This window comes from Blennius ocellaris (genome assembly GCF_963422515.1).
Source record: "Blennius ocellaris genome assembly, chromosome: 9".
Classification (NCBI taxonomy): Eukaryota; Metazoa; Chordata; class Actinopteri; order Blenniiformes; family Blenniidae; genus Blennius; species Blennius ocellaris.
Window position 1 is genome coordinate 4,412,228 of NC_137658.1, and position 117,238 is coordinate 4,529,465.

General features: G+C 43.0%; 10 protein-coding genes across 14 annotated transcripts in view; 5 read left to right on the forward strand and 5 right to left on the reverse strand.

The window, feature by feature from the left end:
- Nucleotides 1-12,103, reverse strand: part of tmem255a (transmembrane protein 255A) — a 12,216-nt gene extending 113 nt beyond the window's left edge. Inside the window, exons 1-10 of one of the 2 annotated variants that reach the window (XM_080502050.1) lie at nt 11,908-12,103; nt 7,558-7,700; nt 6,686-6,748; nt 5,406-5,495; nt 3,127-3,192; nt 2,909-2,994; nt 2,667-2,738; nt 2,172-2,334; nt 1,917-2,063; nt 1-1,516 (exon numbers count right to left, since the gene is read on the reverse strand). The exon at nt 1-1,516 is cut by the window's left edge and continues 113 nt beyond it. In XM_080502050.1, coding sequence (XP_080358176.1) covers nt 1,370-1,516; nt 1,917-2,063; nt 2,172-2,334; nt 2,667-2,738; nt 2,909-2,994; nt 3,127-3,192; nt 5,406-5,495; nt 6,686-6,748; nt 7,558-7,700; nt 11,908-11,989 — 1,059 coding nt within the window. In that variant the 5' untranslated portion in view covers nt 11,990-12,103 and the 3' untranslated portion in view covers nt 1-1,369. The remainder of the gene's footprint in view (nt 1,517-1,916; nt 2,064-2,171; nt 2,335-2,666; nt 2,739-2,908; nt 2,995-3,126; nt 3,193-5,405; nt 5,496-6,685; nt 6,749-7,557; nt 7,701-11,907) is intronic. The other variant, XM_080502051.1, reaches the window with a different exon arrangement.
- A 5,587-nt stretch (nt 12,104-17,690) lies between these two features.
- atp1b4 (ATPase Na+/K+ transporting subunit beta 4) lies at nt 17,691-21,894 on the forward strand. Its single transcript, XM_080502052.1, has 7 exons — nt 17,691-18,076; nt 19,605-19,733; nt 19,862-19,966; nt 20,332-20,531; nt 21,066-21,122; nt 21,235-21,327; nt 21,412-21,894. The coding sequence occupies exons 1-7, from the start codon at nt 17,818-17,820 to the stop codon at nt 21,571-21,573; spliced, it is 1,005 nt and encodes a 334-aa protein (XP_080358178.1). The 5' UTR covers nt 17,691-17,817; the 3' UTR covers nt 21,574-21,894.
- Nucleotides 21,895-23,647: 1,753 nt separating this feature from the next.
- Nucleotides 23,648-33,992, reverse strand: lamp2 (lysosomal-associated membrane protein 2). 2 transcript variants are annotated; one of them, XM_080502097.1, is made up of 9 exons: nt 33,893-33,992; nt 31,781-31,893; nt 30,685-30,895; nt 30,441-30,602; nt 30,107-30,339; nt 29,905-30,024; nt 29,095-29,149; nt 28,848-29,018; nt 23,648-25,907 (listed from the first exon to the last, which is right to left on the reverse strand). In XM_080502097.1, the coding sequence occupies exons 1-9, from the start codon at nt 33,930-33,932 to the stop codon at nt 25,762-25,764; spliced, it is 1,251 nt and encodes a 416-aa protein (XP_080358223.1). In that variant the 5' UTR covers nt 33,933-33,992; the 3' UTR covers nt 23,648-25,761. The 2 variants fall into 2 exon arrangements, with proteins under 2 accessions (XP_080358223.1, XP_080358224.1); XM_080502098.1 differs by lacking the exon at nt 23,648-25,907 and adding an exon at nt 26,058-28,006.
- A 2,102-nt stretch (nt 33,993-36,094) lies between these two features.
- Nucleotides 36,095-45,020, reverse strand: cul4b (cullin 4B). Its single transcript, XM_080502498.1, has 19 exons — nt 44,522-45,020; nt 43,597-43,712; nt 43,397-43,500; nt 43,208-43,277; nt 42,165-42,238; nt 41,915-42,077; nt 41,642-41,731; nt 40,357-40,439; nt 40,210-40,277; nt 39,993-40,111; nt 39,700-39,892; nt 39,515-39,619; nt 39,324-39,434; nt 39,156-39,241; nt 38,242-38,349; nt 37,863-38,163; nt 37,592-37,764; nt 37,328-37,480; nt 36,095-36,314 (listed from the first exon to the last, which is right to left on the reverse strand). Exons 1-19 carry the CDS (start codon nt 45,006-45,008, stop codon nt 36,219-36,221), a joined length of 2,700 nt encoding a protein of 899 aa, XP_080358624.1. The 5' UTR covers nt 45,009-45,020; the 3' UTR covers nt 36,095-36,218.
- A 1,065-nt stretch (nt 45,021-46,085) lies between these two features.
- Nucleotides 46,086-48,652, forward strand: mcts1 (MCTS1 re-initiation and release factor). The gene is made up of 6 exons (XM_080502694.1): nt 46,086-46,256; nt 47,308-47,460; nt 47,575-47,672; nt 47,757-47,890; nt 47,987-48,054; nt 48,147-48,652. The coding sequence occupies exons 1-6, from the start codon at nt 46,246-46,248 to the stop codon at nt 48,226-48,228; spliced, it is 546 nt and encodes a 181-aa protein (XP_080358820.1). The 5' UTR covers nt 46,086-46,245; the 3' UTR covers nt 48,229-48,652.
- Nucleotides 48,653-51,222: 2,570 nt separating this feature from the next.
- Nucleotides 51,223-55,435, reverse strand: c1galt1c1 (C1GALT1-specific chaperone 1). Its single transcript, XM_080501844.1, has 2 exons — nt 55,302-55,435; nt 51,223-52,836 (listed from the first exon to the last, which is right to left on the reverse strand). The coding sequence occupies exon 2, from the start codon at nt 52,820-52,822 to the stop codon at nt 51,857-51,859; it is 966 nt and encodes a 321-aa protein (XP_080357970.1). The 5' UTR covers nt 52,823-52,836; nt 55,302-55,435; the 3' UTR covers nt 51,223-51,856.
- Nucleotides 55,436-60,782: 5,347 nt separating this feature from the next.
- Nucleotides 60,783-65,748, reverse strand: clic2 (chloride intracellular channel 2). The gene is made up of 6 exons (XM_080502675.1): nt 65,510-65,748; nt 63,867-63,976; nt 63,250-63,375; nt 63,045-63,145; nt 62,765-62,946; nt 60,783-62,094 (listed from the first exon to the last, which is right to left on the reverse strand). The coding sequence occupies exons 1-6, from the start codon at nt 65,561-65,563 to the stop codon at nt 61,933-61,935; spliced, it is 735 nt and encodes a 244-aa protein (XP_080358801.1). The 5' UTR covers nt 65,564-65,748; the 3' UTR covers nt 60,783-61,932.
- Nucleotides 65,749-70,905: 5,157 nt separating this feature from the next.
- Nucleotides 70,906-76,237, forward strand: LOC308134884 (protein eva-1 homolog C; the record flags this gene model as incomplete). The annotated part of the gene is made up of 8 exons (XM_080502726.1): nt 70,906-71,002; nt 72,764-72,975; nt 73,057-73,180; nt 74,051-74,203; nt 74,340-74,483; nt 74,554-74,625; nt 74,698-74,778; nt 75,711-76,237. The coding sequence occupies 8 exons, from the start codon at nt 70,906-70,908 to the stop codon at nt 76,097-76,099; spliced, it is 1,272 nt and encodes a 423-aa protein (XP_080358852.1). The 3' UTR covers nt 76,100-76,237.
- Nucleotides 76,238-77,312: 1,075 nt separating this feature from the next.
- ocrl (OCRL inositol polyphosphate-5-phosphatase) lies at nt 77,313-94,035 on the forward strand. Of its 3 annotated transcripts, none has more exons than XM_080501847.1 (24): nt 77,313-77,673; nt 79,402-79,481; nt 81,269-81,360; nt 81,656-81,694; nt 82,036-82,149; nt 83,204-83,398; nt 83,530-83,779; nt 83,867-84,040; nt 84,159-84,260; nt 84,370-84,484; nt 84,587-84,703; nt 84,993-85,174; nt 85,334-85,445; nt 85,951-86,060; nt 86,315-86,450; nt 86,977-87,087; nt 87,269-87,434; nt 88,156-88,391; nt 89,063-89,086; nt 90,868-90,987; nt 91,109-91,193; nt 91,624-91,751; nt 91,855-91,966; nt 92,130-94,035. In XM_080501847.1, exons 1-24 carry the CDS (start codon nt 77,632-77,634, stop codon nt 92,252-92,254), a joined length of 2,967 nt encoding a protein of 988 aa, XP_080357973.1. In that variant the 5' UTR covers nt 77,313-77,631; the 3' UTR covers nt 92,255-94,035. The 3 variants fall into 3 exon arrangements, with proteins under 3 accessions (XP_080357973.1, XP_080357974.1, XP_080357975.1); XM_080501848.1 differs by having other exon boundaries at nt 83,870-84,040; XM_080501849.1 differs by lacking the exon at nt 89,063-89,086.
- Nucleotides 94,036-94,280: 245 nt separating this feature from the next.
- Nucleotides 94,281-113,920, forward strand: vimr2 (vimentin-related 2). The gene is made up of 10 exons (XM_080502129.1): nt 94,281-94,403; nt 95,302-95,446; nt 95,530-95,691; nt 95,902-96,021; nt 98,679-98,774; nt 101,762-101,890; nt 105,507-105,638; nt 109,849-109,959; nt 110,275-110,399; nt 113,680-113,920. Exons 1-10 carry the CDS (start codon nt 94,294-94,296, stop codon nt 113,720-113,722), a joined length of 1,173 nt encoding a protein of 390 aa, XP_080358255.1. The 5' UTR covers nt 94,281-94,293; the 3' UTR covers nt 113,723-113,920.
- Nucleotides 113,921-117,238: the final 3,318 nt, after the last annotated feature.

The following is a 117,238-nucleotide window of genomic DNA, read 5'->3' on the forward strand; positions in this document are numbered from 1 at the left end:
AGTGAATCCAGCACTGTTCACCTCTGCTTTTGGCCCCGTTTTCACGACAACGAATACAAGTGCATCTGTAAAACATTCTTCACTTTTTTTTTTGGGGGGGGGGGGTCCATTTACATGACACCAGTGTGCAGAGGCACTGTATCCACAAAGTTTTTTTTTATCCCGGCTCCCAAGGTGGAAAGATTATTTCACAGTCGCTATTATTCCCTCCTGCAGAGACAGCTGGAGGCTATGAGCTCTCTCACTGCGCATGCGTACACCCCCCTCAAATCCACTTGTAAACAAACATGGCGGCCGTAGTGGTATGACTCATGGTCCGTATTCTAGTTTTATCGTCCATATCAGTAGTTTTATAGTCGAGACTCACCCCTGATAGCTTCCGATGCGTCGTCAGTCCACACAGATGTCGGGTGCTCTCCATTTTTGTTTTCACGTTTATAGCGTATTGTTCTCTGCACACGTCTGAGTGGTTTCTTTACAAAATCAAGCAACAGCGCCCTCGAGTGGCCCGGCAGACTGACTCCCATCGCTGCAGTGTAAACTCACTTTTTTTTTTTTTTTTTAAGGGATTACGTGTCACGTGAAACGTCCTGTGAACGGGACCTAATGTTCCCTCGTGACGACACATTGAGCTCCTAGATGTGATATTACTGCTACTTACAAATGAAAAGAGAGAGAGAGAGACGTTTGTGTATGCGCTTACCTGTTTTAAAGCTTGGAAGCGGGGAAATAGAACACGTTTCATTGTTTTGGCCTCAACCCCTACTGCATGGTGTAGATATATCGTGTTTGAATACCTCAGGCCTAACCGCTATACTGGATATCATACTGCTGTACAGACGTTATGTCATACCTGCCTTTAATAATTGTACACAGACACGATTAACTGCTACAGAAACTGAGTGCTCGGGCCTACGACTACACTTTTGAATTATTCTAGCGGTTCCACGTCGAGGTGAAGACACCGAAGCTTTTGGTTTTGCATTAATCTCACATATCAGTCCAGGTGAGGATGATGTTTTTGTGTTGACCATTTTTTGCAAAAGGTGAAGGTAAAGCTCAAGTTGCAGGAGAGTTGTTTTTTTGTTTTTTTTATGTGTGTGTGTGTGTGTGTGTACAGTTGAGTCCAGCAGAAGTCCGTTTGCATTAAGGCAGATAGATGTGTAAACAGTCCTGGCTGTGAGCAGGTCATCTCCCTCTCCGTTGTGTGTGTGTGTGCACTCGCACGGTGTTGGCATGCTCTGGCGGCCATTGCTGTCCTCCTCCGCCTTCTTTTCTATATCACAGTGAGGGGAAGAAGAAAAAAAAAAAAAAACTACCAAAATGCCCGGCTCAGCGTCCCGACAACCTTCCGGGAGTCTCCCTTCTTTCACGGGCTGTACGGCGGCGGCTTCTCGTCGGGATGGTTGTGGGGAGGGGAGTAGCGTGGGGGGATCATGGTGGGCCACAGGTGGCTGGCGCCCGACTGGGAGTCGTCCGAAAGGCCCGAGGAGTCGGGGAACAAGTAGGAGCCCGGCTGCAAACGGGAGAGCATTCATTTTAACGGCAGCTGGTTTTAATCACTAGCATATTCATATTGTCTTTAAAGCTCTCAGTGCTTTTTTTTTTCTTTCACTTTAGTGCATTTGTGTCTGCTTTGGGTGAAAATAATGTGAATGCTTGATACGATGTAGTCGTATTATGGGAATGTATATTGCAAATGTTGCTTCAGGATTTCTTTTGATCGGTTTCTTTGCGCATTTAGGCAGTTAAACCCTGATACCATAACTACAAATTTAAAAAATTGCATTAACAAGGAGACATTTTGAGTTTCTGTAAATTTTTCTACTAGACTGTGAAATTTCTGTGCCTTTTCTGACAGAACGTGAACGCGACTTCCACGGTGACAAACTCGTGCTGAACGCCGCAGCGTGTACCTGCAGGTCGTAGGCGGTGTACGGCGGCAGGCAGGGGGCGGCGTGGCGGTAGGAGTTGGCCGACGTGGCGGGCGTAGGGCGCGCCACTTGGACCGGAGCGGCGATGGCCTCCGGCTCAGAGCTGCTCTCCGAGGCAGCAGACGGCGTCTGGCGAGAGACGTTAAAGCGCAGATTTGCTTTCGGATCGATCGACACCATTGAAAAGTCACGACTGTATCGCCACGATAAACACTCTACGCCGTTCGCTGGACGCACCATGTCTTTGAAGCCCCCCAGCACCGCGGCGGTGATGATGCCCAGGAAGAGAGCCACGATGTTGAGGATGGTGGCGGACCACAGCAGGTGGTAGAGGTGCACCACGTCCTGGCAGCTCTTCACGTCCGTGTACTCATGGTAGCCTCCGATCACCTCCACACGGCTGCGCCGGTCGGTGGGACAAAGAGGACGGAGAGGGAGGGGGGAACAATCTGCAGTCAGGCCTCAAAAATCACTGACAAGAGTTTATTTTGAACTATTATGTCAACAGGACTCAGAGAGGTGGTAAACAAGCCGTGACTTTTGTTTTTTTTGCACTGTTACAGATGCTAAAGAGCTGAGAAGAGTGAATATGATTGAGGGTTTGAGTGAATAAACATGCAGAGGATATGGTGCTGCAAAACACATTTCTATGATATGGGGGGTTGGGGGGGAGGAGGGGGATATGAGTTGATCAATAATGGGCATCATCGGTCTATAAAAGAGGGGACCTACTTCCAAATCATGGATGATTTCCTAAACTTTTTCAAAACATCTTTATTCTGAAGTCCCATAAGAGGATGTTCTCTGAAACAAAGGTTAAAAAGAACACAAAGAAGATTCTTGTTCTAATACAATTCAAGGCTGAAAGTCTCCCACAAGACGCCCCCGAAAAGCACACATCAAACATCACAAGCAATCACAAGCGAGTCAGGGAGGTATGTGTAGGTGTGTGTGTGTGTGCATGCTCGACTCACTTCCCGCAGTTGTAGAGTTCGCAGCAGTAGCAGGTGTTGCTCTTCACGCGCAGGTTGCAGGAGGTGCGCGACGTCTGGCAGGGCACCTGGAGGTCAGAAATCATGACATGTGCCGTCTCTCTGAGCTCTAGATTCCTCGCCGGCGCGCCGGCAAGGAAACCGGCTTTTAAACGTCACGCTTGGTGAAAAAAGGCTGAGTGAAACTGCAGTTTTCTTACGTCGCGGTCGGACGACGACTCGCTGGAGTGATAGTCGCAGCGGCCGGCGTACAGCGGCCCGAGGTCCTGCAGGGGAAAGACAACCTCGTTGACGTGGCGTCGCCTTGTGAGCAAAACTCAAAATATCCAGCGATAAGGAGGACGACGGCGCCGCCTTTCACTGAGTTAACGCTTCATCTGTTGGGTTTGGAGCCATGAACCGAGTGCATGTGAAACGTCATTACGTCACGACCCAAATTGTTATAAAAATATAAAGCAGTAAAACCCGAAATGTAAGAACTGGTCAATAATGTAAAAAGATTGAACAGGAATTAAAACGTCATCTTAATATGTTTAATGTTATACATCATTTTAGTAATGATTGGAGAAATAGATTACAGATTATTGAGAACAGAAGAGCATAAATGACGTGGGCAATACATAAATAAATTACAGAATCTGTATATAGACATACGTCTAAATAAATAGTCCAAACCATAAATCTTTGACTCACTATGTTGCAATGAAATTACAACCAACTATTACAATATAAAAAGGTTTTAAAGTGTAACAGCGTCTTGTTACATTTTACATTATATTGTATTATATATATTACATTACATTTTATAACAATTAACAAATATAAAATGCTACAACTGATCACTGTTTCCAAAATTATTAACATTAACATTACTAACTACTGTTTATCTCCATAAGAAATACAAGGCTGGACTCTTAACAGGCCCATGAGTTGAAATATCTGTTAAGTTTCTCGTCGTCATTGTACCAATGGTGGTTTTACACTAAAACATATTTCCTGAACTTAATTTACACCTACAATAAATTCACATCTGAAAATGTACTTAGTAAATTCAATAGCAGCATTGAGCTCCACTTCATTGATTCTCCAACTGAGTGTTACATGAGCTCCCTCTAGTGGTACGAGGAGGAAAGCCATGGCCTCAAATTAAATCAAAATACATCAATATACACCGCCAATGCTTATCCTGTGAATATTTGTACTGATTAACATTTCTACCTCAATTCATTTTAGTTTAATGGCTGGTATTTATATTTTAATATATTGTATTATTTATATATTTTGTGTTGTTATTGTTAAAAAAATCAATAAAAACTGAATTACAAGAAAAATACATCTATATAAAACATGAAATTAACAGTAATTAGTATAGTTACTTTATTTGATGGAAAAGCGTTTGCTGGAGGTGCTGCACTTAAATGTTACGATGCTTCTCCTTTGTTCTGTTTATGGCAAAAACCATCCTATTAATGATAAATATGTCTCTTTCTGAACTCTGCGAGATTGGCTCCATGCATGCGAACTTATCGGAGTCGATAAAGCTTCTTCTATTTTTATCTTTATTGTGAAAAGCAATAAGCAGAGCAACGAGGCCCTTTTGGGTTCATGTTTCACTTCTATGTTATAAAGTCACTTTTTCAAACGATGTTTGAAACAGCCCATCTTGATATCCTCTTGTATGCTCCACAGTCTCGTCTTACTCAGTAATCGAGCTTAATCCTATTTGTCTGCTCTTCCAGAGACTTGCACGAGCGTCAAGATGGTTAAAGGAAGAAAAAAAACACACAAAAAACCAAACACTCCAGATGCAAATCAACCAGTTTACACGTAACGACACCCAATCAGCTCTATGAATTAATGACAACGGCCCAACATGCATTTAATTCTGTTATCTGAACTTAACGTGCCCGGAGGGGGAAAACCAAGCAAAGAGTGTGATAACGCACTTAAAATCCTGATAAACACGCAACAGATGAAACTGCATCACGTTGCTGCGCTGCACTTTCCTCCATTCAACACTTTTATCACTCGGAGTCCAAAACACTGAGAGGGAAATTTCCATTTTACATTTCACTCACACCACCGGGTGTGTAATGATGATCTCATTTTTCTTTTCTTTTTTTTTCTTTTTTTTTACTCAGCCCATACATTATTTCAGCATAATTGTTTTAAGAGTGCATTAGTGGTTATTTATTGTTTCATGTACTTTGCATTTAGAGAATAGTTTCCCTCTACCACAAAATATATGGTTTCTCTGGAACAGGGTGCGGCAGCTCTCTCTCTCTCTCTCTCTCTCTCTCTCTCTCTTTCTCTCTATCTCGCTCGCTCGGCCTTCCACATAATGAGCGCTTAAGTTTTATTGTACGTCTTTAATGGGACAGGTATTGATTAATAAGTTTTGCCATTGCATAGCACTGTTGTTCATATCCATAATTTATTGGTTAAGTTAAATAAGCGGAGGCTTTTGGGGGATACTCACGATGTGCCTCGCTGCAAAAACCCCGTCGACTATCGCGCAGCAGAAGGCGGCCACCACTCCGAAGCTGATGAAGACGATGGACGCCACGAGCTGCGGGGGAGGAAAACATCGGCTTCACGTGTTTGCGGCGGGCTTCAGTTGAGACGTTACCTGGTTGCACCACGGTGAGTGCCTGAACCCGTGGATGGTAAGAAAACCCTGACCCTATCCCTGTGACTCCTCCCACATTTACACTATCGGGCACATCTTCCCAAGATGGGCTTGTGTGGGCGGAGCCAGTCCAGCTCGCACGGACACAGCAGATTCTGAATGCAGCTCCTGTGATCCAATATTCAAATGGATGAAAATCAAGGAAAAGCTGGATTTTTGGGCAATAAACTTTGGATACAGTGTTTGTGGACTAACGATAACGAGAGAAAAGCTAAATAACAGGAAATTGTTTAAATGTGTGAAAGTAAGTGCAAAATAAAATCTGAATTAAAGCAATCAGAGCACACGTTGCTGCTGTCGTCTGCTGTCTCAGATAAATATCGGCTCAGACTGAAAGATGCAAGGATCAGATCAGTTCACAATGAAGACCTTCGTTCTCCACCGTCTAGATTTATTCAGGATTGTTGGGGATTTCTGTCACTGGGAAAATTAAATATTGTAAATGTAATCAACTTTTCATAAATTATGTCGGCAGCAGTTGGCGCGGTACGTTGGAGACTCCGGCATTTAGAAAATGTGAGTGACGTGATCAGTGTTTGTGTGTAATACGTGTCTGGAAGGATAAGTTTTATGGGCGGCGGAACTGTCACCAGTCAGGCTGTGAGGCGGCGTCAGCACATTCTCCCTGTGACCAGACTTTCTGTGGAGAAACGGGAGCGTGGCGCCGCCGCCCGGTCAGCTGGAACACCCCCACCCCCCCTCGCCAGGGAGCCAATCCCTGGGAAACGGCGTCACGCCACCGGGTCATTCTTCATGCCAGCTCTGACAGACCCCCCCCCACCACCACCACCTGCTCTGCTCCTCTGCAGTTTCCTTCCTTCACATTCCCATGCAGACATCTGTCCTCCTCCACTTACACCCTATTTCTATTTCTGGCTGCATCCCCACTCCAGTCTGGGAGAGTTGCTCAACATGAGCCTCCTTAAGACGAGTCTGCCGCCGCCGCACATTGTCGCTTGTAACGCGGGGGGGGGGGGGGGGGGGGGCGGGGGGAGGGTTGGATTGTAGTTTAAACAACGTGTGGCGGTAAAGACGATCTCAATGCACAGAGATCTTATGAGTCCTCTTACCATCTGCCTCTTGTTCTCTATCAAATGAGCACCAATGATTCCCAGAAAAGAGCCGAAGCCCAGCTGGAAGGAGAGAGAAAAGGACCGTTACTGCGTTGATATAACTTGGTTATAGCACAGCTTTGCATTGCGACGCACTGTGAAGCAGGAATTCAGATATAGGCAACATCTACGACGTCATTTCAACAATTACCTTCAGTCATAACAACTTATCCCATTATCATCCTTCATCCTTTCACACCTCCAATAGTCTATTATTAGTGTTTTTTTCCCCTGCTGTAATCAAACATAGTCACCAGTAGTTTGCTTCTATAATTTAATTTTGTTCTGTATTATTTTTCTTTTTCACTTTTGAGTGGAACTTCATAATCAGACGGAGGCGTCTCACAAGCAAAAGAAACAGCTACTTATCAACAATAATGGTATAATCATTCCTCGGGCCTCTATTAAAAGTCCTCGTTTTAAAGTTTCAGCTCCTCAAATGATGTTTTAATGAGTTAAACGGTGAACCGCTTTCAGAAATCCAACTCCTTACGTAAGGCGGAGGGGCTGAGAGCCGAAAAGAAAAAAAAAAAAAAAAAAAAATTCACGGACTCAGACACTTTGCCTCGCTCGGCGTCTAATGACAGCGGTGCTGAATAATGAATGTGGCGGAAAACGTGGCCCTCGGAGACCTTCGGTAATGAAGATCATCAGGAACCGAGAGCGGGAAGAGCTGAAAACACTCTCGCCTCGCTGATTATGAACTCTGACAGCCAACAGGCGTCTGTGCGTGTGTGTGTGTGTGTGTGTGTGTGTGTGTGTGTGTGTGTGTGTGTGTGTGTGTGTGTGTGTGTGTGTGTGTGTGTGTGTGTGTGTGAGTGTACACTCACTATGAGTCCTGAGTAGTAGCCGCCCACTGTGATGTTCTGCGTCCTGGTCGTCGCCGCCAGGCCGAAGATGAGTATGAGCACAGACACGATGAGCAGCATCACCGTCACGATGATGGATTTCCTCTTCCTCCTCTTAAAGGACCCTGCGAACGCAACAAGCGACAACATTGCGGTCACGTGGCGCCGTTGGCCATTCCAGGAGAGGGCGGGCGACCATAAACCAAGTCCAGGCCGTGACATCGTGGGAAGTCGTTACGGAGACGGGCGACTGGAGTTACGCCCCGCTCTTTAAACGGACGGGCGGTTCTGTCGAGGGACGTCGGGGGCTCGCTATCAAAGCACCGGCTGCTTTTTAAGTCGCGTCGAGTCGCTATCTCTCTCCTTGTGTCGTTTTTTTTCCTCCCAAGGATGGAAAAAAGAGACCCAAAGTGCCAGGAGGTGAAGCGAACATGTGAAACATCCGAAGGTCTGATGCAGTCGCGGCTTCACGGCCACGTCCATTCATGCTGGATATTCACAACAAACCACGCGGGTCAAAGGTCACCCACCCACCCCCAGCCGTGGGACTGTTCTCTCTGCCGCCAGCAGGGCGGCGTTACCGCAGCCTGAAGACGAACAGAGAGGATAAGGAGGAGCTTCTTCCCTCAGGCTGTCTGCCTGCTGAAAGATCCGGCAAATTCCCTTGTATATTCCATTTATTTGCACTATTTAACACTGGCCTACTCATATTTCTACATCTATTTATCTTTTGTGTACCTGCATTTTCTTATTTTCTTTTCATTTATCATTATTAATATCGCATAGTATGTCATTTTCATTATGTGTGTTCTTGCTTTTTTTTTTTTATTTCTATTCTTCCATCCCATAAAAACTGTCGTTTTGGTACTTAAAACATTCCACTGCACATTTTACAATGTAAAATCGTTGTTTGTGACAAATAAAGGCCTCGACTTGACTTACGTCTGTTGTGTTTTAAACCTCAAAGCACATATAAGAAGCCCATCCACCACTGATACAATTACATTAAAGAGGCTTTCTATATTGATCCATGTCAAAACGTTTGAAGGCGGGGAAGCCGCAGCTCTTCAGAAATAGCAGATTAGATTTAACATTATTTCAAAGACAAGGCCAAAGTTACTGTATATATATATATATATATATATATATACATATATGGGTATAAATGCAAATTAATACCCATCTGTAGGTTTCATACAATACATACAAAATACAGTTTAACTACACAAAATCATGTTTCGAGGAGTGAAAAGTTACCATACAACAATCTGTTTTTTTCAAATCACGACTTTTCAAAGAGGCGATGGAATATGAATCGCCTGTACCGCCAAATTTTAAAACCTGGCGAGGTTGAGCCTCATAAAGTGAGAAAGGTGGAGACGTCATTATTTCCTCTCACGTATTTGTTACTGCAGATTCATTTTGTCACCGTCACTACAGGCCTGCAGAATGAAGGACATCGCTCTGAGACTAATGACCCAGAAAAACATGTCTGCAGAACAAGCGGGACGACAACAGTAAAGATTACACCGTCACACTGCCACGCAACTATTTTACACAACCGGACAGCCGACAACAAAAAGAACGTGATGATGTTTATATTGTTAATTGATTAAAGGGATTCTCAAATGATTTGCTGCAATAAAATGTTAAAGAAAACTGTTGTTGCCAAAGAGTTGGAACGTCAGAGCAGGATATGTAGTTTACCACATTTAAAAGACAAGTGAAATTAGTCACTTTTTATGAAGATGTAATAGATTTATTTTTACTTTTAAAGAGGAAATGACTGGGGGAAAAAAATCAGTGACACTAGAAAGTTCTGCTCAGAACAGCGATTCCAATCTTTTTTTCAATAAAACTGGGAAATAAAAATGCAACCATGTTCAACTGAAGCATTTTGTACCTGAACTGAACACAGATGTGATTCCACACGTCTGAGAAGAAAACTCCTTTGATCACAACAAAGAATTTTTCCAAATGGCTTTGATGAAGGTACTGCGACACCTTGAGCCTGAATACACCATGCTGATAGAGGCTGGTTTTCTTTTCTTTAATATAATACTTGACTCGCCTTTAATAAACCTGTCGTTAATTCAAAAGAGAACTCAGCTGTCAAGAACATCCCGACCTCAAACCGCCCCCCCCAAAAATGATGTGGACCTTTTTGTTTTGCCCAAATATAAGCGGACGCACTCATTCTCCCAAACATACAGAGACACTGTCGTCTCGCTCTGCAATCAGAGGTTTTTTTTCCAGGTCTGATTCTAAAAAGTGTCCAAATATGACTTTTCCTTGAACGTGACAGCCGGCAAAGCCTCGGCCCTCCACTGCACTGACATGGAGGCTCCGTCCTCGTACGTGGCCGGTCCATTAGTCAATCAATCCTCCATTGCTGCGTAAAGCTCTTAAAAAGAAAAACACTTTTCTCATGCATTTTTCACAAGGTACAAAATGTCTGAAACAAACTTACAGTCTTTGTGACATAACAGCCTCAAATGAGCTTTTTATTTTCTTCTAAATGGTAAAAAAATAAATAAATAAGCAAAGTAAAGTTAAAGATTGAGCATCATAATGTGTCTCGAACACAACATATTGAATCTGGTTATTGTCTGATCCTCATAAAGGTCAAATAAACCCAACAAAAAACATGAATAAAGCTTTGTTTATAAACCAGACGATGGTTAATTTATTATTCTTATGACCAATTAAGTAGAGGAGGGTTTATAGATGCTCCCATGTTCATCCAACATGTTTTTACTAGAATAGTCAGTCAATGAAGCTCAAGTTTTAAATGTTCAAATCAAATTCACTAGAGAAAATTGTGTCCTAATCCAACATGAACACATCAATTATATCATCATGGACGAGGAAACCGGAACATATTCACTTTCATCACGAATCATGCAAAAGTGGAAATAATCCATCTTAGCTGTTCGTGAAACATTATGTTCCGTTGTATCTATCGTTACACAAACAATTACTCAATGTGTCACGTTGTGTGATGTTCTGAAAACGTGATATAAACGTTGTAAACAAGGAGGGTCACATGTAAGGCCCATGAAACCAGCCTGTTGGAATGGCTTGGTTGGTAGAGCAGCTGTCTCCCAGTTGGGAAGGTTGCAGGTTCAATTCCTATCTCCACCTGCCCGCGTGCTGAAGTGTCTTTGAGCAAGAATGTGCTCCCACTGGAGTGACAGCATGTTGCATGGCAGCAGGCTGTGTGAATGTGATAAAGGATGTAAAGTTGCTCACACAAATGAAAAGCAAACAAGTGAAGTCCATTGACTTTGAAACAAATTTTTCACCATTTTAATATTAAAGTGTCATTAAAATTGACTTTTTGTACTTTGTAATTGATTATACTGATTTCCATAAGTTCTTTTTTTGGTTATTTTTTTCAAAAATATTAGATATTTTCATCACATATACGCTGCACCACAACAAAGAAAAACCTAACGGTTATTTTGACAATATTTCACCAGTTCATGTCGCTCCTGAACTCAAATGTGTTTGACACCCTTGGTTTATACCAAATTGCCCCCCCCCCCCCCCCCCCAAAAAAATTTTTTTTTAATAAAAATAAAAATAGGAACAGTCCATAACTCAAAAATAAAGAAATAATCAATCATCACTGAGGAGCAAATACACCATCCACCCATTTACTATTGGAGTCCATTCACGCGCGCGCGCGCGCGCACACACACACACACACACACACACACACACACACACACACACACACACACACACACACACACACACACACACACGTTTATGTTGACTTCAAATCCATATTTCCACTTGTTAATCATCCACACTGTCCTAACAAGTATGGCCATATAAAAGCAAATAAAACAAAATGAGTCTTATAAATAATAATTATAATAATTATAATAATGGACGGATGTCTCGTTCCAGGAGCGGATCGTTTGTATCGTCGGTGTTTTTGTCGGTGGTCGAGCAGCGCTGAGGCTCCGGAGTCAAACCTCCAGGCTGCCCTGGTTCGTGGTTATCCAACTCCGCCGCACCTGCAGTGACGCGCTGCGGCCTGGGCCAGGAAAACACGCTCCGTGCGTTGATCCGCTATTATCACACAATCACACTGTTATTGATCGCACCTGTCACACGCGTCTCGCGCGTTCTGATCTGACGCGCGGCGCAACTGGACAATGAAAATGAAGCTCTTTTTTTATTTATTTATTTATTTAATTTATTTAATTTTAATCACGCATTAGGAAATCGCCGAACCGAGCGCGTGAACATAAATTGATGAAACCTGCTGCAGCCGCGTTGACCTTGCACGAGCACGAGCACGCGCGCACGCAAACCTACCCATGCTTGTTTCGGAGAGCGTGAGTCCGCTGGATTGGAGGCTGTGAGGAGGAGGAGGAGGAGGAGGAAGAGGAGGAGGCATGTCCCGGCGCGGTCCCCGGTCCCCGGTCCTCGTTGCGGGTGATAACAACAACAATCACGACTCCCTGCGGCGCGGTGCGGATCTGACGGCGGACGGTGGCGAGACAACACGGGGCGGTGTGTTCAGGGCCCTCCGGCATTCTTTGAGTCCTCCGTCCGTCCCGGAGCCCGAACGCGCCTCGAACGCATCCCACCCCCCTCGGTGTCCGTCCTCTCCCGGTCATCCGGTCGCTGCTGCTGCCGCTGCCGCCGCCGGCCGCGTGTGCGCATGTCACACCAGTGCGCTGGAAACCGAGTAATCCCGTTACTCTCACACAGCCGGGAAAACGAAGCTAGATTTTCCTGTGTGCGCCTGAACGTCACACTGGTACTTCGAAGCCCCGTTGTCCAAAACTCGGTTATCTTTTAACCGCGTGTTATCTTAACGTTAACGTTAACGCACCTGCATCTTAACAGAGTGGTTACCTCTGGATGCCAGTTCAGCAAGGGAAGAATTAGTCCATTCTACTGTGGACTAAACTTTGATATAAATCAATAATCGAATGAAGAGTTTTGGAGAAAATAAACATGATGTGGAAGAGGAAAGAGTACCGAGTTGTCCACGTGAAAGCTCATCGTTGTAATTAATTATTATTTGGAGTTTACCTACTTAAAGATTTGGGCAGTATTTACTATATAGTGGATAAATGCTGCATTCTAATGCATTTTGTGACCTGTGGTGAATATTGACCGAAACAAACATCAAACATGATATGGAAGAAACATATAAATTTCAAATCACATAACCGAATCAATATAAATATGTATGGAATATATTATATATAATGTATATAATATATACTGCATAAAATGTAACTTCAGAAGCCAAATTTAGTTCAGTTTCATCTGGAGTGGCTGGACTGGTAAAATATTGCTATAATAATCTTTTAATGAAAAATTCTGCTGCAAAGTACAGTGAAGCATTAAAAAACAACCAAAAAAACCACATAAGTCCTATATAACCTCTTTGCTTGGTGGTTTGTGGTGCCGGAGTGGGGCCAAGTGCAAGACTCTGCTATGAAGGTGGAGAACCTCCTGCTGCAGGTGGAGAACCTCCTGACCTCCTGCTGCAGGTCTGGTTCGCCTGCTGCACTGCAGAGGAACCAAAGGAACCTGCATCGGGTTGTGAGGGCGGCTGAGAAAGTCATTGTGACCACACCGCCTCTCCTTCAAGACATTTACAGCGGCAGACTCCAAAAGATGTCCACCTCCATCTCCAATGACCCCACCCACCGTGGACACCACCTGTTCGCCCCCCCTCCCCTCTGGTAAAAGATACCAGGCACGACCAGGCACTTTCTATTGCTGTCACTGAGGTTGCTGTCCAAACATATCATGAAAGAATATTTGTTCTTACTCATCATAAACATCATCATTACTAACAAAAGCATAAACCACAGGCACTCAGGATCAATAGCATTTTTATATGGTGAAAGAAAATATATACTATAACTTCATCTTGAACCCTCATTGTGAACTAAAGGAAATTATTTTCTTTCCGCAGCCTACATGTTGTAATAGATGCATAATTCCCAGTACTATCTCCACTCCTTCAAAAATAATACTGTGAATTACTGGACTGGACTGTAGCCTCAGCCTAAACCAGATATGTGGTAATTTAGATAATTGATGCACTGCAGTCCCTGGTCTGTCTCTCTCCAGTGTAATGTTTGTAATAAGTGACTGGAATGAGATTCATAATTTCTCTGCAAGTCTTTGTTGTGAATAACAGGAAAACATCTTTATAATATATCTGGATGAGGTCCTTATGGACCAAAATCCAAGATGTATCGGAAATGTTTATGTGCTCGTGCCAATACTGTAATGTGATATTGTTTTATCCTGCGGTGTGAATAGAATAGAATAGAATGGAGGTGCTTTATCAACTCGAAGGGGAAGATTTCTAATTGAGTTGAATATTATCATTATTATCGTTATTATTATTATTATTGTGATTATTATTATCATTTTTATTGGATGCAACTGAATCCAGCCAGAAACTGAAGCACAAAACAACAAATACTGATCAAAAAACACATTGGCTAAACATGTAAAACACACAAATTGCAGGAGGTAAACATGAAGCGATTTAAGAAAAGGTGAAATCTAATAAAAATAGCAAAATATACATATATTTTTTTTAAAATGCAGAAAAACATCCTAATTAATTTCAGGGAGTAGAACAACCCAAAAAGAGATCCATTCATCCTTCTTCTCTGTGATTGAATCCATTCAGGGGAGCAGATGGTTTAGATATTTACACGTACCTGTGTGATGCTCAGAGAGGGAATCAGTTAGTTTGGAAGTTTTCTGTGACGTTGTGTTGACTCAAAAACCCAGGAAATATAAATCAGTACTGGGTTTGGATGATAGCTTAACCATTTATCCAGCAAGTTTTATTTAGTGGGTGTGTTTACACATCTGGTAAGCTTTGTATGATTTGACATTTAAATATTTATGTGTGTTTTATTAGCACTGTTTCCTTATTTACAGTATTTAAGTTGATGTGTTTATTTGTTATTTTGAGACCTGGCGTGTGTCATGGTATTTTTTTCCACTGCTGTGTGTTTTGAAGTGACTGATGGAGAAAGTCTTTAAGGTGTCTGTCCACCGACTGGGCGACGAGCGCCCCCTTGTGGTCCAAATACAATGCTGCGTTCAGGACCCATCCTCAGCTGGGACTGACCACTGTGCCCTGAAACCTGAAGTTGGATGAAACTGAAGCATGTTTGCCAACTTCCATTTGTCAACGGTAACTTTTATAGTTTGGCAATCCAAACATGGAGGGTTTTTTTTAGAAGTTGTTGTATTTTTTTCTCTCCTGGGTGTATCAGTGGTAGAAAACCCTTGCTGGTACTTCCCGAAATGGCCTGAGAATCGCTGGAATACATACTCTGCTGGAAACCCTTAAAGAAATCTGGGAAAATATCATCTGAGGAACAAAACTGGTTTCAGGAATCTAAATCCGTAAGACCTGACAAAGTCTCATGATCTTACTGCATGTCACAAAGTCTCAGGTGCTTCTTTAAATTATCACACATACTTTATTTTATTTTATTTTATTTTATTTTATGTATTTAATAAAATTTTGTTTTATTTTATACAATGCTAGTAAATACATAATCAAACTTGCAGTTATATGTGGATCTGTGGAGTTGTGACAACAGGTGACATGAAAAACGGGCTGTTTTGTCATCAGTTTAGAAATAATTTCAAAACAGAAATCCACCAAAATTATTTATTTTCACCAAATTGGACACAATTAACCCTTTATAGTTCAGGTGACCATTTGGCTATTCTGCACTTTTCACTTTCCTTTAAACTGACAACCATTTAATACATGATTAAAATGTTATGTAAGCATTGTGGTATAGGTGTTGTTGCTGTTGCCCTCCATACCTGATGTGGACATCTCATGTGGAATTGTTGGGGTTTTCTCTGTAAAAGTGACTCTGTGATGTATTTGCACTACTAAGATAAAATTTGATTAATGCAGTAAATCTAAAATACAACAAACAAAACATTTTAAATTCCAAATAGTGCAAGTTTTTCCCAAGATATGCCTCGAACCTATATGCTTCCCTGAAATCATACTTTAGTCTTCCTTTTCCGTGTTTTTACAATATGCAATCGGATTGAGGAATTTGGAATTTGTGTGATTTTGGTTAATGCACTGCTTCTCAACATATTTCATGAAGCGCCAATAGAACATTTTGCACTGCCTTGTACTACATATAAGGATCTATTGATCTATTGATCTATTGACCCTTGGGTATGCAACTTTAATGAATGATCCATAAAGGGTTAAAGCAACGGGAACATGCGATGGAGCAACTGAATTTCCTTTATGTTGCCTCAGACGTGTGGCCGTTCAGTTCAAAAACAGTGAGGGGAGGTGGAGGACAAACTGCACATTTGTGCAGAACACGAGTTGAGGCGCAGAGCTGGAGCTGACCGTGCCAACTAAAACTATCTGCGCATGTTAAGAAGCGTTTGAACATTGTTCTTTAGTGAGGTACAATGATTTGCATGGACATCGGCCTTCAGTTAAATGTCGTCCAAGGTTATCTTCATGGCAAATAATGTAGTTTTTTTTGCGTCCCTGTAAATATCTCTGAGTGGCGACGATCGGGGTTTACAGTAAATCATGCGCGCAATTACGCACGGACGCACGTTTTTGCCGCGTAAAAGTCAAAGAAAAGATATTTTCCATGACGCAATTTCTCTTTTCATGTAAAATAGGGGAGGGGAGAGAGAGGGAGAGAGAGGGAGAGAGGAAAAAAGAGCCCCAGAAGTTCCCCCCTCTCCAACTTTACACGGGGGTAACAGAGAGCTTTACGTGACCGGAGTGCAGATAGGATGAGGGACGAGGACTTGAACCTCACCGGAGGAGAGCTTATGGAAAGCAGTTGCTGCAGAATTGTGTGCAGATTCCCGCAGCGACTGCAACTGGGTTATCGTGCACACGTGTGCCAAGGCAACTCCATAATTACTTCATATTATTTCAGCTTTCATTTCTAATTCTTGATTTCAAAGCGCAGTGTGAAGTGAACACACGCGTGGCCGGTTGTCTTTTTTCTTTTTCTTTTTTTTGCGCACGTACAGTACGCAAGCCGCTCAGGCCTGCAGCGCTGAAACGAGTCATAAATATTGCATTCAGGCTTTGCTTCAGCTTCAGTTTAGGAGACAATGGCCGGCGGTGTGCGTGTGCAGAATACAGCGTCGTGGCCCGGGCCGCTGCCAAAACGTCTCCGGGACCCGAAAAAAAAAGCAGTTAGTATCTATCCCACCCCCAGCCCCTCTGCTTCCACTTCATTCACTATGATGCGCGCCTAGTTGGAGGAGACTCTCCGCAGCCGGTCCCCCTCCGCGTGCCTTAAACTTTCTAATGAAATCCCCAAAGTCTTTTTGACAAACATCCTTCTCGCAGGGGGTCAAGAGGATTTTTTGACTTATTAAACTTTTTTTTTTTTTTTTTTTTTTGACTGATTCAGAAGAAAACTTCAGGTAGGTCCGACACATTTAAATATATAACAAGTCGACTACATGAATCATCTTTCGGATTTTAAGCTGACGTTATTCAGTGTGGCTGGAGGGCGGTGGACAGAGAACACCAGACTGATCTAACAGGTGCTTTTTCTCTCTGCGTGAAGAACATGGAGCCCACTTCCACAGAGGGAGGAGCTGAAGTGAAGCCTGTCAAACATCTAAGTCCTGTAAGTGCTGAGGTTAACATTTATTTTATTATCCTTTCACCTAATGCAGAGGAACAGAAAGGGGAATTAAAAAAAAAAAAAAAAAAAGAAGCACGTGATTATCCACCTGGACAGACAAAAACACCACAATTGTAGTCAAGTATTTAAACAGTTTAATCATAAAAGCCAACCTCTGGTATGTGAAGTGACTCTTGTGCTGGCACTCTCACGCGTCCCGCGGCTCGTCTGGTGGGATCCGTGTGTCCTGGCCGGCGGATGCTGCGAGTCAGTGAGCTAACATCTGGCCCGTCAGAGTGACCCCCCTCAGCTCTGCTGTCTGCAGCTGCTGCTCCAAGCAGGAGGGTCCGCTCAGGGGAGGTCAGCTCTCCCAACGGGTGCCACAAGGTCACCAGCGGGTTTATAATTCGCAGAAACAGGGGACAGCACCGTCCAGTGTGATGTCCACTAACATGCAGAGCGCCGTCTGGCAGCTGATATCATCGGTCGCACTCGGATCAGGAGGCATGCCATTTTTCCCCCGCAGCAATTTGAGAAGGGAATAAGGCTGACCGCAGAGCGTTTCGCCGTTGAGAATATGTGTGGTGAGGGATTGTTCTCCTCTTCTTCTTTCCACCAGCCTCACAAAGTGATTCTCAAACATGGCCAAGAGCTGGAGGAAGAGCAGGAGGAGCTGGCCGAGCATCAGCCTCTAGAGCAGGAAGACCTGAACTTTGAGCGATGGAAGCGCAGGCCTCTTCCCCAGAGGACGCTTCACCAGAAAATAATTGACCTGAAGAAGTACCTGTGGAATGCAGAGACCAGCGAGTTCATGGGTCGTTCGGGGAAGAGCTGGAGTGAGTTGATGGCGAAACCGCTGCCGGGTTTGGTTTTTTGATGCAGAACAAAAATATTGTACTGTTTTTCGTTGTGTGCATGTGTCCGCTAACTAAAGTGTTTCATGTTAAAGTGTCTTAGTGAGAGCAAACTGTTTTATTTTTATTTTTCATAAGGAAAGATTATTGGGTCGTTGAGGGGGGGGGGGGGGGGGGGGGGGGTCTCTCCGGTCCCGGAGCCCTCTGCTCACTGTGCTGCGAGTGTGTGTGTGTCCTCATGCTCAATGTTTACATAGGTGCAGGGACGATTCAGAGTGTCCCGACGAAAACAGACTGCCTGGGGACGCGTCCCCAGCGGGAGCGCACTGTTCCGGGCCTCGCAATTGGCCAGGAATCACATTCCTCCACATCTTACCATGCTTTTCCACGGCCTCTTTCCCAAAGCCTCTGCGACCCCGGGCGCTGACCTTCACATGCTCACGGCCCCTCGGTTGCAGTAACACACGTAGAGATGCTCACATCTCCTTCTTCTTCTTCTTCTTCTTCTTCTTAAATAGCGCACGCAGTTAAACCGAGCTCTGGTGCTGGCAAACCATTTGGCACGAGCAACCGTTGAGTCAATGGTGATGGAGCAGCCAGGGCAGTTGCTGTGTGATGCTGTTGAGCCCCCCCCCCCCCCCCCCCCTCCTCACATCCACCACACAATGGCATAACATGATCCAACCAACTGAGGAAAAGTGTGTTTGGTAGTTGCACAGGCTGTAACGCCGGCAATCAGGCCTGAGAGCTGATTTCAGCTACATAACCAGTGTGTGCACTCTTGAGGAAGAGTGTGTGTGTGTGTGTGTTAGAGGGGGGGTGAAGGGGGGGGGGGGGGGGTATGCCTGCTGAAGAAAGGCCTTGAGTTGAAGTCTGTCCTGTGTGTCCTGTGAGACGAGTGTGTAAGAGGGGGACACAATACCAGAGAGGGGTGTTTGGGGCTCCTTGGAGCTGGCTGGGCCTCTATGGCTGCAAAAAAGACCTTCACTACGATGGCAACCGGAGGTTCACTGTGTTCCTGAGTGAAAGGACAGCTGGGAGAATTCTCACTGGGCTCGAACAGAAAGGCCTTTGTGGCTCCGGGGACGCAAGGCTGGCTGCAGCTAGTCCCCTGTGAAATTGCCCGCACAGCAAAAGCCATTTAATTTAGGGCACGTTTGGCTTGATTAGTTGCTAATGGACTGTTAATTGAAGATTGCGGGACAATGCCAGTTCTCAGGATTTTCTTTCTGACCAGGTTCTCACATTTAGCTCGGTACTGTGGGTTTTATAACCACAGAAAAAAAAAAAAAAAAGTATTGGGAGTATTATTTGCAGCTCCAGATATGAAGCGGGACGGCGCTTTTGTACACGTGAACAAATTGGTGAGCAACTTGATGAGGGCCAGGAGCTGGAGTCCAGACAGGCCGCTCAGATCGGACGCCATTATTCAGGGACGTGTCGTCCGGTTACGCAAGACGCTTTCCATGTCAGAGAATATTCAACTCGCTCCTCTTTCCCCTCCCTCCAGGCCTCATCCTCCTCTTCTATGCTACACTTTATATATTTCTGGCAGCCATGTTTGGCGGCTGCATGTTTTGCCTCATGTGGTCCATTAGCCCCTACCATCCCACCTACAACGATAGAGTCATGCCACCAGGTAAATATAACCCCCTCGGCCTCGGCCGTCTTCCCCCACCCCCCACCCCCGGCCCTCGCCGCCCTCCCCGCCTGTCGCTTCTACCGGAGTGTCGGCACAGTTGACTGTCTCTGCGTCTCCACTGGCAGGTATGACGATGGCTCCGCATCTCGAAGGCCACGAGATCCACTTCAACGCGTCCGATCGCAAGTCCTGGAAGAAGTACGCCCGTTCTATGGACGAACACCTACGACGTGAGTGGCTGCCGACGTGACACCGTCGGGGAGATGACTTCATAACCGAGGGGGGGTGGTGGGGGGTCAGATGAGTTTGTTTAAAACGAAAGACTTGCGAGGAGTTAAATCCTCATCTTTGCTACCTTTGTCCCCCTTTTTTCCATTGGGTTTCCTGCAGGGCATGCTGGGAAGAGGGAAGCCTCTTTGTGGGCCGAGGGCAGCCATTCACTGCATTTTTTTTTTTTTTTTCACACCCAGCTTTTGTGAAGCTTCCTTAATCAAAGGCTTGAGCCTGGCAGGGCACCGCTGTTGCAAAGGTTTATTTATGCTTCCCCTTTCTTTTCTCCCTCCCTCCCGCTTCTCTCTCTGCTCTGCATTTTCAGCGTATAACGATGTCGCTCAGGACAGGAAGAATATCCGCTGCACACAGGACTCCTACTTCATGCAGGAAGACCTGGAGGAGAGTGCAGAGCGCAAAGCGTGTCAGTTCAAGCGGTCCTGGCTCGGCGACTGCTCGGGGCTGAAGGACTCCACTTATGGCTATTCTCAGGGAAGGCCATGCATCCTCCTTCGAATGAACCGGGTAAGATCAACATGGTCACCACCCCCCACCCCCCCACCCAACCCACCCACAACGCCCTGGAAACATCATCTCATAATGTTGACTGCATGCCAGTTTGAATTACACAGAAACCCGTTTTGTATTAAAGAGTACATCAAAAAGGAGGAGACGTCAGATACCCGCATCAGCCTCTTTTGAAGCTCAGGTGAAGCGACACCTGGTGGTCGATCTCAGAACGATACTAAGTGCACAACTTGGGAGAGTTTCCCAAATTTCTGGGTTTTTAATTCGAATTTAGAATTTGTAGACAGAATTTGGGAAACTTGGTCACAAATAACATTTGACACTTTGCACACGATTCACAATATTCTCAAAATAACGAGACGTTAATTAAAGAGTTGTTTGACGTCAGTTCAAAACCCCGTCAGGTAAACGATTATCTCAATGAAAGAATATCCAAGAACAACAGTTTTGAGCTCCGACACGAAGCTCTTATGTGTTGTAATGAACTGTTGAAGGCGTCACCTTTTCCTCATTCTTCTTGCTTTTGAATAGATCCTTGGTTACTTACCCGGCCAGGGCAAGCCAATAAACGTGACTTGCGAAGTGAAGGTACTGCAGCGTCGTCACTTTCACTCTATTCGTTTTGGCAACGCGCCGCGGCTGAATCCGACGCGCGAGCGGAAGCAATCTTGACAAGTAAGACGCTTGTGGCCTCTTGCAGAAAGGACCGCCGGAAGCGTTGGGATCCCTCCAGTTTTTCCCCAAAAGCATCTTTGACATGAAGTACTACCCGTACTACGGGAAGCTGAGACACGTGAGTGAGACTCGTCTTTTCCCACCTGGACGCTTCTCGTCAAACGGGCGTTGACTGTCTGCCTGTTTGCATTTTGCGCGTCAGGTGAACTACTCGTCACCGGTGGTGGCCGTGCGCTTCGCGTCGATCCAGTACGACGCTCACATTCAGATCCAATGCAAACTGAACGGAAAGGGCATCGTCAACGACTCACCCACCGACCGCTACCTGGGCAGCGTGACCTTCACCCTGGATGTCGGAGCGTAAGGCCGGACGCTCCCGTTCTTTTTCCCGTGATCTATAAAATCCCCCCTCACCCTCTCCTCACCTGTGAAAGGAAAATCCTCGGAAAGTAGATATTTACTCTTGTGTTTGTGTATCTTTGTGGCCCTGGGTTGTGCCACTGGCACCTGCACCCGACGCCAACAGTGCTGAGCACGAGACGAGTGCGTAGAGCGGGCTACAATTCAATTCCTGATATTTTGTAATGATTAGTCAAGATTAATCAAACTAAATTACTCTCTGCCCAATAGTTAGGATCTCTGGCTATGCAAATCCAATTAAAACATTAATAGGATATTATAAATCTTTTTGGGGTTTTTTTTTTTGGGAGGGGGGGGGTTTAGATTGTGGTTTTTGTCTGCACATTTCTGTGGGTGGGGGGGGAGAAAAAAGTATACTAATTTGTTTTGCATTATATTTTTCAAACATGTATATTGTAAGACTTCAAAGAACTATCATGCAAACACTGAACGCAGGACTTGTACTGTACTTACACAGTAAAAAAAAAAAAAAGACAATAGTAAATGCAAATACACAATTACTATATTTTTGTTGAGTAGAGCAGAATTATTCACTTATGGTAAAAAGTATCACAAGCCACTTCTTTCTTTTGTAAAAAAAAAAGACTATTTGCTTTTAAAAATGAAATACTACATAAGACTGATCAATAAAGAGACATACTGTACTGTGAAATAGTTTGTGAAAGGTCTGTACTGTTTTAAAAATATAACTTGTTTTGTTTTGGTTTTTTTGTTGGTAGTATTAATCCTGCCTGAACTGTGTTACTAAACTTGGTTTCAATGTTGTATTTATTCCTATTATAGCACTTATAATAAATACAATGTTCTGGTATGTACTGTCAGTTTTCTTGGGAGTTGGGACTAACTCATTATCTTGGACAGTTAAAGAAAAAAAAATACTTTCATGCTCAGAGCGGTCAGGGTGGAAAAATAAACAGGTTTGAAGCTTTGGTGTTTGGGAAAGTCACTAAAATGCATATTTAAGTTTTTTTTTTTTACTGAGAATAACAAGTTCAAATATGTTTAAAATGACGACACTCCTAAAACCTATGAAACCAATAATATACAAGTATCTCTAGATTTTCCATAAAGAACTGGGTTCACCGGTTAGTGACTCACTACACCACCATGTGGTACAAACGGGTATTACAAGATCTCCACCACACTTATCATGGACCAATAGAAGCACTCTATTCGATTCCCTCACATTATTTGATTATTTATACAAGATAAATCGCATTTTTGGGGGACTTAACATGCATAACATTGGGTGAAACTTTGCAGACTTGTCAAGTCTGGCAACAAACTTGATCATTTAGGAGAGTTAAACATGTGACTTGCAAAATGGCTCATGAGCACCACCTGCAATATTAGATAAACGTAGGCCCAGAATCCTGTTTCACAGAGAGCAATGAAGATCGACACGCATATGTGACAGGCCAAGAAGAACAAAAAAATTGTCTATACTGAGGACTCAACAGGAAGTCTGATATTTGTTTGGCGCCTTCGGTTTATACAATAAATAAAAACTTCAATTTTTGCAAAAAAGTTGCCATTTAGGCAGTTTGTTAAAAACAAGAACTTTGTTGTCTGCTGGTTTGTTCGTTTCTGCACAAAGTTGGAAGAAGCCTATCAAACTTTCTCAAAACCTGACATTTTCGTAGCTTGTTGAGGTTTTAGCCGTTTTAGTTGAGTAAACATGCCGAGACCAGGTCAAATGGAAGGTCAGGTTTGTATGACAAAGTGGTTTCAGAACATAACAGATTGTGTGGTTAAGCGGTTGTTGTTTCTGTCCCATAGATGCAGGCTGATGATTGCAGGGATAAGCATTTCTTGAGAACGGCCTCGTTCTTCTGCACTGCTTGACCTTGACCGCTTTCCCTTTTTTTTTTTCTCCCTTCTCCACCTTCTGCCAGGAAAAACATGTGCCAGGTTATAAAATAAATTTAAAAAAAACCCCTCATTGCTGATCAGAGTCCAACAGTGAGGACGTTGAGCTCACGCCGACTCGTCTCCAAACACAAGAAGAATGACAGGGATACAAAACAAGAACGAAACTTTATTTAATTTGTTCCCCGCTTGTGTTTGTACAAGTTCATCGCATCACATTCTTCATCAGATGGAGTCAAGCTTCAAGCAAGCAACTCGAGAGGCGCAACAACAGAAAGAAGAAAACAAACAAAAAAAAAGGCACAAGACTGTTCGGGGAGGGGGGGGGGGGTGATCGAAGGTACCAGGATCACACAGATGACATGAATCGAGCTCAGGAATAAACTACTCGTGGGCTTTTCAAGCTGCGCCTGCAGGTAACTAATGTACGACGTCACACGGAGGGCAGTGTGTTCTCGAGTTTCGGGCCTGAGACGAAGGGGTTAAAAAAAAAAATCTGTGAAGAAGTTGTACATTCGAGAAAGTAAAAGATCTCAACTCTTCTCACCGTGAGCGAGACAAACATCATGCACTCGGAATAAAAAGGAAGGAAATGAAAAACCTGGTCCCGGCGCTGGTAAAAGTTTCAATAGTGTCCCTTTTCATTGAAGCTACGAGTCGGTGACTAAATGTGCAACGGGGTGGAGATTCATTCCGTTTGTGTTATGTGGAGGTTAAATAATTACTGAGAAAGTGTCTATGAGCTTGCTCGTACATTCACGTCATAAAAAAAACTAAACAAAAAAAAAACCCCAAGATCATTCATTCTATACAAGAGAGTAATTTACACATATACTATTATACAGCACAGAGACCGAGAGCGAAAGGCCTCTCAGGGGGAGGAGTTTAGAGGTGGACTGCTGAACCACAGCCGGAGAATTTAGTTCTTGAAAACATGCAGTCTAGAATCAAACGATGCAATATCGATCATACATGTTCGGGTTCTTTTCCTTTATTTTGGATTTAGTCATTAGCATTAAAGCAGAACAAAGGGCAACTGTTGAAAGATGAGTCAGAATTAAGCTGGAGGTGGAATTTTAGACTTTCTGCCTCTTGCAAAAAAGAAAAAGAAGGAAAAAAAAGGCTAAAATCTGAAAGGTGAATCATGGAAAAGATGTGGATGATGGTATATTAAAGAGGAGGGGGAGAGGCAGAAGCAGCAGGGCGGGATTATACGGACTGGTAGCCAGTGCGACTCTTCCTCCGACCAATCAGGTAAGAGATAAGCACAAGGATGATTAGGAAGCTGAGCGCCACGCCCACTGCTATGGGCACCAAAAAGCTCAAATCAGAGTCCAGGAAGCATTCCTCAGCTGACAGGACAGAAAGGAGACACAGAGAGAGACACGACAGGTTAGTGCCACGGCAGAGACGGTTAAAGAGGCGACAGCGGCAAGAACCTACGGGAAATCGATGCGACTGCGGAGGGGAAAAGGCTCATTAAACGCTCAAAGAAAAATCCACCATTAATGTACATTGACAGTAAAGTCAGGCAGAATGTTTGGAGGGATTCCCCACAATGCTTCTTTGCCGAGTCAGATGAGAAGACGGAAACCTTTAATGCCTGATCGATACGTTTAAGTTTACAGGTGGAATGGATTTTTTTTACTTTATTTATTTTTTTAATTTCGGCCATGCTGTTTGTTTGCGTCGCCACATCACTGGTATCGACTCTTATCCTCCTTTTAAAAGGAAATCAGACCAAACTTAATGCGGAGGAAGTTAAATTATAGTGGTGGCCGCAGATATTTACACTAATTGGACAGAATCCGACCATTTCAGGCATAAAAATGCTCAAAATCTCATCTGATTCCACTCCTCCAAAGCACCGCAGAGCTTTATTCACCTCGGCTCGATGAGATCAACGTGACAACATGAGACCTGCAGAGGATTTTGCCGAAAGGATTGAATCCTCCGCTTTTACAAGTACGTTTTTTTTTTTTAAGCCGCTCCGTGTCACAAAGCACCGATTCAGGTGCCGACTGCTCAGCAGATTCGCTGGAAACTCAACAGAAGTGATGAGAAAAGAAGCCGTGCAGTGGAGGAGTGGCGTAACTCAGCGGGAAAACAAGAAAACCAAAAGAAATACAGTCAAGTCACCAGCACTAAACACTACATGGAAACAAAGATACAACACGTAGTAGTAAAACTTCCACAATTAGTCAAAGGCAGCGGGTCGGGCGGGGCAGCGGCCGGCCTGCGCGTCGCAGAGAGCGCCGGGTTTTTAAGCGAAAGACTCGTAGCCGGTGGCCATGTTTCTCTTTCGCCCGATGAAATAGGCCAGCAGAACAATAAGAATGAGAACAAGCAGGGCAACTCCGACAGCTATGGGAACAAGGAAGCTCTCCCCATCAGCCTGGCAATCCTCAGCTAGACGAGAGTGAAGAGAGCAGAGAGGTGAATGTCCCACACGCTTACCAGAGGAAATAAATAAAAAAAAAAAAGAAATATGTTTAAATGGCAGCTGAAAGAGAAGACGTGTGTGAGAAGTTTTTCAAACGCATGAACGTTTACACGGTGTCAGACAGCAGCAAAACTTTTATTTCCACAGATCTTACAAAAGCTAAAAAGCTCCATCGACACATTGTGAAATCCATTTATTTAGATTTTTTTTTAAAGCTAACAGCATGAGATTATGAAGATGAAACCAGAAATTTGTTTTTCATATAACACACATGGACCGAGATGATTTTGCAGCACGGAATGATTTTTCCTTTGCTGCGGAGGGAGGGAGGGAGGAAAAAAAAAAAGAAAAAAAGAAATGTGTGTAATTTTCTCCACCAGCGGAGGAGGATTAAAACAAACCAAAGTTTACCAGCGACTTACTGAACGGAGAAAACAAATCGAAGGACGAGTGCTGCAAAAACATCCCGGGGAGGAAGGCAAACTGAATTTATACAAAGCTGAAATACAACAATGCAGCGTCGATCACAAGCAAAAAGAAAAAAGAAAAAGAAAAAAAAGAAACCGACAACAACCAAAAAACAAACACAAAGCTCTGGAGTGAAGCGACAATATACAGCTTCCACCACCGCGTCACCTTTCCGTCAATAACAAAACAAATCTGCCTTCACCACTTTAAAACAAGGACCTGATAAAGTTGCGTTCAGCTTCTCGCTGCGAACGACCGAGTCCGACGTGAAAACGAGGTTTTCCTGCCGACAGTTGTGGGGAATGTTTGCCAGCGTCTCCCGGTAAATATGCTAAATACACAGCCGAGCTTTTCAGAAAACAGAAACTGCTTTTCATTCACCAAAAGACACAGATTTGTGTCTGTCAAGAGTCCAATAACTTTGATATTAAAGTGTTAATTATTCAAAAAGCCTGAATTTTAACTCCATTACCCACATTTGACCATGCAAACTGATAAAAGTCGCCTCCAAATGTTTTTTTTCTTGTTGTGAAACTTTTAACTTCAAACTCCCTCGCAAGTCGAAGGCAAAGAAACCCAAGTTTTCATGAACTTGTCGATGTTGCCGCGGCGAGACGAACGTCACAACGTCCTCTAAAAAGTAAAGAGCGTCTTAGTGCATTTTTCATGTAAATATCCTCGAGTTTTCTCCGCTCAAAGCGAACATCTACAGTTAAACTATCCCTTTTTCTAGACCTAATGCCAAATGTCTTCTCTGGAAAATAATACAAAACTTTTTTTAACACTTTGTCGTATTTTTCTGGTCAATGACGCCGCCGTTCTGTCTCAGGCTCTCGACACTTCTGATTTGGATTTGTGATTTCACGTGAGCCTTCACACGCGTCTCTACTGAGGATAAATGAAGTTCCTGTCGTTTCACGTTCGACTGGAGACACACAAACGGGACGAAAATCCAAATGTTTCTCCTGCTCTACAGGGGCAAACATGGGCTACAACGCGGATTTCCTCAAACGACTTTTGCAAAAAAAAGAAAACGTTCAACTGTTTAAATCGCTTAAAATACGAAAAGCTGTTCGACCCCCTTTGCTTTGATTTATGAAGAAAATGATGCGATAATCATCTGGATAATTCTGGGGATGAGAGGTCAAACCATAAATGTGCACAAAACTTAATGACAAGCAAAAAAAAAAAAAAGTTGAAAATCAAGGGAATGTCTGCTGAGCAGGTGCAGGATCATCTCACACGATGTGCTCAATGTGTGCGAGACGTTTCATCGGCACCTTCCTGTAAGCAGTGATCTTAAAACTGCAGTGGAAGGTCTGGTGGACCCTGCACTTGCCCATAAACACGAAAAAAAACAACAACAAAAAAAACAAAAACCAGACAGGACATCCAGATCAACAAGAAAAAATAAACACAAACACACACAGGGGGTGGGGGGTGGGGGGTGGGGGGGTTTAAAGGGTCTGATATCCAACATAAGTCTTTCTCCGACCAATCACGTAAGCGATCACTACAATGAGAATCAAGCCAGCCAGAGCAGCGCCAACAATGATTGGGACTAAGATGCTGGTGTCATCCACTGAACATTCATGGGCTGCAGATAAAGAGAGAGTCAGTCAACAGGAGGGAAAAACAGGAAGAAGGCAGCTTTCTTTCTTCTAAACACATCGTCTGCCGTTTGACAAACATCTTGGGTTTTAAAATGAAGAAAGAAATGAGGATGAACTCAACGTCGCGTTCAGGTAGTTCAACTTCAATTACCCGTTTAGTACGAGATCATTTTGTACGTTGCAGAAATGTATTAAAACGGCGATGCTTGAAACACAATCGCAACTTTGAAGGATTGCGAAAAAACACATTTCTTCAGTACATATTGACTGATTGATTCAACTTATTGTCGTTACAAATGTAACGAAATGCAGTTTAGCATCCAACCAGAATTGCAATATCCCAAGTAACAGATATTATATGCACATACACACTCACATATCTAAATAATAAATAAATAAATAGGGAACAGTGTGTAGTTGCCATTGCGAGAAGAGAGACGCTGGGCCTCGCGCCGCCATATTGTAGTTGGGTTTTTTTTATATCCAGAAAAATGACCTTGCTTTTGTCGTCAACAGCAGATTTACCAGGAATTTCTCTTTTCCATCTTCACTCGAGTATTTATTGGAATCATTTAAACTCTAGAATTATTACCTTTATTACATCAGATTGAAATAGTCCTTTTTTTTACTCATTACATGATTTTAAATTTAACTCTATTTATCTACTTCCATACATGCATCTTTTAGTTGTTTTAACCTTCGGTGGCTTCACATTTTCTTCCCACCATATCTATACATTTGCAGCAAAGCTTTATTCGGTCGTCGAGTGACAAAAAGAGCTGCAGAGTCCGGTTTAACTCAAAGATAAATAAGAGACAAACCCACCTGTGCTGAACAGTCCCTTCTTCACTGCGAATGGCTGCACCCGCACGTTGAAGGTGAGGAGCTCGAGCTCCTCGGTAATGGTGACGTTCTGCTCCTTCTTGCACATGTAGGAGCTTCCGATCGACGCCTCCCACAGACTCAGGCTGCTGTTCGACTCAAAAAACACACTTCCTGCAAGCAGACAAGACGTCTCAGCGTTTCTGTGCCCGACCCGACGTGCGTGGGCACGGACGAGCGCTGCAGTTACCGGAGCTCGTCTTCACGGTGACGTTCAAAGCGTGGAGGCGGAATTTCTTTGTGTCCTGTGAAATAAAGAAAAAGAAAGTGTTTAACTGCAAAAAAAAAAAAAAAAAAAAAATTGTAGTAAGATCCATCTAAATTTGCTGATGAATACCCTATGAGTCACTGTCATTCATAAAAACACTTCTCTTTTTCAGACAAATCTAGTGACTTCCTGTCTGTGACCTTATGAGGTTGAAACATTTGTGTGTGATTCTAATTCAGACACACACACACACACACACACACACACACACACACACACACACACACACACACACACACACACACACACACACACACACACACACACACACACACACACACACACACACACACACGGCTAAGTTGATTTAATAAAACGGAGAGTTTGTGTCTCAAAAGTGATAAATCTGCAAGTTCAAAAGTTCAAGTTGGAAAAATCTGACCGAGAAAAACAAGACTGTCGTCACTAATAACATGTCTCTGCAGTGACCTTTGGTCAGGTTTGGGTATCTTTACAAGGTAATAAGGAACTTATCTTGTGTTAAAACACACATTCAGTCCCACTCATCCAACCAATAATCAGTTCTGGAAACAGAAACTTTAAAATTTTAGGACTCGTTCATTGTGCCAGGGAGTCTTAAACAGATGTGCCAGTTGTTATTTTGATTTCTCTTCTCATATATCCTCAGCAAAAAACAACAAAAAAAGATGCTACTTTTCTCCATAAAACCAAGTCAAAGTTCTTGAGAAGACGAAGTTTCTCTTCAGACGGCGGGAACAGCGTGGCACTTACGTTGGTGAAGGTGAACACCAGGGTCACCGGGCCTGACTCCAGCGTGAGCTCGCTGCTGTTGACGCCACACAATCCAGTAACCTGGGTCCCGTTGGGCTCAAAGTTCAACTCTTCATATTTCTAGGCCAAAAGAGAAGAAAATCAGGTCGTCTCGTACAACTAGAAGCCACCGGCGCTACGGCGTTTGCGTTCACGGACGTACGCTTCCTTGCTTGTAGCCGATCCGCAGGCCGAAGTTGGCCAGCAGGCAGGCGCTCTGGTTCGTGGCCTTCACGGAGTAGTTTCCCGTTGTGGGGGTGGGCAGGGGGGGCGTCGGGGTGGTGGTGGGGGGAGGAGGGGGAGCGGTGGACGTCATGTTTGTGACCGGTGCCGTGGTGGTGGCGTTGCCGGCGGGAGTCGGAGTAGGAGTCGGCGTATCGGCAGCACAGGAGGTCACTGTTGACGGGGGGAAATGAGAGAAGAGACGAGCGGTTGAGACGACGAGGGGAAACGTCGCCGCCGGGATGAGAAGCGTCGCCGTCGGCGCCCGTACTCACTCTGCTCGCTCTTGCTGCCGTTGCTGACAAACGCCTGTATGAGCACGTTCCACATGGTCATGTTGACGGAGTCCACCTGGATCGTGTCCTCGCTGTGGCAGGAGTAGCAGGTATCCATGGTTACGTTTGTGAATTGCGGCTCCGCCTTCACCGTCACGGCGTCTAGGAATGATAAAGAGACGTGTCGGTGACAACAGTTTCACCTGCGCGCATCCGCTTTCTGTTGGTTTGCAATGGAAGCTACCTTCTGACACCGAGTTGTTGAAGAGGGTCGTGTCGTTGAGGTTGTAGATAAACGTGATCAGGTCTGCGCGATAACTGTCGCCGCTTGCGGTGAAGTCCACACTGAGGGAGTGTCCGTCTCCAAAGCTGAGCTTCAGGGTTGACTTTGTAGCGTCACACGTACTTCCGTCTGCCGTGACGTTTTCAGGAAGCTCAAACGTGGCAGTCTGACTCTGGAAGAGGCGACAGGATAGAATTAGAACTTGGCAGCGATGTGAACATTTGTGTACGATATGAAATAAATCTGAAAACGTATGTATATTTAAAAGTATGAACGCTTAAAGAGCCACTCAGATTCTCATAACTCGGAAGACTTTTCGATTAAGAGGAGTTCTTAAAATTGGGGGGCGGTGTTGCAGTGCTCTAACACTAAAAGCACCTTTTGTTTTTAATGGATCAGTGGAGACTGTCAGCAGGTTATTAATAGAGGATCTCGGGTTACCAACAGGTCTGTGAGGGTGGAAAGGCTCCGATAAATATTCTGGAGTTTAGCCATGAAGGCCGTTAAAGGCGAGGCGCTCAAATTGGATAATATCGGCTGCCTCGCACTTTCTACAGCTTTTAAAATGCACGTTTTCACAGACAAATCCTGCGCCGTTTGCCAGACAATGCATTTACCGCTGCATTGGTATTCCACTGCTCCCATCTGCTGTTCAGTTCGGCTTCTTACTTTATGTACCTGCCTCTTGTGTAATAGCAATCGTTTTCATTAGTTGATTTTTAATTTGACTGTCTACGTTTAAGTTGCTTTAATTCAAATACCACTACTTCAATTTGACACTAAATCCCACAAAGACTAAAAACAATTACAGGATACGCGCACGGAAAGCGCACAGGGTTAAATGCTGAGCAGCTGGAATATGCTGGCTTTCAAGTGACTCCTCTTATTTTCCCTTTCCGTGAGGACAAGTGCATAAAGAAGCTATGTGATAGCCGGACTGTTTTCGCTTCTTGATAAGAGCGCAGCACTTTCATTTCAGAAGAACTCTGCTCCTGTAGGCAAGCGCACACTAAATATATAGTTTGCTGGGTTGGAGTGACTCAGACGAGACGCCCACCTTGTTGCCGGTTACTTCATAGGAGACGGAGAAGTGGAGCATCAGATTGGCGAAGAGGCACAGCTTATCATCTTTTGTGACATTCACCTGAGTGCCACATGACAGCTGGAACACTGGGGAAAAAAAAAGAAGTGTCAAGGTTAATCATTGACAGAAAGTAGCTCAACTGGTGTGTAACATCCTTTTTACAACAAGTGCAAACATGCAGGCTTCTGATTCATATTTTTCTTCCACGCAAACATGCCATGACGACGCTTCCACACAGCTTCGTCCCAACACATTTATTTGAATTAGATGTGTTGGTTCAGGAATGGGAAATACTGCTTCAGGCTCCCACCCGACATTAGCTGGGTCACCAGACGATCACAAACTAGATCCTGAAATACCCCGCAAACACTGACACACTTATTCTCTGTGAGCTCGCGCAGCCAAAACACTGTCGCTGTGTCAGAGCCCAACAGTCAAACGTAACATAACCCAACACAAATATACTTTAGGCTGTGCAACATGTTGATCAGATCAGCGCCAACATATTAACATAAACTGCACAATACATAGAATCTTGAGAACTATCGAGACAGGTGCATACAGATGCCATATAATTATTGTGAGAAACACAAACTATTATATATGACATGACGTGAGGAAAAAAAATCATGTACACTCATTAATTCACATGATACTCACGGCCTTACTACATGGCCAAAACTGTACAAACATATTTCTGCAAAGAAATGTCACTCCCCATTGGGTACGAAATGAACTATCAGCATGTTTAATGTGACGACATTGTGGAACTCCTGATAAGATTGCATTGTTGGGTATCTTTTTAACCTAGGGATGAACTTTCCAAAACTACTACTACAAAAATAAGGCAATGTTAATGTAATTGTCAACTACAGCCAACCACAACTACAATTTGGTTCTTTATGAAACTATACAAAAAAAAGAGGAATTCTTTCAGCCTGGGCTGCGATTAAAAACAACTTAGACACTTGTTCAGCTGGTGGAATCTTATCTAGTTTGTTCCAGAAATGGGGCTAAAGATCACTTGGAGCACAGTTTATGATTGTGAACCTTGCAATTACAAAAACATTGTTCGACATCTAAAACAGGTGGATTTGTCAAAACGGATTGTAGATGACCTTAAAGAAAGTCAAACCTTTAATTAAAAACATGTCCAAAAGACCTGGACAAGCACTAAAACAGGAAATATTGTTATATTTCTAGAGATTTTGCGTCACCAAGCCTCTGAAAAATACTGTTTTGGTATTTGGGGATACAAATACCCGTGAATACGTGACAGATTATATGCAAAGGATTTAAATCAAAAGCAGAAAAGTGAAATCAGGACAAGAGAGGGATGAGTTTCGATTCCGGGAAGACCCGTCACGTGCAACTTACTGTAAACTGTCTCCACCAAGCTAATGCTAACGGAAAGCTAACGTGCTTTTAAACCCTATAACGCACCTTCAAACGCACAATTTGTCTTTATCAACCCCCAGACGTGTTTGCTTGATCGTATCTAGCAGCCCGTGTGCGACTTGGCTGATCCTTCGACTCCATTATCAACTCGAACTTTCCAAACAACCGCTGACCAAGTGGCTAGCTAACGCCTATGCTAAGCAATAGCGACATTTGCCCCAAAACATTGGAAGACGAAGCACGGGGTTAAATATTTTTTTTTATATACAATTGCTAGTGTTGTCAGTAACTTTAGAGGCACGGTTCGGTTTCTGCGTGTTTCCGTGAGGACATAAGCCGCGGTGTTTGCGTGGGAAGCTGCGTGCAGTCGTTCCAGATTGATGTTGACGTAGGTAACAATTAGCAGAGAAGCTACAAGCGGCGCAGCGTCACGACAGGAGAGCGCCTCTTTTCACTGGAACCCTCAAGTGTCAGGTTGAGATCTAGGGGGCAAAATCCTCCTCAAATACACACGTCTACGACCCAACAGTCAAACCCCACCGACAACCGAGAGAGATCCCCGAATAAACACTTGTTTTTCCCACAGCTGTGCAGGCCGCGAGGATCCGGGAAGTTTAATCACTTCCCACAAACATTTTTTTCTTTTCACAATTCTAATGTGCGTTTCGATCGGGTGGATCTACCTACCGGTTCCAAGCGCGATGAAAAAAAACAATGTTTGAGACATGGTTGCTGGTTTTGAAGTTTCGGAGCGGAGAGGACGAGGGCAGCCGTCACGGAGGCTCGGTGCGCGGTGTTTGGGAAGAGGAGGCTCCGCCGGCTCGAACAGGAAATGGAAGTCATATGACAGGGCAGCACGAGCGTGTCAGAGCCCTCGAGGACAGACTGTAACCCCTCGCTCCCTCCCCCTCCCCTTCTGAATTATGAATAATATTACAAATAATTATATGATTTCCATTAAACGTGATCGAAACCTTGTTCTTAATATGAATTCAGGAGACAAACAATGCATTCAAAGTTATATAATTTCGTTAAACTTACCACGATATAGTCTTGATTAAATTCGCCTGTAGTTGTGAAAAAAAACTATTAAACGCCAGATTCACTGCAATATGCAACCCATGCTTTTACTGACACGACTTTTTTTTAGTTAAGAGAGATCAGATCATGTTTGGCCGTTCAAACTTGCCAAGGTTGTAATAATTCACATGAATGAACATAGAAAAGAGTTAAACATCCCTCCTGTTCAGGCAATTCTCTATCTATCCCTCCATCATATCTTCACTTTGTCCAACCCACACCTATGGGAAATTTTAGGAATCAATTTACCTCCAATATGATAAGAAACCATTGAGCTAGATCGTAAAAGGCAACAGGATTCAGTGGTATTTCACTTAATCTAAGAGGTGTTCAGAGAAATGTGTCATTAATTTATTCTAAGCCACTTTTAAAGTGTAATTTTCAGGGCAAAGCCCAGCAGTAGTCATGTCTAATCTGGATCCCCCCCCCCAAGAGACCAAACATTAATTCAAAACCATTTTCAAATGTGTGAAACCTTTATTCTATTTGTGAGAATGCCCAAAAAAAAAAAAAAAAAAACGGGGGACGGGATATGTCACCATTTCCTGTAAGCTAAACTTTTAGATAAAGACCAAGGTTTTTCTTTTTTTTTATTCTTCTGTTTTACTTTTTCATACAAATGCAATGAGGCGTTGGCAGACTTGTGCAGACAGGTAAAATCTAACATCTTCTCTCTCTATTTATTTTCCTTGCACTCTCTTTCGGCAGAACCACAATGAATTGAACAGGACAGGGAAAAAAAATGTTGTGTTCTAAGAGAAAAATAAAATTAGTAGGGGAAGTTTAAAAAATATTTGACACTTTGAGAATAAAACACAACCAAGAATGAAGTTAAAATTGAGAATGAACTCCTCAATATAGTTATTCAACCTCATTCTGAAATGGCAAACAAAGCTTTAGATTTTTTTTTCCCACCTCTTACTTTAAAAAAACCCAAAAAACTTTGACTCCATTTTCAAATCGTGAGCTGACATTAAAAATATTCTCCTTGATTCTCGCTTCCTGATGCGACCCCAACGCTCCATCAGAAATGGTCTCGGTCTGTTGTGCTTTTAATAAACAAGGATTAAAAAAAAAAAAAAAAAAAAAACCCTAATGGCTGTCAGATGGGCTCATGTCACTCTGATGATGTATGCTCCAAAAAATGTACAAAGAAAAACAAATAGGTAAACGTATACGCATATACTTGAACGAGGGAACTGTCCTAGCAGCTTGAAAAACACCCCACAAAGAATGAAGTGCTCCGTTTCTTTCTTTCTTTTTTGTTTTTTGGCACAAACTGCTGTTTACAATTCTCGTGTTTTTGCTGATCACAGCGTCGCGGTAACGACTGGAAAACTTCTCACACAGACGATCTTCAACCTGAAGAAATCAAGCATCTGTTAAATTCTTTTTTTTTTTTTTTCTTTCCCCCCCCCCCCTCTTCTCCGTTCGGTTTTTCCTCTCCAACATGTGGTACATTTAAGATCTGTGGTAGTGGATGAACAGAAGAAAAGAGTAAAAAGGGAAAAAGTGACTTGGTAACAAAGAGCATGTCGGCGCAAACTGTGGACAAAGAAGAAGAATCGAAGTTTGAAAATAAATATTTCCCCCCCTCCGTTTAAAAAAAAAAAAAAAAAAGAAGAAAAAAGGAGCAAACTGAAGGAGATCTGTGTGTCTGCTTCGTCCCAGCTCTCTCAGAGGCACTGAGAAATGAGGACAATATTCTCTTTTCAATGGGCATGCAGTCCACAGGATCACAAGACCCTCCCACCCCCACCTGACCAAAAAAACTAAACAAAACAAACCCCCTCTCCCCTGTGGAGCAGTCGCCATTCGCTTGTCGGTCGCTGGGTTGAAGATGAACATGGTTAACGTCCACTGGAGCAAAAATATTTAGAGACCGATCACTCAGAACCGCTTTCATCCCGACCGGAGCGTCTGCGCCTCCTCTCTAGGCCACGTAGTTATACTGGTTGGAGTTCTCCTTGTCGCGCTCCATGTAGTCCCTGTCGATGAGAGACTCTATCCTCTTCTTCAGGTCAGCAGGCTGCAAGGGAGGCAAACCCGTTAACCCGCTGGCAACATTTCACACCACCGCCATACTTTGAGGTGTGGCGGGAGTACTTTTATCTGCTACCGTCTGTCCACAACTGACTTTCTGTTGCTTGCGCCGGTAAGATTTAAGAGTGTTGCCGCTCTGATGAGCTTAATGGGGTTCCATTCATTTAAAGCAGGGGTGTCAAACATGCGGCCCGGGGGCCAGAAACATCTAATCCGGACCGCCATGTGATTTAATTTTTTTTTTTTTTTTTTTTAAGTATAAATATGAAAACTGACAGAGGCTGATCTAAAAACACTGGATTGGCAAAAATGACATTCAAAACCGCCCTTGGTCAGAATTAATTAATGCAATCTGTGGAGGTCAGATAACACAACACCTTTCACAATAAAGGTGTCCAATTTATGTGAAGTGACACTTTAGACACATAAACTCAAAAAATATTTCCAGATGATGACAAATTGTTTTAATCCTGAATAAAAAATACGATACCAGATACAGGTGACTGAGGGTTTATTTTTTGCAAATATAATAATATCTGATTAACTTTAATATGTATATTTCAGAATAGAAATATTCTTGCTGTTACAAAAGGATCAAAAGGAGGAAAGACTTTGACATTTGTCCATATCTGCAGTTTAACATGTTACGTTTGACTTGTTCGGCCCTCCAGAGGTCAGATCAGGTTGGATGTGGCCCCTCAGCTAAAATCAGTTTGACACCCCTGATTTAAAGCATGTGGTAAAAATTATGCTTTCCTGAAAAATTTAAACATTAAATAAATAAATAAATAAATAAAGGTTTTAAACTCTCATCACTAATGTGGCGTCATGAGGATTCCTGCTGTCAGAAGCCATAACGACACAGATCAGGTCATTTATAAAAGGGGTTTGTTTGCGTCTATCTGGAGGCTCATCTTTCCTTTCATTTCCTGCCGCAGAGTAACATAAAAGGCGAAAAAAATAAATAAAATGGCTGAAAGAGACAGTGGCGCTTCTCACCTTGACGGGGAACTTGAGCTGGTTGTACACCTCAGACATGAGCAGGTTATGGCTCAGAGTCTTTCTCATCTTCATGATCCGCACGATGGCGGCGTCGATCTGGTACTGGCGGTCCTGGAAGACTCGTTCCGTGGTGCTGGCCTGCTCCTCCACCTGAAAATAAAAATTAAAAAAAGCGCCGGTTAAAAAGAAGAAGAGAGAGAGAAAAAAGAAAAAAAAGTCTCAATTTTCAATTAAAAAGATATTTTGAAACGACAGTCGCACCGTCTCTTTCATCTGGATCTGGTTGATTTTGATCCTGAAGAGCTTGTGTTTGAAGTCGTCGTTGCAGGAGAACTTGTCTCCGTCCTCCACGTCTTTGCTCTTGGGGAGTTTGGTGAGGACCCGTGCTTTCCCGCAGGCGAGCGACTGCAGCGTCCGCCGCAGTTCGCTGTCCTCTGTGAACCGAAACGGGAGGGGGAAGAGTCTCCGATCAGTGGCGTGGCATCAAACAAGCGTGCTGCCACAGCGACAGAGAAATGGAATCGCACCATACCTATTCCCGTCGCCAGCTTGATTTCCTCCAGGGTGAACTCCTCGCCTTCGTTGAACATCAGCAGCACGAGCGTTTGGAAAAGTGACACCTGTAGCTCCTTCTTGCCCTTTAAAACCGACCAAACGCTGGTTAACGTCGAGCGTGATTCTGGGAAGCGGATCGGCTTTGTGGCGATCAGCCTACGAACCTCTTTAAATTCAGCTTTTAATACGCAGTGTCCTAGCGTTGATTGCCACTGCAGCTTCCTGCCGCTGTGCTTGCCCAGGTAAAACGTCTTGAAGATCTCCTGCAGCCGCACCATCTGGACAGAGGCGACGCGGGGCTTTAGGAAAGAAGCAGCGCGCCCGGTTCAAGCCACCATGTTTGCTCGGCAACTCACCTCCGCTGGCAAGTGCACCTCCATGGGCACGTAGGTGGGCCAGTAGCCCATCGTGAGGATGTTCACCGTCAGCTCGATGTTTCCCGGGATGTTTTGGCACTGCATATACTGCGGAAACACAAACGACACCGTCGCCTATAAACGCTTGGAATGGCGACTCGTTCCCCTTTGCTTTAGACGTGCGGGTTATTTCTGAAAGCGTCTACATTTAATTAACGATCATCTGCAACCGCTCAGCAATTAGAATCTATGATTAGAAAGTATAACAATGTTTAGTTTTGCTCGAGTTAGAGAGGTTTTAACTCAACACTTCAACACTGTTGGATAATGCTGAACAGCTCAGTGCAATAAAGCAATATAATAGTGCAGTTCCCTGTTTAGAGACTGTATATCCAGCAGTGTAAACTGAACAGTTAGACACACTACCTCAGCCTATCTACCTCATACTGTGTGCAATATATCAAACTCCATTACTCTGTACAATAACAGGTACCTTGTGCTCAACCGCACATACTTATTAGCCAAGGTACCTCAGGCAGCTACATTGTTATTTTACTTAACTTATTATCAGTCGCTTCTTTAACTTTTACATTTCTGCACTATGTCCTTGGGTGTATGTGAGCGGGTCTGTGTGAGAGCTGAATGTGTGTGTGAATGTTTAGGTTATTCTGTATACATGGTGTGTCTGCTGAGATGAATGCAATGCTGAATGTGAGAATGGCTGCCGGTGTTTATTGTATGTCTACTGTGTTTTTAGCTACACCGTAATTTCGTTGTGCAATTTATTGTACAATGACAATAAAAGCAATAGAATAGAATAGAATAAATCATTTTCTGTATAGTGTCTACATCTATATTATCTACTGCAGGAGGCAGTCGGTCGTACAGCCCTGCTGTCACAATGTTGCCCTCACCTGTTTGAATTGCACCATGATGTCTTTAGAAAGCTCCATGTCCTTAAACATCCCCTCCAGTTTGCTGGTGAACGCCGCGCCACATTCTGAAAAAAAAGGTCACAGACGTTGCTCATTTCTTCCGTATCGTTTCGGCGAGGAAGCGACGGGCCGCTGAACCGAACTGACCGTGTTTCAGCTTGGACAGCATGGACTTCTCGGCGTCCACGGAGGCGCTCTTTCCCACCAGCAACCTTTTCGCCAGATCCTTTTTATAAAAGGCCTCAAAAACGTCTTTCCCTGCAAAGACGGCACATATTTCACGGGAAGGACGACGGGCAAGGACGAGAAATACGCCGAGCGGGGACGACGAGTCGTACCATAGATGAATCTAAAGATGATCATTATCTTATCCAGCATCTTCTCCAGTTCTTCGTCAGTCGCTTCTTTGTTTCCCGCCCGCAGTTTTGAATCCACGTGTTTTGCTGTCGAACAAGGAAATATCCGTCTGGGTTTACGACCGGCGCCGGAACACGTGGCGGCGGAAGAGGCTCCGGCCACTCACCTATGAGCTCTGCGGGTTTATTTGGCCGTTTGTTGATGAACGTCTCGAAGGCCTCTTTCATGGCATTCACAAATTTCTCGTTTTTCATGAAGCACACGTCAATTATGTGATCCACCTTATCCTTGAAGTCCAGCAGCTCCTGCACCATCGTCTTGTCTTTTTCCGGATTGATCACGATCGTGCTACCGAACGCCTGGACGTTGACGGCCGAGAAACCAAACAGACATCTCAGTCCAACAGACTTTCTCCCGGGGAGCTCGGCAACTTTTGCGAGTCGCCACATGCCACCGTACCTTAATGTACTCTATCCAGTGCTGCAGGAGGACCTGAACGCCGCCTCGCACCCGACTGAAGAGCTGATATAGAAGAGACAGATCCTGTATTCTGTTCTCGTCCAGCAGGTGAGTCAGCCCTGCAGGTTTTGTCCAACAGACACACACACAGTCAGAGGTCAAAGGGTCAGACGCCCTCCGGTTAAATTCCGCAGACAAGTTGACCGTCTTTGCGTACCTTTCTGCAGAGTGGCGGTGAGATGTTCGCCCAGCAGCTGCTTCTCCACCGTCGCAATGAGAGGTTTTCTGAGCGAAAGGGAGGAGGAAATGTTAGGCGGGAATCCCCCGTCACGTGACAACGGCAAACCGAAATGCCGACACTCACTGTGTGCTCTGGTCTAAGTATGTGATTACTCGGTCGGCCTCCTCCTCAAGACGCTTGTTGACGTGATGGAGGTACTCTGGTACCTGAAAACAAATCATTCATCAAGCTTCGTTGTATAAAACTTTACAAGTGTTATAGAACTGTTTACACACAAAAAAACGGCTTTTGTAAGTCAGTCGTTTACATCTGGCGTTGTGTGAGTCGACGTCTCCGCATTAAACTCTTATAACAATAAAATGAGAAGAAAAACAACTTCACTGAAAATAAATATAAAATGACCAACCTCAAATTGATCAAATGTAGTTATGTAATACACTTTGGAGTCAATAAGTCGAACGAAAACCATCCTGATTGGACATACCTTCGCTCGAGGGCTGTGGCTTTTAAAGAAACGGACTAGAATGGGTTTAATTCAAGGGGAATTTTTTTTTTTTTAATAATGTAGTTTGTTTCTATTCGGTGAAGCTTTTCATAAACTGACTGCATCTAAGAAACCCCCCAAAAAAACAGCAAACTCCCATATTTTACTTTGAGATCTGCAACATGACAAGCAAACAAAAGTGTTTTCAGCCTCGAGGGACTTTAAATCAGAACCCGAGAAAAGAAGAGAAAACTGGTGTTGACAGCAACAAAATCCATGTTTTATACAAACGTACTTTCATCAAGGATTTCAAGCGTCTCGACTCACATTTCAAATTATTTGGGCTTTTTCGATCTTCTCCTAAATATTTGTTGTAGCACCAGAGTGAGATGCCAAGTGTTTTTCTTTCCATCCTGCAGAATAAATATTAAAATGTGATGCATTGTGCAGTGAAATCTGATGAGAAATATTCCATCTGCAGCTGCAAATAAATAAAATAGTAAATGCTTGTGACCATGAGCGTACAGGACTTTTGAGCCTACTGAAAATGTGGAAATGTAACTGGAGTCCGTTTTACAGTGAGATGATATTAAAACTGGTGCTTAATGAACTAAGCCAAATTAAATTCTCTTTAGAGTTAATTATCCTATTGAGTCGAGAAAAACACTTCTAGACTTCACAACCCCCCCAAAAAACTGAAAGCACAGAATGATTTCTCCTCGCTGCTTGAAATAATTCACCGATTATCAAAAATAACTGGCAATTATTTCCTCTTGATTACGTGTTCACTTCATTTTGAGAGTACGGTCCAATTTAGTCGTCTCGTCCCTGAAGGGAGAAAACACGACACAAAAAAGCAGGATGTGTCCACAAGGGCCGGGGGGGGTGAGGGTGTGGGGGGGGGGGGGGGGTCACATAAATCACCTCTCTCTCCTGCATCAGTCTCTGTCCCTCCGCGGCGTACAGTCGATTAGTTTCCTCCAAAAAGCGCTGCTCGAAGGAGTCCTGATAAATCTGTCAGCGACACAAAGAACACGGGTTTCATTAAATTCATTCATCAAAGGGGTGGACTGACAGCCTCATCGCAGTGCTGTGGCCGTGATAAACAGAACACATCACACATCGGGGTCCTTATCAGAAGTCTGGATCAATATTAAAAAGATCATAAAGGTGGGTGGGGGGTGGTGGGGGTGTCACCTGTAGGTCAGAGAGCATGCTCAGCAGGCTCCTCAGCAGACTGCGGTCTATCGCCTCCCCGTTCCGCTCCCTCTCGACGAGCAGCAGGATGCCGTCGATAGTTTTGCTTTGGACTTTCAAATCGCTGATGATGTAGAACCTGAACAGCTCCAGACCCATGTCCCTGCGGAGCCCAGCAGAGCAGAGCCGCTCATTTTTAGCGCACTCCCGACAGAAACCAGCCCGGCGGCAACACGGCGGCGCAACTCACCAGATTGATGGCAGCATTGAATTTTGTAAAACGTAGGTGCGGTCCAAAAATAAAAATATACTCCTAATCATGATCTGTGGAGCGATGACAGAAATACACATTTAGAGGCCAGCAGAGAGGGACTTTATGTTCATTTTGTTGTTGTTTTTCGCCTCGACAAGTTGCTCCGTCACTTTTAAACATGATATTTTGAATAGCAGTACTCTTCAGAGAGAGAGAGAGACGAGGGAATTTGTACAAATTTGTCTCTATATTTGTACAAGTGTGTCTCCAGACCACAGCAAAAAAAAAAACTCCAGGCAGACAGCTTATTATACACTGTTATGTATTATCTTATGCAGTCAAACATCCCAACATTCACAGTAATACAGTAGTCAGTACTTTTTCTGAATTATTACAGGTTCAAAATGTGGAATGATTTGCTTTGTTTTGTTGTTTTGTTGTTTTTTTTAAAACCATGTATAACAGAAAAGCTTCTGTATCACAGTGTGAAACTATGGTATAAGTTGATAATCATCAAACTTAATACTGTTGATTGCTGGAGGAGGGGCTACAATCTGTCTGTGTAAATTGTTTTTATTATTTCGGTGTAGGATAGAAGAACAATGACGTAAATAAAAAAATAATAATAATTTTGTGCGACTTGTAACGATACAGATGTAAAGAGGTAGGTTATACTTCTTCCTACCCCCTTTTTGAGCATGTAATGCAAATATTAAAAAATGTGATTTATTTTTTTGTACATGTATGTAAGTAAATTAACTTTCTGGTATAGGAGGTGAAAAGTTTTTAGACGCCATATTTTTCTCTAATACTGCTGAAGCTGTCCTTAAAACACAATCGTATACAGTCTCTCTCTTGATTTAAGGCTTTATGAACTATACGGACGAGATTCCATAAAAATAACAATGAAAAAACATCAACAGTTTCACGATTAAAACAGTCGTTAAACGGTTTTGTTTGTCAGCCTGTAACGACAAGTGCATATGTGTGTCTCGCAGGGAAAAACAAAACAAAACAAAAACAAACAAAAAACAACTTACCATCTGTCTGCAGTGATCTTGCCAGCACTTGTCAATTTTCTTGAGGAAAAGCACGCTGTCCAGGGCGTCCGTGAGAACAAGGTTAAGTGAAACAGCCAACTTCGGTTTTAGAAGTGCGTGACGAGGAAGCTCCGTCCACCACGACAAGCTACGGCTAGAGATTTCCTCTCCGAAGAGCGTAAAGGATATTCTCTGAACTGATCGATCTGCGCCTTGATGTGGTCTTCACACACGGCCCTCAGCTGTTTGTAAAGCTTGGCGGATATCTTATGGGAGCAAAGGTTTTCCACGGCCTGAGGGGTTAAAAAAAAAGAGTCATAAACAAGTGGACAACGAATGTCAACAAGCACACACAGATTCCTCCGAGGTGTGAGGGTCTGCTTTGATACCTGATAGAGCTCTTCTAGATTGTACTTGATTGAAGTGCTGTTCTGTATGGCCTCCACCGCCTCCTTCAGCTTCTGCCACGTCTCCTGCGTGTAGTTTTCCGGCAACTTTGGCTTTTCTGCGAGAAAGAAACCACAACGTGTTGTGTCGACGTAGAACCACAACGGGACACGCCGAGGACAGCGCTGTTTTTAAAGCAAATGTGTAAGTTTCTAGTAAAGAATTTGACAATTAATAAGGATTTTTTTTTAAATCGTCTCCCTTTTCTGATGAGAGTCTGGACTGAGGTAACCATCAGTGTTGAGTTTGCATGTTTCCACACCCTGAGTGCTTGTTAATTTCCTCCAGTTTCCTCACCAATTTCAGAAACACGGGTTAAGAGTTAATTGGCGAAAATGAAATTGTCATTACTCCCAGCTGTGGTGACAAACTACAAACTACTAACGAGTCGATTGAGGCGGTTTTTGCCACCAAACAGTGAAGCATAATAGTCGATTCATTCATTTTCTATACGGCTTTATCCAGCTCACAGCTGGAAGCGATGCCAGACTGACTATGGACAGGTTGCCAGTCCATCGCGAGGGGAAACACAGATTGACATTTGCACTTCAGGCAATTTACGGCCTTGCTTTCCACCTGCGGAAAGAGGACACTCAAACTGAAGAAAGTCCCTGAAATCTGGACTTTGGGGCAAATGAAAAAAATAAATAAAACTCTCCCAAGTTAAATCTGTGTCAAGTGTAGTTTTTGTGACGTCATCTGATGTGTTAAATGAAGTTGGCTGCACTTCTTAAGTTTGACTGTTTAACACTGGATGGTGAGATGTAAAGGAGCAGACACTCCTCCCGGTAGTTGGCAGGTGGTTTTGAAGCTGATGGCCGCTGTCAGTGCGTGCTCTACGGGGGTCTCTCTCTCTCTCTCTGGTACCTCTGAAGTTCTTGATGACTAGTTTCTTGGCCGCCCCGGGTTTGCTGTTGGAGAAGGTGCCGGAGGCTGCGGTCTTCGTCAGTCCGTTCGCATGGTGCCCCACGCCACCGGGCAGGAACATGGCTTTGCTTTTGTTATTGGAGCACGAAGCGGCGGCGGCGGCAGCAGCAGCCTCCTCGGCCATTTTCACATCCAGCCCGATGAAATCCACCGAATCCTCGAACCTCAACTTCTTCTGGATGTGCAGCGGCGTCGCGGAGCAGGACGGGGACGAGGAGGAGGCGGCGGCGGCCGGGGAGGGATTCAGGGTCTTCGGGGGCGAGGGGGAGATCGCGTCGCTGGTGTCTTCCCTCTCGGAGCCGTTCAGTTTCCTCTTCTTCGGAGATGTGATGGGGCCGCTGTCGGTCTTGACATCAGTGGCCGCGGGTCTAGCCTCCTGGGTTGGCAGTGGTGGGGGATTAGGGGAAGATAAACCTGTTGGAAACATGAAAAAAAACGGGAATACTAATTCCTAACAGCGAGTCTTCTGATGGAGGGGGTGGGTGGGGGGGGAAACTTCCAGGCTTGGAGGAGGAGGGGGCGGGGGAGGAGGAGGAGGTGAAGAGCTCAGCGTTTCTCTTGCGTGTGGACACGGAGGGTCCGAAGCCGTGAGGTTTTATCCAGGAAAATAAAAACACACACACACACACACGCGAGAAAACGTGCAAACAGTCGGCTCTCTTTCTTGTTATTGCTGGCTGGAGAAGAAAGATGGTCGGCTAGTGCTTCCTCTTTTCGCCTCTCTTGTCCAAGCTCGTCGCGAGATCCTCCTGGAGCGAGCGGGTGTTTGCAAATTTAAAAAAAAAAAAAATTAAATTAAAAAAAAATGGTTACGCGGATTTATTTCACCTCAGAAATGTGGCGACGAGAGGGAAGGGCGAGCATTGTAGGTAAACATCAGTCGGAAAACAGGAGCAAAAAGAATCCGCTGTGAGAAGCTAGTCAGTGACCCCACCGGAAGTACTTTGTACAAAAGTACTTTTTGCTCAAGCGTGTTTTTTTTTTTTTACAGCACGCTGAGCACTGATGTGGCCACAAGATGTCGCTATGGCAGCGTCCACTGTCGTCGCGTCAGCTATGACGTCACTTCTACTTGCTGATAAATATTATATCCCCTAATGTCGCAGTATTACATTCACTGTTGCAAATACTCTGAAAAAAAATCACGTTTGATTGCTTTTAATGACAAATTCAAACACAAGTGGTTTTCAAATAAACACTTTGACAAGCTATATTCAATTAAATAAATCTGTACTTCACTAAATGTATTTTTATAAACTCAAATCCATGAGATCTATATTTTTTTCTTTCTTCTTTTTTGTCTTTATTTTACCCTTGTACTGTTGTAATTGGTCAATGAATTCAATTTGTACTGTTCTGTTGACAAACGTTTGGTCCGGTCTCTACACGGCAAGATGCGTCACCGCGGTTCCCTCGGCGACAGGAGCAGAGGAAGTTCTGACCTGCCGTGCAGCGTAAGAAACTGTCGTGAAGTGTCGTGAAGTGTCGCTCACTCAGACTGCCGGCCCTGCCGCTCCTTACAGGCGTGGATCTGTTGTAGCATTTCTTTGATAAATGAACTGTAATTTCTCCGGTATCCTTTTTCGTTTCTGGTACCAGATCCCACGCTGCGAATCCGGCCAAGATTTCGACACACTTGACGGCGGCAAGGGTCACCAGCGAGGATGTTTAAAAAGTGAGATGTTGGCTATTACTTTTGTGTTGTAGCATTAGCTAGTAGCTTGGTAAGCTAGCGACTGTTGAGTCTTAATTGATCATTTAATGAGACAAGCAGACAAGCTCTGTACGGTTTTTCTGTTCTCAATATAACTTCGGATCATGTGTCAATAGTACTATTTAGGAAAAAGACTTTTATGATGAGTGTTGCGTGATGACATGAAACATCCAGTCATAGTTGGCACTAGTTAAAAAAAAAAAATTCCTATGAACAAGAAGTGTCAGAGTTCATTTCACACCATTAACATGTTGTAGTTCTGAACTCCTCACTGGTACTATACTGAAATTATAGAACTCCATAACCCACAGAACCTGATTAGAGTCTTTACTTGTGGCAGGAATATATGCATTTATTTAAATGAATGAGTTTAATCTTAAACACGAGTCTTTATTGAGACATCAGAATTAGTATGTCTAATAAAAACGCATAGTAATCAGACACGTTTGGCACCTTGGTGGGCTTGACCCAAATCGTTGAAATAATATGTGGACTGTTAACCAATCGTTTAGTAAATTATAACAAAATATCTCTGAACACCTAAATGTGACCAGGGTATTTTGCAGTTGGTCTGAAAACTGGGAGCAAAAACAACAAAAGGGATGTGCATATATTTCTGTTCAGTGTGAAAAAGGAAAATGGGGCCTTCAGGAAAGAGAGTAAAAGTGCATGTTTCAGAAAAGATTGTCTGCCATTCAAAATGTACAACAAACTCTTGCTTTTTTTTGTACCTACCAAAAGCTACTTCACCTGCAGAACTCACTTAAACGCCCCTCCTGCATTTAAGAAACAAAAAACAAATCACAAAAATAAATCCACAACAGTTAAAGGTGATGACAAATATTCAGCAATTAGCAATTTGTGGATTCAGCAAGGGTGTCAGTAAAGCTGGCCACTTGGTATCATCAAGATAAAGATTTGAAGCATCCTAAACTACGAATGTTCAGCTTTTCTTTTTATTGTGTAACTTTTGCCTTTTTTAGCGCTCTCTGATGTGAGATTTGCATTTCAGATTCGACGAAAAGGAAAATGTCTCCAACTGTATCCAACTGAAAACATCAGTGATCAAAGGCATCAAAAATCAGCTCCTGGAACAGTTTCCAGACATCGAGTCATGGCTCAATCACATAATGCCCAAAAAGGACCCCGTGAAGATCGTCAGATGGTACGATTTAATTCTCCTTGAAAAATCTTCATATTGTGCTTGTTGGAAGATCCTCTCAGTTGGTTTTATCAAATGTTTTTTTTCTTCTTCTTCTTCTTCTTCCTCCTCTTCCAGCCATGAACACATTGAAATCCTGACAGTGAATGGAGAGCTGCTTTTTTTCAGACAGAGAGAAGGACCGTTCTATCCAACTCTCAGACTGCTGCATAAATGTGAGTACAGTTCCCCACAACCCCACTTACTGATGGTTCGAATTTCCCCTTGCCGACGTGGTTATTTTACATGTGTCATTACAGATCCTTTCATTCTTCCACACCAACAAGTAGACAAAGGGGCCATTAAATTTGTCTTGAGTGGAGCGAACATCATGTGCCCGGGGCTGACGTCGCCGGGCGCGAAACTCTACCCGGCTGAGGCCGACACAGTAGTTGTATCCTTTTGTACATGACGCTGCGCAGACAGTTGTGAAGCTATGATGTAAAAAGTCACATTACTTCTCCATTTTGTCCTTAATATATTGCCAAAGGCCATAATGGCTGAGGGAAAGCAACATGCACTTTGTGTTGGAGTGATGAAGATGTCCGCAGAGAGCATGTAAGGCTAAAGTTTAATTTCACCGATGCAAATCCACGCGTTGCTTCCCGGGTGTGTGTGTGTCTGACTCCATCTCTGTGTTTCACGAACAGAGAAAAAGTCAACAAGGGAATCGGAATTGAAAACGTTCACTATCTGAATGACGGACTGTGGCACATGAGGACGTATAAATGATGAAACGCCAGCTGCACCGAAACCACGTCCTGGGGGGAAAATACGGGGAGCTCTTGACAGCAAGGAGGTCTGAGCTGCCAGTCAACTGTTTACGCGTACAAATGTCCCTGTGTAACCTGCTGGAGGCTTCCGATTGACCGTTGCTCGGCACAAATAAATGAAAAGTCTTGCTTTAAATCACCATATAATGTGTTATTTTTGTATTTGCCTGTGATTGAACCTGCGTTGCTTCAAAATTATTCACTTACTGGTAAACAAACTGAATTTTTATTCTGACAACCAGTTCTCGATTAGCCTTCCTGGTAAGTCATCCCTACCTGAACCAGGGTCTGTATCTACCACCTTGCCTGAACCAGGGTCTGTATCTACCACCCTGCCTGAACCAGGGTCTGTATCTACCACCTTGTCTGAACCAGGGTCTGGCTTATCCTTTTCTCTCCTCTGTCCCCCTCACCCCAACCAGAATAGCAGAAAGCCGTTAAGCGGGAGTTTTTTTTTCCTTTCCACCGTCGCTTGTGCTTGCTCCTGTGGATTTGTTGGGTTTCTCTGGAGAAAGCGCCGAGAAATGACTGTTGTATTTGGTGCACTATAAACAAAGTCGAATTAAAATACAGCTCAAATAAATAAAGTGATGCTCTTGATGCATTTCCACATGCGCCTGTGGCCATTTGTGGCAAAATGACCCTGGATTGTCAGGGCGCATCTGGCTTTGGCTGCCGTGATGCCTGTAATCAGTTCCTCCGAGTCCAGATGCATCACCTACACTGAAGGTAGCAGAGCTCCACCCAAACCAGGGTTTCTGGTTTGGGTGGTGACCGTCTTGGCGGTGACATCATCAGCCCATCTCGGGATGAGTCTGAGGACAGATGATGTGCAATCCTCACGAGCCACCTGTCTCTCCCCGAAGCCCTGCAAGTCTGCACTCACTGGAAACAACCCTGCGGCACTGGGCTGTGTAGGTTTACTCCGAGCCAGCAGGGGGCGCATGACATGGCGGCTGGTGGCTCTGGAGTCCAGCGTGTTGATTCCACGTGTTGCTGTTGTGACCATAATGACAATATAACCTGTTTTATATCTATGCTTGTGACGTGTTGGGCAAACCTGGGTTAAAATGTCAGTCAACTTTACAGGATTTGAAGTCTCCCGCAACCACGTTCGAGAGCCTTCCGGTGTCGATATTGATGGATGGTATGGCTTCGATGCTTTAGCGCTTCCGTAGCATTAGCATTAGCTCCCGGAGTGATAACTGGGGTTGCCACCTCCCTGAAAAAATAAAATAAAATATGGAACACCTCACTGGCAACAGTAGATGCATATTATTTGTGATATGAACACATTGAAAATAAAGTATCGATTTATTTTTTATTGTAAAATAGCCAAATTAACAGACTAAAATCTGTATTTTGTATATATAGAAACCTGTCCTGCTTCTTAGAATAGAAATCCATATTCCTTTAACAGAACCCTGTCTGGCTTGAATTACAACAGAATAAATAAAAATTCACTAAAATTTATTGAAAACAGTAATTCCTGTAACGATGTCCATTTAGTGCAATAAGAAAAGTGCAAAGAGAAAGTCTGTGGAAAACTTGTAAATATAAAATATTTGTTCCTCCAAGAGAATGACAGTAGGCTGAAGTAAAAGAGAAAAAAAATAATGAACTCAAAAGCTCCAATCCTCCATCATATAAAGACAGCCCATTTTTTTCATTTGTATTTCTGTTGATCTCTTGCTGCAGTGAGGAATTGTTTGTCTTTCAGTGTCACAGAGTAAAATTCTGAAGAAGACATTTCATCATTTAAGGCTGACAATGAGCTCACTTTGAATTAATTCAGAGGAACATTTGTTCTGCATATCAGTCCACTTCGAAACTGGCGAATAAAAGTGGGGGGGGGGGTCATTTTGATTATATTTATAATTTTGTATAGTATTTTGACTACCTGTATAGTTTATTTATTCATCCATATATTAAATATGTGAACATTTCTGTGTATACTGCAAACTACGTTTATGATTATGTATGTACTTGTATATATGATCTTTCAATTGTATTTATCATTGTATATATCAATAATATTAAACATGGTTTATCACTACCTTGACAGTTGTTTCATTCTTACCTGCCAAACCGTAAGTTTTGAAGGAAAGTGCCCCGTTTGTCATAAATTCCAGTGACATTTTAAAGATGATTTTTAGACCCTTTTCAGCTCAATACTGGATGCGTACTTTCGTCTGCGAATACAGAACAATTCTGTTTTTCAAGGGACTGTTGGCAATCCTGTTGATGACGTACACCACAGCGAGCTCAAGACGGCAGTTCCCTTGAACAAATAATAAAAAATTTTTTTTTTTAACCAGGTTAGAGACTTATGTCCTATGCTGACTCACCAATACTGGATGTGTTCGTATGTTTGCACAGTGCCGAGTGGCAGAATGACAATAAGACGTTAAACTTGTTTGTCTGCCTCTTATATGCCATGAAATCTTTCAATCTATAAACAAGTCTCCCTATTGTTTGTTTATGGGAACATTTCATTACAACTGTAGAACAGTCCTGCAATACCTCACATGCAGTGTACCTGGGTTATCTGTGAGAATACTTTAAAGAACTTTAAAGTTGTTTGGTTTAGCAAATAATCCTTCCAGAACCTAAAGAGTTCTGAATATTTAATCTAATTTATCTTTTCTGCCGCTATGCATGTCAAAGGGTTTATTTCATGTCACTGTATGCAAGTGTATGTCATCGGCTTATGATATGACGCAATATAATATCTCAACTGTACATCAAGGGTTTGTCTTACTGTGTAGACTGCAATCTGCCACCATGGTTTGGATGTATTGAAGATTGATGAACCCAAAATCAACAACGAAAAGCCTGAAAATGCCAACCATGTTGCCTTCCAGCTTTTTACAACTCGCCGCCACATCACCTGCACAATTCATGCAGGTTCATTCAACACTATTAACCCACAGGGTTTCACAAATTCTTATTTATTGTCTTTATCCAAAAGCTATCCAGACATCAGCGATTCAAAACGATCACAAAATGCCATTCTGCAAACCTTAACCACGAGGTACCGAGGGTCGATTCTTCATACAGGGAAATACCAAAGCATCATGAGCACAAACACTGCTCAGTGAGAACTTAACGACGCCTTCATTTGTTCAACCCGATACCGATTGATGGTGCTTTGGTACAACCAATAAATCAGAGGGGGAGCGAGTGTTTGGGCATTCAATAATTGAATGATTTCAGTAACCGGTAACACAGTACTAACTCAAACGCAGCTTAAAGAGCACAAAAAATACATTTTATACACTTGAAACTACAATAACCAAAACTTGCAAATAATCAAGGCTTCTGTCATAAGTTTGAGGCGTTACCCCTCTTTGTCTGCGGTCACAGTTTGATAGAACGCCTCGCTCGGTTCACCTACGCCACAATAGGAACGGGGTCAGATTGTGTTTAAGTGCAAAAAAGTAGAAATATACATGAAATAGTTTTTCCCACCCAGGATCCCTTTCTTACAAATATCTTAAGAAAAACCATCTCCCCAGAGTCAAGTTTGCCATCATAGAAGCAAGAACATTCAAAAAGGAAACATCTAGATTGAGGGAATGAGTCTCTTAGTCGTTGTCTGAACCCTCTGGAGGGTTGAACGTCAGCATATCGTGAAAGTCGTGCCCGTAAGGGCGGAGTCTGTAAACGCCGTACATCATGACCTGCATCTGATTCGGGGACATGCCGTTGAACGTGACCGCCATGTCGGAGCAGCAACCCTCCACGACACTGTTGGGATTGTCATTCATGCTGTTTGTTATCAACGTGTTCAAAGACTGGCTGTTGAACACGCGCTTTCCCTCGGCGTCTTCGCCGTTCTCTGCGAACACGCCGGTGTATTTAAGGCACACGGCCAGCTGCTTGTCGTCGCTCAGCTTCCACAGCGCGCGGCCTCTCTCCGGACACTTGTCCTCGTCGTTGAACACGTCCATCAGCCTCCTCAGGGCTTCGTAGCTCAGGACGATGCCGCTGTCGAACGCCACGTACTCCAGCTCCCCGGACTTCATGGCGTTGCCCAGGTAGAACGGCTCTTTGGGATTCTTCGTGAGCACCAGGTACTTGAGGTTCTCGATGATGGCAAACGTGGTGGGCTGCGCCACGAAGAACCAGCGCAGGTCTCCAGCGTGGTCGTACGCGTGCTTCAACGCCTTTCGCAGCCTCGCCCAGTCGTCTTTTTCGTTTAAATCCAACGCTTCGAGAGCCTTGGAGGACTCCGACGTGTAAAACACGGACTTGTCGCAGTGTCTGCTCCACGTCCCGATGGCCGCAGCCCAGTGAACTAGGATCTTTGGGGTCACCATAATGACACAGTAGATTCGCACCTGGTCGGTCAAGGCCTGCAATTGACTATCGGAGAGGAGCTTCAGCTCGTCTTTACTTGGGGCTTGAACGTGGTGATGGTGGTGGTGGTGGTCGGCGGTCTGACTGTCGGACTCAGCGCCGGGACTGAAACTACTCAGGAGCGACACCACCAAGCAGAAGAGGCCACCTAGGACCACCCCCTTCATGAACGATCCTCCTTCAGACAACATGTTGGCAAACAACACTGAAAAACAAAACAAAACACAGTATTGTAGGTTTAAAAAAAAAAAAAAAAAACAATGTTTAAAACCTGGATGTATCTGAATCGATTCATCCACAACGTGATAGAAAATGTATTTATTTTTTAACCATCAAGTGTGAGTACTTTAATTTTTTTGTGTTAATTAAAAAAAAAAAAAAAAAAAAAAGCTGGGTTTTATTTATTTGTATAAAAACATGGTGGAGTCTTTGCCTCTATCAAATTTCACCTCAGGTGAATAATATCCCACTGCTTGCTATTATAATGTTATTTGCGATCAATATAACTTTCAGCACGGTTGTTACAGCCCACAGGCTGTATGGCCTCGCCTCCGCCTCTGTGTTGTATGTGTGTGTGTTTGTTTCAGTGTATTGATTGACAGGAAGTCCCCTCATGACTTCTTCCTCCTCCTGTCCTGATTGAACTTTAGTTAAATGCCTTCCAGAGAAGAAGCTGCCTTCCTGTTGTATTAGATCAAACATTGTATAGCTGTTGGGCATTACCTGTTTGGCCCTCTGTTGTATTATTGTGTCTTTGGGGTTCTGTTTGATTATTGTACACCCGGTAACTACTAATAAAATATTCACCTCACCCAAACATACCTGGTTATTGTTATTTCCTACATGTACATCCTTCTCTTAGCTGAGCCGGGTCGTGATGACAGTATTGAACAATAAAAGCATGTTCTCGTGTAACTCGTACTCTGCATGTAAAATACGTTTGCTGAACAAGTCATAAAACATACACAGACCTTTGTACTGTTCTCTTCATTGTGTCTTATAGTAAGTTATGCTTGTTGAACAGAGACTTTTATTTTCTCAAAAGAACTGGATTTATAAAAATAGAAGTACAATCTTTTGTCAATTTTATTTTCTGATTTAAATATCTGTATATTTCTGATTTACAAGCAGAATTATGTACATCATTATTTGAATAGCCAACAAAGCAAACAGGAATGTCACATTTAAGGAAGAGAGAAAAAACTAAAGAATGAAAGTTTTAGAAACCAGTAAAACAGTTGCAGTTGTGCTCGATCCCACACACAAGCTTTTGAAATGTATGTTGATCTTCTGTATTTGATGAATTGAAGTGGCCGTTAGGCCAGTCTGCAAAGACAGGGTTGGTTTATTTGTGGAGCCACGGTCCAGCAGCGCTGCTAATATCCTTTCCCACAGACATGCAAGGGTTGCAAATACTTTCTGCTTCTGATAACCATGAGAAATGCACAAAAAGAGTCTTATTAAACTTAGAGCAATGGCAGTTTTTTTTCTTCTCAAAATGTCATAAAAAATATTAATCATAATTTTATGAAAAATAAGCTCTGCTGCAAATTGCCCTGTCAGTACAGATATTCACACATAGAAATGGGAATATATTCAGTTTATCCAGCATTATTGATTCTGATGCCTCAAGGGCAATAAAACGATCGTCCCAGAACAAGACTTTCCTGAGAAACACCATGACACAGGATCGCCTGAATGCTCTGGACATGCCCTTCATTGAGAAATAGAAAAAAGTTGTCAGAAACATTTCTGACTTTAATAAAAGTCATCGAGAGCTGTGCCACTCAGAAGGACAGCATCGGGAAGAGGGAGAGGGGGAGAGAGAGAGAGAGAGAGAGAGAGAGAGATGAGGTGGGGTCATACTTTGTCAAATATTATAAGACTGGAAGTAAATGAGCTATTTATTCTTTTGTTCAGGAAATAGTGAAGCACAACCTCACCTAGAATACTTTTCAACAGTCACCAGTGGCATATCAACATTCTAAGAAACACAAACGTGTTACAGTAATTCCACTAGTGAAGGTGCAGCTCGTTAATCGTTGCATGTTCATTATTTTCATTATTATTAATAAGTATTGATCTATATATGTATAATTACAAATAAATAGGACTAACAGGGGAATGAGTGGGTATAATGATTCATCAACACAGAAACGGGAAATCTAGAAGCAAATTTACGCGCAATATAATAATTTATTTGATTTAATTAGTGGTTTCCTTCTTACAATAATACATTAGACGAATTACTGAGTGGTAACGCCTAAAATTTAAGTTTTAGTATCACCTTGATAAAAAAAAATAGACGGCCTTTGTCTTTATATTACAGATGAAAAAGAATCCACTTAAAGTTGATACATAACAAGGAAGTGTTTTACTTTTTGAAATGATCTTGAATAACAAACACAGCAGTTTCAAAATGTGGACGTTTTAAACCCCACAATGTTAACACAATATAATAATCACAGATCTCCTTCAGAGTATTTTTAAAGCGTCCAACTAAGCAGATCTGGTCGCTTATCATACAACCTGTGGGTTTAATCTCACCAGAGAGCCGTGCATTAAACCTGTTAGCTCCGTTAGCCTAGCCTCTCGGTTACAGTACGGTTTCTGTGGTCTTTCACATTTTCGCTCAACACAAACACAACACATAAAAAGTAAAGTCCGTACCTGTCCGCGTTACGGCCGCCGTGTCAGCTGGTGCTCCGCTGCGCTTGTCTATCAGCTCCCACTTTTCCTGTTTGGTGACATTCAGCTAAGTTAATTATCAACCAGTTCTTCCATTATTCTGTGTCTGTCTTCTTCTGCTGCGGCTCCTTCGCCTCATCCTTCTCCTCACTGCGCTACAAGCAGCTGTTAGCTCAGTGCTACCACCACACGGAGGAAAGGTGGCATTACAACAACAGTCTGCCGCTCAGTGACTGAACGTCAATTAAAAAGTAAAAAATAATATAATTTTGTTGTTTAAAAAAAAGGTTAAGCGTATTTCCAGGCTAATTATCAGTGACAATGCAACTTTACTATCTTTAATTTAACCTTTCTTTCTAATAACCACGAAGATTTTAAAATGGAATACAAATACCTTTTTTCTTTTTAACGCCAGTGGGAAATTCTTTACAGCGTTGTTCCACACAGAACGGAATACAATTAATAGAACGGAAAGTTGAGATATTAAATAATACAGATTAAAAATGAAATATTTCAAATGTAAAAACTTAACATTTGATTAATATAAGAATGGATATGTAATTGACAGGCGAACACAATAAAGGACAATTTACAAGAACAGTTAGACTAGAAGAGACACTGATCAGGATGGACCTCAGTTTGGACTGGATCCTCTTCTCTGAGACCACCTATACAAAGTCCATCACTACCCCCACCATGTCACTGGCCTTTCTGATTGGTTTATTGAGCCCGTTGGTATCAGCCACCATCAGCCTGCTGTCCCTAACAACAAAGAGAATAGCAATTGTCACCACTTTCCCCTTAACATGGAGACATTATCCTTAACATTCAACAGAATAGATAGTACCTACATTAACTTTCCTGGCAATTATACAAATATTCACAAAACAATTACAATGTTAATCCAAAGTGACACAAACCACAACAGTAACATTCAAGGTTAATAATCACATTAACAAAGGCCCATGGCCCATGTGCAAAGATGTCCCACAGACAATCTAACACATACAGTAGTAGCAGGGTATAAGATGTAAGGGACTTTTTGGGACCTCTTTGAGGGTTTCATATTCTCCGTTGCACCGACACAACTAGAGAGCTACTCTGAACCCATATATACAAAGACCTGGGAAAGGCTATTCAAAAATGGTGCCATCTGTTTATGCAAAATCGTATATTCTCATTGCTCTTTCAAAGTACAAATGGGGGTTAAACATATGTTGGGAAAACAGAAGGACTTCCGAAAGCTAAATCATTTCAATTAGTTAAAACCCCAGTGGAAAATAGAGAGTGGAAGACAACACAAACTCCACACAAAAAATGTGGAATCAAGCCTGGCATGATTGATTGGTTATCCTTCATATTTTGATTCCAATTCTGTGAGCTATCCATCAGATGTGTTCTGTTGCAGCGTTCCTGCCGGTGACGGTACTGATCTCACAGACTCTTGCTGCTGAGTGCGCGGCAACCAGACAAATCAAAAGTTGTTTGCTTTCAGCTGACGTGGAGAGAATAAATCACCTGACGGCATGTACACTGATCTGTGGAGCAAAAGTGACCTTTCAGTTTGACAAAAAGCCTTTCTGGGCAGCGGAAAACTCGAAACAACCGCTTTTGTCTTTGGTTGTTTTGAGAGCGACTCTTTTGTTTAAGGAGCTTGACTGATTTTCGATCAAGTTTTGACTCAAATGGGCTTCTTCTCTAAAAATCCACAGGTGGTTTTTAGTATTCCTTCGTGAGTAAACCAAATAAATGAACCGACAATATTTATTTACACCAATACTGTGAGTTGAATGAAAAAAAAGTACCTTTGGTGAACTTACATGACTCATGAAAGGCAACTTTTTGAGAATAAAAAAATTTATCATATTGGTAATATTGGTGTAATTACTGAGTGCGTTGCCGATTTTCTGTGAAAATTTGACAATATATTATTATAAATATTTGCTGCAGATTGTAGTGGATGGAAAATGAAAAACCTGACGTTACCATTCTCTGACTTTGAGTCTTTTTAAGCAAACAGACCAATACAATAGCTGCTAAGGGTTTACAAATGTTCAACATCATTGTGCTTTTGCAAGCTGTTCAGTGTAATGAAATTATCATTAATCTTCCAATGTGAAATCTTCCAACAAACACATGCTGGAGTGGAACAGTTGCAGCTCTTATGAATATGAAGATATTCAGCCACTTTTTCCCTGCATCACCTGGTCCAACAGCAACCATTTGGCCAATATACATTGTTTATCTGACCTGAGCAAAAAGGACAAGGCCTCGGCATAAGATGTCTGTCAACAACTTTCAGAGTCTGTCAACAGGTATTTGTCCAAACTTTATCGCTCTGAGGAGTTTGCTCATCCCGGGAAATTTGATGCCTTTTGGAGATATTTTCAGCTTCCCTTGGCTTCATTATTCACATTTATACACATTTTGACCAAACTTTCAATCTCCACTATATAAAAAGAAATGTCAAAAACCTCCAAATACTGCTTCATGAAGGTGAGTCTTGTTTGAGTCCAATATGTAACAACGGCCTGAATTGTTATAAAATATACTGTAATAAAACTGATGATACTGATGATTGGAGAAATAGATTACAGATGATAGAGGATAGAAGACTATAAATGACTTGTGTAATAGCAATCGTACATACATACATACAGTATTTTCAGTATTTTTGTGAAGTTCTTATTTGTGCATATGATACGAAAATCTTTTTTCTCTCATTGTTTCTACCTGACGCTGTACTTTAATGTGTAATCTAAATTCAAATGGTTTCACAATAAACCACACAAGGAAATGCAACGTGAAAGAGAAACTTTACAACTGCCACTGCACTTAAAGCACAAAGACGCGGGAACAAAGCTTTTTACGGCCTTATTACAGTCTAAATATGAAAGGCAGTGATAACTGATGGCCTCAGACGTCTCAAGTCATTCAACGCGAGATGACGTAAAAGCTTAGCGGTGACACACTTCCATCACTCACGAGCGGTGACACTTCTGAACAGCTCATCACGCAGAAAAAAAAAAAACGGCGTGAAACACCGACCGTCAGAGCGGCGCGCTGCAGACAGCAGAGGCTGATTACTGCCGCAGAGCAAACATTTGTTTTCCCGCTCTGTACAAGCACAGATAGGCCCCGTCTGAATTGACAGGCTCCCCTAAATTGTGTGTATGACGCCTGATCCATCGTGTCCGGGGCCATTAAGGAGGAGACTGGGCGTGATGATAATGTATTGATCAGATAGTGATGGATGGCCCCTGAGGATATATAAGCGAAGTTCTTGGTCGAGTCGAGGAATCGGAGCGGCTCGACCATCCCGTGACGAGGAGACGCCATGCTTTCTGTAGCCCTGTTTCACCTGATCGCCGCCGTCTGCTCTGCAACATGGACGCACGCTCTGCCGCTCTACCCCGAGCCCAACCTGGAGCCACGGGCAGGTAGGACGCCTCCAGCGCAGTCCTTTCCGAACTGCTATATGTATTTATTCGGCGATCACGAAATGAAAACTTGCTGTTTTGTTTTGGGGTTTTTTGACAGATTTCTTGCAGACGTTAGTATCCGAAGTGGAGGATGGAACGAACGCCGGTGAGGCTGAACAGAGGGAGGTGAATAATCTTTATCCTCTGCTGATGCATCACAACGGAGATTGGAATAAAGGTAAGAAGAAAATACATGAATCCACATGGAAAATCTGATAGATAGTAGATAGATAGATAGATAGATAGATAGATAGATAGATAGATAGATGTCCAGCATCATCCAGTGTGCTATCCATGACTCAACACTTTCACAACAGTACAGACTACAGTCCAGATAAATATAGGAATAAATAATAAGTTAAAAAGTTACTGTCAATAGTGATGTAAAATGTACATTACAGACGTTTGTTGTAAAGTTGTATAGTCAAGGTTTTTGTTTTCTTTGTTTCAGGGGAAAAAGATTCAGCACAACAGGAGAAATTTGCAAACATGGTAAGAATGATAAAAGATGTAAAAAAAAAAAAATATATATATATATATATATAGAAAGAGAGATGATATATTATGATATATTATGTGCTTTTGCTGCTAATGTAGGTTCAGTGTGTAGAAGAAAACAGCTCACAAAAGGGAAATGGAATGTAATAAGACTATAAATCAATACAATCAATTGAAAAAAATAATAATTTCAGAGACAAAATACTTCATATGTTTTTACCTACTTACATTTATGACTTTTAAAGATGGTTTAGATAAACACCATTTTTGAGTGACTTATTTCAAAAGCCTATTCAGTTTGTCGGTACATCCTTGAATGACCTTCGTGTGACTCTCCAATTTGATGTGTTGCTTTGAAAAATTCCCTAAAAATTCTAATCATTAGGAGTTTATCTTAATTAACGACATACTCTCGATTGCACTTGCACCGAGAAATTCCCTCTGCAAGCAACATCTGTGTCAACGTTTAAACTATTTACTCCCGCGCACTGTGTGACAGTCATTTATTCACAGTTATTGGTTAGGAATAAATGCATGTATAGGCTATCAAATAATCTCCTCTCCAATTAAGGATGCAGTGGCACCATTGATTAACAGCTCGAGCAAAAATGTAAAAGGAAAAAAATAGAGTATCATCACACGTCTTGTTTCTCAGGTGGATGATCTGAAAGAAGTGGTCCTGAAGCTGGCAGCGGCCGACAAGCTTCGCTCTCAGGGTTTCCTCAGATCAGAGCAGAGCCTGCCCAAAACAAACAAACGAGGTGAGCGAGTGACTTGCTTCCTTTTGGATGAATGAATGAAAGAAAGCCTCAGCGGGTGCAGAGGGCCTGATGCCACAAAAGGATGTTTAACTGAGGCTTTCGCCGTTTGCCGAGAATGACAGGAATGATCGACGATACCGTGCAATGAAAAGTAGAAATTGAGCAGAAGGAAGAGAGATTTTAAAGAGTTGAGTCGTCGCTTTATCTGCTGATGTTACTTGAGTAAATATTTATTGATTTCAGAGTAGAACCTCTGAACAAATTGGCGAAAATACCTACATTCGAAGACTTATCTGGAGGAATGAAGCAAATCATTGATAAAGATGAACAGTTGACTTTTTATTTGACGTCAAACACGGAGAGGAGCAAATCAGATATTTTACTGATGTCATGGTAAAGATTATAAATTGAAACGTTTAAAACAGCTTTTAAGATACAGTAATGGACATTTAAACTAGAATAAAGGCATTTCAGTTGTTGTGAAGTATTTATCTGTAAGCATAACTTTTATTTAACACTTATAAAATTAACAGTGTGTTTCCCTATCTGTTGAACGTTTACATAGGAATTAAAAAAATTTATATCATTAAATACAATTAAAAATATGAAAGGGTTGAACTCAAAACCTTAAAAACAGAGTTTTGATTATGTAATTATACATTCATTTCCTTCAAGTTGCTTTGTTTATAGAATAAATAACTTTAGATCCTCTGTTTTTTTGGCCCAATAAAATAGAAGTAAGGTGTGAAAAAAACATATTTGCAAATGGATGAAAATACAATGGATATGCTATTATTATTATTATTATTATTATTATTATAACTTTACAATTGAAAATAAAAAAAACCTGATGAAGCAGTTTTCTTTTCTTTTCAAGACAATTTTTGCACCATGTTAGTAGTTTTAAAAGAAACAACTAAAAAGCTTAATAATTTAATGAGCTTTTGAAAGGTATTACCTGTTTTTCCTCTTTTCGCCACTTTAGTTTTTCATTGGTGTTTGTGTATAGCCATATTTATATCATGTCTTTCTTTATTTTCTTGTTCTTTTTTACATTTTACATCTTTATTTCACTCAAATTTCTGCACAGACAAATACTGAAGTGTCCACATTTCTTCTCGTGTTGACAGCTTGCTTCTGGAAATATTGTGTGACAAACTGAAAGACAGCGGCTGGACGTCTGATGAGATTTCATCCTCCTTCTCCTGTATCATCCCTCTTTTCCCATCCAACCGTCTATTTATTGTCGACACCGGATCAATAGAAGATATATTTTTGAAGCTCTTTAATTGTCTTTTTTTTGTGGCTGAAAATAAACTTGAATATCAGAAACACCATGTATGTGGGTCAGTCCTAATTGTTTGTTTTGATTTTGGGCACACACTCAAAACACATAAAAATTAAGATTAATTCATAGTTTTATTAGTGCGACAGCAAGGCAATTTCATCACGTTAGACTATATTTGTACAGGGTTGGATGCCGGAGTGTTTTGCATTAAGATAAACAGTTTTCTGCGGCTGCTGCTTTCTCTAGCGTGGTCATATGGTGTTTTAATCCTAGAAAGAACCAACAATTACCAGTATTTACACTATCAACAATGACTTTTTGAACAATTAACTGTCAATTGCACGTTTGGCCTTTTTTTGTTTGTTGTCTTGGTCTGAAAGTGACTAAAACAGTCAGTACAAACAACCAATATCACATTTCACTTCAGGGAGTCCCGCTGCAGCCGGAGCTGCAGGGTCTTCAGGGTTTCCAGGATGGGAAGGTGATTTACAGATCACATCTATACACGCATTTGTACATGCATACATTGTTCACGCCACTCCCAAATAATAATAAAAAAAGAATAAAAAAAAAAGAAAAGCAGTTTATTTTCTCTGGTTTGCCACGCTGAGGTAAGCCTTCTCGATCTCAATGTCGGCTGGACACGTCTGCTTGAACTCCTCCCGGTCGTCGGCGTGCCGCAGGTACCGCCACACGCCGGTGAAGTGGGCCGGGATGTCAAAGTTGCAGTATTTCTTGGCTGCAATCTGAAATAAAAAAGAGAGGAGTTGATTGTCTGAAAGGGAAAGAAACCTTCACGATTTAACTGATAACAAAAATGTTACACTGCTTCCATTGGAAGTGTTGTTGAGTTTTCTGAATAGCGATAAATGTATATGCATATATGTATAAAGAGTCTCACGAAATAGTAACAAGTAGGTGGAGACATTTGTTCTTCAAACTTGTTTGTTCTCGTTTCAACTCCTGGGCGATTCAGTGAAAGGATCAAAGCAGCTGATGGGATCATTCATCCATGGTGGAGGTGCAGAAGTTGACACATTTAAAAGTGATCAAGTTGTAATTGTAATGGTTGAAGACTAAAACCTCAAGTTGATTGCAAATACAGCCAGATTCTTTTCTTTAAATGTAGATTTGTTTCTGTTTGAAAACAATCAAGCTGAATCATTGATTTGTGATATAACTGAAGATGAAGTGAAAAGTTCTTCTCAAAAGGACAGTCTTGTGACTACAATAGCTGTGTATATGTCCACCTGTACATATATATCCGTATTTACAACACCAAAATGATAAAGAAAGAGTCAAGATGATAGATGAAGCGTGAAATATTTCACTTTATGTGTAATAAATGTAAAATGTATGTTTGTTTGTTTGGGAAAGTCCCTTCAGATGAAGCAGTCAATAATTCTTAATTCCCACCCTGATTACGTGCAGTTTGGGCAGCAGGTTGCAGTCGGCTAAGGTGAGGCGGTCGCCGTCCAGAAACTTCCTCTTGGAGACGGCGACGGTTTCTGTCGAGTTGTGGTCGATCTCCTCGGGGAGGGGCGAGTTCAGGTAGTCGTCCAGACGCTTGAACTCCCGCAGGAGGCTTTTCTCCTGGACTGCAGGGAAAAAGACGGACGTGTGAATTGGGTTTTTGAGCAGTGACGTAAGCGTCACGTCGATACGGGCTGATCCGTGTTACACAGACGCGGCTCACAGGCGTTATTGGGGCTGTTCCTGATGAAGGCGGAGAACTTTGAAAAAATGTCGGCGCCCACGTCAAAGGACTCTTTGTTTCGTGGGCTGAGGTGAGGATACCTGCGGGGGGGGGGGGGGGGGAAGAAAGGGGTGAACGTGATCATCGGGGAAACAACAGTTGCGCTTCACTGGTATATTTACATAACCGTAAGGTGCAAGAGTACCGGGGTGGGGCCAGTGTTTGCTCAAGGAACTCCTCGATTTTGATGAAGTCTGTTTTGAGGGTGCCGTTGTAGAGGAGGAACGGAGGGTTTGTCCCGGGGGCCAAGTCCTTCAGCTCTTCTGGTTTCCTGGAGAGTAGGAATAGAGAAGGCGTGCATTTAGCCGACTCTTTTGAAGCATATCTGATGGGAGCATGTGTTTTTTATCAGGCTTGTCAGAATCGAATGTGTATACTCTGGATTAATGATTTCAAGGTTGTTGGTTTAGCTCAATACATTTTCAGAACTGGGAGTGGCCGTCCGTTCAAAGAGCCTGTTTGTTCTCAGTAACTCGATTTCAAAAGCCCTTATTTCCTCGTCCGCAAAAATCCTGTGAAATTCACACAATAAAAGGCAAATTAAAGAAGGTGTTTGTCCGCGGGGTGACACAGGGCCCTTTGTCGGCTCCGGCTTCAGGGCTCCTCCCTCTAAACACACCTTCTGACAAGTTAGAAGCGACTTGAATTAGTGGAAACAACGTCCCACTTTCTCCCTTGTTTGCTGCGTAATAAGAGTTCTGTGGTAAAAGTCCCAGCGACCAGATGCTCAGGAAGTGTTTTCGCTGGCGGCGGGGTGCTTACTTCCTCATATCAACAGTGGTCACTGTGAACTTCACTCCTTTGAGCCACAGCACCATGAACAGCCTCTGGCAGAAAGGGCAGTTCCCCACGTTCTCGCCGTCATGTCCGGCCTGGAAAACACACACACACACACAAAATAAGTTTTTTTTTAGCACAAATCTTTTGTTTTGGGGACATTAAAAGATTCAGACCCATTAAACGTCAATTACGGAAGTTATTGAAAGGGTTATTTAGAAAATTCAGAGGCCGAGGGGAACGGGGGGCATTGTCTCGTAGCAGGAAAAACAACAAATATGAACATGTGCACCTTTCTTCAACCACTTCAAAACACAACACACAGCCTGCTTAAAGCCCCCCGACTTTAAAGGGACAGTGGATGTTTTCTTGACTTTTTTTCTTCTTGTCGTTTTCGCTTCTTTATTTATGCAATTTTGGGAATAATTCTGAGCTTTAAAACGGGTAGCGATACCGCTGTCATCCCACATTTAACCCTGCACTTTCTATTGTGCAACAAAAACTTTATCGTCAAAGCCAACAAAGCGTCTTGTTTTCTGTTGATACTGTAACCGAGCATTCAAAATGTAACTTTTTCTTTTTCTTTTCATGCCTTGAGACAGACATGCACCAGAGGAAAAGAACTGATACCACTCCCACATTTGTACAATCAAAGCTGGGTGGCATACTTTGGCATAAAGACGGGAAACAAGAACAAAAAGGCCTAATTTACCTCATTTCACTCAAAGAATCAAAGTCTCTCAAGCTCAAAGTTTATAGCTTGTATTTAGCGAATTGCACAAAATGAATTTTCAGTTTTAACAGGGTTTTTTATGCAGCGCTACTCCTCGTCTGGGAGCAGTGATTTATTTTAATTTTTAGGATTTCCTGAAGTCGTGTACACTTAAGACTTCTGTAACATCTCGATGTGTGAATTTTATATCTTGTTTTTAGTTTTTGTTTTGTTTTGCAATCAAACATTAATCTGATGTTAGGCTGACTTTGGAGAACAATGTCACAGATGGAAAGTATTTCACAACTCGTGGAATTGGTCTTGTTTACATTTTATCTATAGAAACATTTTGTTCTCTCTGGCAGAATTTTGTTTTTTTTTGTCTCTCTTGACCTTGACTTATGTATCAGAAGACACCACGTCTCGGCTCAAGCTAAACATTTGCGCAGTTATGATAGGAAATTACAAAACGAGGCTTCTTTAAAGAGACGGCGATGCGATGTGAGTCAAGTGGGTGTGCCTGGTTCATGTCAGGAGGCCGCCGACTCTCCACGCTCCTCTTGCTGTTTGTGGGTGGGCGATGATAAGGTGGCCTGTCTGTCTGTGGCGTTCAGAGTTCACTGATAACAAGCTGCCGTGACCCTCGGCGGGGATACAAACACCTCGCACATCTGCAGCACTTGGTATCTGGGGATGGCACCAATCAAAAGGCGAGTTGTCTCCTGATTGATGCTGCTTTGTTCTGCTACTCTTCAAAAAGGCTGAAGGCTGATAAACAGGGCAGGAATACATTGTGTGACTCTTTTTATATTTTTTGCCTGACACATACAGATAAACTCAGATGTTACACCCTGTTGCAGCAGTGAATTGATGTGAGAATTTATTTTTTTTCAAAAATAGAAAATAAAAGACAGACCTTGATGAACAGCTCGATGCTTGGCTCCTTTTCCGAATTCTGCCGAAGTGCCATGTTTTCCTCAGGAAAGTTTTAATAACTTTTTTTTAATTTTTTTTAATTAAAAAATAACCTTCTCCAGTCAGCTTCTCCTTAAATGAGTAGCTTGGTCTCCTCAAAAATCCTCAGAACAGGAGAATAGATGCAGTTTGAACAAGTGGGTCTTTGTGGCCCTGGACGTCAGGAGACAGTATCACACCTCTCAGGCTCGTGTTATTCTGAGGGTTTCGCTCTGAGCATACTTTACAAGTCAGAGGAGAGGGAGGACCCAGAGAAATGGGCGGGGGGACACACTCTTATATACCCAGTGCCAAACTCAATGGGGAGAGAGCTGAAAATAGGTGGATAATGTAACGCACAGGAACTGATAACGCGCCGTGACTCAAAACATACACAATTTTGCACAATAAATATGAGCCACTCGCATTCCTGTGCTGTCAGATATGAAAGGAAAAAGCTGCGCTTAATACAAAGGAGAGGCAGTGTGTGGGAGGGACTCAGACAAACACAAAGGTCCCACATGAGTGCGACTGAATATTATACTGTAATGTGAGGAAGGAACACCTGAAAGATATGTTTTAAGGATTTAATTAAATAAATTGAATAGAGAAGATGTCTTATGAAGCTCAATAAAATAAAATAAAAAAGTTGTATATCTTCTGAGTTGCTTCACTTTAGATTGACTATTTCGACCTCGTGGAACAATCAGCAATATGATTACTTCATCCATCCATCCATCCATCCATCCATCCATCCATCCATCCATCCATCCATCCATCCATATTCTGAATAGTAAAAGACAATTATTCAACCAACTGCTCTGTATTTTTCACCAATTCTACAATATAGCCCCCACTATGGCCCTCTGGGTGTGTGTGTGTGTATGTGCCCCCCCCCCCCCCCCCCCCCCCCCCCCCCCCCCCCCCCCATCCTAACATAATATGACATTCTGTGGAGTTTTTTGTATGTATTTTGAGTGATTCCATGGCAGGGTGATTGTGGGAATCCCCTCATTCTTTTGGACCATTAGGAGAAACAGAAAACAGATTAGTTTTGAACTCGTCTATTTGGAAACCTGCACTATGGACTTTACCTTCCTGCCACACCGAAGGTCAAGTCAAGGTCAAGCCTTAACAGTGTCATGATGTGACACTGGAAGTAAGAGGCATTCAGAAATATTGATTTGATTACAGTTTTAGCAGTTTGATTTATTTTTATTTTTGCTATTTTGGTAGATAAATTAATCAATGTACTGCTAAGTGCCATCTCAAACCCACATGTCCCAGAGGAGCGACGCACTCGGGGGTCAGTTCAGTGTCAGGGTTTCTGGTTGTTTGGCATCATTTACAGTCAACAGTGATGGGGAAATTTCTGATGATTAAAATCCCCAAGCTGGGCTGCAGACTTCCTGAGAAAAGCAACCAGAGCACAGGCAGGATTATGAAACTAATTTTAAGGAATTTAAAATGAAAACACACAATTTGATGAAGAGTAAAGGGCACCGTGCTATGTCTCACCTCTTTTGTCTGCCAGGAAAATTCAGGGAATTTACGACTCTGAACTGGGAGAATTGATAACTCAACCCATCACACTCAGGTTCCTAACAAAACCTGGAAATTAGATAAAACAAAGATTACAGGAAATATCTAAGATGTGGGGAAATCCTGTATATTTTTACACTTTATCTTGCCTCTTTATCTCATTTGTTGAACTGACAACACAATTAGTTAGTGGAACTCTAAATATATGATGAATAAATAAAAAAATCATTTGATAGTAAGTTAAGAAGGAGCATTTTTTTCCAGTTATACATTATTTTTAATGGTTTCGTAATACACCTCCTCAATATTCTAGGGTTGACCCTTTTTGTTGAGACACTCATATCCTGAAAATAACAAATTGTAAATCTCTGAACTTGACTGTATCTATATGTGAGTAAGAGAAGTGTTTTCATGAGCGTCTCCAAACATGAGATTTCTGGTCTTAAACCTCATATTCTTTTTCTAATATGTGCTACGACGACTCCTCCAGCCTGCCCGTGGAGGCACATGTGAGGAGCAATATAAAACTTTGTTTATACTCCCAACAGGAGTATCGAGGATCTTCACTCCGGGAGCTGGTGGGAGTTTCACTCTCGCTTCACCCACATGATTAAAATGTGGGTTCCTCCTTGTGACGCTGCAGCGGGGAGTGTTCACTGGAGCCAGTGGGATTAATGACTGGACCCTTGCTTCGACATTCCTTTTTTTGATTCCCCGTCAGCTCTTGATAACGTCCTGAGCTGGCTGGTAACCACCTCGTGTGTTTTATTGCTCGGTGTTTGGTCGGCATGACGACGGGCGTCACACTGTGTTGAGTAAGAGAGGATGTTTGGCTGCCATAGTCAACCAGAATACTGATATTCAACAGGAGAGATTTCCTGAGAACTGGCGGGGGAAAAATGAGTAGCACGCTAATGATCTTTCACTTCCTCCTCCACAGTCCCAAGGATAGGAAAACACCGTCTCCTCACTATCTAATGTGGACACACAACGCAGCTGGAAGTGACCTCCTGGAAAAAGAAAAAAAAGTCTTATCTTTTTCAACAGGACTCTCACTGCTGACAGTCCAGAGAATAAGACTTGATTTTGCCATCATAAATACAGCGAGAGAGGGGAAAAAGGGTCAAATTGTCAGTGCCAGGACCTGGCCTGGTGTCCAGACACCTCTGAGCTGCTGATAAAGGCCCAGCAGAGACTGCACTTCCTCGGGGCGCTGAGGAAGATCTTACCACCCAGCAAAAAAAAAAAAAAGGTTTAAAAGACGCCTTTGCCTTCTGTTGAAATGTGGAAGAAATGTGAAAAGCCGTCGTTTTCAGGTCGTTGAAAACACGTCTCTTTATGGTAGAGAAGTGAAACACCGTCTTTTTCATCCATCCGTCTTCCACACCACTTATTCTGTTCAGGGCCACTGGAGCCAATCCCAGCGTACTACAGTCGAGGGCAGGATGCACCTGGACAGGTCGCCAGTCTGTCACAGGACACACACAATTTAGCAACACACATATGGAAAGAACATGCTCCCCGTGTGTGTTTGTGTATTTGAATTTGAACCCACGACCTTCTCGCTGTGAGGCAAGAGCACTAACCACTGCACGGCCCGTGTCAGTTTCAAGCTGTGAAAGACATATTATCATATATTCATTATGTAGATATGATATAATACAAGGACCGTCATGAATTCATGCTGTAGAGTTTGAACTCTGGCTCTGAAATGAGGCAAATGACAAAAAAAAAGTGCTGATAAAAACATTTATTTATGTACTTGGCAATATTCACAAAATCAAAAGTTCAATGCTTGCAACCAAAACCCCCCCAAAAATGGCTGACTCATTGTGCAGTCTGCATTAAACTGTTTAAGAGTCCAGCTCTGAACACAATGATTTTTCAATATCCACTGACAAATTAAGCATCAACTACAAGTGAAAGGAAATATGAACCAAATCGCACAATAAACTACACTAAGGCATAATAAATGAACCAGAAATGTTCATTCAGAGGGAGGTCAGTTCTCTCTTTTTATGTTTCTTTTTAAACTAATATAAAAGAGTTATTTTATTGATGTTATTGTTTATATTTTTCTTTTTTTGTCATACTTTCTCATGTTCTATTGCTAGGACAGACATACTAGTTTAATTTATTGAAACAACAAGATTTGTGATAAATTTGGACCACGTTAAACGGTCCAATATCACCCCAATTTCAACGACTATATTTGGACTAAATCAAAGCCCGACCAGATTTTGAGAAAAACAGCGTCTAAATCACGTCGGGTGTTTGGTCGGTACAGTTCCTACTGCCTCATAATGATGCACATCATGAACGACAACGCAAACGAGCGGTTAAAAACAAGGACAACCAGGTTCAAGAACAGTTTCGACCCAACAGGAATCTCCTTTTTGTTTTGGTGCCTTTAGAGAGCTTCTCGCGGATTTCAGTGATTTTAATGGATTATATGCATGATGTACACATCCAAAGACACTTTCAAATGTTGTTTCAATAACCAGAAAGATACCTATCTTGCTTTGATTCTTTATTCGACAAGCAATATTTTGACCTGAGATCTTTCACACCACGACTCAGCTGTTTAGTTCCTATCATCAAATAGACGGAAAATATGAGGTCACAGGGTTCCAACTCTACCTCCTAACAATAAAAGCAGCCATCCCCGTACAGTGATTTATTCAGTCCATTCAGTGAGCAGGTAATTAGGGGTCGCTGTTACACTGAATGACTCAGAAAGTCTTTTGTTGTACCAGCATTAAAAGGTTTTTTTTTCTTTTCCTATCAATAAAAGTGTTTCAATGGCATTTTTGTTTTCTTCAGCATGCCGTGCATGTGTACTTTGTTGTTGATAACCAATTTCTGTAGTGTTGGTTAATGTGCAGATCTTCTCTTCACTGTGGTTAATTGTGTATATTTATAAAGGTTAAGGTTTTTATCTTAAACTGTCAATCAAATGTGGCTATGCTGTTAACTAACCCAGTCCATCCTAGCTTCTTATATCTATTTTAGTTTTTGATTTAATCGATCTTTTTTTTTAAATTTCATTTTGTGTTATTCGACTTCTTTGGATCAATTGAAACTTGTACGCTTTAGTTTTGAATGTCTGCTTACTGCTTGTGTTTGTAAATTTAGTTTAAAGGTGTTTCAGATGCCGGTAGTGAAGCCAAGTCAGAGGAGCTGAGAAATCTGCCCAGATTTCTCCGACAAGGTTTTATACGGCTACTGATCACTTTGACTGAGCTCATCAGTGCAAATCAAACCCAAACTGCGTGTTTAATATTTAACAGGGAGTTACAAGACTCCCACCCGTCTGACCTGTTGGGTGGGACAGGTGGGCGCTACAGGCCCATCAACATAACAACAAACTGCATGTTTCCATGAGAACATTATCTTCCTGTGAGCCGTCGCCTCACTGACCCCATTGTGCGACACGCTGATTTTCCTTGTCGTCAAGCACCATTAAACAACAATCAGCCCCCGAAAAAACAAAACAGAACGTATCAACGGGAGTACTTACAGACTGGCGCTTTGACTTCTTGGCAGCAACAGCTTCAATAAAATAAAACAACTGTTCCAACAAATGCACATGTGGTCAAGTGAACTTCAAAATGATAAAATACATTCAAAGTCATTGGTGTGCAGATGAGCTGCAGTTCAAGTAAAGCTACACTGGGGTTCACCCATCATGATGAGGGGGGGTTGTCTGTTTCTTGTCAACACAATGGCATCATTCACCCCACTGACTGCTCTCTCCCAGGCAATCTGTGGCACAATAACCAGGACTAAACTGCAGTTTGTTGCAGGACCCGCACAATGACAGAGCCATGGAGCATCTGCAGGTCGCTCTGTCTTTTTTCTCTTCTCCTGGCTCTGAAGATGCGCGCCGCACATTCGGCTCCAGATTTCACCCGTAAGTGTCTTGTTATTGACATCGAAAAGTCAGTCATAGTGCTCATTTGTTATGATTATTATCATTTATTTATTTATTTTTTATGGTGCAGAAAGACATTTCCTAATATATCTGCACATCCTGCAGCTGGAGATGATCGTGCTGAGAGACCTGAAATAAGCGTTGGGAGGACAGGTCCTCAACGTAGACAGAATAGATCCAGATACTCCCAAAGCAATAGATAAAGCGCCGCTGACCTCTGTTTATAATTTGAGTTGTTTTCTTGTTTGGACTGTGTGACCGCAGGGTAACAATAGTGGGTTGAGAGCAGACCATAGGTAGTGTTTGTCCCAGACACCTCTATTGTGTGCGAGCTTTGTGTATCTCTCTATCTGACTGCAGCAGAGAGTCTCAATATTTTGTGTCGCTGCAGGATCCAATAATAGTTCATTGTGAGTGAGTGCCTGGTACTGTGTCTTGTTTGCTGCCATGCACGTACACACGCACACACACGCTTTTTTTTTTAAAGACCTCATCCACTAACAGCGATCGTGATCTGATCTCCAAACCAAGTCTTATGAGGTCAACGGCACAATATGTCACTGAACATTTGTGTCACCACGAGCAACACAATCCCACACAAGGCCGAGTGCAGGAAACAACTGGGAGGGGAGACTTCGGTTCGGTGTCTGTGTGACTTTGCAGAGCATGTTTGTATGCGTGGTCACAGTCCAAACATTGTCTTGGAGAGCTCCACCCAGCGCCTGGGACACAACCCAGGACTGAGCTGTACAAACTAAAAAAAAACCCCATTATTAAATAAGTGACACAACTGACAAGAAGGAAATGGGCATTAAGCAATCGCAACGGAATTAACCAGAGTTTATATTGTGATGACAGCTGTTTTATTATAATACATACTGCTGTACCCCTTAAAGTACATCATTGGACCTTCGGGTACTTATGGGTATATTTTTCAGTCTGAAATGATCAGAGTAGAAAGAGTTCCCTTAATGTATCGTGTTCTTATTCACACCTGGATTTAATTCTTTTGTACGAAATAGATTGAACTTTACGTGACACTTTTGTGTGGTGCTAGTGTGTCTCGGCTACTCCCTTCCAGGGTTTCCATAGTGAATCATATGATCGAATAAAATAGAAACTCAGTCAGGACAAACCCAACTGTACACATCAACCCACATCTAATAAGACTGTTAGTCACTTCAGACAGTCGGAAGGTTTATGCTCCTGGAGGTAAACAGATGGAATTTATTTCACATTAATTTCATACATTAACACATTATATAAAGACATTATTCCTGAAACAAAACACCTTCGAATAATTACATAAATAAGTAAAACCAGTATTTCGCAGATTTTTTTTCACAGATAAAGATCACAAGGTTCACATAGTTTTACTTCTGGAAATGTTAAAATAATATAGATCACTTCAAAAGTCAGGAGTCACAAACAGAAAGTTCAAATAAGATATCAGCTGAGACAAATTTTCTGTAACAGTATATGAAGTACTATAAACTGGTCCCACTTTCATCCCCTCCAACAGTAACATGGTGCTTCGCTATTAATGTATGTGAATACAAATATACCTTTTTCACTTAAATAATTTCCCTACATTTCATCTATTCCTCGTCTACACCCATCATTATACTTAAATAGAAAGGGCTACTTTAAGTTTAGTTTCAATCACAGTTTTTCCGGGATTACAGTGTGACGATAGTCTTGAGTTACTTTTGTCTCTCTAACAATACAAAGACCTTTCAGTGTATCTCCACACCATCCTGAAGAACCACACCGCTCACGCCTGTGAAGGAGAGATGCTCATCATCGAGTGTCCGTCCAGGACGTCTGTGTCCGTGCTGTCAGCTTTCTACGGCCGACGTGTTCCCAGTCAACACTTATGTCCTTCTGCCGCCACGAACACGACAGAAGAGGAGGAAGAAGATCAAGAGTGCAGCTCTGCTGTTGCAGTCCAGGTACGTTCCACCACTGGGACGTGAAGTGTCCTGATGGGGAATCAGGGACGGTGGTCAACATGTGTTCTTCTGCGCCTGCAGAAGGTGCTGTCAGAGTGTCAGGACAAGCGGTCATGTCACATCCCGGTCTTCAGTCCAGTGTTTGGACCGGATCCCTGTCCGCTCACCAGCAAGTACCTGCTGGTCTCCTACAAGTGCCGACCAGGTACAGAAGCTCAGTCTTAAAGATTAATGCACCGACTTGTTGCTTTATTAAAAATCCAAAGCAACCAAAATGTTTGCACTTATCAGTGGAAGATAAAAGTTGATATTTCGTCATGGAGACGTCAGCAGGCGGTATCCATCACGGAATCACGTGAAGCACTTTACTTACGTCGAAGATTAGTCACAATTTCCACAAAACTGATGAAGGTCACGTGAAATGATTGAAAGGAATGCAGAAGACTAATAAGAAAACTATAACATTGTAAAGACAATAGAATAGAATAGATAGACAAATTGAAAGCTGAGATATTTTGGGAAAATACAATATATTTTTCACATGTTTTATACCTTTGATTGAATTATATATTTAAAGGTTAAAAAAAGACTTGATTGATCTTTGGAAGCAATAATGGAAGTATCAAAAACCCACAAAACTACTTCTCCTCCTGCAGAATTAAAAGCAGAAACCGTTTGAGAAGCCAACTTCATTCCAAAATAAAGTAATTCATGGACACTGTGGTAACTTGAGGTTGAAGACAAAAAGTGCAGGGAAAACTTGTTTAATTCCAGAATTCCTGTAAGCAGGGAAGTAAAATCACATGAACGCAATTTGAGCCGCTGTCAACAGGCCCTGATGCACAACTCCGATTCTTTTTCTACTCTGTGATTAGTTGGTCCAACTACCATCAAGTGTCCAAATATTTAAACTACAACCTGAAGCTATACTTCAAAATTGTCTTTAGAAACAATCATATACCGGAGCAGACACATTTCACACAATGCCATCTGTAACCGATGTCGACCACTGTGCTGAATTACCTGTCAAGCATTGATTGATTGATTGTGTGTGTGATCATTTTGTTGTTTTTAGAGCACCATCGCACAAGACTGGTGTGTGAAAATGAGCGTCTGAGGCTGATGTGTAAAAACGAGACCGTCCTCGCCATCTACTCGGCCACATTTGGACACCTGCTGCACGGCAGCCCGAACTGTCCTCAGGACCAGAGACGACAGAATGACATGGGTACGAAACGACCCACTCCAGCAGAATAGTGAAACAAATGCCTCGTGTTGACTACTGGATTTAGTTCAGTGACTCTTTCCATTATCGGCTTCTATTCTTTGTTGACCGTCAAACTTTTCTTCCTGGTGAATTGCAGAGTGTCTGTCCCCCGTGGCTCTGAGGAAAGTGTCACGCCGATGTCACGGCAGATCAAACTGTTCGGTCCTGGCTGATACTCACACCTTCGGGGACCCCTGCTTCCCCGGCACCAGGAAGCACCTGCGAGTGTCCTTCACTTGTGGTGGGTCACGAGCCAAAGGTCAACTGGTACAAATCTCTGCTTTGTCTTACACTCCCCCCCTCCTTCACAGTGCCTCGATATCTCCTGGAGGACGTGGGCCGCGGGTCCACGGATCCTTTCATGATCTCGGACTACACACACGGTGAGAGTCTCGGCGGGCCTTCGCAGGGGTTTTTTGTTGCGCGAGGCAGACTTTGACCCCTCTCACCTGCAGGTGGATGGTACACTGGCCCCACCTACAGGCACCAAAACGTGCTCTTTACCAACTCACTGGAGATCATTGAAAAAATGTTAGGTATGTGTACTGGTGCCATTTTAGACATTCGGGTACATGCAAGCTTTCTTGGTACACTATATTTAGAGAGCCACGCCAATGTTTTGCCTTTGACAAAACTGAATGGAAGCTCCTAAAATGCCTCAAGTGTAGAGTATGGAACATTAAGGAGCTCCGGCAGCCCACTTTATTTGTTTAAATATGTATTGCCTGTTGCAAATACAATTTATACGTCCAATTTCCTTTCATATATTTTATCCTTTTTCTTTTCACTTACATCACTGTGTATCATGGCACTGCTGTGACATTTAATAACGTTTTTTTTGTATATTTCAAGCAATTTGAGACCTAAAAGTAAACTTAGACTAAGTGCACCAAATCCACCCAGATTATAAGAGAGCAAGTCTGAAAACTATCCCATTCAGTAAAATGCAAAGAAAGCATCAGAAACATTAATAATGTGTCGCTCGTGTTTTAGCCTTTTATGCCCCCTGTTGGCTGGAAACAAGATGCTTTCTATAAAAAAAATTATAATAATTTTTGACCTCAGACTGCATAAACTGACCATAATAGATTGTTCTTCTTAAGTGTCTTCATTAAAGAGTTCTGTATAAAAAATAGTTGTCAAAAATACTTAGAAGCTCTGGGAAACTTGATGATACAAGTAGAAACGACATGTTTTTAGTAAAATCTTGAAGATCTGGAGAAGGCTGGTTGCAATTTACTCTTTGAAGACGCAGGTCATGGATGCATATATTTTAGTTAACCTCTGGTCAGGTAAATGCATCAAAATGAGCTGTTAAAGGAGGGATCAGATATTGCTCCAGGATAGGACAGCATAGTTTGCACTTTCTCCATTAGTGTTGAAGGAATAATGTGATACAGACGATCAGCATTTGAATTTGTTGTTTCATGTTGGCACATTATGAATCCAGCTTGTCTCTCTCTTCCAGGTCTTCCAGAGCGAGTGGCTCTGTACTTTGTGTCTGGTATCTGTGCTGGCCTTGTCTTCCTGCTCTGTCTGTTTGGGGTTCGTTCCACAGTGGTACAGGACGTGAAGGACCTGGTTTCTGACCTGAGCGAGGAGCTGAAAGCGGCTCGCAGAAACCGCAGGGGTCTCATGGAGGACCTGTATGACGAAGACATCTCCGACACGTCCTCCTTCCGGCGCCTCACGCAGTCCTACCGCACCACGGACATCCTCAATCCGTCCACGCTGGCAGTTGAGATGGTCGACTGTCAGGGGGAGCAGACGAGGAGGGATCTGCCCAATGGAGACATGTGGCCACAACCGGACTCCAGCCCATACGCCATCCACAAGATTCAAACCTACAACAACTGAAAGAAGTCAGACCTGTAAAATTGTGGCCTCCTTTGAGTAATTTAGTGTACTTCCCTATTTGTGTAACTCATAATTTAATGGTATTATTTTTCTCGATTCATATTAAGATCAGAGATGTTGTTTGAAAGTCATTTGCAAATTAATGATACAGTAACAGGTAGTTTCTCTTATTTTGGCTCAGACATGTCAAGGACTGTATATAAATATAGATCAATGCAGTGTAACTTGCTTTTACTAATAAAACTCTCTATTAGTTGATTCACATTTCAGATTTTTATTTAAAATGATGTCAGCCATATAATGACAGACATAAATGGAAGATAGAAAAGAGCACAAAAGAAATTCCACAAGCAGAATGAAGATAACGACATCTAACATGAACAGTACCGCAAAGAGATGCCAAAGGAACCACAAAGACTCACCGCATGGATTTAAAAAAAAACAAAAAACGACTAAAGCGGGAAATGACTTGAAAGACGAGAGGTACAACTGCCACAAAGATTGACAAAACACTATAAAGAGAGACTAAACTTCAAAACCTAAAAGAGTGGCTGCAAAATGGTAACAAATACAGCTGATCTAATGAGTAAACTGGTCGTGTCTCGGTGGGTGGAGTTTAGTATCCTAATCTGAAGGTCGTGGGTTCACTTGCCATCTCCGCCTATTCCCATGCAAGACACTTGACCCCACATTGCTCCTAATGGATGGACGAGCTGCCTTGCATGGCAGCCGCCTCCACTGGTGTGTGAATATATATGTGTGTGTGTGTGATTAGGTGAATGTGAATAATGATGTAAAGGGCGTTGGTAGTGCTCAAGCACTCTGATTGAAAATTAGTATGGAATAGGAGAATGAAACTTATTTCAAGCAATATCACCGTTTTGTAAATACATGTAATATAATATAATAAACGTGGTCTACCATCCAGCAGATGGCAGCAGTACGCCGGTGACGCATCGAGTCTGCCTCATTCGAGGAAGAAGAAGACTGTGTTGCTGAGGCTCACACTCCGGGGCAGAAGATGGCGTTATGCGGCTAAGCATTTGAAGCAAGGGTGCGGTGAAGAAGTGGGGGTGACGAAGAAGTGAGCAGGGACTGGGAGGGAGCGGAGCAGCCGGAGGAGGAGGGATCAGCCACCCGGTGGACGGAGCAGCCGGAGGAGGAGGAGGGAGCAGCAGCCAGCCGGAGCTCAGCTCGCCCGGAGGAAGCTCACACTGCCAGCTAACGTTATGCAGTCCGAGTGGCGGCGGCGGCGGCGGCACCGAGCGGGACACCGGCTGTTTTCGCGCCTCCGACACACACAGCTGTGAAAACCGAGATATTTGGGACTTCGTCGTGCTGCTTTAACCTCCGTGCCAGCGTCCAGCTACAACTACAACAACAACCCCGACTGGGAGAAACGGACTGTTAGCATTAGCAGCTGCCCGGAAGGAGGCCGCCGCTGCGCTGGCTGGGATTTAACTTTCACCGGCCGGAGCGTCCGGACCGAGCCAGCCCATGTTACACTGATATTTACCCCCCCGTCGGTAAGAATGGAGTCCTCTCTGGGCATATGCAGCGAGGAATGCCTGGCAATATCCTTTTTGAGTTTTGTTTCGAGCTTATTTTAGTGGTATATTGTTGTTAAGTTTGTTTTAGCTGCTTCGCTAATGTTAGCTTGGCTGTCCAATTAATCATTAATTGGACTGTCAAGCTAACGTTAGCAATGGTAAATATTAGAGGTGGTTAAATTAATGTTCTCACGAAACTGCTTTAAAAAGGGCTGTAATTATATTCTAGCACATCCATAGCTAATATTTACCTCTAATATTTACCATGAGCAGTGTCCCCTTCAGCTGATATCGCATTGTGTTTCATAGGTTCGTGATTATAAGTTTGTAAGTTTTCAGCATTAACAAACTGCCTTATTTCAACGTTTGTCATCACTTCATTTGCCTCTTAATTTTTTAATGTGCATGGCTTTTCCTAACACTCCTAAGCATCTTAAGTCTTTTCAGTCTTTTTGGTAAATCCATTCCAGAATAACTTTAAAGAAAACAAAAACTGTCAATTGTCAAAACAAGACACACGGTGTGTCAGATTGGGTCCCAAAGAGAAGAAAAACAATCTGAATACAGGGCAGATGCATTGCCAAGGGAATTAAAACATCCAAAAGGAGACACAGACTGTCCAAAATGGAATTAAAAATGCCCAACAACTATCAAATTCAGACAATATTCCCCCAGAAATTGTACTTGGATAGAAAATCTGAAACAAAACCAAAAGAAGATCTAAAGAATCATGAAGACATTCAGAGTGAACAAAGTGAGATGCAAAACATCCCAAATGTGACGTGAATGAAACGCAAATCTAGCATTTATAACAAATCATCCCATAATACGGTACATGTTAAAAAAGGGACAGATCTCTTAAATCTACTGGAATTTGAAAAATGACAAACAATAAAACATCTTAATTACTTTAGGTGATTTCTTTTTTTAATTAGTAATGACCTTTTTCCAATAAAAATGAAAAGGTAAACAATAGGAGATAAAACATTGTCTGCCATTATGCTCAAATGAGCTATTGAAATGCCACACAAACATGCAAAATAAACATAACAATGTTATGAATGTGGATTGGAGGCCAGTAAGTGGGAAAAGTGTCACAATTCAACATCAAAAACATCAAACTGCAATGTACAAACAAACAAACCCAAGAACCCAGCCAAACTTGGGCTGCAAAACAAATGCCAAGCGCTGTTAGCTTAACACTGTAACCACAAAGTAACACAGACTGGTTGCCATTCAATCAAGAGCCCTCAATATCATTGTTTTTATGAAGCAGGCTCACAGGCGTTTGGTGCCAATCACATCTGGCAGCATAGAAATTCAGACTACATCATTGCAGTACAAGCGCAACAAAAAAGGACATAACGTATTCATGACACTAAAAAAACTAAACTGATACGGCAAATGGACAATAGTTGGAAAGAGAATACATTTTGAACAGATGCAAAGCAACAACAAGCTAATATGAACTCTTGTAGCTCATTTGTGAAATGAAAACAAAGACCTTTACAAATCATCAGGGTTTTTTTGTTTTTTTTGGTCATTTTGTGTCTCTTGGTGTTTTATACAGATTTTGGGGCCTTTTGTGCTCATTATTTAATCATCCGTCCATGAGCTACGCTCACACACGTTCATTTAAAATCCCAAAATGGGAACTCTGTCTCAGTTTGAAAGAATCACAGCTCAGTCGCCGTAATGTCGGAGTACTGCTCTCATCCTCACTCGCATTAAATCCTTGATTGTGCTGCTCACACTGTAAGAGGTCAGGAGCTGAGGTCTGGCCAGAAGGAGCCCAGGCTACTGTCACTAATTGAGCGAAATGGAGAATTTGTGTAAGTATAGATTTTTGTGTGTTTTTGGTGCAGGGTAGATGCTTTTCAGAGAGACGTCAGACGCTCTGTGTGTGTATTGTTAAGAGTTTTAACGCTGCTTTTCTCAGCCTTTCCTTTGATCACAGCCCTTTGACATCTCTGTCTGTTTTCTTGTGGACATTACACTGGGTCTGATGTGTCCCGTCTGTTATGTCGAGCAGGTTTCCTTTAATATTCGGCAGCGTTTTTCACAATTTCTTTGCCATCAATTATTATGGAAATCTGTTATGCTTGGTAAAACACACATGGCTTCTAACATACGTTGACTAATTTTAGTTGTCTTTGAGTTGGTTGTCATGGCTCATAAAGTGAACATGCTTGATGTTTAGTTGCAGTGATGAAAGATACGACAGCATGTAGACATAGAAATGCCTAATGTCAGAGGACTGAGATGAAAGTGGTCGGTTGTGAGGTTGGGGAAGACGCAGCATCACAATGTGCAGGTGGAGTCGCGGTGATTCGGTTTAGTGTTACACCAGCAGGGATTTTCACCTTGATGCTCCACTAGGCAAAACTTGCTCTCCAGTCAGGTTTGCTGATGCTAAAGTTGAAACCTGATCCATGTCCTACGTGACTGTGCCCAGCGTACACTTTGTGAATGGAGCAATGTGATGCTTGGTCTGTGGAAACATCCCTGTTAACTTGTGGTGTAAAACATGAGCAGCCAGCTCACTGCAGATTATCTCAAATTCCTTCGCTTGGGCCTGAATCATAATGAGATTCACATGGGCACACAAGCATCGACATGCTCAGCTAACTGTGTTAAAACCACACATAGTAAACTTAGCAGGAGTTCTGACAGTGGAAACCAGAAACTAAAGTGTTTTCAGGACGATTATTCAGCAGATTATTAGAAATTTTGTTAAATTGCTGTTAAACATACATTCAAGTGTTTCATGTTTATTATTGTTTTTTTGGGGGCGGTTTTAACATGATTTCTAAGACTGTTGTTCTCTGATGCACTAATTTGCAGTGTAAGTTGAAGCGTGAAATCCAATTTCTTTTTGGAGTAAAAACAGTTCACAAGAGGACAGACTGTGAATCTGAAAAAAAAGAGTACATTAAATGAAAGTGCTCACACATTAGTATTTCAACAGAGTTACAGTTATGTAATGTTCCGAGTATCTTGGTGGCCCCCCCGGAGGAAATGCACTGTTTTTGGGTGTCATGCAGCTTTCGACATCAGAGATCGACAAGCTGATGTGGTGGAAGTGACGCATGTCGTCCTGGAGGGTTGAGTCATTTTCTTCTCCACGGCAGTCGTCAGAGTTATTGTGAAGTGGACGGGAAGCGTGGGCAGTGCCCAGCGTGCAGCTTTGACCCCGACTCTTAGTCAGCTATTGTTGGAGAGTGAAATAAGACCCCGCCTACATCATCCCGCTGCTCGTTCTGACTCCCTAATGACCCAAAGCTCGGCTCCACTGAATGTGCTCCACGCTGCCGCAGTGAAATTGCCAACAACACTTGAACGAACCGCCGTCACTCGGTTGTTTTGCATGTGTGCACGTTATGTTTTTACATTTGCTTTTTAATTGCACAATAATATTCTAATCTTCATAATCCATCTACTTTCTTTGTATCTTAAAATTTAATTTATTATTTCATCACAATGAATGCTGGGGAAATGCATGTGATTTGAGGGAATGGCTGTATGCTGTGTTATATTCTTATTCGTTTAAGGAACTTTATGTGATTTTTAAACTGGACAAATCTGATGTTAAGTTGGAGTCTATGCTGTTCTCGTCCAGATTGCGTGTTTTGGCCACGCCTGATGCTGTCGTGTCACGACCGGTGGCTCAATTGTCTATACCCATCAATGGTCATTTTGATCTTGCACAAGGTATGTTACATTTTTAATTCACAACTGTGGTTTTCAATATTTAAATGTTGAGGATTAACGGCGCAAATGCTGCAAAGTTTAATGAAATCTTGTTGTTGTTTGATTGTAGCAGCCTCATGCTTTGACCTCTGTTTAGATTAAGCAGTGCCACAGAACTATAAACAAGTTAGTCATGATAACTTCCCATGTCACCTGTAATGAGGTCCCGTTGAAATAATCTGCCGTACGGTTGGTTTACTCCCACTGACGACCTTTGAACTGCTTTGTTTAAGCCGGCTTTCTCTTTTCATTTCAGAAACTGAAGAAGCTTTTCTAATCAATTTCTCGGGAGATTGTAAGTATACGTCAAGTTAGATATTTTCGTTTTCAAAATGTAAAATTTTTTTTAGAATCCAAATTGAAAATATTAAACCTAAACCGCCTTGTCAGGTCATCCGTTGCGATACAGCTCTGGTCTATTCGTACCACGTTTTCAGAGCACGCTTGAAGCTAAACGCCTTTATTTAGTAGTAGACCACGGTCATGTGTTGCCAGGACTTTGTGAAAGAATGCTGAATTGGTTCACTGTTAAATCACTTTGCCTTTGTGGTCCGAGGCAGTCTGCTTTTCTCGTGTGTTTGCAAAGTCTAACATTGTCCAACACGCATGTGTGTTTCTTCTGTTTTTCCTCTGCAGCTTGTATTAGGATACGAATCAAAGGAGAAAAAGCCCCAGAGCTGCTGCTGGAACTCCAGGACGATGATCGGACTCAGACTTTCATTGTCCAGGTGAAGAGTGCTCAGCAGCAAGGTAAGACTTCGCTCGTCTGTCCGCAGCCTGAAGCAGTGCAATGATTAATTATTTAATGACTCATGTAACATTTATTTACTCAGGGTGGATTACATCGTTTTCCGATTTCCCATGTATTGTTGTTACTTATAAGTGGGTGGAAAGCCGTCGCTTGCGTCCATTTTTCAACTGATATCCTTCAGCAAAGGTGCTGGACCGAGTTTGAATGCAGCTGCAGGGGAAATGAAGCTTCCCTCGTTCGGATTTAAGTTTTATATTTCGGATTTAGTGGTGTCAACAAGACTTCTGCCCTCCAAAAGATGTTAGAATTACATTTGATCAATTTCACAACAGTGATTATTACGATTAAAAAAAAAAAAAAAAACACATTTAATTTTGTTAAATGAGCAGTGACCTCTTTTTAATTGTAAGAGTCAAAATGGATGTTTAGGAAGTGCATTTAGAGAAGTGCATATAAACAAACATGAAGTGCAGTGGAGACCAGATAAGGAGTCAGGGAAACTTTATGAAGCAGTAAATATCCACTCAGCCGGGAGTTCACAGGGAAACTCGGTTGTGGTATGCTTGAAACTACACAGCAATCATCCTTTGCTCGACCTTTTGAGTAACCAACTTCCTGGAGAGATAGTACATTTTAACGGCAGGATATAGCCGTATCATGGAACTCGTTTATCCAGTCTGACAGTTCGCGCCATCACTTCCTTGTAAAGAAACCCTTGACAGTAACAGTGGCACCAATAGATCGAACTCTCGGCCTTCTTGTCACAAGCCACATGTTTACAAGTATCCATTAACTCCCGTAATGACGTCTGTGCCCTTCAGGATGTTAGCTCACTATTTGGTTTTGTTTTTGTACATATTTACATTTACCATCTGTTATAATATCTTAATTTACAAGAATTCGCATGATGCCGATGTAACTTCAGAATGACTTCATGATTTGTTTTTTTTGTTTTTTTTATAAGTTAAGATAGAAAAAAAAAAATTCTACAAAACAAGGAAATAAGACAATTATTGAGCAAAGCTGTGTTGGGTATTGTGTCCATTTTCTCAGTTGAATCCAAGTTCAGCAAACCCAAAGCGATGGAGCCCCTTACTCCAGTTTCCCAGAGAGGAACTGTCCCCATCCCACCGCAAAGAGCCACCAAGACCACCAACTCTGTGGGCTCGGCAGTCGGTCTGCCGAAATCTACCAGTGCACAGCCTCCAAAACTCAACAACAGCACCTCCGCTAACCAAAACACCCCAGGTAATGCACAGACACTTATTTTAACAACTCATAACTGATGTCCAAACAAAGCTTCAGAGATTTTCTCTTTCAAATCAACTTGTGTTGCTCATCAATCAAATCTGCGTCTTTTATTTTCAATGTCACTAAAGACCCGGTTCAGTCGCTCGCCTCCGACTTCGGCTTTGAGAACACTTTCAACCATGCACTAAAAGTGGAGGAAAAGAAGAACAACCAGAATCGCTTAGTTGCGGCGAGGGAGCCTCCACCGGTTCCTCCTCTACCTCCTCGTAAAGCCTCCTTCACCCCGTCCGCTCCTCTGCCTCCTGTACCCATCGCCAAGGAGCGAGCTGTGTCCTTGCAGTCCAAGGACAACTCCGTAAACATGAGCACCAGACCCGAGTAGGTTACCCTGCAGGCTGAGTTTACTGGAACTAATTTGTGTGTTAAATATGTCTGTAGTGACAATTGTTTCTACCGTCATTCCAGCAGTTTTAGGGCCGGGCTGGACCGCACCGACAGGCCAACGTCTTGGTGCGACAGTCCCACCAACAACACCATGAGACAGGCCATGTTTTCTAGTCAGGCGGGGCAGAGGGAATACCTCATTAAGCGCCGCCTGGGGAAGAAGGAGAACGAGTACGTCGACATCCGACCCTACAAGTAAGACAAGTGCTTCTTTTTTGTGTGTGTGTATGATTTTTGATTGAAGGGGGGGGGGGAGTAGTGTCTTGAGCTCAACATTCCTGCCTCTCACGATGTACCGTTTGACGTTCGCTAGGTTTTTCACGGGTACATGGAACGTGAACGGCCAGTCTCCTGACAGCAGCCTTGAGTCATGGCTCTGCTGTGACGCTGAACCTCCTGATATTTATGCTCTTGGGTCAGTAAGGATTAATCACACAGCCCTCCTTTGACCTGGAATCCATTCTGGTCTTGTTGTCATGGTGCTGTAATGACCTCCATTGTGATACCTTGGTTTATTGCTCCAGCTTTCAAGAACTGGACCTGAGCACCGAGGCTTTCTTCTACATGGACTCGTCTAAGGAGCAGGTGTGGCTGGAAGCGGTGGAGAGAAGCTTACACCCTAAAGCCAAGTATAAGAGGGTGAGTGAAGGCAGGCAGTGTAGCATTCTTTAAATAGCGTTTTGAAATACGCAGTGGCGGCAGATCTCAGCGACTGAGCCCTTGGATTTGTTATCGTCACAGGTTCGGACGATACGACTGGTCGGGATGATGCTTGTGGTCTTTGTCAAAAAGATTCACAAGAATCAGATAAAAGAAGTGGCTGCGGAGCACGTCGGGACGGGGATCATGGGAAAGATGGTTTGTTCTCACTCTGCAAATCTTCCTACAGACTTTGAGATTTTAGCAGGCTTATAAGAGTTTTAATACCTGCTATGCTGGTTTTCCACCGCTGCATTTATATTGTTTGTTGCTTCTTGCAGCATCCAGACTGTGCGGGTGGTTGTAACATTTCTTGTACACCATCATAAAATAAACTCTGGATGTCTGCGCGAGCGTGACATCAGCCTGAACGTGTTGGACACGTTACTTGACACCTGCTTTGATATCAACGCTGCATGAACTTAACAGCCCGTGTCATTTATTTCAGGGTAACAAAGGAGGCGTGGCAGTGAGGTTCGTTTTCCACAACACTAGTTTCTGCATCGTCAACTCTCATCTTGCCGCACACGTGGAAGACTTTGAACGTCGCAATCAGGACTACAAAGACATATGCGCCCGCATGACTTTCCACTTGCTCGACTACCCTCCTCTCAGTATCGTCAAGCACGAGTGAGTTTTCTTCTTTTTTTTTGTCCCCCTCTTGCCTACGTTACATCATCACACAAATCACCCAAATACCATCTTCTAACACTTATTACAGTAGTTCTTCACTGTGATGTCAATGAGTTTCTTTTTAAAGCTTTCTCTGCCCCCCTCGTGGTTTTCCAGCGTTGTAGTTTGGCTCGGGGACTTGAACTATCGTCTCTTCATGTACGACGCTGCTGATGTCAAACAGTTGATTGCTCAAAATGAGCTGAAGAAGCTCCAGGAAGTCGATCAGGTAATTATTTTTTTTTTTAAGAAAAGCTGGATTTTTAATGCTTTTAAAAACACCAAAGAATAAAGTTTCGATTGAGAAGATTAGACTTAATGGTTCTACTCCATAAAACAATTAAATCCACACTTTTTTGTCACATCAGCCTTCCAGTTCTAAAAGTTATGGTTGAGCAATTATTATTAAGGATTTAAGAATAAATATTAATGTATAGAAGTATAAAAACCGTCATGACAATTGTCCTTCAGCTCAGTAACTAAAACGTCCTTGTTTGAGTTGAGTAGACTGAGATTGTTTGCAATTCCCAGATGTGGACTTCTCATGTTTTCTACATAATAAACAGAAAAATATTCCTTGATGTGTATGCAACTAATCGAGAAATGTCGTTTTAATCATAATTTGAATACATTTTTATATAAGGTAAACCTGAAAGTGTGATTTATTTTTGAGATTGACTCAGTTTTGCCTCAATCAAAAAAACAACATCCATTCTTTACATTTTCATGTGCAGCTGAACATTCAGCGGCAGACGAAGAGAGCTTTCACAGACTTTATGGAGGGAGACATCAACTTCATCCCCACATACAAATATGACCCCAAAACGGACCGATGGGACTCTAGGTAAAACCATATCTTTGTATTGAAGATGATTATAGCAACAAAAAAAAAAGAAATCCAAGCTTGATGCAGGTTTTCAATTGTTTGTCTGCGGTTTGAGATTTCTTTCTTTGCCTTCTCGACTGCATTGCCTTGTACGGAAACTTTTTCCGACCTTATCGTTCCACTAACACACAGTCAGCAGTGCTTTTGTTATGTGTATGTTTGCCTGTCCGACTCCTGACTTTCCCTCTGAAACTGCTGCTTGCTTCCTGCAGCGGAAAGTGCCGCGTCCCGGCTTGGTGTGACCGAATCCTGTGGAGAGGCAACAGTGTGAAGCAGCTCAAATACCGGAGTCACATGGAGCTGCAAACCAGTGACCACAAGCCGGTCAGCTCCCTCTTCAGCGTCGGGGTAGGCGTCCATCTCATCAAATAGCAATATGTCACTGATGAGATTTAATACTGTGCCATGTTGTTCTGATTATGAGAGGACACCGCGCACTTTTGTAAATACCAGTAACAAGACATGGGTGCAGTTTTATACAGTCTACCGTCTCCACTGTCCCCGGCAAGACCTCCTGTCTCACTGCATCCGTTAAAGCTTTATCCTTATACTCCGGTTCCAGCTACTCCTCCCGTAGCTCGTCGTCCTCGCTGCCATCTCAAGACTTTTAAGATGCAGCATTTTTAAGCCTTTAAGCTCAAGTATCACAAACGTCTAGGTGGTTTGTTATTCCTCCCCATATGATCACCAAAGGTTCTCTATTTGGGTCCGTCTGAACTTTGGCCGGCTCCTTCAGTTGTCTGCAAATCCAATCTGACATAAGTTCTTTTGTTTCTGAGTCCTCTGTGCTACTTTTATTTTGGCAAGTCAAAACGTTTGTTTTGCAGTTTCACCAAAACATCAAAATGTGTATGAACTGATGCTTGTGTAATAGGTGAAAGTGGTCGACGAGCAGCGCCACAAAAAGGTGTTTGAGGAAATAGTTCGCGCGATGGACAGAATGGAAAACGACTTCCTTCCATCGGTGTCTCTGAGCAGACGAGAGGTAATATTACTGCTATTATTATCCTCCGCGATGTCAAGTCCATCACAACTAATCTGTTTTGAAAAGACAGAATATCTTATTTTGAACACTTGTAACTTGTTCTCCTCTGGGATGTTAATTACATGGAGCCTGTATTAATGCAGCTCTTCTTTTTTTTGTTTGTTTGTTTCCTGCCCCACAGTTCACATTTGAGAACGTTAAATTCCGGCAGCTTCAGAGGGAGCGCTTCCTCATAAAAAATGACGGGCAGGTCCCTTGTCACTTTGCATTCATCCCCAAACTCAATGACTCTGTGTACTCCAAATCCTGGCTGCGTGCCGAGCCCAGCGATGGATTCTTGGAGCCGAGTAAGTCCTTTTAACACCAGCTTTCTTTAAATTGCCATGCATCCTGGTGCCTTCAATCTTAGGTTTGTTGATAACGAAGAGCAAAATGAAGAGATTTTAAGTGGGACAATATTCCAGGTTGCCCACAGTGTCCTCTTGAACGCTGCCAAAGATTCTCCATTTTACTGAGGGGGCCACTGAAGCAGGCTGGTTCACGCTTGAAAAGACGACTTCTTACCTTGTTGCGCTGACGAGACGTGACAGTTGGAATTTGCTGTAGTGAACTTTTCACAGTGTAACTGGCTCCGTTTTTCAAGTCTGGTTGTTTTAATATATACGCTGATAATTGTGACACGATTATCTTGTGAAAAACATGAATGCGAACGGATTTACTTTATTTGAAGTAAATTTGTCATTTTGAATGTATTTATGAAAGGACAAAACTTTGTTGTTTTATCTTGTTGAAATATTGCAATATTCCTAAATCATGACATCAGATTAAACAAACAGTTTTCATGTCCTTAAATGGTTTGAGTATTCCAGATTTGTAATAATGGCGCATGAATAATACAGTATTAGTCTTTATATGCACCGTGTGCCTCCTGATTGGAGAAACATGCCGTCCAGAGAAAAGTATTTTAAATACTAGATGGAAGTAGAAAAATGGAGGCACAGAAGAAACGTGTTCTCTCGGTTGAGAACGCTGAATGAGCCTGAGATTCCTCGTTGCCTCCTTCCACAGATGAGACCCTGGAGATCTATCTGGAAGCGTACGTCAGTAAAGACTCTGTCACGCTGCTGAACTCCGGAGAGGACGCCATAGAGGACATCCTGGTGCTCCACCTGGACCGTGGCAAGGACTACTTCATCACCATCTCTGGAAACTACCTGCCCAGCTGCTTCGGGACGTCGCTGGACACCCTGTGCCGCATGAAGAAGCCCATCAGAGAGATCCCCATCACCAAGCTCATTGACCTGGTGAGAGGAAAGGGATGAGATTTTGTTTTATGTATTTAGTTTTTCCTCAAATGAGTTGAAATGTGGAGCTCAGATTGTCGTCTGTCGGCTTTTTCTTGCTCTTTAGCCGTTCACTATGTGAAATCAGAGCAAAGACACGTGAGGACTTGTTCTTGCCACCCACCCACCCCCACCCCCATTCCCCCGAGGCTAAACTGGGATACAAAGTCTATATTAGGAGAGTTTAAAATGTCTCAGCCTGAGTATTTCTGGTGAAGAGGGGCTGAAGGAACAAGGAAGTGGCAAAAAAGATGGTAAGGGAGCTCCTTGAGAGCAGGGAAGACTGACTCAGGTTAGGCCCACTTCAGAGTGTGTGATATTAATAGTCTTCTAGTTTTTGACACAATCGCCTCTTGTCTCCTTTTGTTTCACTTACTTGGTCTGACTTTTTATTATTGTAGGGTTACTGTCATTCATCAACTCTCTTATGTCTGTGGAAACTGTCTCATTTTCCTGGTGGTTTGATCAAATCATTTATACTGGAGCAATCAATAATCTTATCAACCTTTCTGATTCTGTGTAGTTCTTCCATCTACCTTGTTCTCTTGTTTTTCCCCCCTTCATCGCCTCTGCTTGCCTTGATCATTGCTTTCCAATTCTTCACTGTGGTTGTGGGCTGACTCCTCGCTCAGGGAGAGGACAGCTACATGGAAAAGGTAAACTATTCACGCCGGCGGCGATCAGCTCTGTTCCTCATCAAGGTCAACATCACTCCAGATAGCAGACCTCCGATATGGTTTATGAGATCTTACTGATCTTAGTTTGGTGTTTGTGTCATCAAAGAAATAGGTAGATTTAGGTCACAAGTTGTTGATGTTGATGTGAGTTGAGGATTTATAAAAAAAATTTTTAAATCTATTAATATGTCAGATTTGTTTCTTGACAAAACATATGAAAAATTATTCAGATAGTTCTGTGTTTCCTGATTAAAAGAAACGTGCAGTAATAAATTCTATAAAATGTTTTTTGTCCTTTTTAAAAATAGAATCGTGGACGATGTCTAACATTTCTGAAAAATTAAGATTTGTTGTCTCCACGTTGTTCGCTACGTTCAAACGCAGTCATTCGTTTAATGCATCGTATCCGTCTGTCTTCAATAACACTTTACCAAACTTAAGGTCAGAAGACACACACACACACACACACACACACACACACACACACACACACACACACACACACACACACACACACACACACACACACACACACACACACACACACACACACACACACACACACACACACACACACACACACACACACACACACACACACACACTGACTTTCATGACGACAGTTGATTTTAGACTCATCAAAACGGATTGAAAGGAAGGAAATAATGGAGTGCCGACTCAAAATGGTGCAAAAATGAGTTGTGAGCGTCGTCACATCATTGACGATATAAATGTTTGTTCCGTGAAAAAAAGACGACCGGCCAGATTGTTTGGACTTGTTCCAGCTGACTTGCCGCTGTGTTCTGTTTCCACCTTGTGTGCTGACACTGGCAGTTTACAGAGCACCAACATGCCCGTGCAAGCAGATCTGGAAGTGAATGAGTGCATATTCACTTTACATTTCACACATTGGGCGCAAGCAGCAGTTGTTAACACACACACACCACGCACACACACGCACACACACACACACACACACACACACACACACACACACACACACACACACACACACACACACACACACACACAGCTCCCAGACCAAAGTCTTGATTCGCTTGCTTATATATTGCGTGTATCAGTCACCTATTAAATCTCCAGTGTACCGCTGAAATGAATGAAACTGTCTCAACCTCATTTCACAGCAGATCGATGAGCTCATTTAAAACGACAACTAGTCTTCTCTTTTACAGTGAGAGTCGATAGCTTTGTTAGTAAACAGTTGCTACGTGATTTCCCAGCAAATACATTTTATATTAGTCGTCCTCCGTAAGACACGCTGCGCTTTAATAATCTGAATGATTGCGCTTGACGGAGGATGTTGAACCGTCTCTGTATCAAGAGTATCGCATTAGTTGTGCGTGTTAGTGTGTTTTTCCAATGAAAAGCCCTCTCTAGTTTCCACCTGCCTTCCCCTGCAGCCTCGGTAGCTGTGGTTTATTTTTGGACTCCTCTCATGAGTCTCCGGGATCCATTTGCAGAGACAAAAAGAATGTGATATCCAGCCCTCTGTAAAATGGCTCTTCTTCAGATCTCCACACCGCACAGATAAACTCGACCTCGCTGCTGCTCCGACTCCATCACTTATTGATCAGATCCGTTGAGCCGCCATACTCGTATCCTCTGTTGTAAAGAATAAATTCCTAATGTCGGGCAATTATATCAACTTCACCTTGTCATGTAATAGGAAGTAGTAGCCTGCTGTTCCAGAGTGTAAGGTGTGACCTGTTCATTGAAACACTGTGAATTTTGTCAAACAGGAAAAGTCCAAGGTGAACTTCCTGATGGTGGATGGGGCGAGCACTGAGGACAAACCTTTGAAGATCCCCAAAGAGGTTTGGATTCTGGTGAACCACCTCTTCACCAAGTCCTGCGATCAGGTGAGAGGAAGCATCGAAAATCATCCAGAGCCTCTGTCGAACCACGCAGAGCCGAGTGATGACGAACGCTGGTCTGTCACCGATCTGAGCTGTTGTAACGACTCCGTCTTTTGTCTCACAGGAGGATTTGTTTCAGACGCCGGGACTACAGGAGGAGCTGCAGAGTATCATCGACTGCCTGGACACCAGCATCCCAGACTCCATCCGTATCCTCCTGTAAACCACGTCCCACAATACGTGAAACACTTGTTGTTGATTTGATGTTTTGTTTGTTGTTTTTTTTAAGTATTCATACTTTGGTAGTTTCCCATTCTGGACCAAAGTGGAAAGAATGAAATCCCACTTAATTTATTTTAACTTTCACCATCTATCCAAAAGATGGAAAGACGTCACATGTCACACAAAACCATTCGATAGACCTGCCATGACGGTTATCACACCAGAGTTCACACCTATGGTTCCACTCTATTTGGATTTTCCATGTGTGCGTCTCAATTCTCCAGGTTTCTTCCCGCAGTGCAATATCATGCATTAATTATTGATTCTCAGTTGCTTTTTTGTAGTTTTTAATAGATTTAGATTCAAAGTCCTGCTGGACTCTGCGAGTTCAGTTTCTTCCTTGACCCGCCCCTCCAGCTGGATGCAACCACTCTGTCGCTGAAGCTCTGCTCATCTTCCTGGAGGCTTTGCCGGAGCCGGTGGTGTGTTATGAGCTGTACCAGCGGAGCCTGGACTGCGCTCACGACAGCCGCCTCTGCAAACAGGTGCAGCGAGTCGTCGCCTCTCGTTCCGCTTCTGCAGTATCTTGACGTGCGGTGGCTGGTTTTAACCTCCGTCTCCTCTTTTTTTGTTGTTGTTGTGCGACAGCTGATCTCCCAGCTGCCCCGGGCTCACCGCAACGTGTTTCGTTACTTAATGGCCTTCTTGAAGGAGCTTCTCAAACACGCGCACAACAATAACCTGACCGCCAGCCTCATAGGTGAGAGACTCCGGTGATAAACAAATAGCGTGCGGATGAAAACGATGAGAATTTTTTTCCTTTTATTGTGAATGAACAGTAAACTAAACAATTTCACACTCATCAGTTTAACCTGTAAAATTTCTTTTCGACCCTTTTTCTTTTCCACCTCGTCATATTCCAGCTACCCTCTTCGCCAGTCTCCTGATCCGGCCCCCTCCCAACCTGGTGGGCCGGCAAACATCCCACGAGCGACAGAAAGCCATCGACTTCGTCCTGGGGTTCCTCATGGCGGGAGACGAGGAGTAACTGGAGTCGCGTCGCTCCTCACGGCGTCCGTAACCTGGCGTTACCCGCAGGATACCGTGTGACGCGAGCCACGTCGTATTCCCGTCGTCCCGCTTGGAACCCGGCGCAGCTGCCCGGCGCCATTTACAAAAAAAACAAAACACATGATGTTCGAGGTACGCAAGACTCCCATTAGGACTCTTGATGGGGGGGTTTTTTTTCCGCCAGTGTCATATCTTCAGACTGGAGCACGAGCAAGCGCTGGATGTCGAAGCACTTTGGAGGGGCTTGAACTGATGCCTATGCACTTTGTGAGGAGCGAAAGGACCCGTGCCTCCAGAATAAACTCGTCTTTGTTCTCCATTGAAACACTCCTATAGTCGGTGCTCATGCCAAAATAACCCCAGAACAGTGAGTGGTGTGAATGTGAAAACACTATGTATCCGTAGACGGTCAATGTCAGACTCTTCGTACACTAAAGACGGGAAAGGGTTCCCCGAAGTTTAAAACCGGTCGACTGAAAATGCAAATGTATGTTCAATTGTTTGAAATGGGATAATTTTGGAAGTCTGTCACTTGAGAATGTTTAATGCTTCAGATAAATCTCGACAATCATGTGTTTTGCAGCGTTTTATCTGAAAAGACAATATAAATATCGATAATTGTCTCAGCAAATCCATTATATTTTATGTTATTTATATGCATTTTTTTCCCGAACAGTTTTACTTTAGTTTTGTCTGAGGCATTTTTTTTCCCCCATTATCCTATTGTTGTAAACTCTCCTTTGTGAAGGTTTGCTGTGTTGTTGTTTTTTTTTGTACAACTTAAATCATGCGCCTTTTCCTCCACTTGGGTCAATCCCTCCTCGAGTTACAAAACAAGTCTGCTGAATCACTACTACTAACTTCCTGATGTGCCGCGGCCGAGCGGAGACTCTTTGTCTTAAACTGTGTAAATAGTGCCGGTTCATCTGTCGCCGGGCCTTTTTGTTTGTTCGGTGTCTTCAGCTTGTGATGGAGGTGGTGCTGTCCGTCTTGTTTTCCTCCCTCCGCCATGATTCTCGGCGCTTCGCCGCCGAGCCGTGCTGATGCTTTAAGTGACGCCGGTGAGTTAAAGCGGGCCGTAATGGATCATTACTCTGCAGGATACAGCTGGCTCCCCTGCTACCCAGCACTTTGTTTTTCCACGCGATGAACATGGGAGGGAGAAACGGACGTATGTTTCACTGCGATGATCGTCATTTCTCGTCCTCGGTGTCTTGTGTCACGTCTTAACGCCTGGAAAAAAAAAAGAGGTTTTCCCTCTCACGTGATTTGATCTATGGAGGCAATGACATTTCTGACAATCGTGGTACTCCTAAAAACAAAACGAAACAAAAAAAAAATAAACTCACCCCCGCTGGTTTCTTCTGCCTTATTGCCATCTGTATATCCCTCCGTTGGCCGCGATCCAGCCGAGCTTTGCCAAAAAGGTGGTTTGGGCCTGAAGGAACGCCTCCTGGTGATTCGGGTTTGGGAAAGTTGCCATCACTCTTGTTTTCACCGCCCTCATCATCACATCAAGCAAAACAAAACAAAACAAAAGCAAAAATCAGTATAATCAAGATCGTCTGATTTTCAGTGTTGTCTGATGTTTCTCTGTAACAGCTGATGTAAACGTGTGGCTTCATTGTGACTTCGTCGCTTCAGTTTTGTCATAAAGTTGCGGTACGTTTAAAGGTAAACAAGGACACAGTTGTTTTCAACTTTTTGGGATTTTTGGTACTTTTAATTTATTTAAAACAAATAAAACTAAGTACAAAGCGGTGTTGTTGTTTTTAAAAATGTTTCTCTTCGCGGACGCCATCGGCATGCGCTCAATAAGGAAACAAAGCCACCAGGCAGGGAGTGAGTTATGGGCCCGACGCCACGGCTACACGTGAAATCCTTCACGGTTGACGTTCACGCTATAGTTGGTCGCCTGCACCTCGGCGCCACATTCCCCCGGGGTATAAAACCCACCTTCAACCTGCCCCCCTCCGCCATTTGCCTGTTGTGTTGTAGCTCGGTCCGAACGCCGCCATGGCCGTGCTCAGAGTGTCTTCGTACCGCAAACTGTTCGAGGAGGACGGCTGCAGTGGGACTGGAGGCCTGAGCGCTGGGTGTGGGGAGCAGTACCGCGCCTCCGCCAGGTCAGTGAGTTAACGTCATGATATATCTGAACTCGCTTAAACTAATAGTCTCAGTTTATTATGAAAAAAGAACCAATTGGAATATTTGGTATTTGTCATTTAGGAAAGTTTTGATGTTTGAGTTTTCAATTTAATAACCTTTTTTTATCACTCAGGTTTTCCAGCCAAATTTGTGACAATACTTAAAATGCCAAGTGAGGATTGAAGCAAAAACTTCCCATTGAGCATTAGATAGTTAGGCAGCTCACATCAAACAACGATGTGAGTTAGAGGACAGACATACATATATCAGTTTAATAACTTATTAACCAATATAATTGAGAATATTATTGGTACATTATTACGCAATGTTTGTTTTCAAAAAGTAATGTATCATAAGGTAACTAAGCTATTATTTCAGAAAAACCTCTGGATGATCGAAGAGACTAATCGAGACAAAATCATTTGAAAATTTAACAACACTCACAAGGTTCAAATGAACATTAGCATGGTTTGTCAACCAGGATGTAAAATGAAGATCTGAGTAAAATATTCATTTTAAAGTCATTTTTTTCTAGGCGTTAACTGACTCATACATTCAATTCAATGTTAACCATAAGTAGTTGATTGTAGTAAATGTTTATCTTGTAGATCATTCAGAAAAAGTTAAACTGCTGTTCACTATAACAGCTTCTCTAAATGTGGTGAGTTAATCTCTGCAATGTATTGTATTTTAAGTCTTAGTTATTGTCTCAAAATGAAGTTTATGATAAAAATCAAGTCAGTTCAGATTGACTTTCAGGAAGATTAACACTTCAAGACCAAATCCAGACTCAGTCTTTAATATATTTTCCACAGCAGCCCTCTAAATGTGCCCATACAGATGTGCGTCTTCATTCTGTCTTCATGCTCCTCTCAGGCGCACGGCTTCTTGCCAGTGTAACTGTGATAGCTTGGACTTTGCGGCAGCCAAGACGCTGAACAAAGAAGGCCTGAGTCGGTTTGTGGCTGATCGCACCCTCATCGCCGCCCTCAACGACCGCCTGGTCCGGCTCATTGAAGTGGTGAGGACAAACTCCGTCACCGCCGCCCGTCCTGCAGCGTTTCTCTGCACGCACCCGTCCTGACTTGAATATCTGCCCTTCAGGCTCATTGTTTTGAGGAGGAGAACGAGTCCCTTGAATGTCAGATCGTTGACCTCCAGGAGAAGTTGGACAGTCAGCCGGCCTCCTCCTCCGGGACCTCCTCTGCGGCGGTGGCGCCCGACCGCAGCCTGGATGCAGCGGTGGAGAGGCTGCGCAGGCAGAGGGTAGGTTGCTGCTGCTGCTGCTGCTGCTGCTGCTGGGTGTGTCTGCTGCATAGTTCTCTGCAGGGCATCAGGCCTAAGTTAGGCTTTTTCACGAGTCAGTCCACAGGCACGACTCATTCTCTTCCATCAGACAAACCTCACAGTGTGCAGTGACGAACAGGCCTGTCTTATTAAACCGTCGTCAAGATTCATCACGCCGTCTCTCTGCAGGATGAGATACTGTGTGACACCGAGGAGCTGCAGATGGAGCTGGAATGTGTGCAGATTGAGTATGAGAAGGCCGCACAGCAGAGGGTGCTCGTCCAGCAGGAGCGGCAGGACGTTTCCCAGGTAGACGCGTGTAAATTATCAACAAATTCAAAGAGTGCAAGTGGGGTCAAGACGATGAGAAATTCCTGTTAGTTCATACAACCGAACGAGTTGCAAGTTTACAGATTGGTTGACAAAATGTAATTATACTCACATTTTTTTCACTGAAGTAGTAATGCAGGTATTTAATTTGAAAAAAAAATCACTTTATTTATTCAGATGAATTTTGCTGGTGATGATTATTGTGATTGAAATACTCTTTCTGTCAGTGTGGACACACACCAGTTCAATCATTATCAATGGTTAAGACCATGATAGAGATCACATTTCAACATGTATCCCAGTGTTGAATCAAACTTAAAAAAAAAACAATTCCATTTGGAATCACTGGGTATTGATGTGACTGGATCTCTCCTAAATTCATCATTCACCTGCTGCTTTGATATTTTCACTATAAAACTGAACCTTTGTTAGTAGAGGCTGAAAAAGGTGAATAGACGTGAAGAGAAAGTACAAATATAGCTCAGACTCTTATCATGAACCAGTCCTGCAAACGTTCTGCACCACTTTCTGTGATAACGTTCTCCCACCACTAGATGGCAGTGTTGCCCAGCTCTGCAGAGTCTCTTGCATGGCTGCAGGTTTGTGCTGCTTCCTGATGGGTGTTGGTGAGCAGCAGCAGCCTCACAGTCTGGCCTGGTGGCCCTCAGCAACCTGAACTTTACAAATCCCCCCCCCCCCCCCACACACACACACACACACACACACACACATGCCAGAGCCAAACTTCTGCTCCCAGATGGGGTCAGACGCGAGGGAGGCTTTAATTCCTCCCTCGTAGATGTAACCCAGGCTGTAATACGGTGGCGTAATGCTCCTGCTGGCCCTGTTTTGGGGTTTTGTATTGGAAGCAGCTGCAGTGGGGCGGGGGAGGCTCGGCGGGAAGGTAGAGAGGACGAGCAGAGCTGCAGAAGGGCGATCAGCGTTTCTCTCCTGCGATATCTTCACTCTTCACTTAATTTCCCTTTCTCCTAAATCAAGAGATTTTCAGTTAAGTTGCTAGAAAAAAGGACAAGCGAGTGGATAAAAGAGAAAAGTCCAGGCACTTTTGAAAATAAAAACCTTAGAGATTACGTTCAAAGACTTGACTGAGGCGTATGGATTAAAAAGCAGCCACACAGGGTCTTAATTAAAGCACAAAACCATAAAAAAAAAAAATAACCCCAAAAAAACCTGCAGCTGCATTTGTGCAAAGTGCCATAAATCAATATTGTCATGTTGGAAAATGTGCCAGGGGACGGGGTGCGATGTGAACAGAGTCCCTCGTGTAATAAACCCAAGGAGATTTAGCACTAAAATTGGCAGCTCCATTCAGCTCAAGAGGCTTTCAAGTGTCTTTCAGTTCATTGTTTTGGATTTACGACCCACAGCTTTCACAGTTTTTTGTTTTTTTTCTCACTTTTTCCCCGCTTGTCTTTACCATCATTATCATTCACAACAGGCTAAATTCGGCTTCAGAACACTGTGATCCTCGAAGCGAAATAAAGAACGGCAGCCTTTCTCCAAGAACCACTGGATTTGTCTCCTCTATAGTTACATTGAAGAGTCTCTGAAAGCTTCATTCAAGAGTCATCAAACACCACAGAAAAAAAATATCAGCAAACACTGTCTCCCAAAAAGTCAGCACAGCATAAGAAAAAAACTAAAATAAAAACAGCAAATAGAGCTCTAAAAAGAGCTGGACACACATATCGGGCTGTGGCGAGGAGGCGGCATCCTGACGCAGATCATCATTGGCGTCTAGTTCAAGGACACTTTGGCACATGGAAGGGGTGAGACGGGGGAATCGAACCATTAGCGACCACCCACTGAGACAACTAGCGTTTTCTCTTCACCTCAAGATAAACAGGTCATTTAATAAATCGGTAGATGCTTCGATACCCAGATCCAAACAGGAGTTTAGTCACGTCCACTGTCCGAGTCAACGCGGATGGGCTCAGGTTTTGTGAATGACATCCAACATACTTACAGATGACGGCGGAAGAGCCCGTTTACCCACTGAGCTTTATGTCATTAATCAGAACTTGGCGTTGGGTTCACAGTTTGATCTACCAGTCCAGGAAATTAGTGCAGAGTCACACTCCCTCGCTCCCCCTCAAGTTTCTTTTTTATATTCAAAACAACCGGTGACCCCCGTCCACCCTCCCAGCCGGGATCCACAGTCCCGCCACCAAACACTCCCCTCGTGTGCCAACATGTAGAAGCAGACAACCCTCGGTAATTGCACTCGGCGCCAATTAATCTCGTTCTTTCTGAAGACGAGATGAGCTGGAGAACCCCTGCTGGCAAATGGATTGGGTGTTGGGGCTTTTGTGTCTAGTTAGCCTCCTTCTCATCTTCCTCCTGTTCCTGTTCCTCCTCCTCCTCCTCCTCCCCCCCCCTGCTTTTCCTCTGCATTGCGGCGCCTATGTGCTGTTCAGTGAAACGGGGTGGCTGTGCCGGCGCCGGGTGTTCCTTCAAATGTGGCGTCCCGGGGGGAGGGGAGGGGGCCGAGGGGAGGCGCGGGCGTGTGCTCCTCCGACCCGCGGTTTCGTCCGGCCCGCTCCTCTCCGACACCTCCAGAAATGAAGCCGAGCTTTGTTACTTCCAGCATCTGTTAACTTCATTTGCTTTTCCAGGAAGTGGACGCAGTGACAGCCGAGTGTTTGGCGCTGAGGGAGCAAGTAGCTATCTACGAGCAGCAGCTGGCCAACATGGAGGCCCAGCACTCCACGGTGAGAGGGGGGGGGAGTGTTGTGATGAAGCACCAACAGTTTATAGCTATGGAAGTGGCTCAAAATGTAGCACTTAGGTCAGACAGCAGTGTTGGAGGCCTGCCCAGATCTGTGGCGACAAACACACAGCTGCGATGACCCCGGTCAACTCGGCGAATAGTGGCAGACGACGGAAAGATACCTGAAGGAATTAAAAATGCCGAGTGAGAATGAGGCAATTCAGAGTAAATATTTCAGCACATTTTCAATATCGAGAGATGAACTTGATTTATGTGACCAACAAGACGCGGTTCTGCAGTTTTTGTGCAGAAATTTTCCCAACAAGGAAGCAGGGATAGGAGGATTCAACTCGTATGTTTTGAGAATGGCTATCAAGGTGGAATTTTTTGAAAACTCTCTGACTCAGTCGTCTTGTAGATGGGCAAAAACGCAACTTTCACGACACGCAGTCCATACTCTCCTGGGACTTGGTAGTTTTATAGACGACAGTCAAACTTAATAGCAATTCAACTTCGTCGTTTGACTATTCACCATCAAAAACGACTCCCGAGTGGCTAAACAGAAAAACGACATCATTTTAGCATTTCTTCCATTTCAGTGATATTGTTTTCAAAACGTTGCTGTGTAAATGTGAAACCTTTCTAGAACCAAAACACTAAAATTGCGTGTTGAGCCATATTAAGTCTTTCTTTAATGGCGAGCAGCTTGGTGCAGACGTTGTGGCAAAGGTCCAATTAAACTCTAAAGTAGGAAACCAGAGTATATGGAGAAAAAAAAAAAAAAAAACAACTTCTCACAGGGAGAACATGCAAACTCCACACAGAAAGACCTCTGAGCCCGTTCTGGAGTCGAGAGCGTCAGATATGTTGCATTTCCTGTAACATCATTCAGAAACAAATCGGCTGACTTGAATCCAATTTCATCAACATTTTCATTTCCTTGGAAATGACATGTTTATTAGTCCTGTTTTCTCTTGAGGTGTAAAACTCCATAACAGCTGTAGCCTCCCCACAACAACATGGAGACGGGTGCCAACAGCTCATATTGAGCTTTATGACTGTATAATAATGTATTCTCAGAATGTGCTTCATAGCACGTCAGTGTAAACGTGCTTAAGTGTGTAGAAATAGTAGAAATACACGATATAAAATGGTGAGATTATGTCTTGGACAATAGACGTGATGAACGTTGACATGTCACAGTCCAAACAATGTTTCCTTCAACGATAACTTCATGATCACGATTGGTCAAATTTGACAAAGAGCTGCAATTTGAATGTTTCTCTTTTCTGTCAAAATTTGGAGCTCGGCCTTTTTAAAGGAAGCAGGTCCGCCGCCATCTCCTACACACATCATTCCCGATACCACATTCACACACACGCCCTGCTCTCTGCGTCTTCTACAATTTTCTGCACCTCACCAGGAGATGACAGACGCCGGCCTGTATCAGATCTGGTGGCTGTCGGCAGGGAGAGAGTGAGAGGGAGGGAGGGAGGGAGGGAGGGAGGGCGGGAGAGGCTGCTGAAGCAGGAGCAACTCCATCACTCTGTGTTTTTTCCTCTGCAAAGCCGGGGCTGCCCGGCGTTTAACACACTCCCTCCGGGAGCCGCTCGATAACTCACAGTCCGGGAAATGCAGCTGAATACCAAATGAAAACAGAAGTTCCCTTTGTTTTATTAACTGTTGTTATTATCAGCACTCCCAGATTGCCCATATTCCCCTGACAAATCGGCAGCCATGTCGCCGTTTAGGTGCAGCGAGAAGGAGAAAAATGTTGGGACTGCCACCGCGCCTCCGTAGCAGTTCATTTTCTCCGTGATGGATGTGGGGGTTTTTTTTTTTACTGAAGGGAATACATATTGGAAGCTGAAGACATACATGTGGAGCTCTTTGTTGGGCGTGTAACCAAGCACCTTTGGACACATAATCCATTTTCATTGGTCATTTCATGACATTTCACATAATAGTTTCCGCTATACAACGTTTCAGTGGGATATGTTGTACCTCTCCATTGTACTGAAATCTCTTGATAAGCTCATGAATATTGAAAATTTCACAAAGTGTCTCAGCACAATATCTATATATATATTAAAAAAAAAGAAAAGACAAATCACCAGGATGCGATTGTGGAAATTCCAAATCTCCACAGTCAGAGACCAAATTTCATCCACTAGGAATTTGGGAGTGGAGAGGATGTAGTGGCCTGCCAGGAGTCCTGACCTCAACCCCACTAAACACTTGCAGGTTCAAGTTGGGCGTGATCGTCATGTGTGGCTGACCAACTCAACCATGCCGGCTGGTGAACGCTGGTCAGGCCGCGTGAGCACGAGGAGGTGCCCTTGATAATGTAGTTTTCTCGTTAGACATTTATCATCCAATCCGTCCAAACAAAGAAATTATTCTTTGCAAATATAATTTGCTAAACCAAAGAATTATTCTCCCCCAAGTTCAAATTTCATTACGTTCTGTTCTACGTTTATCTCAAGACAAGATTTAAACCGACCATCAACCTCTGTGATGTAATACCATTCTATTGCTGCATCTCTAATGTTACATTATGCATTCTTTAACATTTATTTTGTCCATTGATGAGTTGTCATTAAGCATTTTTATAACATGGAATTCCTTGAAAAACATGGATTTGTGTGGGTTCGTATGCATTCACAGCAAAATACCTTCAGTCACCGTTGATACTGTGCCATTGCACTATTGATTCATCATTAACAGCATTTCCCAGTTGTGGCGAGCCCTTTCCGTCCGTTTATTGAAGTTTATATGTGGTTTGATCGATTAAAATGTCATCTCCATTCATAAATGGATCATGTGTGCCGTGCGTAAAATAAATATAAGGGAGTGAAATGAACATTCTCGTTGCGAGGACATTTATCTACCCAGGTCTACTGGGAGTGCATTAAATGTGATTTAAGAACAGTACATTGAATGCGAGAAGTTCAGAGGCTCTGACATATCTGTGTGTTGTACGATCAGGAGGTGGGAACCCTCCTGGAGCCCGACGACAGGATGGTGGCAGCAGCGGGTCTTGGATTTGGCAGCCCCGACATCTCTCCCATCTTGGACGTGAAGGAGTACTACTGCCAGCTGGCTGAGTGCCTCCAGGTACAACACACTGTGACGCGAGACACAAAAACTGTTTGGATTTGCTCTCATACGAACGGACAGGCATTAAAGGGGTCATGTTATCCAGCTTTTCAACACCTTCACATGGTTTGACTAAAAACGTTGTATTCAAAGTTTATTTCCCCCAAATCCAGCTATTCCCTTGATGATTTTCCCTCCATTTGAATATTGGATCATAGGAGCTGCATTCAGAATCTGCTGTGTCTGTGTGAGCTGGACTGGCTCCGCCTACACATTCCCATCTTGAGAAGAGGAAGAAGTGCTTCCTCTTGTGGTGCCCTGTGCCAGAGTAGAGCCGCCTAACTGTGGGAGGAGTCAAAGGGGGGGGGACATACCTTGATTGTGATTGGCTAAACCCCCGATGACACGATATAGGGTTTGATTTCTGATTTGCTCGTTGGAGCAACGCACTTTTTAAAAAGAATTAAACAAGCCAGGGAGAGAGAGGACATACGATCCAGTTATGGGGACGATTCTTTCTGTTGGGAAACCATTACAAAGTGAATATTGCATAATATGACGCCGTTGAACACACAAGTGACAGACGGGCATCACTTCGTGCAGTATGACGGAGGGTGTTATTTTATGTCTTGGTAAACGATGTCCCGTTGGCCGGAGTGTGTCTACCAGCAGCCGATGTTCCCTGCAAGTACTTGAGTTGAGTCCTTTTTCCCATAATATTTCAGATGCTGACAAGTGGATGTTTGAATGTTCTTTTCTTTTCCCGACAGACAATTTTTCCCCCCTGTGAATAAATGTTGTTGGAGCAACGTCTCCATTTTTAGTTTTGCCTTACAACAGGGCAGCCTCATGGACCCTGGAAAGGAAAAACTCGCTTCTGACTCGAAAAAACCCCCACTTTAGAACCAAATACTGTGAAGTCAAACTTGCTGTTGCCCAATATAGCAGCCCATAGTCTTGTTGGACTTCTGAGATCATCTGTAGGATCCTTGAGCAAAAACTAATCACTGGTATGACTATTTGATTAGTATCACATGTACGTGTTGAAGTTGCACTCTGGAAGTTGTGCAAACTTCAATCATATTTGAGGATAATGTCTTTTAAATTTCATGCCCTTGTCAGAACATTATGAGCTGCAGATTCAAACAGCTGGAGGATTATTTAGACGTACAATGAAGTGATGTGATTAAAAGAGCTTCCATCAACCATGATTTGGTTAAAAAACAAACAAACAAGCAAACAAACCAACAAAAAAAGAAATGTGGCTTTATTTTTGGTTTTATTCATGAAAATGCTGAGTCACAGATTATGACCTTAAACTTCACTCAGCTTGAGTCAGTTCTACCACTCAGTTTGGATTTGTTATGTGTTCTATTATTATTTTTCCCCAAATAAAAAGGACTTTCTAACACAAAGACATTTTTTTTATATTACTGTTTTCCTCACCTGACCTTGAAAATGTTCCCATCTTCTTGTTGCTCCACAAATATCCAGTGTTTTTTAATTGCTAATATTCTTACCATGTGCTTCAATGTGCGCTGTAACAGCCATTACAAAGACAAATCTCCACTATTGTCCACTAAAGTAGATGATGAACCAACTAAACCTTCTAAATCCTTTAATGGGTTGCAGGGATTCGCCTCTGTAAACTACATAAATCAGAAATGAGCAAGACGAAACGCCACTTCAACAATCTACAGCTGTGTAACTTTCAATAATGCACCAGTGTTGATGGCGTGAGACAACACTGGAAAGTATTTGTACTTGGTTTTAACTGTCACTCCTGACATCTGTACTTGAAACTTCAGTGAAAGGATCAAAGCAGCTGATGGTAACAGTTGCACACAGCGATCACGTGACCACACTCTGTCCAATAGGATGAAATTAATGTCTTTTTGTCAGAGCATGTACTCATAACCAAGTCTTTCTGTTTTCCACACACGTATCCAAGTATCTGTACTCCTGCATTAGTCGAAGTTAACTTCTCCTGGAGAATGACGGCTTTCACATTTTATATATTTCTCCGGTTACTTTATCATGCGGCATGACAAATTAAATTGAAATATTTAGTTTCTTCGCTTACATATATGTTTTTGTGGGTTCACATCCAAGAGTGTAAAAACAAGTATTGAGCAACATTCTCACACAGTGAATTCGCATCACAAAAGGTGTTTATTTAGTTGATTTTCCCTCTTTGCTGCTTGTTATAAAAAAGTTGTATTACTTTTATTGGCTTGTCGATCAATTCATAATTGGTCTTTTCTCTAAATGAATGGGTATCGGAGGTGGGGGGGTAAAAAAAACAGAGAGCAGCACTTCATCTGCCTAATGGTCAAACGAGCCCTCCCCCCTTTTTATTCTCACCCTCTCTCTCTCTCTCTCTCTCTGTCTCTCTCTCTGTCTGTCTCGCTGTCCCTTCAGTCGAGACGTAAATCTCCGCTTTCACAAATCACACAGCAACACCCCACCGTGTTTTCTTTACCTCTTAACACAACACCAGGGAAGAAGCTGGGAATTCGGAGGTGCAGCACCGTACCCCGACAGATCGCCTTTGTCCACCTGTGTGTGTGTGTGTGTGTGTGTGTGTGTGTGTGTGTGTGTGTGTGTGTGTGTGTGTGTGTGTGTGTGTGTGTGTGTGTGTGTGTGTGTGTGTGTGTGTGTGTGTGTGTGTGTGTGTGTGTGTGTGTGTGTGTGTGTGTGTGTGTGTGTGTGTGTGTGTGTGTGTGTGTGTGTGTTACAGAGGTACTGCTCTGGGGGTCAGGCTGTAGCTCCGGTGGGTCTGACCCCCTCTGGGGTGAGGATGTCTGCCCAGTTCAAAGGTCAGGGCTGTAATCAGACTGCAGGCCGCCTTCCCAGGCTCTTTAGCAGCACAGGAGTGGACGCCTGTGTGTGTGTGTGTGTGTGTGTGTGTGTGTGTGTGTGTGTGTGTGTGTGTGTGTGTGTGTGTGTGTGTGTGTGTGTGTGTGTGTGTGTGTGTGTGTGTGTGTGTGTGTGTGTGTGTGTGTGTGTGTGTGTGTGTGTGTGTGTGTGTGTGTGTGTGTGTGTGTGTGTGTGTGTGTGTGTGTGTCCTTCATTTGGAGGGATGGCTAAGGAGCGACTGGTGTATTTTTATAAATATATATACTTACGTGTATGTTTGAATGTGTTTTTATGTGCGTTTCTCCCGTTCCCCTGAAACCCCCCCCCCCCCCCCCCCCCCGTCTCTGCACTCGCCTCTCTCTCCCACTCAGCCTCTTCCCTTCGCCAGCTGGACACCGTCCCGTCTTACGCCTGGCCTCGATTACCAGACGCAATTGTCTCGATGCTAAAATGATTGCTATTGGATTTGAACAGTAATGGTGATTGCTGGCTGACTTCCACACACCTGTGCAGCCTCCGTGTTGCTTGTTTCTGCTGCGTCTGTTTCATCTAATCACGAAATGTGGCGTTCGCGATGAGAGCGGCGACCGTCTGCCAGCGTGAGGCCGTGATTGCTCTTTTGCTCCCTCTGTCAAAGTGCACTTTCCCACCGCCTGCGGAAAAAAAAAAAAAAGGAGCACTACCCTCCACACAGTCATTCGTAGGCACAAATCTAAAGACCTGGTAATTTTATGAAGTGCAGAAAACTTTCATGACTTCTTATCTGCATTTGCAGTTTGAGTGTGGCGCGTCCTCCTCCACTGTGGATCTCGGCAGTGATGGAAAGGAAGTGGAAGTGGGAGGAACTGCAAGGTCAACAGTCACAGACCTGTCAAAGATAAAGGATGTCGGCGAGATTAAGGACCTGGTGAGTGGCCTCACTTTCTACTTCGTCAGTTCACCCAAATTCCAAAATGTGGTACGAAGACACGTTGGATGTGCCTGGCACATTTGTGCTTCAGTTTATTTGAGAAAGGAGACAAATCGCAAATGTCCAGTTCTTCTATCAGATGTGCTTCAGAAGGTGCAGAGAGCGAGGACAAGACACGAGGGAGACACGAGTGAGAAATGGAGAAAAGCTCAGTGCAGTAAAATGTCTTTGTAATCTAAACCTATAGAAGCTTGACTAGAAAATGGTCCAGAGGTAGTCTGTCAGCACTAATAAATAGGAAAGTTAAAAGTGTAAAGCCTATGTTAACTTTCTTGCCTGAAAGTTGAAAAAAAAAAGAGTGATGGATGGTTGTGAGAAGAAGAATTTACAATTTACAAATGTGGTCTGCATGCGTCTGTGTTGGCAATTTATTTCTGGAATGTTGTATGAATGGGCTACAACACTGAATCATGATATAAATAATTAAATGGTGAACATATATTATTTAATATAAAATGAATTTTTTAGTTTAATGAATTAATGACACATTATATATTAAATTCCAATATTAATTAATTAATGACACATTTAAATAACTATTTAATAATGTATGTATTTATTAGATTTAGGCAAATTTAATCCTCCATATCTAACAAGTATTTGTTAAGATCAGATTTGTTTTCCTTTAAAGATACTAGGAATGTCAGTAATTATGCATTTCTGAGCTTTCGAGAGATTTGATTGAGGTGGCGATGTTTCATCGCTTCAGAACATTAAACATTGTTTAGCTGAGACGAATATATTTAGGTTTCAAACCAACTGGTATTAAAAATGATGTATAAACCTCTTTCGGTTACTGAATTAAATGAATGGGCGGAAAACAGCAGACCTGGCAACCCTGATGTCAAAGACAGGATTTCTCTAAAGGAGCTTGTTACTCCAGCTGTTATTCTTTTTCATCAAATTCTCTGCGGCTCCAAAATCATTCATTTCGCAGTCTATTGTTTTAAAACAGATGTCTGTCTAAATGTTGACCAACACATCCACCAGCAAGTAACCTCCAGCTTCCTGCTCCTATAATGTGTTTTTAATCTACGGAGGTTTCCTGTTTGTAAAACATAAGTGAACCGAACAGGGAGACATTAATAAGCATGTGGCCACACGGCGCAGAAAAATGGGAATGTTTCAGGCTGACGTGACCTTTGTCATTCAAGTCAGCAGGCGCTTTGTTTGAGTTCAGTATCCAGATGTCCATCACGCAATCATGGTGTAATTATACTCCCGACGAGCAGGTCTGAGTATTTTTGAGACACTGGGGAGTTTTTGTTGCGAGTCGGTGGGGACGGTTCATACCGCTGTCATGTCTTCATACAACATATAGATTAATGCTGCAGCTGGCTCGATGCTTTTGTCTTATTTACAGTCTTTATTCTTAGTTACAGAGTTTTTGCAGACGTGACTGTGATGTTCTCGTATAGCTGGTGAGGCGTACGGAGAAATGCAGACACTCACGTTCACACGTGTTTTTGGGCTGTTGGATGATCCAAAGTGCATAGAGACAAACTACAGGGAGAACATGCAAACTCCACACACAAAACCAGGGATTTGACCATTGTGTGGTGATTAAAAAACAAACAAAAAACAGTCCGTTGTTAACATCCCAAAATCCAATCAATTTGTCCTTGGATGATGACAAATCATCCCTGAAAATCAGCATACATCAAATAATTGGTTTATTGAAAAGCTAACATAGTTTTTCCTGAAAGGCCTGTTTGGTTCACAACATAACCAAACATCACAAATGTTGCAATAAACCATTGAGATCTTTGTAAACCAGTAGGAGTGATATTTTGAATTCAGTAATAATTTAAACCTAACCCCACTTGCCTACTGACAGGAAGTCAATAAATATGGAAAAAGCCTAATCAGGGCAACTGGTCAAATGTCTTGGACGACGTTTCAGTCTTCATCCAAGTGGCTTCATTGGTTCCCTTAACTAGGTTGGCTTGTCTAACTAAATGATCGGTAGATTTCATTAGCTGATGACACTGGCTTTTTATGCTGACGATTCCGTTGAGATGCAACGATAAATATAGGAAAAGTTCCCCGTTTGGCAGATTTATTTACTTGTCTCCTGCCTCTGCACCTGTTTGGGAGTCTAAACTCTGCATCGAGTAACCAGTGCAGACCAAGTATGAAAATATACATTCCTACTGGGGAAACATACCCTTCAGGTCTCATATTCACACGTCGTTTCAGCCTTTTGGTTCCTGCTGACTGATTGCGATCTTCCCATAACACGTTTCTAACCTTTTCCTTGGTGAGAAAAAAAAAAAAAAAGACGTGCCTGACAACTCAGAACTGGCCCTGTGTTGCACATCAGCTCTTAAATCAGACATAATGGTGGAAATGAATGGTTTCCCACAGCAGGCGAGGGGAGTCGAGAGCAGCTGACTGACAGCGCAGCAACAGTGTGGGAGATCCTGCTGACCAGAGTGTTTACTCTGCGGACACTTTCAGCGGGAGATGTGAAGGGCTCGGCTGCAGCTCAGACAGGATTTATTGCCCTCCGCGTCCTCGGTATATTAAGTACAGTCTTTGAAAGCGCCGGCAACATCATAAACGCCTTATAACTCCACACACCCACACCGATGTGAGGCCTCTTCCGCACAAGTTCAGAAACATGCCAGGACAGCAAAAGACAAAGCAGGAAAAAACCACCTCCTGCTTCGTCTACCGTCTTCTCCGTTACGTCCCAGCGGTCTGACCACACACAGCTGGCACAAAACCACATCTGTAACAAACATGGTGGTTTGGTTCTCATTACCGAGGCTGCGGCTCTACCTCCAAGCTCTTTAAATAAACAGGCAGCCTCTGTAACCACAGCACAACTCTCTCGGCATCATCCGCTTCTCTCTAACGTGCAGCAGTCAACTTGTGCCTGACGGATGGACAGCTCGGCCTGATCTGCTCCGTTTCCCCCCCCCCCCCTCCCCCTCTCCCGATGCCCGCTGATGGACGCCTCGGGTCTGGTTTCTCACCGAGACACAACATGGCCAAACAAACAGATTGCGGTGAAATCAGCCCCGATGCACAAATGTATGCGATAGAGCAGGAGCTGATGGGGCCTGACTCCATGTAACGTGACAGGGGAAGCTGAAGGGAGACTGCGATTGAGCCACCCGGGCATTTTGGGAAGTGCGAGGAGTGACCGGGCCGTCTTCTCGCTCACAAGATCTGGCCGAAAGACGAGCAGGACCGCCTGGATCCCCATCTGGCTCAGACAGCTAATTGTTGAACTTCAGTGATTGCTGTAATTACTCACGGCGGGACGCCGCAGCCTCAGACGTCTGGAAGAGGGATGCTCCTCGCTCAGTTTGCGGATGCAGTAAACCATCCTGTTTTATCTGCATTTGCTTGGTTAGTTGTCACAGTCAGTTCTTAGAAATACATGCATGTCTTCCTGTATCTGTCGTTGTTTTTTTATGCAAATTTATATACGTGTTTGATCATCAATATGGGCTTTTTTTCCCTTTTTTTTTTTGCTCTCATAATTGTTTTTTTCCCCTACATGTGTTTCATTATCTGCAACTTTTACAAAACGTGAACATTCAACATTGCAGCAAGATCATCCGGGACCAAAAATGTTTACGGCGGATCAGAGACAACTGTGAGGAGAATCCGTGGAAATTCTCATCGTGGAAGAGTGATTGTTTGTATGAAAGGTTTCGTGAATGTTTCTCGGCATGCAAGGGAAGTTTTAGTTGGACCACATTACAACTGGCCGGGATGAATTGCAAAACAGAGCTGATACAAGTGTAAATATAGGATTTGCTGTCATCAGGGGGTCCAAAACGATGATTCAGATGAATGCAAATGTTATTCTGTCTGTTGGGGATGTTGAACAGACACCAGCGGACACCATGACAGGCGAGATGTTACACTTCAGATGTTCAGTATTCATGTAGAGACGTTATTTAAGGACAAGGCAGTAATTCGACGATATTACGACACTGGTCTTTAATGTCAATCATCTGCTCTCCTGAATCACTCTTCAGCTGCTGTTTATAAGCTGGAAATCGCTGTGAATGAAACATTGTCGTCATCTGTCGTCATCAAATCAGACCCACAGAAGAGGGTCAGTGGAGATGTCTGTTTCGCGGGCACGTTTTTAACATCTGCAGTTTTCTCCTTTCTATTCATGTAGATTTCAAAGCTGGAAAAGGAGCTGGCGGAGCTGGAGAAGTGCAGCGAGGAGCTGGAGGACGAGGTGGAGATGAAGGAGGCTGCGTACGTGGACGAGATTGCAGAGCTGGAGGTACGAGAGTGGACTGATTAATGTAATCAGGAGCCGTAATGGACCAGTGGTTTGAGCTGATTCTGTCATTTAATCTCATCGTCTGAACCCCACCCTGTGTGTGTGTGTGTGTGTGTGTGCGTCTGGGTGTGAGTGTGTGTCTGTGTGTATCTGTGTTTACATATATATGTCTGCCTGCTTCTGTGTGAGTGTGTGTCTCTGTCTGGCTGTCTGTGTGTGAGTGCAACTTTGTGTGTGTGTGTGTGTGTGTGCGCACGTGTGTGTGTGTCTCCATATGTCTGCATCTCTCTATATTTATTTGTCTGTGTCACTCAGTGCACTATAGATGAGATGAGGCACAAGGAGGCTGACCTGCAGGCCCAGATGAAGGACCAGTGTGACGACTATCAGGAGCTCCTCGGCGAGAAGATGGCCAGAGACATGGAGATCGTCGCCTACAGGTCAGCAACCGGTTCAACATTTCGGTTGAAGTTTTAACTGTGAGCTGAGCTGAATTTATCCACGACAGAACAGACGAGGTAAAAACCCTCCGACAGTGGCAACGGAGGATAAACAATAAAGTTACAGAATAAACGAGCACAATGATTCATTTACAGATTCATTTCACACATATTTCTAGCTTTATTTTACTGGTTCAGGTTCCCACTGAAGATGTTCTGTTTTCCGAAATCTCTCAAATAATTTATTTTAGGAGAAATTAAAAAGAAAAACACCTTTCCCCCCCGGGATTGGTTTTTACAGCTGCAGTTATGCATTTTAAGAGCGTTTCAAGTTTAAGACCTGATGTGCCGCAACGGACCATAATGCACTTGTGCCGATCCACGTCTCTTTTGCACATTTTAAAATGAAGAGCCGCCGTAAATACGAAGCGGTCCCCTGCAACTCACAACCCTCATAATGGAGCTACGGGTCGTTATTCTTAAGTGAGAACCATAAAATTTTAGGGTTTATACCGGAGGCGTGAGAGGACTTTGAGGTGGTGCGGGTTTTAATTGTTGGTGCAACTGTCAGTCAGTGGGACGGGGTTTAACATGCCAACAGAAACACTGCAGCATGTCATTCCTCTGATACGTTTTGAAGGTGTTTAAATCCGCCGATGCGGCGTCTGATTGCAATTAAATTATTTAAGCTCTGAGGCTTCCCTGACAAGTACTGTATATTTTCAATGTGTGAGACGGCGGGTCAAATGAAAGCAGACGTCCCCTACGGTGCTCTATGTGCCACATATTATGTAAACATGTCAAGAGGAATGAAGACTTTGAGGTGTAAAAACACATCATGGTCCCAGGATGATTTCATTAGATTTCAAATTTGCCTGATCTGTTTACTTTCGACATTCCTCACCTTTGAGCTTCGCGTCGCAAAACAGGAAAACGGAGAATTCCTTAAACAAAAGCATTGCTGTGAGTAATGCAACTCCCGCTTTGGCCAAGAAGCTGGTACAGTGGCACCTGCACGCCACGGCGTTGTTTTGGTATGTGAGACAAAAGGGTTGACATCACGTGCCGGGCCACGCGGGGGGGGGGGGTCAAAGAGGAAACGGCTCCCGAGCGTGATGCGGCTTCCTGTCCGTGACCTTGAAAGACGTCTCTGCCGCTCTCGCTCCGTCCGTAGAGGTTGTTTAACCATCTGCCATCCTGGTATGTGGACTGACGCACTTCAGCAATCCCGTTCTGCCCGTCGCAGACTTCCTCCTGGCCCTTCCATTGCCCATCTGACCCCCAGGGGGCCCTGCTGCAGCCCCCCCCCCCCCCCCCCCCCCGAGCTCAGACCCTCAAAGAAAACCTCATTAGAATGGGCGAAGAGGACCTCACACTGTCGGCGCTGTGAGCTGGGCCACTGCCAGCGCTCCTCCACGCCAGCCTGTTACTGTCAGCGCCCCCTCTTACACACATTTACAAATTCGCCACAGTTTTAATTCCCTCTCATTACCCAACAGGCTGTCCCAAAGACATTTAAGTTGCAGGAAAGGCACGCAGGCCGTGCCAACTTTCTTCCCTTCTCCTTCTTTATTTACTGGATGTTTTGTCATCCGTGATTAAAGCCATGAATAAGAAATGAAAACGGTGGTTGTTTATTCCCTCCGTGCCGAGGAAAACTGTCTGCACAACAGACCCTAATGACCCCGGGCTGTCGTTACTGGGTGGCTTATCGTCCGTGAAAGCATCTCGGAGCAGTTTGGGCAGATGCTCGCTGCTTTTTTTTTTTTGCTCGCTCTTGATGCGAACCAATGTTACTACGTAATTCATTCATGTTCTTTGTGTTCCACTCACGCCGCTGCATGACACGGCAACAAGTGGATTGACTGAGAAGAACATCTTTTTTTAGGTTAAGTACCGATTTTGAAGCTGCTGACGCAAAAGACACTCTCCATAAGCAGGAAAACAAATGGCACTCTTGTAAATCGTAAATGGTACCTAAAATATACTCAAAGCACATGTAAAATGCCCCTCTGTCCCCAACGTCACATTAAAAGTTGTCAAATCTATGACATGCAGAATTAAGTTGAGCCCAACGTCCATTAGCAAGACGTTGTTTGAGTGAGGCCGGTATGCAGGATTACCACCGCCGTCATCGTGAGGCCTGTGAAGTCGCAGCTTTTTGTTCACATGACGTTCATCAGGAGTTTGTCCGTTATGATGTGCATATAATTTTTTCTTTCATGTTGGCTTAAAAACTTGACTCTTGAAGTTCATTCTTGACCCTAGAAACTTCTCTCCCAGCTCCCAGCTCCCGGCTCCACGTTTGCGATCAAAGGTTCAGAGCAGCTACTCAAATGAGCAAGAATTGAAGTTACTAGACAACAGAGCATTGTAGTTCCAAATTCTGAGTAGTTTTCAAAACGAACACTAAATACTGTTTTAGTTTCGACATTCATTTTTATTTGCAGCAGTAGGAGTATGTGCAATAATCTTGTTGTACATTTGCAGGGTGAACACCTTCAGATTTATGCAAATTTACCAATGCAAAATGTTGAAAACCTTTTTTAGCAATTTCGTCACAAATCTAGCTAATTCAGTTGGAGATTTTTTTTTTTTTACAGGCAAGTTGGAAGATAAAGCAAGTTATAAAATTGGCGCTCAAATTAATAAAGTCGCATTCAAAGTCTTTTCTTCATGTTTGGATCATTCTGCATGATCAGTAAGTCTGCTGCTTTCTGCTGCGTTGGTTCTTTTAAAGGAGGTTCTTCTCGTGCACTGGAGGGATTTTCAACAATGCGGAGGATTAAGAGTGAAAACATTAGAGAGACATCTGGTCTTAGTCAGGTTTGTGGGACTATGAGAGAAAAGATGCCGACATTTTTTGGTGGTGTCGGTAGGAGAGATTCCTGAAATCTTCAAGAATGAACTATAAATAGCTCAAAAAGTTATTGTGAATTGCAATGCCATCCATACATGCATCCATTCCATGGAGGGATAGATGGCATTCATTTTTTTTTTTGAATGACCTCTTTTCGCTAGTTTACAGTTCAACTTTAAAGCTTTTAAAATGTGTAAGACAGTTGTTGTAAACTTTGCACTCTGTTTGGTTTGACACCGTGAGATTATTTATACAAAAGATGATCCACATCGCCGATTATCTGATGGGAATCTGGTGGCAGTTTCACATGAAGCGACCCCTCTGTGGTATCCTCGAATGCACTCGTGAGGATGTTTGTCATGACAGTCTGTGCGAGTTATAACCCTCTCGTTGTGTATTTGTGTATCTCTTGTGGTCCAGGAGTCTGATGGAGGAGGAGGAGGCGAGGCTGTGCTGCCTGTGAGTCAGACCGGCTGGATGCTCGTCGGCAGGCGGGTTGAAAGACGGACAAAAGAACAAAAAAAAAAAATGAAGCTTCAGCTTGAAGTACCAGTGCAGCCGCTGGTGCAGATGTAAACTTATCATGACAGATTAATGCAGTCTGGAGGCCGAAGCAGGGCCATTGATAACAGGTCGCTGGCAGATGACCCCGAGACTTTTAAGAAAGATGGAGCTGTCTAAGCCTGGTGGGAGGGACGAGGGGGGGGGGCTGTGCTGCTAAACCTGCATCCATTCAGAGTCGGGCAGGGATATTTCCTTATGTGGGTTTTCAACGCCAGCCGCTGACATACCATTCATAAATGTTTTGCTGAACACAGCTCACACACAAACACAAATATAAACAAACAGAGCAGCTCGAAGGAGTCGTCTCCCGCTCTGATCCCACCTCGTCCATCACTCAAAGTCCATCTGATTGCCGGCTCTTAACCTACGACCCTGTCACTGTTCGCTGACATAACTGCGGTCCTGTCTTCAGTAAATAAAAGAGCCTCGCCCCCCCCCTTTTACAGTGACGTCAGATCCGGCAGCCAAATGTGTGCAGTGTGTTTGCTTCTCCAAACGGTTCGTGAAGTCGATTCAACGCACCTGAATCTTGCAAGAAAACCTGAAAAAAAAAAGTGATTTATTCTGTCAGGGGGTTGAGATTTCTTCTGTAATCTTTCCCCAATTTTCATGTTAAATCCCTCTGTGATAAATCAGCTCTGGGCCCAGCTTCAGACTGTACTTTAGATTTGAATAAAACTTGCTGCTTCGAGGATTACTTCAAACTGTGTGTGATGTCTTCTGTTAAAAAAAACAGTTTCATGAGAACTGCTGCTGAATCCTCAGGCTTAACGCCCCCCCCCCCCCCCCCCCCACCCCCCAACCCCGCCCCCCGCCCGCACTGTAAAACTATGCAGAGAGCCCAGTGATTTATGCGCAGTGATCCTTCTCTCATTCATCTTCATGCTTAACGTGAGATTTGAACATTCCCAGCTATTAACAATCTCCAAGGCTTGTTAGCCCTGCCATAAAGATGAAAAATGCTGCTAATAACGGATCAGATAAGATTAGACACACTCGGCGAGCCTCTGCTGATGAGGAGTTAGTCTCTGTGATAATTGAGTTCAGTGTCTGGAGGAGGAGTTTAGAGTCGCTGCGGCGATGTGTTTAATTGTCCCGACGTGAACGATGGCTGGCCCAGCGAGACGCCGCTGTGGCGTCGGAGGAGGAGGCGACATCGACGCGTGGAGGTTCAAATATCTAATATTCACTTGGTGATATGGAGGGTTCCGCAGTAACGTGAAGTTTGCATGTTCGCACGATTTATCCAGGTTTACTAGGTACAGTTGAAAAAAAAAGAAAATCTTCATTTGAGGATAAATAGTGAAATGAAATTGCACCACAATTCTCCAACTGCTCAAATAATGTGAGAATATCTGGATAAAATCCATAAATGCACAAGCAGAACATGCAAGTACAAGAACGAAATGATCCGGGGGGGATTCTCACTGCGTGTTCATTGCTGCACCTCCATAAGACCTTCTCATCAAGGGCAGATCTGTACTTGTGTTTTGTTTTTGTTTTTTAAATGTAAAAAAAAAAAGACAAAATAGAAGTTTAGTGTTGCGTTAGGATTTCAAACGCTTGCACTTTCAGCTCCTTTCATAACACAATTAGATGTCTCAAAGGCTCCCGGTATTTGGAGTGCGGTGACCTCTGCGCTGCTCCGTATCCTTCTGTCCTCGTCGCGCGTCCTTGACGACTTGAGAAGAAAAAAAACGCGTTAACCTCTCGAAGCCGGTCGGCGACTCCGAGAGGCCCGGGGCAACTCTGCCGCACCGTAAAATTTGATTTGATCTTTCAAAGCTGAGTCATGGATCAGTGGTCAGCCAGTGGCTTGGCCTTTTCATCAGCCTTTTCTTCACGCTTTTTTTTTTTTTTTTTTTGATGATGATGATGAAAAAAGCAGCAAAACCTGACTAACACCAACAAACAAAGCGATGACTGTTGGCTTTAAACCCGGGTCTGGGGCCACTTTGTTTCAGCGAGACAGCATTTCACACAACATGTGCTGTGTACATAACATCTCATTAAGTTCACATGGAGCAGGAATGTCTTTACATTAAGAGTGGCAGCACCGAGCTGATAAATTATGACATCCGAGCTCGAAATATCTTCAGTCTGCCGCAGCAGGGGAATCTGATTAAAGCCCCGAGGTAGCGGCAACCAAGGTCAGCTTGTATGACTCAGCTCAGCTGTCACCTACACATAGGTATTCCCAAAGCACCCCTTCAGGTTCTCCCAGACAAATAAACACTGTCCTGACTCGGGACAAGAGCAATTTCTTTTAAAGTTTCTTCGTGGCAGCTCGAATGTAACGAGTGGAGCCGGTGTTTAGAAAGCAAATAAATAAAAGAGGACGGGGTTGGATCAAGGAAGAAAATAAGAACAGTAAAAATATACAAACCAGAAAGAGCTATTGAGAAAGTATTTCCTTAACAAGAGGGGAACAAATAATAAATGATGGGGCCCCTCTCCCTCGGGGCGGCACTGGCATGCCTGGGGGTTGAAGGAAGTGGGCATCCTTCTCTTTTTATAGGGGTCGTGGACCGGCTGCCTCTGTGGGAGCATCACTTACACTGGAAAACACAAGCCCCTTCAAAAGAAGAAGAAGAAGAAAAAAAGGCCGTTAAATTTAATTAAACGGTCTTCTAAAAATATTGAAAAAAACAAGCAAAATTGAAAAAGTTTAAAACTTTTGTTTTCTTTCTTACAATGAACTATCATGTGAATGTTGAAATAAGTCTGTAATGGTAAAAATATGTTCCTTACCTTCAAATGGGAGGCTCGCTGCTCAGGTGACATGTGGACTAATGTGACATTCATGTGTTTACATTTCAGTTAACTCATTTTTATGATTGATGGAGTGAGATAAGAACAGAATATTTCCTCTAAAATGAATGTTAAAACTCAGCTGGAAAGACTCATGGTATCATGGGGACAACATAGGTTCTTTCTTGAAGAACATTCAATCTCTCAGGAACTTTTACCAACAAATTAGATTTTGTTGTTTTATTTTTTTCACCCTGTTTTTTTCCTTGCATTATGATAGATGTTGTTCTCGTGTCGTAGCCTGACAGTGAGGTCGGTCGGTCGATCGTGCCTTGACATTAAGATAAAAAAAACAAAACATTGAAAAATATAATTAGATGTACAGGTTTTAAAAGGAAACCAATAACCCAAAACATGTAAAAATTTAGATGGAAAGGCTTGACCCTTGTTGGTTTGCTTTTTTTGTATTGTTTTTATTATTGACTAATTTGTTTATTTATTTTATTATTATTAATTATTATTATAATTTTGTAATCGTTATTGTTTTTGGTGTGTTTTGTTTTGTCTCGTTATGTTCTGTATGTCTTCACACTGCGGTATTACGAAAGAATAAAAAATTAGTATAAAAAAAAGGTCTTTTTTAGATATTTCTTACTGAACAAAT

Bases quoted from the DNA above. Each gene is read 5' to 3' on its own strand.
- atp1b4 (XM_080502052.1), top strand. From the start codon at position 17,818: ATGTGTGGTGAGGGATTGTTCTCCTCTTCTTCTTTCCACCAGCCTCAC. The intron at 20,532-21,065 runs GTAAGATCAACA...GCTTTTGAATAG, and splicing joins TCCTCCTTCGAATGAACCGG to ATCCTTGGTTACTTACCCGG. The intron at 21,123-21,234 runs GTACTGCAGCGT...GGCCTCTTGCAG, and splicing joins ACGTGACTTGCGAAGTGAAG to AAAGGACCGCCGGAAGCGTT.
- lamp2 (XM_080502097.1), bottom strand. From the start codon at position 33,932: ATGTCTCAAACATTGTTTTTTTTCATCGCGCTTGGAACCG. The intron at 30,603-30,684 runs GTAGCTTCCATT...TATCATTCCTAG, and splicing joins CAACAACTCGGTGTCAGAAG to ACGCCGTGACGGTGAAGGCG. The intron at 30,025-30,106 runs GTACGTCCGTGA...CTTTTGGCCTAG, and splicing joins TCGGCTACAAGCAAGGAAGC to AAATATGAAGAGTTGAACTT.
- cul4b (XM_080502498.1), bottom strand. From the start codon at position 45,008: ATGTTTCCAACAGGTTTATCTTCCCCTAATCCCCCACCACTGCCAACC. The intron at 43,501-43,596 runs GTATCAAAGCAG...TTAACCCCTCAG, and splicing joins ATCTAGAAGAGCTCTATCAG to GCCGTGGAAAACCTTTGCTC. The intron at 40,278-40,356 runs GTGAGTGTCGGC...CCTTTCGCTCAG, and splicing joins TACTTAGACCAGAGCACACA to AAAACCTCTCATTGCGACGG.
- mcts1 (XM_080502694.1), top strand. The intron at 47,461-47,574 runs GTACGATTTAAT...CTCCTCTTCCAG, and splicing joins CCCGTGAAGATCGTCAGATG to CCATGAACACATTGAAATCC. The intron at 47,673-47,756 runs GTGAGTACAGTT...GTGTCATTACAG, and splicing joins TCTCAGACTGCTGCATAAAT to ATCCTTTCATTCTTCCACAC.
- c1galt1c1 (XM_080501844.1), bottom strand. From the start codon at position 52,822: ATGTTGTCTGAAGGAGGATCGTTCATGAAGGGGGTGGTCCTAGGTGGC.
- clic2 (XM_080502675.1), bottom strand. From the start codon at position 65,563: ATGGCACTTCGGCAGAATTCGGAAAAGGAGCCAAGCATCGAGCTGTTC. The intron at 63,146-63,249 runs GTACTCTTGCAC...CCCCCCCCGCAG, and splicing joins CAAACACTGGCCCCACCCCG to GTATCCTCACCTCAGCCCAC. The intron at 62,095-62,764 runs GTGGGAATTAAG...TTTTTATTTCAG, and splicing joins CCAAACTGCACGTAATCAGG to ATTGCAGCCAAGAAATACTG.
- ocrl (XM_080501847.1), top strand. From the start codon at position 77,632: ATGGAGTCCTCTCTGGGCATATGCAGCGAGGAATGCCTGGCA. The intron at 81,361-81,655 runs GTATGTTACATT...TTTTCATTTCAG, and splicing joins TCATTTTGATCTTGCACAAG to AAACTGAAGAAGCTTTTCTA. The intron at 86,061-86,314 runs GTAAAACCATAT...TGCTTCCTGCAG, and splicing joins ACGGACCGATGGGACTCTAG to CGGAAAGTGCCGCGTCCCGG.
- vimr2 (XM_080502129.1), top strand. From the start codon at position 94,294: ATGGCCGTGCTCAGAGTGTCTTCGTACCGCAAACTGTTCGAGGAGGAC. The intron at 95,692-95,901 runs GTAGGTTGCTGC...GTCTCTCTGCAG, and splicing joins AGAGGCTGCGCAGGCAGAGG to GATGAGATACTGTGTGACAC. The intron at 109,960-110,274 runs GTACGAGAGTGG...TGTGTCACTCAG, and splicing joins ACGAGATTGCAGAGCTGGAG to TGCACTATAGATGAGATGAG.